Source organism: Trachurus trachurus (genome assembly GCF_905171665.1).
Source record: "Trachurus trachurus genome assembly, chromosome: 4".
Lineage (NCBI taxonomy): Eukaryota > Metazoa > Chordata > Actinopteri > Carangiformes > Carangidae > Trachurus > Trachurus trachurus.
In genome coordinates this window covers 14,778,357-14,884,756 of record NC_139898.1, presented here as the reverse complement: position 1 = coordinate 14,884,756, position 106,400 = coordinate 14,778,357, and the positions used below count along the sequence as shown (strand labels likewise).

Here is a 106,400-nt window from a genome sequence, read left to right as displayed (position 1 = left end):
TGCAGATTGCTGGTAATACATATTGCTGTTTATGGACATAATGTCAAGGCTCCTGACTAATTAGTTGATTTTATTGCATAAAGAGACTAAGAAATGCAGCTCATCCATTGTGACAACTTGCCATGATTGTTTTGAATCTACTTAAACACAAGCTAAATTTTAGAACTGAACATAATGTAAACATGAACTGAACATGAAAATCTGACTATTTACTAACATGGAAACATAAGTAAGCAAACTGTATTTAGTTTTTCTGTGTGATGAAACATCCAATGGAATTTACAGAACAAAAATTAAAGCAAGTAATACATTAATAAGTGAAAAGTCATTTTGAATTTTAATTAAACATAATTACCAATGTGAGCATATATGGCTCTGCTTTTACAGTAAATAATTAATATTTCCACATCATCATGAAAAACACAACATGACATTAGAGTCACATTTTACTTTGCAATATATGAACCAGGTGGATCCTAACCAACATACATAACAATGCTTTTTTCATCATTGATGCACAACTAGTACATTGTTCCAAGTGAAATGAGGTTCTGTGATCTAACCTGCTGCTCCTCCACTGGCTTTGGCCGACTGAACATAGACTTCAAATGAGTCCTAAACTTCACACCAACAAAAGCATAAAGGACAGGGTTCAGACAGCAGTGGAAGAAAGCAACGAGTCGGCAAACATAATACGCATAATCAAGCTGGATGCTCAACTCACAGTCATCAAACGGTGCCACCAAATTGTCAGCCAAAGCCTTCAGAAAGATGACCACGTTGTATGGCACCCAGCCAATGAAGAACACAGCAACAATACAGAAGACCAACTTCACTGCTCTGTTCTTTGTGCGGGATCTTGCTCCTGTGATTCGCCAGAGTATTTGGGTGTAGCAGAAACCCATCACCACAAAAGCGACCAAGAAGAAACTATTCTGTTGGGAGACGGCAATTCTATTCCACATGAGGGTTTGATATTCGCAGCCCACAGAGTGGTAATCCTTGTGGTGGATTGTGGTGAGAGAGCTGTAGAGCAAAGAGGGCATAGCTACTCCAATGCTGATGATCCACATTAGGATAGACAGAAAAATGACAGTGCTGACTTTTGGTGTGCTCAGGTCAGAGAGAGGGTGGACCACAAGTAGATACCTGTAGATGGTCATGACGGTCAAGAAGAGGATGCTGCTGTAAAACCCTGTGTAGAAGACAAAACGCACAATTTTGCATAGAAGCTCTGGAAACACCCATCCTTTGATGTGGTAAATGGCCCAGAAAGGGAGACCAGTGGTGAAGACGAGGTCAGAGATGGCCAGGTTGAGGATGAAAATGTTCGTGAGGGACTTCAGGTTTTCGTACAAAGCCAGAATTACAAGAACAAGGATGTTCCCTGTGAGGCTCAGCAAAATCACAACAGAGAAGAAAATGGGGATGGCGATGGATCCGAATTTGACCAGATCGCCTTTTTCACAGACTTCATCTTCATAGTCATAGTCATAAAAACTGGCATTCGTTGCTGTTGATCTGGGGCCTAGAAAATAAATATAGCATTAGTATACATGTGCATTCGTGTAGGGGGCCTTTTGGCCGTGATTAATCTCAGCTTTGCAATGACAGAGCGACTGAGGGTTGTTTGGCATTGCCAACCATGCACACAGCAGACTGTCCTCTGTAGTTCCCTGATGGTGGAAAAAACTACCGAACACTGTCAGAGCAGCGGCATCTCTCTTTATCCTCAGGAATCTCTTGAAGACTCCTGGGAGTTCTTTCTAACATCCTTAACACATGTTTAATTAGCACTTGCTGTGCTCTCACTGTCTGATTTCCTTGCACTTATTGAATAGATTAGTGCCAAAGTCTTCTTCTTCAGTGCTTTGGATAAAAGTGTCTGTCAAAAAATCAAATGTCAAATTTCTATGGAAATAGTAGGCTATCCTAAAGAAAGAGATAAAACACAGACAAAGCAAAAAAAACCAAAAACCAAAAACAACTTACCTTCTGTTTGATGGGACTGATTTGTTGTTAGATGCATTGCTTCCTCTCTTTCATACAGTAGCCTAGCTAAAGAGAACTCCACAGAGGGTGTTTTTAATTATTTCAGGTTGTGTTTTCGGTTCCTGGTAGGCTACTGACTGATGACGAGGGCCCCACCTCTAGCAAGGTCGAAATTGCAACTGTCTGTCAGCTTACATAACTGGATAGACTGATTCTGAACAGAAATTCAACAAACAGGCTTCTCAACAGACGGATAGATAGATAGATAGATAGATAGATAGATAGATAGATAGATAGAAAAAAGATCGATTGATTGATTGGTTGGTTTATTGATTGATTGATTGATTGATTGATTGATTGATTGATTGATTGATTGATTGATACCAGAGACACTGAAAACTCCTGGCCTCCAACTTAACAAACTAAACATATTGTCATGTAACATGGTTGGCTATGGTGAAGGTCATGTCTTCCATGCTATTATTTGCTTACAATATTACCATGAAATACACAAACCGCCTCACGAATCATAAGAGCCAGATCCGCACAGCTGTGAGGGGAACAAATCCACCACAAAAAACTGGGACACGCAACCTTTGTCATAGATCACATGACACCTCTGTTTACTCTGCTGCGGCAACCAAACTACAGTCGCTTGGTCCCGCCTACCAGCCTCGCAGCCATTGGTCCGAGGGCTACGAGTCGCTCTGTGAGTGGACGAGACCGCGTCAATCACTCAACAAAGACACAACAAGTGTGTCTGCACGCACAAACGTCCTGGGTTGTTATGGGCTTGAATAATACCACTAAAAGTATGTCAAAGTTATTATTTTCTTCTTTTTCTACCTTCAGCTACCTAGAAACATTTAATATTCTCTAAGATGTTTTGCGACGCTGTTGTCACGGTTGTTCCGTGTTCTGTTCAAATATATGTGTCCAGTGGTCAGTAACTTATCAAGGTCTAAACTTAAGAAGACACAAACTGTCGTCTGTTGAAACGTAAACTGACAGGTTGTCTGTTTATTTGTGTTTCGTAGACGTATCAAAAGTATTATTATCACTGTCAGGGCAGATAGTTAGCGTTTTATAACCGTTATTGAGGTTTTCACAACTCCTGGTTAAATAGCATGTTAGCTGTTAGCTTAACCAATCCAACGTCAAACGTAACATGAGACGAAGTTTAACTTTAACCACAGTGTGAATGCTTCTGTGTTTATATGGAGAGTGTCAGCCTACCACTGCCACAGCAAACCCATACTGACACCGTTGTTTTTAGGTGATACCAGGTGATACACAGTCACGGGCCTGTTTGTGAACTGCTTTGTTTACTTCCTCATTTACAAGAGGTTACAGGAGTTAACGCTAACGCCTACATAATATCCTGTGGTATCGGCTATAAACACACTGTGATATAATTTTATGTTTTACTTGTGAAGTGTGGTGACCTCACTCCATGGTAATCTTAGCTGTAATACTTTGGTATTTTATGAACGTAGTGGAAACAGCACTTTACAATTTTACGATTTTGCAGAGGAGATTATGTCTGATACTATTTGCAACATGGGTAATGAAGGTAGATTTCAGTGAAGAATAACTCCTAGGTTTACCTAGGTAGAAGCAGGATATTTAACTTATTGTTCCTACAGTGATACAATTACTTGTCAAAAAACAAATCAAAGAAACCCATCTAACCCTTAAGTAAATCATCAGTTCAGAAACGTTCATCTGTTGCAGTTATGTCAAAATGTACTGATTGAATGTTACAGAAACAAAGATCCATCAAATGGCAGATAGGAATAAAGGGTTACAGTTGAACAATAGGTGGTAGTCAGAAGATCAGAATGTGGAGAGAGACATTTTACATTACACAGGTCATGGAGGTCAAACTGTATGTGACCAATGTACCTCTGGCAGACCGGCTTTCATGTACAAGAGACTTGTGCACTTTCTGCACAGAGCTTGTCAACATAGTTGTCAAAAAACTCTCATCAATGTTTAGCACATTTTAGTGTATAAGTTTGCCCATGCATGAGAGAGTATGTTTGACTATTCATGTGAGTCTTTTGTTCCTGTCTGATTCTGATTCTCTGATTCAGCAGACTGTATGTGACCCTGTGACCCCTGGTTGCCAGGGAGAGAGCGGTGGGGCCATGGCTACTGGGGCTACCGTAGGGGAGAGCCAACTCCAGAGGATTATCCGAGATCTGCATGGTACGCCAGCTTTATGTGTGTGTTTGTGTGTGTGTGTGTGTGTGTGTGTGTGCGCGCGTGTGCTGAATAGACCGGCAACAGGCAGTTGTTGGCTGACATGGTGTGACTGAAGAGCAGAAAAAGAGGAGTCAGGGAGGTTTACCGTGATGTCATGACCTCAGTCTCTTCGTCAAGTCTGAGAGTACAATTTTCAAGCCTGGAACTATTTTACCTCTGATGCTCATCAAATAATTTGGAAAAAACATACATCTGACCTCATGTTTGTCTAGTAAGGGTGTGGTGGAAGCATCTGTCAGCATGCAGCGAGACAGACAGTGCGTGCTAAGGTTGCACCCCTCACGGGTGTCCTTCCAGTTTTTACGATGGATACGAGGCAAGTTTTTGATGTGTGGCTGTGCATGGAGAGGGTGGCACTGGAAAAAAAACAATGAGAAAAGTTGGGGATTTAGGCACCGGAGAGATCAAAGTGCACTGGAAATAGATCAAGAATTTCTACCTATTCCTTTTCCCAGTGGATCTTTCTAATGTAATATTGTTTCCTGTTTTCCTGTTTCCTGTGTCCCTGATGACAGTACTAGAGTATTAACTACATCACCCCTAGATGTTAAAATACATTTTAAATGTTTTTCTAAGGTTAATATTGGTGTTACTTGTTATTTCAGAAGTATTTACTCTTTCTTGAACTCATGTCTGTGAATTTCAGAGGCCGTTGCAGAGCTTGCGAAGGAGTACAGGGAAAGTGGAGAGCCAATCACAGATGACAGTACCAATTTGCACAAATTCTCCTACAAACTTGAGTACCTGCTACAGGTAGGAATCTCAATTCTTCTTTGTGAGTGTGAAAATGTGTTTTCAAGTGAGACAACAGTAGTTTGAAATAAAATAAACAATATAAATGAAAAATAGAAAAAATAAATGTGAGTGCTGTCCTGGGTAAGAATGAGGTCAGTAAACCACTCAGGTGCTTTTCGAGGACAAAGGATGAGTAGGATCAAAGATTTAAAAAAAAAACAGCATGGAGACTGTCCTGGTACAGGTAAGTTGTCAAAAAAATATACAGGCAGTCCAAAACTGAAAGGTCCGAGGCACTCTGGGATGTAGTAAAAGTCCTTTATTACTTATTATAAATGCTCTCAAAATAGAGTCTAGCATCATCAGTTATTTTGTCATTTGATTATTACACATTTTTGAGATGCTTGATAAAAGACATTTTAAGAGGAAACTCAAAATTCTTGCTTTTCTTAAAATGTTATCCCTAAAGAGTATCTCCTGCCTCAAATAAGAATCCATAAGTAACCACATGTGTCTTTCTCTCAGTTTGACCAGAAGGAGAAAACCACGTTTCTCGGTACAAAGAAGGACTACTGGGATTACTTCACTGACTGTCTGGCTAAAATAAAAGGGGCCAATGATGGGATCCGCTTTGTCAAATCCATCACTGAAGTATGAAGATTCTTGTTGCATTAATTTTAGATAACCACCAAACCACCAGAAAGTAGAAAGAATCTATTTCCTCTATTATGTATTTCCTCCTTCAAAAAGACACAGAACTTTTTTTATGATAATTTTCTTTCTCATTTTGTTATTGTAGAGACACAACACAAAGTACTGCTTTTTAAAACACTTAAAACACAAGAAATTACTTCTAAATCCTGGTACTGATGTGTTGCATCCTTGTATTTGATTTGAATATTTAGTGATTGATTGGATGTGTTCAGCATCACTTTATGAACATTTCTGTTGTAGTTTAGGTTGAATGTGTCATTTGTTTGTTCCAACAATTAAGCAGTAAATAATCAAATAATTAGTTAGGGTTTACATGATTTTTTTGTGTCTGGAATATCTCTGGAGTGTGACTGTGATGTAAACACTGTCTAAAAACAATGTATAAAACAACATCTTCCTCTGCTTTGATAGCTGAAGACATCTCTAGGGAAGGGAAGAGCATTTATTCGCTACTCCCTTGTACATCAGCGACTGGCTGACACACTACAGCAGTGCCTGATGAACCAGAGAGTCACCAGGTAAAACGGTCACAGACTAATGAAGTCAGTGGTGAAATATAAACAGTGGTTTAAATATTAAGAAGCATTACATTTGCAATGATTTACCAGAAGTCAAAACAGGTGTGTTGTAGATACGCCTTGGACTGCATGGAGAAGAATCTTAACTTAAAAGGGGTCATTACTGTTATTTGATGTCAAAGGTTATTTCCATATTACTGACAAATTTCTAAACCTTTTGTTTGAGTAACCAGTTCCCCCCTTTGAGCTGAAGGGGTCAATGGTCAGTGTGTGAGACTGAACTTCTCCCTAATTGTTCCACTACAGTACATGTATGTGTTAATTTGACCACATCCTCTTCTCCTTTCCCACAGTGACTGGTACTATGTAAGAAGCCCCTTCCTGAAGCCCCACCTCAGTGTTGATATCATCAACCACCTGTATGAACTCAATGAGGTCCAGTTTGATGTGGCCTCCAGAGGACATGATCTTGATGCCTCCTGGCCCACTTTTGCGAGGTAATCAATGTGAGAAATCTCGAAAAAAACATATAGAGCGAATGAAAACTATGATTAAATGGATAGTTCACCCAAAATTCAAATTTCACTCATTATCAATATCTACTCACCCTCATGTCGACTATGAGCTGTGAGAGTCCTCGCCTTCTCTGAGTTACGGGGGGGTCCGTGCAGCAGTATTTGTCCATATAATGGTTGTGAATGGATACCACTTTTCGTCGTCCAAAAAGACACACCAAAAAACATCCAAATACCTCCATACTGCTCGTCTGTAATGTCCCTCTTGTACTGAAGCTCCGACATGAGAAATTGTTCCGCCGGTCAGTGCAAATCACGCGAGATTTGCACAGACACAGGCAGTGCAGTGAACTGAGACACTGGGAGCTACAAACAAGCTTAAAACATATACTTATTTAATATTTTTCGGAACAATTTCTCATGTCGGGGCTTCAATACAAGAGGGACATTACAGACAAGCAGTATGGAGGTATTTGGATGTTTTTTGGTGTGTCTTTTTGGACGAAGAAAAGTGGTATCCATTCACTAACATTATATGGACAAATACTGCTGCGCGGACGCCCCCGTAACTCAGAGAAGGCACGGAGGACTCTGAAAATTCTCACAGCTCTTAGTTGACATGAGGGTGAGTAAATAATGAGTTTGATAATGAGTGAGAAATTTGAATTTTGGGTGAACTATACCTTTAAGTCTTGCAGATATCTAAATCATTAATACCTGGTTAAAGAAGAACTGTTTTGTATAGCCTTTGTTTTGTACTGGCTCTGGGTTTAGTCAGGATGTGATATATACCAGTGTTTTCAGTGTCGCTTTTCTTTTTTTTAATCAACAGGCGAACACTGGGAAGTGCAAACTCACCCGGCCACATGTGGAAACCACCCAGTCGCAGTTCCAGCATTAACAGCCTTGCCAGTACCTACTCTCAGGTAACTGACCTGTGTTTCTAAAGATGTCCTTTCATTTCACCATGATTTGAAAATTACTATTACATAATATTCTTTCCTTCCTTCCCTTCCTCTGGTTGCTCTTACAACTGTCTAGCAAGCACCTGAGTTCCCCGGTAGCCCTGACTATGGACAGAGTCTGCTGAATGACCTTAATGAGTCCCTGCCTGCCTGCACTGAAGATGCCAGCACAGTTGAAGACCTTCGTCTAGAGCTGGATCAGTCAGAGTTGAAGCAGCGGGAACTCCATGATAAGGTGCAGCAGTTAGGCGAGGAGGCTTCTGAGCTCAGGCGTGTAGTGGTGGAGCTCCAGAGGCAGCTGGATGTGTCCCTTGCTGCCCAGGAGGAGCAGCGGGGCTTGCAAGGAGAACTCAAGGCTTTTCAGGGGAGAGAAGCAGCCATGTCCGGAGAGCTGGAAGCAATCAAAACAAGGGAAAAAGCCACAGAGGCTGAGCACCACCTGCTCCAAGACAAGTTGTTTGCTGCCGAGGGGAAGAACATAGAACTCATGGCCAAGTTGGATGGGGTTCTGAGTGAGAAGGGGCAGCAGGCAGCCAGCTACTTTGATTCTGCACAAAAGATACATGAGTTGTTGGACAGGTTGAAAGAAGCAGAAAAAGGGAAGATTGAAGCTGTGGCGGAGGCAGAAGACAAGAAGAGGCAGGCAGAAAGGCTGGAAGAAGACCTGAGGGTCAAAGGGGCAGCTGCAAAGGACAGTGAAGCAAAAGTTGGAGCATTAGTGACATCTCTGTCTGAGGAGAAAGCCAAGTTGGAGGTGAAGGTGGAAGAGCAGTGTAGTGCCCTTGACAAGCTGCAGGGAGCCTTGTCATTGAGAGAGAAGGAAGCAAACAATCTACAAAGGCAGCTGCAGGACCTCCAAAGATGTCTAGAAGAGAATGAGAAAGAGATGCAGGTGGTGAAGAGGATGGCGCAAGAAGATAAAGACGAAATGCAAAAGAACATTAGTGGCTTGAGGGAAACTTTAGAAGCAGAAGTTAAAACACTTAAAGAGCAAGTGGAAAAGAAAGAGACAGAGTTAACCTCCAATTGTGAGACACTACAGCAACTAGAAACCAAGAACCAAAGCCTGAACACAGAAAGGGAAAAACTGACATCAAGACTGTCTGAGCTGGAGGGTAACGTCAAAGAACACACAACAAAGATAGAAGACTACAAGACACAGTGTGCCAACTTGATGGAACTGAATGAGAAGCTGCTGGTGACTGTGAAGAGAAACGAGGAGTTGAAGAAGGAGATGGCAGACAACAGAGCAGTGCTTGAAGCTGAATTAGCATCTCTAAGGGCCTCTGAGAAACAGCTTCGAGGCCAGCTGGATGACACCAAGGTGACGGTGGATGAGAAAGAGAAGCGGTTGCGTGAGGAGAACCGCAAGCTGGATGAAGGTCTGCAGCGGGCCACCATGGCTGCAAAACTCTCAGACACCACGTCGAAGCGGCTCGAGCAGGAGAACCAGAGTCTGAGAGACGAGCAAGATACCGTGAAGGCAGCTCTTAGCCGCATGCAGGCAGACCTGAAGAGCGTTCACGGGCAGATCGGAGAGTTGGAGAAGAATTTAGGAGCTTCACGTAAGAATGAAGCCAGTCTTCAAGAGCAGCTCCAAAGCAAAGAGGCCCAGCTAGAGAGTAAAGAGAATAAGCTTGATGAGCTGCAGTCCAAGTTAAAAGCTCTGGAGGCCAGGGAGAAGGAACTTGAGACCGCCAAAGCTGATGCAGAAGCGACCTGTGCAAGACAGACAGAAGTGATCGAAAGGGTGACCTCTGAGAAGCAGACGATGGAGAAATCTCAGCTGGAGAGGAGCGCTGTCCAAGTAAAGGAGAACCAAGAAGTGACAGGCAAACTGGCTGTGGTTGAGGGCCAGTTGGAGGTGAACATGAAAGAAGTGTCCAGGCTCCAGGCAGAGATTCTGGACCTCAGGGTGCAGGTGCAGAGGTCTGGGGAGGAAAAGCTGAAATCTCAAGCACAACTCGAGGTGACACAAGCCCAAAGAGATGAGCTCAGGACTCTGACTGAGCAGCTTAAAGCTCAGACAGAGGAACTAAACCAGAAGCACATAGCAGACCTGATGGAGTGCAAAAAGAAAGAAGAGGCTCTTATTGAACAGCGTGACAGTGAAGTAGCTGCCCATGCGGAGCTGGCTATCTCTGCAGCTGCCATTCGAGAAGAGCTGTCCACACTCAAAGCAGAAAACGACAGGCTGGTCCTAGAAAACAATGAGACACGTGAGGGTCTGCACAGGGCCAACACCGAGATGGCAGAGCTGGGAATGACCATCTGTAAACTGAGTGCAGAGAAAGAAGAGGCCAGAGAGCACTGGGCAGGCGACACTGCCAGGATTGAAGAGCTGGAGAAAGTGGTGGAGCACCTCGAAGACTGCATGACAGAACTACGACTGGAGAATAACAAACTAAAAGAGGAGCTGACACAGAAGCAGGCACTTCCAGGGACTATCACAGAGCTCCAGGAGCAGCTGCAAAAAGCCAAGACCCAAGTGCAGAGCATCAAGGACTCCAGCAGAGAGGAGATGGATGCTGTCAAGTTCCAGATCAGCTCTGAAAACATGAATCATCAGACCCAGATGAAGGCGAGTCAGGCAGCCAAATTAAGATTTGCAGAAATTTTAATTATGCCTTTTATTACAGTCATTTCAAATAATTTCTATTCTCTATTACCTTTTACAATAGTTTATTAGATCCAGATATGCACACCAATGGTAGCATCCTAGCTTTTGCTAATGGCAATTTTGATCTACTGTATGTCCTGTCAGCTCAGTATCACAATAACTACAGGATTGGAAAGCCATGAAGTATGGTACAAATGTTTATATCTTCTTTTCCATTCTCTCATTTTACTATGTTATTATCCCATTTCAGAATGTGAATGAACAGCTGGACAAGGTGAAAGCCCAGCTGCAGGAGGAGCTGAAGAACGTTTCCAGCTTGCAGGCCAGAGTGTCTGAGCTAGAGGTGTGTGTGTCTTTCATAGTTCATAGTTATGGCATAATTCATAGTTATATCATAAGGACACACATGGTGGTGTAAGAATGGGTTATTTGGTCTCTGGAGTGTACTGTACATAAAAATACATTGCCTGTGATGTTCTCACTTTTTCAAGACTATAGGAAACCATATATGATTAAGGGAAGACTGTGGATAGGTAGCTGTCAGTAGTGCAATATTGTAAACAAAACATAACCTGAAACAGACCCTAACACCTTCATTGTTATTTGCAGGAAACAAGTAGGAAACTACTTACTACATGCAACATAACGACCAGTTGATTAGTTGATGATGATTGCATGAGACTCTTTGATTGCTTGAACAGTTGTCTTTTATGGTGGAATATATTAGATTCCCATTACAGGTATAGATGCAATATAGGTTTAAAATCACCAATAGAATTAATAGCTTCAGGAAATTGCTTTGATCATTCATATGCCCTCCAGCGTTTGACATATTTAGATGATTATAATATGATTATAATATGATTTCTACAAATGTTGTTTTTTTTTATTTGAGTGAGGAGATTGACTGGGACTTTCTGTTTGATATTAGTGAATAGCGTGTTTCTGTATGCTGTCTGTTGAAAGATGCATATGAAACATTATGTATTACTCTAAAAAGGAAGGCTCTTCATCAAGAAATACATATTACCTCTGAAATTAGAATTTTGTTGGACCACTTGAGATACTGATTTTACATCACCATTGGCGTTCAACAGTAACTTTCAGAACAGAAGCAAATGAAATTCAAGTGTCAAATTGACAGACGCTGACAGATATTTTTGTGCATGCTTGAAGGCTGTGAATGAGCAGTACTTGCAGCTAACTGGCGAGAAGGATGCTCACATCACAAAGACCGAAGCAACCCTCCGCGAGAGTGAAAGCGAGATACAGCAATTTAAAGATGCAGCAAGCAGGTGCGTTCATGACCACTCACACATTTCAACAATATCTTATGGGAAAAAAAAGGACAGATACTCATGGTCTATTCTCTTCAGTGCTGAAGCAGCGCACCTGGCTGTGCAAAATATGTGTGAGGAACTGAAGCAGAAACTTGACACAACGGAGTCTGACAAGCAAAACCAGTGCCTGAGGATGACTGCAGAGATCGATGACCTCAACAGAACCAAGACCAACCTTGAAGAGCGGCTCATTGAGCTTATCCGGTAAGGTTTGGCTCTGCCGTCAGCCACACTGAGGCAGTCAGTGCAACAGGCGAAGGGATTCTTAATGAAGAACAGGGTTTAAGTTCATGTTTTCTTTGTTTGTCAATGTTTGGTTGTTGCTTGCTTTTTTGAATTGATTCTTCCCGCAAGAGCAAGAGTTCTCTGATGTTGTTACTCTATTGGAAAACGAGGTCTGAGGAGCAGGAAGAGGGGAAAAAGGCTTATGTGAATGCTGCATAGTAGACTAAGAACAGGTCTGAATGAAAGACTTCGACAAAAAAGAGAGCAGGAAAAGTAACGCGGCGAGCCCAACACCTGTGCTACAGAGACAAGACGGAAGAGAATGACACCTTTCATGTTACATTCTTCACTGGATTCAGCCAGCACTGTTTCCTCCTTGGTTCACAAAGCTTTCATACTCTGTAAGGGATGAAACACAAATACAATTCAGTCAACTCCCTCGGGAGGTTCCCACATCATTTCAGTCTTTTGTGCTCTTGTACAGTGTGTGCTTTCATAGTTTTTCTCAGCTGTCTTGTTTGGGGAAAATGAGGCTAATTTTCAACAGGGTGAAGAGTATAACATCAAAGTCAGTATATGGTATACTATATATTTGAGTATATACAAACTCACAGTCCAGGACAAGTGGGTGGATCCTGATGATGGAAATATATACACAGATAATCATATCAGATATCATGAGCAGTTTCTTTATAGTTATTATAGCTCCCTTCTATGTAGTAGCTGCTATGAAATACTGAGCACAAGTGTTTTCACAGTTCAACACAGTTATAACAGCCAGCAATAAAGCTGAATTCATTCAAGCGAAAACTATACAGATTGCACAGAACAGTATTAAACTTCCATGCTTATGCTTTTGTTAATTCCTTTAGGGACAAAGATGCTCTGTGGCAGAAGTCAGATGCTCTGGAATTTGAGCAGAAACTGCGAGCAGAGGAGCGCTGGTGGTTGGTGGATAAAGAAGCCACTCACTGTCTTGACTGCCAGGGCCAGTTCACCTGGTGGCTGCGCCGACATCACTGCAGGTGGGTTTTCAATTGGCATTGGAGCCTTACTGTACTGTCTGTCTTTTACAAGTCCATAAATACTATAGTACTCTACTTTGATTTTCAAACTATTTCAGACAAGCATTACTTGTGCACACTCAACATTCAAGGAGTATGTTGTTGTGACAAAAGAGCATATGCGATGTTAACATTATATTTTCTAGGCTCTGTGGTCGCATCTTCTGCTACTACTGCAGCAACAACTTTGTGATGACGAAGCACAGTGGGAAGAAGGAGCGCTGCTGCAGGGACTGTTACACCCAAAGCAGTGCAGTGGTGGAGAGGTTCACAGAGGCAGAGCTGAGTCCTTCAGATATCCAGCCTCCTCCACCTGTAATGGGACCTCAACCACCTCCTGCACCAGCCCCATACAAACCCACTCCCAGGGTGACAGGTGAGAGGCACAAGCGGAAAAACAACACATAACCAAACGCTATAAGCTAAATCAACCATCTGGCACAAGAGGTTATCACTGTAGTTTTTTAAGCCTCAATCATTTTTTCTTGTATGTTATCAGGAAAGCAGAAGTGAAAAGACCATCTTTGTCAGATTGAGGAACAGGGACAGAAACTACAAACTTTTTATGCAGTACACAAAAAGGGAAGAGGTTGACATTTCATTCAGAGGAAGAAGCTGCATACACACCTGTCACAGCTGTGTGGCTTCTGTTTACACCTTGAGAGTGTGGGTGTGTGTGTCACAACCACATCAGATACAGATTAAATTTTACAGTGCAGTGCAGTGTGTGATGAGTACTTTTGAAATAATGTAGTGGTAACTACTGAGTACCAAACTGTCTGAACATCACCATGTTGAAGAGTGGACATTTAGTGCTGTAAGTTTATATATACACACACACACACACACACAAACAAACATACAGTACTTGGTACTTTCCACAATGCTTATGAGAATAAGATGGTTGTAGATGTTTTCTGTACCGTGTTTCAGTCATGCAATCAGTTACACCCATCGATTCTTCCCAGTCTCTGACCCCAGCAACCGATCTGAGGATGGAGCTTTCGATATCATCACAGAAGAGGAAGTGAACGGTGTCTACGACAGTGACACCACCTCTCAGACAACAGGAGGCTCCATGGAGGGGGAACAGGACCGTCGACCTCCGGGAGCACTAGATATGTGAGTGAAGCACATATCCCAGAGAACTGAAGGATAAACACATTTTTGTCATATTTTTGCAAATATCAAATTCAAACTAAGTCTAAATTATAAGCAATTTGTATTGATGAATGCCAGTGCGTCCTGGTATGTGACTAAATTCCTTGGACCCATTAGGTGAATCCAGAGAGGTCATACAAGTGTTAAACTATCACGTTGATATCAGGCCTTTGTGGTCAAGCATTTGCACCAAGAAAAGTGTCAACCACCTAAAGCACAATCATCAGAGGACGTCATAAGAAGAAAACATACATTCTGCACTGTATATATTGCTTGATGATTAATATTCAAATAGGAATTGGGTTTATGAGTAGTGCATAAATGTATAAAGTATATTATGTATAAAGGTGTTTGTCTGGATTGCCCTGTTGTTTTCACTTCAGACTTAATTTGAATAGGACTTTTCATCCAAAGAAAGTAACACTATATTCCTTACAGAACAAAAGCAATAAAAAAAAAAGTCCCCATCCATGCACAGAGCAATAAATGACAATGTTATCAAGAAAAAACAAAAAAACAATAACAACAGGAAACAAAGATATTATTAATATAATATATATATAATATAATTTTACAAAGATAAATTATTAAGATAAAATAATAGAATGTTAAACGAGAGACGATGTGTGAAGAAAACCAGAAACAAAAAGTAGGTTTTATTAGAAAAATAAACCGGTAAATGAAAATCACAGGTCATGCCACTAAAACAGCTGAAAATATGAAGATTTATTAACTAGAAATTCAAGTAAAAGCCACAGAGTTTGTCCTGAGGTCTTGAGTTTGTCTTTAAAATCCTCAGCGCTCTCAAAGTTTGGAGGTAACTGCCCGCTACGTTTCATTTGATTGCAGAAAATTAGATGCAGTTTGAGTTGTTTGTTTCCTTTGTGTCAACCCTCCCTCATATTCACAGTGCACCTCAAGCTTCAGAGGGTCCTGTCAGATGTCTTTGCCTTCAGCAGGTGGTAAATTGCAATTAGGGATTTAAATGTTTTTGTTTTTTTACTGATGAACTTACTAAAAACAGCACCGCAGAACTCCTTCATGGGCTTTGTTACATCCGTGCAGAAATATATGATTTGTGAAAAGCAGGTTTCCTAGACTGTCGTCTTGTAGAACGTACAAAGATGTAGCTCAGTGAGGAAACTGAGATAGTGATTAATTGAAATTAAGTGAATGGGGCCAAACTTTTTCAAACTTGCTCGTGTTGTCAATTAAAATGCATGGGTGGTAATCACTGGGTAAACTTCTTCATCCGTTTCAAACACACAGTCCTGACTCTGAAGTATTCATGTCCTCATTTCCCCAACGATATCATCAGAGGAGTGTCTCCTGATAAGTATGTTAATCAGATGGCTGCGTGGTCTCTGCAGATCACTGAAATGTTTGGAGTGCTGTTCTGTGTGGGCTACACCAGGACACTCGGCTTTTTTAAGATGCACTGCTCTCTGATGGTGAAGACAGAGTTTTGTTCAGAGTCATTACATCATTGTGGCCAATTAAGATTCTCATAACTTGAAAATAAGATGCTTCTTGTATTGATTTTTGCAGCGGCACAGGAGATGTGACCCCTGATGACCCTGAGGAGCATGTCCCCACCGTTCAGGATTCAGAGATCAACCTTCTCAAATCAGGAGAGGTCACGTGAGTGTTTACTTCGATATATTTCTCACATGTGCTATTTTTAACTCACCTTGGTGTTTGTTGAATTAATGCCACTTTAATGCATCTTACAGTGTATTGTATTTTCATTCTAGGATGGCTGTTCCCCTCAGCATTGATGATATCTCCCAGTTTGGCGACGGTTCCAGGGAACTCTTCATCAAGTCCAGCTGTTATAGCGTGATAACCGTTGCTATGGGCGACTGTGGGCCAACCATCAGCTGGATGTTTTCCTCTGAGCCTAAAAGCATCTCCTTCAGCGTGGTTTACCGGGAGTCCATGGACACTCAGGTGGAGCAAGCAAAGGTAGATGCTTCAGTGTGTCTGTTTTTACGTTTACACGGTAAGAACTACTGCCAACCCTCTTTAACTTGACGGGGCTAGTTGGAGTAAACAGTATGGAGGCATGTGGGGAAACCTTGACCTCATTAGCTTCTAGTACATCTGCTGCCAGAAGAGACCAGGGAGGTGAATACCAAAGGTAATGTTACGTCATTTCAAATTAAAGGTTGCAAACAAGGTTGAAGGAAAGGCTTTTTACTGGTTGGAAATTGCTGTGATAGAAGATGACTCAAAAGCCATAATAAGGAGTTATCACCAACACTGGCTTTAATGGGCGGCCCCTACTGTGGACTGTGGAAAAACACTGCAGGTTGGCAGCCTTGCTCAGCAGGGTGAGGTTCACAGCCTGCACTTAAAATGTCAGGGTATTTAAACATGTTTTGATCTTTTGATTCCCATGCCCTCTCTCCTCTGATATTATCTCCTTTTTGTGTGGACATCGTATTATACTTCTGATGGTTTTATGTGACGATTATATTTCATATGATGATTTTATACTTGATGCCTGAAGGTAAAGGGGTTATGTAAGGTAACATAAATGCCATACAAAATAAAAAAAGAATTAGAGATGATATTTTAGATGAAACAGTCAGGTGATTTATCAGACAACCTCTGGAAAATTCTTGACTGTTCTGAGTTTCATTTCAGACCAATGTCCCTGCTCTGCTCTCAGGTCCTGATTCCGCTGACCCGCTGCAATTCCCATAAAGAGACAATTCAGGGCCAGCTGAAAGTCCGTCACCCCGGCCTCTACACACTCATCTTTGACAACTCATTCTCACGGTACGAAGCCCTGACACAGTATAGTCTCTTTCTACTGATTTTTCTCTCAGAGCGAGAGAAGCTTGTGATAACTGAGATATTTAAACTGTCATTTTCTTGATCATCACTGCCACTAGTGGACATTTGTGTGTGTGTGTGCCTGCATGGGTGCATGCATTTGTCCTTTAACCCAGCTCTCTGTTGTGGCTCAGCTTCCCATAATTGGATTGCACTCCTTTGATCAGAAACCCTCTTCCAACAGGTTTATCTCCAAGAAAGTCTTCTACCACCTGACCATGGAGAAACCCGTAATCTATGACGGTAGTGACTTTCCCTGAAGAGAGATAACACAGAGGCACTCTGTGATGTCACTCTGGCTTCAGAGAGACTGCAGATGAAGGCAATTCATTGACTGTTTTTAATTGATTTGAATTTTACCCCAAACACGTTTTTACCCAAGTATTTTGTGTTTTCAGAAATGTTTCTGTATTATTTAACTCTGTGGTTTTTATGTTTTGAGGTGTGCTCATGTTTTAACTGTAGCAAAAGTGAAGAGTGGTCAACAAAATCAAAGAGGTTTTACCAAGACAAAACTTTATGCAATGTATCATATATATTTTTAAAAAAATATACCAAGTAAAGTATGTACCTCTATTTTAGCTAGATTTAAATTAATGAGTGGTTCATTTAAAGAAATTGTGTAATTTTGTTGTTTCTTGCTGTCATTTTTTGTTGATCCTTTGGTTTGGCCTCTCTTTTCCCAATGCTGTCACTTTAGGGGATGCAGATCACTGCAGGTAACACTAGCAATATGAAATTTGATATTAGACTGTTTTCAAATATCAAATGTTTATCTCCAAAAGTTGTCAAAGAAGACCCAGAAAGATTTGCATTTTCTTTTTAACACTTGGCCAGTTTAAAATGTTTCAGCTTTTGTGTAATCCTTACGTTAAAATTGACAGAGAATGAAGAAGAAGAAGTGCAGCGAAGTAGTTTGTTGGTTGGTTATTAATTGAATTGTCTGAACATATTTGCACTGTGCCAGTGCAGGAAAGAAACAACGAATTAACCAATATCTGGCCTGGAAAAATATAGTCTTTGCTTATGCACTTTGTGCAAACCTCAGGAGTGGGACAAAAAACTGTCCTTCACTGGTAGCATGTCCTAAATTATTCTTTTTGGAAAACAAAAAAACAAAAAACAAACAAACAAAAAATTACAGAAGAAAAACTGCCGTCTTACTTCCTGCGTCAGGATACCTGCACACCAGCTTTTTCCATCCAGTTCATAGGACCCAATGAAGCAGTGTGCCTGTACTTAATGTCACCTAATGAGCTTCTGTACTTTAAAGTGCCTATTAACTCTAATTGTCAGGAATTAGTTTTCATTTGTAGCTGTATATTTTTTCCTGAACAGGATTCATGGCATGATTTAGCACTAATCTGTAGAAACTTAATTTCATAGACATTTAAAAATACAATCTAAAATGCACAAGTCTATTTCAGTTACATTAAGTTGAAATGATTTATCTCCTTTATCTCCTTTTCATTTTAAAAACACTGTAATCATTTTGTCACATGCTTAGGTAACGCTCCTGCTTCTCTTACCCTCAGTGATGAAATGGGTTGGAATATTTTTTGCGGTTTATTGCTTTTTCTTTTTGTTTTTTGTTTTTTATCTCAAAGCAATAAGAAAACAAAAACCAAGCTTCATCACCTTTGGACACGACCTTCTCGTTAATGAAGCAAGGGCTTATCTCTATGCTGCTTTTGTGGAGATCTGTTTGTTCCACAGTCAGATCTCTTATATTTGTGATGGGTGTAATTTGATGCAATTTGTATGCAAAGCCTCATATTTTCTCTACAGAGCTGCACTTTGTGATAATTATTTTATACATTGTTAAAAACAATATAAATCCTGTTAAGTTTACATGATCTTTGTCAAAGAATTCACACAGGGATAGATTTTTCTACTTGCTCTTTTTGAACGAATATTTCTAGTGGAATAAAATGTGCGCAGATTATCACTATGAGTACACAGTGTAATAGACAAGTCAAACACCCAGTAAACATGAATAAAATGAGAGAGTGATGATGCCTCTGACATCCACTAACATGACTGCGTTTGAATTTGTGTCTGACAACTCAGAATGTCAGAAAAAGATCAGCACATTATGTCTGTGTTTCACCTCGCTGACATCAACAAAGATGTCAACACAAAGACACAGCACACAAGCTGTTGTGTTTCCCTACTTAAACCTCTTTTCTAAATTTACACCCAAAGGGGTGGAGGGTTGTTATTGCTTTATGATTTTGATAGTACACAAGGACAAAAACAACAACATAAATAGTTAATAGCAGCTGATAACAAATATGGGGAATAAAAGCTGTAGAAGTGTATGTATTATTCCATAAGTCGTCAGTTTAAAACAAAAAGTCCTGTGCTGAATCTGCTGCTCTGTTATGATTTGGTGGCATATGAGTCCCTTCATGTAACACAAGTTTAGATGTTGTGTTCATGTCAACACAAGTTTAAATGTTGCGTGTGTATTTGGCGACACAGGGAGGCAGAGGGATGCATTTGTTAAAAATCGTTACACCATACACAGTACTATGGTGCACACACAAACGTCCACTCAGCCGTAAAGCGTACAGGTTAAAGTGAGAGTTGGCTTTCCTTTTCAAAATAAAAGAGAAACATATTGTCCTCAAAACTGTTTGTTTGACCAGATCTTACTCTCCCTATCTCACTGTTAATGGCACTTCTTTGGATGACTGCGGAAAAATTGGGGGAAAAAAATATATGTCCACTATTTCTATTAATCCTAAATTTTGGGGGGTGAGGCTCTTATTCTGAAAATACATCCAGGGAATCCACCGCTGTAGCTGAGTGCTTGACGAGCTGCTGTTTTCGCACCTGGTGAGAGAGAGGGGCTCAGCATCCCGTCCTGCTGGAGCGCGTGTCAGTCTCTGTGAGGGAAAGCGGCTCGTTGGACACTGCACCGTCAACATGACCTGTCTGCACATCATCAGAGGGATTTTCTTCACTTTGTGTCTGGCTCCAACTGTGAGTGATTTACTTTTACTTCATGTGTAGAAGGGGGGGGGGGGGGGGGGGGACGTTTAGCACATTTGAAACTTGGGCAAGGAATTAAGAGTTCTTTTCTCGCCTGAAAACTGAAAAACGGCTTTGTTTCTGAGCTAACACCGCTTGTGCATGAATTTATTTCGATGTAAAATAACAGGCTCAGTCATTCACTTTCTTTTGCCCATCTTGTTTATCAGTGCTCGCGCCCTGCGTCTGTCTGCAGCACTGGTTCTAGTGATGCCAAACTAGCCACTGTCTTAATGATAACATGAAGCCCAGCGCAGCAGAGTATCAGCTGACTGAGGAGAAAGGCATTTCATGTGTAGCCTACAATGAATGAACGTGAAGAAGTGTGAGAGTGAGTGTGTTTTTATAAGTGTGTTACCAGTCCAGCCTCTCTCTCTCTCTCTCTCTCTCTCTCTCTCTCTCTCTCAGCTCTCTCTCTCTCTCTCTCTCTCTCTCTCTCTCTCTCTCTCTCTCTCTGTGGCCAAATAATCGTGACCTTTGTGTATGAAGGGGTTTAACATCTTTCACTTTTAATCAAGATCAGTTTGAAGCAGCTGTACTATATGTAGATAGGTATAAATCACAAGTTAAATCTCAATAAGATATCACAAATCTGTATCTCAAAGTCTGCCATAATACAACATGATACGGTTTGATTAGATTCAGGCACTGGTGATCAATTAGAGATGATAGCATCTGCTGATTTAAGACAATAAATTCCACTTAATTCCTAATCACAAAAATAAACTGAAATAACAGTAGTTACTTTTATTTCTGAGCTCAACCAGACATTTCAATAAAAAACAATATTAAAAAAAAAAGCATCCTGTTTACAATAAAGTGCCACTTTCTGATTAATTGAGCTTTACAATTTGTAAAGGTTCACAAATGTAAACATACTGCTATTTAGAGACTCAAACAGAATGTTTTAGAACTTAGTAATTAGCTACGCACATCTCTGCAGATGAAATAAGAAATTGGAGCAGATACTCATTACTCAGACTTGCCATGGTCATTTCAAAATAAAGGCACATCTTACTATGATGATATGATGAGAGTCTCATCAATGTGTGGTTAAACCTCTAGTCTAGATTTATACTGGTTACAGGGACTAATTGAGTGTGTCTCTGTGTGTACTGCATAGTGCAAACTGGATAGAACTATAAAAATACACACCAAAAAATCAAGTGTTTGCTGGGGTCTTTATGTCATATGAAATGAAACTTTGGGGTTTGGACTGATATACTTTCATCCAGTTAGACATTTGAGTTAAATGTTGTAATAATGATCAAATAAGAATATGTTTTGTTAGCTCACAGTGACCTTGACCTTTGACTTCTGACAACCACATTCTAAACAGGTTATCCTTGAGTCTCAGGTAATGTTTATTGTAAAAAAAAGAAAAAAAGAAAAGAAAAGAAAAAACAATCCCTTCAGGCATCCCTGATATATCATGTTCACAAGAACATGAGGTTGTTGTGACCTTCATCTTTGACCTTTGACCCTCATAATCCAGTTGGTTGGTCTTTCCGTCCAGGTACTGCATCTATGAGAATAGGGCAGATGCCAGAAAACATCCACTGCTGCTGTGACTTACGACTGTTTTATTTCATTTTTGTCCTCATTTACTTATAATGTGGAGATGGATGTGTCTGTGTGGCTAGTAGCTAATATTGTAATGTAAGTAAAGTTTATTAGTGTTCACATCTAAATCATTTATGCAAAAAATATCTAAATCATTTATACAAAAAATTATTGAGGTTAGAGATATTAATGTTATACCATGAAATTTGGACTGAGATCAACACACACAGACACACACACTGGAATAATGCTGAATTCACTTTATCTCGTTGAGGAAAGTAAAAACCATTTGTATGGAACGGTATGAGGTTTGTTTGCTGATACTATCAATCTATTTACAGTTTAGTTTGCACAATTTGTCGTGGCCAATCAACTGTGAGAGGAATCAAGACAAGGCAAGAAACAGTACACATGTATGCACATTCACACGCCGACTCTTACAACAGCTTTTCTTTTAATCAACATCTTTATGGGAGTATTATTACATGGCCACCTCACTAATTTCCATAACAGAATAGAAATATGAGAGGCAGGCGAACGGGTGGCGTGATGATCAGCGAGGCAGAGAGAGAATAGGAACAGGGCAGACACTCATCACCATGTTCCACTTCATTCTCTTCTCTTTCACTGCTCAGGACTGCAGAGAATTATAATGAACTACCGGGATCCATAAAACACACGGCACGCACACACACACATTTCAAAAGAAAACAAGAGCAGTCGTTTATGGCAGGTCTCTGGTCTTTGGAATGTCAATATAACCAGGAACAAAAAAATATAGAGAGAAAGATCAAGAGGAAAACAATGTTTTCAGCTTCATAGAGTTCAAACATGCATCATACTTGTCTTGCGTGAATTAGATTCACTCGACATGCGGGTAGCAGATGGACAGATTAATTGTTTTTTTGGACAGACAGTTAACATAGCCTACCAGAAAATCAGCTAAAGCTAGCTAAATGACAAGCATAGACATTAAAAAAAAGGAAAAAAAAGTAATTAACAAACAAGGTGTTATGTGGCTTTATGGCTAAATGGCTGCTTGCTCGCATCTCTAACTCTCAAAAATTAAGAAATGATATCCAATAACTGAATATAAAGATGGACCATGTGTCTGCACTTCTTCCCATTGAACAAATACAAAGCCAAATATCACAGATAAAAGTGCCGGGTGGTCCAACATGACCCAATTGTGTCAATTGCAGCTGTCGATCATGATGTTACTTCCATTTCATTGCATCAAATATTTTATTAAAACCACTTATCAAACTTATCAGCTTCATTAGAACTACCTAATGTGACAGAAAATATAATATTGACATACAGTGTACATTGATTTTTAGGGAGGGGTATGTGACCAAAGGGGAAAGGATACAGGGAGGTAGATTTAGTTAGCTTTGCACAGAGCCAGGCTTCAAAAATGATGCTATGGTAAGTTGGCATTCATTTACTAGCACCCACCTATGACAGCTCTATGATTATTATACCTTATTACCTTCCATGTACATCTCAACTAGAAAGCAAATAAGCCCATTTCCCAAAATGTCGAACATTTTGCTCAGTATCTAAACTTCAGGGACCAACCTTGTTTGTACCGTCTTTCCGATTGACTGAACATGTTTTATATTTTTATACTGTGCCAGAGTGCCATAGCTGCTGTGCGAAAGTACACCTCGTTCACTGTTTAAAATAGAAGGCAACATCTGCAAAGAGAGCCCAATCCGATGGCCCCTTTCTGGGTAGTTAGTGGATAATGGGCCTCACCTCTCAGGGAACATTTTTACAGCAGACTGCACAAGAGCCCCGTCAATGTGAAGGGGACTTTGGCTTTGCATTTAGTTTCATGGCTCATGTTACCCAGACATACCGCATGTACCCCGCCATCTCTCTATCTCCCCATCTCTGTTTCTGTCTCTTAAATGCAGCGTAGTGTCTCACTTTATCCCATCGTGCAGCTAAAATGCACGCCATGCACCCTCAGGGCTTGTAACCACCGATTCTCGACTCCCGCTTTATACCTCACCCCCTGCCATTCAAAGCTTTGCTTGCTTCCTCCCAACTGGACACCATTCCCCATTCTTATGTAGAGTAAAATGTCTTCACAGCATCTCTTTTGCATATAAACAGGGAAGCCATGTGCGGTACATGACCCCTGCTGGACATATGGCGTGCCATTCAGCTGACGCTTTTGTCAAGTGCACTTTCTGACCATACAAGTGCATACATCTTTCTGTTTTGAATACAAGTGCCCTACTTCTCAGGTAAATTGGTGCTCAAACAGTGAGTTATAACTGTACAATCACCGTTTAGCAGAAAATAATACCTCTATATCTGCATATGTTCCACTTTAATATACTGTACATACTGCTAACCCCGACTGTCTGAATTCAGTTTCTCTGCAGGAGCCAAAGTATCAATTTTTTCATGTGTCCCTTTCCTTTTGAACATGAAGAGCTGTAATTGCAGAGTAAATTGCACAATAACACCTCTCATTAGAGTATTAGCATCGCATTAGGAACAAAGAGGACTCAGTGGTAGCAGTTTGCTCAGGCTTCTTCCAGCACGTCCATTCACTGATGGTACTAAGAGCTTGCATATTGTTGGTACTTTCTTAAAGATGATAGGGGGACAACATTGTTCTGTCAGGAGAGTTTTGTTCAGTCCAACTAGTTTTCTCTATTATGTTTATTCTGTAAATGTAAATGTTTTTATCATAGTTCCTAGAGCAGTTGGTTATTCTGCACAAGCTTGGATTTTCTCTCAGAATATCATTATTGTGTTTGTGTGTGCTTGTGTGTGATTGCACTGGAGACACAGAAATTGAGATTTGTGGCTTAATCTAGTTTCTCAGATGAATTTCAAGCTACATAATTATTGATTTGCCTCAGTGTGACATCTCAAAGGCAGACTATGTCTTTCTGATCTGCATGTATGACTGACACTTATTGGAGATTCAATTTTCATTTCTCCTCCAAAGAAATTTGTATGTTTAAATCTTTATCCATGGTTTTGTAAGAAAATCTCCCAAATGCCCCTCATCATTTTCTTTAACTGTATTTTAATGATCAGAAGCTGACTGTTTGTGTGCTGCCACTAATTTGGCAGCATTTTACTTATGCTTCCCAAGCAATTTGGAAATTGTTCCTCAGGACTGGTGTAAAAACCCTGAGAGTCTAAAACTAGCACCCCCCTCCCCACCCCCCTCCAATAACATCAATAGACCTTTTACAGCTTGAACCTGAACGCACTGCATTACGACAGTAAAAAGTGATGTTTATGCAAGGTGGTGTTCACTTGTGTAATTTCATGAAACAGCTCCAGGTGTGTTTGTGCGGGTGCAGATGTTGCTGTTTCCCCCTCAGAGAAACTCATAGATCTTTTTAATGGAAATGTTGGTACCACACACCCGGTTTGTCCTATTGACGGCACTCAGAGAGCTGCCGAGCTGTGGAAATCAGCGTTCTCCAGAGGGAGAGTTCGTGTTCCCAGAGGAGTTTAGCTTCAGAGGCTTTGTTTCATTAAGAGTTTGCTTGCATCATGACACAAAGAGACTTGTTTTCCCTCTGGTCTTTCCAAATGAGATGGAACTGAGCAGAAACAAGGACAAATGTCTGTGCAATATGCCAGTAGATAACACAAATTACTTTATTATAACTGCAACAACGTGACTAGTACTCTGCAGCAGTTGTGTCATCATGGCAAAATGTGGACCTGGAGAGCCTTACTGTAGCAGGAACTACCACTGAGGGAGCTTTCAGTGCTTTGGCAGCTGTTTTTATATCTGCCTGTCTCTCTGTGTTTTTTTTTTATCACCACAATGGCACAACAACCTCCAAGACTTTTACAGGTGTATAGCTGAGAACAAAATGAAGGCAGAGTTTGAAAATAGATGTTTGACACATGAATACTAAGTATGTAATAATGTAGTAATGACTATTAAGTACGCATGGGACAGAATCTCAACATGTGGTTGCTGGTATCTAATTAAGGCTTTGTCTGTGATCTGCTGTTGTGTCCCGAAAAGCAATATAACAACCTCAAAATAAGTCTCCTTAGGGTAAAAAAATAAATGCAAAACATTCTCAAAATTTGGAGTAATTTCTGAAATTGAGGGTTGTTGTAATTACTTGTGTGTCTCTATAGTAGGTCCTCCATTTTCTTCTTTTGTCTACTTTGGACCAGTTTTTTTTCCTTCTAGGGGCTTCCCTCTGATTCTTTCTAACACATATGCACACACACGCTGCTCATATTCATTCTCACTTCACACATCCTCACCACCATCACTGGACAAAGATGTCTTCAAGGCCCATGCAGAGAAAAGGCTTATGCTTAACTGAGGGGATTTTTAAAAAACATTATTTGTCTTTTTTCTTTCCACCAAAGTACATTTACAGCATAAGTAGTCATAACTCAAATACACGGAGGGATAGAATGATGGACCGTAATGAATCATTCCCAAAATGCCAGTACTAGCTGAATAGACTAAATGCCTAGAAAATAAAATTCACAGTGCACATGTAAACACATATATTATAGAATGTAAAATTCTAGGTACATTAAAAGGAGCAGATAGATATTCCAGTCTCAATATATCATGTGAGACCTTTTGTCATGAAACACACTCTTACAATATGTTGTCAAGCCTAACAAAACAAGACCCAGCCTGCTGCTCTGACCTTTAAATTCAGACCACTTAAGTTCACTGGCAGCATGAAATAAAAAATTAAATGCCACTTGAATTCCACCCATGCAAACAAGATACTCCACTCACCACCAGCTGTCTCAGTAGGTAAAGAGATATAACGACTTATTTATAATAATGTTACATTTTTATGTTTGAAGTTACTGATTTTTAGTGGAAAAAATAAGTAAAATGCATAAAAATGAAATACACAATTTCAGCCCCAGCTTTTTTTCTTCTTTTTTTAAGTATATTTTTTGGGCTTTTTTGCCTTTAATCGATAGTAAAGTCGAGAGAGAGACAGGAAATTGGCGGCAAAGAGAGGGGGAATGACATGCAGCAAAAGGCCACCTGAATGGGTACCCCTCGAAAACGAGATGGCGCATCTCAAGGGGCTATTCCAAATAAATTGAAATTGAATCGGGATTCGATACAGGGCCGACTGCAGCGCGGACTACAGCCTCTCTGCATATGGGGCACCTGCTCTACCAACTGAACTAAACGACGTCCCAACAATTTCAGCCCCAGCTTGCATGCTCACCTCACATTTCCTTTCAGCACCTGAAGGCAGCACAACAATGATTTGATACCTCAGCTCATTTGCAGTATATGAAATACAGGAGCAGCGAGTAGTAGCAAGAAAATGTAATGAAAATGGAGTGTGTGGAGCCGATCTGAGAATCTAACACCGGACCATAAAGCCATGGTGTGTACTGTGAACTCAATGCTGGCCTGTCTTGCCTCTGTGACCCTTCACCTTAAGCATTTCTGTCATCTGGAAAGCCTTCTGTAGTAATGGGTGCAACCAATTCAGCTTATTTCCCAGTTTGAAGGAATGCTTCCTTCACACTAAATGATCAATACACAACCCTGTTTCAAAACTGTCCCCACTGCCAACATCAGTATTTAGTGTATTAGCTGCAATGTTCAAAAACACTTAACTCTCATTATGTCTAATGCAATACATGAATGTTTATACATTTTCACAAGCGCTGGATGATATGACCTCATAAACTCATGTACACTTTTTGTAAATGTTCTATAAATAACTAGTATTCAGACTCAGTTTAATGCACTGAACTACACATTCACTCACTGTTTTCCAGGTACAGCTAAAAGGATAATTACCGCAGAGTCATGACACGGTGGTCCTCTATGCTGTTTTTCCTCCATCCACCTCTCTCCAACAATATCTACCACACACCAAACCTATTCTTTCTCAGAAACAAAATGTTCTTATTTGTTTTAGTCCAACATAAATGTAATGTCGGAGTCCAGTGCAAATCCAGTTACTCTTTTTTTATTTGAGTGAACAAGGGTAGACAGCATTAAATGGATGGAATGCAGAGTTGAGGCAATCATCTCTGTCCTCAGAGGCAAACTCATTTCATTAATTCATTTCATCATCCATTTAATTCTGAGCCTGTGCTCTCTGTGCACTATATAGAGAGATATGGATTTTTCCAATGGATATAGTTGCATTTTGCCAAAAGGTTAGGATTCTAGTTAAATTCAGTTCCTACTAAAGGCATCCTATCCTCACAAATGTCGTGGATTTTCTTTTTCAGATGAAATGCCATTCCATATGATTTAAACTTAAGTGTCTAAATGTCTGTATCTAACAGAGCTTCCCTTCCTTCTCTTCTTCCTTCCACCCTGCCCTGGCTCCAGGCTTTATCGAGCCTGCATCCTGAATGTGAGTACATATTTCAGCTGAAGAAAGAAGAGCGTCACTGCCTTCAGTTTATTGCTGCGCAGGCCAACAAAAGCCATGAAGGTGTGTTTCCCATTTTCAAATTACTCCGCACTGGTAGCAAATGTTCATGTTTAATACAAGAGTCTAGGCTGGACTCAAGTATCATCAGCCGTCACAGCAGATTCTCGATGGCATCTCAGTTGTAGAATGAGAAACAAACTGGGTGATCTATCACTGTTGCATCTGTGGAGGGGTCCATTAAGGCTAGTTATATAAGGATTTATGTATCTATAGGGTCTTGCTCAGAGATCAGGAGTACTCCCTCATTCTTGTCTTAATCAGTTTACACAGAGGTGGATGTTATGGCTTTGAGAGATGGTGAAAGTATTGTGCATGATACGCCCCATTTACCTCTGCTGTATCTCCACGAGTTTATATTTCAACTGCATGGATTTCTGGTGGTAGTGTATGACAGTGCGTATAAATTAGTGTTTTATGGTCTGTCCTGTCATATATTTTTTTCAACCTTCTCCCTCCTCTGAAAAGGTTGTCGGCCATGGTGGGATGAACTGGTCTGTTGGCCTCATGCAGTTGTTGGAGAAACGGTCCACAGAGGTTGTCCTGCTGTCTTCTCCCTCTTCAAAAACAACACAGGTGAACAAAAGATCACATGGTGGAAGTGGAGAGACACAGGTGCAAGGTTTCAGCCTGAGATACAGCGTGTTCACCAATGAGACAAAATTAAACTAAATTGAAGTAATTAAAGCAAAGGGTGTTTTTAATTCTGATAAATGTATCTATATTCATTCACCCAGTCATTTATTCATTCATTTGTTTTGACATTGATTATCATATTGTGCTTGTGTTGCAGGGTTTTACATAATGTGACAAAGATATCACAGCTCTCAGAAAAAACCTGGAATAATTACCTCTTGGATGATTATGTGAAGGCTATTTATAAATCATAAACATGCAATTATAGGCTCTTTATCCTTATCTTATCTCAGTAACGTTTTCTTATCTGCATTAAATAAGTACATTTCAAATTAGTATTGAAGGTATTTGGCATGGCTGACTTACTAAATGTCAATATCATTACATTGAGGAAGATTTATCTTCTGTATCATGGATATCAGAGCAAATCTTCATGACAATGCTTACAGAAATAGATATTAAAGTGAAGTTTATCTGGCTGCTGATGGATCTCTATACCATGCGCCTCAGGTTCAGTGAGCCGTAACTGCACTAATGGAGGTTGGTCCAGGCCCTTCCCACCGTACCACATTGCCTGCAGTGTGGATGATGACATTCCCGAGGTGAGATACAGAAGTCAGACTGGAGAGTGAGTGACTCCAGGCTGAGAGTGCAAAGATCAGGGTGAAAATCAGAAGCAGCAGGAGCAAGGAGACAACTAGACTAACTATTAGAAATCAACACGCCAAACAAGCTGAATTTGAAGAGGAAAAAAAAAACGATCACGTTTCAAGTGGTCTTCGTGTAGTTTGTCAGACTGCGCTGAGGTGAAAATATTGCGCTCTCCAGAGAAGCCTTACTGGCCTCCTGAGAGTAGAAAAGACAATGGTCAAACATAAACGTTTATCATGTGAAAATACTTTTGCAAGGCCATGACTGAATTGAATGTCACCCATCAGGTTGATGGCTGACTTTATCAGAATGGCGTTTAAGAGAAAACTACTTATGTGCTATACAGAGGATCTTCTGTCTTGAGTTGAAGTCTTTTACAAGCAAGATTGTAAGGTCATATATCACAAGTTTTGATGTTCTTCTAATTGAGTAGCTTACTCATTTGTACTTTTTTGAGTTGATTCAGGAGTCCATTAGGCCCAGCCTCAAAATACCGAGAAAGCTTTCTTGCAGTGATTCTGCAGTCATGTCTTCAGTACAGCCGAGTCTCGAGCTAGTCTGCAATTTTGTCTCATTTTGAGACATTATATTCATTTTGAAACCTGACAGCATTTTGAAAAGCTTTGATATTTGAGTATAACACCTTTTTATACAAAATGTTCTTTCTCATCTTGCTTTCAGACAGAACAGTCCTACTTTGCCACTGTGAAGCTGATATATACCATCGGCTACAGCGTATCTCTACTGGTGCTGGTTGTTGCTGTGTTGATCCTGTTGCTCTTCAGGTAGGAACAGGTCATTTAAATAAGTTTAGATCAAAGTTGAAAAATGAATGTGTTTTCAGGTAGCCTATGATCATTTATCAGAGAACACCAAACAATAGTAATGACAACAGTATTGTTGGACTGTAAACAAAAACCATGATACAAATGTGCTCGTAGACAAACAAAAACTCTGCAATAATAGCTACAAACAAGTGGCTCTCACTTTATATTCATGTGTCATCTTCTCATCTAACTCTCTTCATGAAAGCTGATGATGCACATTTCCTAAAAATGTCAAGGAAAAAAACTGATGTTTTGTATTATATGTCATATTATTTTACAGCCAATGACTCAGACCCAAGTAAATACAAAACTAAACTGCCATCAATGCTATGATGCAAAGGAAAGATAATTTTCCCTCCTCTGATAATACTTTGCATGCTGTTCCCCACTCTTTCACACCTCCCGGTTTCAATATTGTCCATCCTGGAGTTTGACCTTCCTTGACACAGAGTGGATATAACAGGTGCTACAGTCCACTTAGCCAGTGACAGTCACAGTGTCAAGGGTCTCCTCACACTCACCCACTCAGCTCTTGGGTTCAATGGGTTAATTGAACTCGGAACATGTAGAAACGCAAATCCTCTTAATTAAAGTTTTTTTTCTTTTTTTCCATCTGTCCAGGCGGTGTATTGTTTTATAAATATCTGTTTGCCATACGTTATCCTAATTTGGCTTTTTCTTTCCTCTTATACATTTTATCTCAAAACTGAAATCTTGGCCTCTTTTGTTTTTCAACAGGAGACTACGTTGTGCCAGGAACTTCATTCACATCCAGCTGTTCATTACATTTATCCTCAAAGCTGTGGCAGTGTTCATAAAGGACGCAACTCTGTTTTCAAGTGATGAGATAAATCACTGTACCCTCTCCACAGTAAGCAAATGCCATATGTGTTACTTTTTTTTTCCTCACACTAATTCCTTCCCCACCACCACTTCTCTGTCCTTTTCATTCCTGTTTTTTTTGTTGTTCATTCCAGTTTGCCTGCAAGAGCTCCGTGGTCTTCTGTCACTACTGTGTAATGGCTAATTTCTTCTGGCTCCTGGTGGAGGCGCTGTACCTAAATTCCCTGCTGCTCTCCTCCTTCTATCACAGCCGTCGATGCCTGTGGGGCTTCAGCATGCTGGGATGGGGTGAGAAGCCTTGACATGCAGTTTCTTATTTTCTTATGCTGAGTGTGAGAAGTCCCACTATGAATGCTGTATGATACTTGGTTGGTAGTAGATGCAAGGATTACAAAAATTGCAGATTGCAGAAATGAGATTTTTCAGACTGCTCTCCACACAGTCTGCATGTCATGACCTCAATTTTGAAATAAGTGTAGCACACTGAATTAAATCATGATTTTGTTAATATATAATACAAGATTCCCCCTGGTGATGCTGCTACATCTTGAGTAGGCTAATTTTAAAATCAGACCGAGAGCTTTGCAGTTTCAAAGTTGAATGTTTTGACATTTACATTACGTCTCCACAGGGCCACTCACCGAGGAATCTGAATATTTGACCTTTACAGTAATTACTACCAGCTACGTGTACATTGAAATTCTAAACATGCTACAGAGAATTGTTATACCTACCATTTTTATTAGTATCATGCTAAGGGGCGTATGATCACAAATTAAAAGCCATACACAGAGAAACTTTATAAACCAAATAATCTAAAATAATACTCCAAAGAGCACATATCAGCTTTAGAGCATTATATTCATTTCATATTGACATATTGAGATAAATTGCTTCCATTTGAGGCCCATAATAGTTCTGTGTTTTTAAAGAGCTCTCACAACAGTCTGTGGGGACAACAAAAGGCAGACAGGCTGCCATCAGCCAACATCCACAGCTTATTATTTTCATACGGCCAGAAACTCTCTTGGCTCAGTGGCATCAACTGTAATTACCAAACAAACTGAATTAAAGTTTACATCCCTGTGATAGGAGCTAACATTTTATTTGATTATGTTTGTGGGTTGAATGTTTGTTCAAAAATGCTCTCAAAAACTGGAATTAAATGAAAGGGGTCAGCGGCACAGTCACAGACACTCACCACAACTTTACTTGGCGAGTATAATGAATGCGCAGGTGTTTGTTTCAGCGGCAATGAGGCAATAAATAGATTAGAACCGCCACATATTGTACATGTACACTGTTATAGCCTCTTAATTATTGCATTTACATTGAGTTCCTGCTACACAGATCAGTGCAGTTATTAGAAAAGTTGACAATGAGCCAACGGGTGCACACATTGGTAACTTATGATTAATCATGACAATCTGTTTTTTTGTTTTGTTTTTACTGTTCCTCAGGTGTACCCATGCTCTTCATCATCCTGTGGATTGGCTCCAGGGTGTATTTTGAGGACACAGAGTTTGTATAAACCTCCACTATCATTTCCATCTCCACAAGCTCATTTATTTCTTGTTTACATTTCTAGGACACTGCAACAGATGTTTCAGTGTCCAAGATTTAAAATGCGGAGTAAGTGCAACAGTTCAAACCACAGTAAAGCACTAGAGCATGCTATTGAAATGAGTTGATAACATGCATGGGTTTTTGATGTGGAAGTGTACTTAATTTACATACTTTACCTTGTTAATGCATTTATAGCTGCACTCATTTTGTACTCACCATTGTTTGTTGCTTGCTAGGTGAATATTTTTATTCTACAGTCAGATGAAGTCATTGTCTATAAACCTGGAAGAGAACCTTGCACAGACTGATTAAAGTGCACCTTTCGAAATGTCTGTCCACACAGATGTTGGGACATCAATGAGCACTCGCCCTATTGGTGGATCATCAAGGGACCAATTGTTGTGTCTATAGCGGTAAATGCCCCCATTGTGCGGAAATGAACAAACTGATGAATCCTTTATTTTGCACCTAGCAGATTACAAATTGTTATGCAGATGGTTTGTTTACTCTATTTTTTGAGAGAGTAAATTAAGAGAGCAACCCCAAAAAATACCTTCACATCAGTCATGGCTTATTACACACTTGGCTGCTCAAATTATTTCCCCACATTCAATAACTGTGAAGAACTTGTTACTGTCTGAACAATGTTTTTTTTTTTATTATTAATTTTACATCCTTGCTTTCTATACCAACAGGTCAATTTTATGCTCTTCATGAACATCATCAGAATCCTGATACAGAAGCTCAATCCGCGGCTGATTCAGTTCAATAACTCATCTCAGTACAGGTAATCCTTTAGCTGCAGATACAGTTGTAAGCACAATATGAGTGACTGAACTTGATACAGTATGTTCAGCTTCAGTCAGTGGTGTGTTTTAATTACAGAAAGACAAGAAAAAGGAGCATTTCTATCCTGTATTTACCAATTTGAGACCGGTTTGAGATTAGCTTTTATCAGGGGAAGCCTCAATCTTTTCCTGACACAGTCTTGAATTTACAAAGTTGTGTCTGTCTGAGTTGTTTATCTTTGACTGTCAAGCTTTTTAAGCCTGTTCTGCAGAAAATATGAAACATTTTTTCACTCTCTCTGTCACTTAGATGGTAGAAACGATGTGAGTTGTGTGAAAACTGTCGATACACCACAGCGGTCTCTGTATTCAACAAACACTGAACCACAGCCTAGTCTGGCCACGTCTACCTTTCCACTTCCCAAGTGGCTTATCAGAATTTCTAATTGAAATAGGCTTACTAATTGACTGGAAGTGTTCAGCTGCATCATGCTCCTGGATCTTTAAGACATACAAAAGAGATGGTTACAGCAGCTAGATTAACACTTCCCCATAATATGACCTCTGCATTCACATTTTAATCTCTTCACTTTGAATCATGCACCTGCCACTACCTTTCCACTCACAGACAGAAAGTGATGTTCAAATTGATGCACACACAAGTATCCTCTTGACTGACATCTGATGATTAGCGTGACTGTATGCATGATGCCATCCAGAGCAGCGTTCAGATAAGAGATACAATAAATAGCTCCTTCAAGTAGCTTCAACTCCTGCATCTTGTTTCTTTGCTGTGTGCAACAGACGCCTGACCAAATCCACCCTCCTCCTCATCCCTTTGTTTGGCACTCACTACGTGTTCTTCAATTTTCTGCCTGACTACTTCAACGTTAACCTGCGCCTCTGTATCGAGCTCTGCATGGGATCCTTCCAGGTACACACACAGATTCTATACTAAATCATAAACAGTGCATCTAATTTACACAACATTCTGAATGAATTCATCCTTTGCAATTACTTATCTAAATTTGAAAGTTACTCAGGTTTGGATATTCTTTGCTTTCTGCACTTTTCCATGTCCAAGTGGTAATTTACGGATGCTGATCAGTGGGAAGGCTTAATTTTAAATTCTCTCCAGACCACTAATGAAAAAAGACCGTGCATATGTTCAGCAGTGCTCTGATGTCACATCTGGCACAAACTGGTTTGGAAGCCATCTTCCCAAATTGGATTTTGTTTCTCTACTGCTTAGCCACAGAGTCCCAAAGCTACAAGTTACAAAACTGCCCATTTAGCTTTGATATAGCCATTGTTTTTTTTAAAGAGGTGTAAAGGTTAAAATTCTGCATGTTTTGACATGATGAAAGTAAAGGCAGCAGAGTTTACAATTATGGAGTTTATGCAGCTCATTACAGAGATCTAAATCCAGACCAGTTTTATTCCACCTTTGTTTGCCCTCTGAGATAGAGAAACTGAACAGATTCTGCTGACCTGTTTTAAACTGTCATTCGTTGGTCCTTCAGGTCTGGTTTCTCTCTGACATTTAATCTGTCCTCACACAAGCAACATTTTCTAAATGTTAATGATTAAAACCATCTCTCTTACAGGGGCTCCTTGTTGCAATTCTCTATTGCTTTCTCAATCAAGAGGTCAGTACAAGGCACACACATTGAACAAATCACTCTGATAATTTACAGCTCTCTTGTACAATAAACCTGTACAGCCGGATCATATGTCAGCAAGGGGGAATGGTTTAGAGTTGTCTGAGCTCAAGACACGAAATATGTGGCCACTTCTCCTCTTCTCATCACATAAATGAAGGACCCTGAGCCCATATTATGTAACCACCAAAATTAATGTGTGCCCAACCAGTCAGTCTCAGGGCAACACCAGTCTCGATGTTTTATACACCACAGAATAATTTAAAACCCATGTTCATCTGTTTTAGTTTTGGTGCTTTAGAACCGCTTGGTTAATACTTGGAAGCCTCTGAATTATCCAATAATGATATAAACCTATATCATCTAGATTCTAGATGAAAACATAAATTTAAAGCTGTGGTTTATAAGTTATTATTGTTCTGATGCCTTGGGGAATGTGTGATTTCTCATATTTCCATGATTTCACAAAAAAAAAGAGTTACTGTACACCCTACGGCTGTACTATCAAACAAAAAGGCTTTATCTTTGGAAGGAGAACAAGTGATGGACTTTGGTTTCAACGCTGAACCTAAGAGGATTTTTTTTTGTAATGTTTTTCAAGTTCATAAGAACTGTTGAACATGCTGGAAATTAAACTACTTGTTCTCTTGTCAAGAGTTAAATGATAAAATGGCTAGCACTCTTACAGTAAATGCCTCTGTTAAATGTTGGCAGCAGCCTAAGTGACTGCTCTTGACAGAACTCAGAAATCGCAGAGCTCACTGTCACTGTTCAAACAGGAAATTGTTATTTTCTCAGGAAACAATTTTTCTCAAACTTTTGCTTTGACTGTATAATTTAGCAGCATTGCATGAACATATTAAATAAGACAATTTATTTGGTATAATAAACAGCCAATTAAATAACGATTTGAACTAATACAAATTGCTTATGAGTTGTGACAGTATCATCCTACTAGTTTGCAAACAGTCAAATACTGTTTTTGTGCGTGTGTGTGACAGGTGCAGAAAGAGGTCCACATGCAGTGGCTGAGGTGGCAGGAGAGGAGCTATGGCGTGGTGCCGCCTGCCGCTAAGTGCAGCCAGATGGATACACCTTTCTAGAAAGTCCTGATATGCCTTTACCTTCTCTCTGTCAGATCTGACAGTCCTTTGGCAGAGGATTGTCTCTGTGCATTTCATCATCTAGGCTTTGCATTACGCACAGTAACAGCAGTTGCGGACCATATACCATCAAATCTTGAGAGTGTGTGAGTTTTCATTCCCAACTCTGAGCGAGTGTTTCACTGGAGAGTGGCAACACTCCTTCAGCTAGTGCCAGAAAATTGAGGTGAACTTTCCAGTGAAGAGTGATTGTGAAATCCCATGACATATACACATGTCAAGACAGCTCCAGCCGATTTCATCTATATTTCCCCAAAGGGCATAGTGGCAACATATTTTAGAGAGAGCAGCTTTTGGAATATGGTCATCTATACTGGTCAAACTGAAGAATATGATATTGGTTTTAATCAATATGGCTACTATTATCTTCTATTGTGAACATATCAATGCAGAGTATGTAGATGCTCAAGATACGGCACTTTTAATTTATTTCATCAGATGGTTACGGCTGTTTGGACATGTAAACATTCAAGTTAGACTTTGTTTTGCAATTGACTGCTGTAGTCTGCAGTGAAGTGACGCACAAACGATTAACCATTCAGCTGACTCACAGGGCAATTAAAATTAACTATTTATATTATTCTTTCGAACATGTGTTACTTACTATCTGGAGACTGTGGGAAGCACTGACTGACCGACAGTTAGAACTTGTTCAGCACAAAAGGAGCTGTACCATAAGTAAATGCTTTCTTGTGATATTTTACTGTTTGTTTGTTTTTTGTATAATGTTTATTATGAAATTAATTCATTATCAGGATCAAGATAAATTAAATACTTCTACAGTTGATGGCGGTGTTGTGCGGTATAGTTCAATCTATTGTGTTTCTCTGTGTGTGTGCTGAGCTTTGAAGCCATTTCACTGTATATTTTAAAGGTTAAAGCCATTGCACTTGTTGTCTTCTGTCATGTCATGTGGTCGACCACACTAATATAAAAAAAAAAGCTCTGCACTACCTACTGTCATCTCAGAAAAAGCACAGGACTGAAAAAACCATAAATCATGAACGAAAGCTACTGTGAAGTTCAGTAATAATTTGAATTGATTCAATGTAATACATTGTTTGCATATTGTACAGCGCTGTAAACTGCATGGTAATATAAACTGGAAATTGCCAAATTTATGTGAAATAAACAGCTTTTACATTTTGGTTTTGTAATATTTACGTGGTGTAGCTAATTCATCAAGATTTAAGGTTACAAATAACCTGCCCATTCCACCCATTATCATCTTGTCCCAATTATGTATTTTTTATGTAAATGAAATATTTGCCTTAAATGTCATGTAGCATTAGTGTTTTGCTGCTTTTCTTGTGCCTCTTTCTGTGAAGTTTCAATGCCTTGTGGAATAACAGGTTTCACTCAGCTACATTATGTTTTTCTGCATCTGCTTCCTCCGCAGAAGATAACACCAGCTGGCAGCTACAACATGTTGAATCAGTGATAAAAGTTATGGATGTCTTTGTGGCAACAACTGACACAGATACAGTCTTGGTACAACATGTTCTGATTCTGTTTATTCATGAAATATTTTAAAGCTCTATTTAATAAAAAAATAATTTGATGAAAACAGTATGTCAACATCTTGTGTGCTTCAGTTAAACACAGATTCTGGACAAAGGCACAAATATCTATTTTCAGATTTATTATGAAGCTTGTCTAGCCTCCAGGTGGAGATGAGAAACATCAGATCACATTGAAAGATTCAAGTATTTTCCAGGGGAAAGAACAATTGAAATCACCATAATCTTTAAAATTACACTCTGAATCACATGTTTCGATTATTATCATTATCACAGCATACAGCTGTAGACATTAAAATTACTCTTTACTGAGAATAAAGGCATTAGTCTACACTACACTTGTGCTGCTTTTTGCAGACATTAGTCTTTACTCTTGGGTTTGGTTTGCTCTAACTAGTTAGAATTAACTATCCACTGCTGTGTATTTAACATCCCCCCCCCTATGTCCAGTAGCCTCAGTCTCAATACCTGTGATAATGATTGTAAGATGAGCACTAGATGTCTGTCGATAACCAATGGCTCGGTCAAAGATGGCCTGCCAACTCTGAAATACTACTTACATTAATGAAATATTCAATAAGGAAGACCAAATCGAAGAAGACCTTCTGGATCCTCCTTACAGCCACAGATGATGATTATGAATGCTGTCACTCAGAGGTTTTTCCCATCAGGCAGGATGTAGGCAGGTTTTCCACTGCTGTCTCCAACAAAAGTGGAATAGCCATAGAGAGTCCATCAGAGCTCCTTGGTGTTTTCCTAGCAGGACACACACACTTAACTTTCTAACATGCCATCACAAAGGCCTAGGACTGAATAACCAGTAGGCTACACAACAGAATCAAACTTAAAAGAGTTGTCACTTGCTGCCACCACGTGCACTTTGGAGCTAAGTAAACTTTAACAACACTTCAGTGATCAGTTTTCGCACATGGACTCTCGGTGTAGTAGCTACTAGCCTGCTGACTGGATTTTCACCTGTAGCTGTAACAGGGTTCATATCAGGGGCATCTCCCAGCAGCCTGCAGGCCTGTCTGCTGCTGCTGCTGCTGCTGCTGCTGCTGCTGCTGCTGCTGCTCTGCGGTGGTCTGGGATTTGAGGAATGGGAAGTTCAGAGTTCCCCAACAGGATGTTGAATCACTGCTGCAGCGTACAGCCCCCCACCACCACCACCGCACTGCTACACTACACTACAGAGCTGGTTTGCCGCTGGATGAATCCGCATCTGGAGAGGATAGAAAACGCTTTGATTTTTTTTTAGAAACATCTGGAAATCTATTTGACTCCGCCTATCTCCTGGTCTAACCCGGGTAAGTCGGCTAAAACGAAGCGTGTTACTTCTACACAACTTGTGTGTGACTCTGGCGTCACAGTCCCACAGCAGATATGACGCTTTTTAGACTTTCTTGTCGCTGTCGTTTTCCAGTAACATCGCTAGTGTGACAGACAGTGTTAACTTTTCATGAATTAGCCTGCAATTACTTCTTGACATCAGAGAAAATTCAGCTTTATCAGCTGCAGTAAGTCTCTTTTGTTCTGCATACAGCCCACAGGGTTGATGTTAACTTAATAACAGGGTGCCCTTACACCTCTGTTGTTTTGCCTGCCCAGACATGCACTGTGTTGCTTGTGTTACTGCTGCACACCATTCATATGCTTCTACAAACCACTGCTTGTCACAGGCTGTCATTTCTCTCTTAATTTAAACTATTACCTTATCAATTGGTGTTTTTCTGTGTCTTGGTGGTAGCTCAGTCAACATTAACACACCTCCTGCTGTTCCTGCCTCCACAGACTCAGGTGATGACTCACCTCTGGACCCTCCTGTCAGCCCTGCTGCTGTTTTTTTCAGCGGCTCAGCCTCAGATGAGCAGCCCTGAGGAAAATGAAAATGAAGTCTTGAAGAATACAGAGGCAGAGTTCACCAAGACTCAGGTCAGTGGAAAGGCCTCAGCCATACACTGCAGAGATTCTGTCAGTTTTCAGCTTGCAACATTGTCATCACTGGGTGTGATTGCAGGAAGTAAACTCAATTTGTTCCTCTCTCCTTAACAATCAGGTGATTGAGAATGCAATCAGTAATCTCAGTGAACCTACACCCACCACACGTGAGTGTTTTTTTTCTTCTTTTGTACTATCTCTTCTGATTTGTGCCCCAGTTTTCCCTAAAATTTCCCCCCTTTTGTTTCCCTCTGTGTTAGCGGCTCAGTTGACTACCACAGGTTTTCCAAGCTCCACTCTTGTTCCTCAGTGTCCAGGAAACCAGGTCAGGTTGGAGAACAGCAGCGCCGGTTGTGGTTGTCCATCTGGCATGGTGAATGTTGGTGACAACTGTACCTGCCCTGCAGGCTTCGCTCTGGAAGGGGCCTCAGAGTGTAAAGGTGAGCAGGTATAGAGGCAGCGGCAGAAACCGCTGTGTGCGTGTGTAGCATCAGAACATCAATAAAACCATCACTGCATTCAGTTTTTAGAAATGAGTGGTACTAATTAATTACTTGGTACAAATTAGGTGAGTGAAGAATGGTGGGCAGCCACCGAGCAATTTACTTCTTCTTTTTTTTTTTTTTTTTTTTACAGCAAGCCAGTGATGAGATATGGGGCAATTAGTGAAAGGGCAAATGAGAAATTATAAAAACATTAGCAACAACAGGAAATAAAAATATTACAATCAATATGATTTCAATTTGCAGAAAGCAATGCAACACTCAACTACCACTTCTTTCCTAACAACAAAGATTTAATATGATGATGCTACACTACACATCAGTATACCCATTTACATGTATCAACATGTGTCTATGCTTATGTGAATACAGTGGTCTCGGTTCGATCTAGTTTATTATTTATTTATTATTATTTTTACTCTGCTCGACAGATGTTGATGAGTGTGAAGGAGAGGGGCCAGGACCATGTGGTCCCCATGCCAGCTGCACTAATACCCTCGGCTCTTACTCATGTAGCTGTCTCCGTGGTTACCTGATGGGCGCTGAAGGGTGCCAGGGTTCGTCAGTATGTGTGTGTGTGTGTGGCAGAGAGGATGAAGTGTATGTTTGTGAGAGCATGTTGGAAGATGAGTTTCCGAAATGTGTGTCTGTACCTTTCAGCCTACGTAGTGTTGTAATAATTCACGTGTGCTTTATGGGTGTTACAGACATAGACGAGTGTGCTCTGGCTGCAGTGACGGGCCTGCAGGCCTGTCAGGGTGATGCTTTGTGCAGGAACACGTACGGTTCCTTCACATGCTCGTGTCCTGTGGGATATGTAATGGCCCTAAACGGACAAAGCTGTGTAGGTGAGGCCGACGTTGACATCTGTTGTGTATAATTACATTTGGATGTAATAAAATGTACTGTATATTCAGAACACTGACACTGATTTGTAGTATGAATGGGGGTCTCTCAAACAACATAAGAATTTGAAAATACATTTTAAACAGCCCTCCAACCTCCTCGTGTCTTTTATTACTAATTACATTCACATATTGTATGGGAGAATTCAAACTGAACTCAAAACCAAACAAACCAACTCAAATCCAAAGGTGAATGATATAGTTTTACCAGTCATCAAATATCAGTATCTGAAACATCTTGGATAACATTTTGTCCTAAAAACATCCAAAACTCACAGACGGCGCCACATCAGTGTCAAGTTAAGTGTCAAAAATTAGGAGTCATCATGATTCAGTCAAACCTGAACACAGACATCACAACACCTTTGCAAATAAACATCCATCAATCTGCTAACAAATCAGAGAGAAATGAAGTGTTCTTAATAAATAATATAGTGATAGTTTTTAGTTGATCCAGTCACACATAACAACAGGAACTTTTCAAAATATACAGTAAACAAGTTGTATATGATGTAGTTGCATTTGGAGCCATCTGTTGGAAATCCCTGACACACCAAGACTCTACCTCAGCCTACATTATACCTTATAAAAAGAGCAATATTGGTACAGGTATAACAGCAATGCACAAAAACATGTTTTACAATACTGAGACAAAATAACCTAGAACTGTTTAGAGAGGTGTAAAGGTGGCTCACTCTCTGTATCTTTGCCACAGTGAAAAAAAAACATACAAGACAAACAAATTAACATTTCTTATTTGTTTGGTTTTTCTCCACTGCAGATGTAGATGAATGCAGTTATGAGGAGCAGTGTCGCCGAGAGCTGGGAAATGTGTGTGTGAATACCCCTGGCAGCTTCTTATGCCAGTGCCAACCGGGCTTCAGAGCGGAGGCCCCCGCCTGTGTCGGTGAGTCTGTTGTTGAGCCTGACCGCAGCTAGGACTGATCTGGTGTTAGTTCTTCATATTTCACTCAAGGCCTCACACAGTTCATAACGTGTGCTGACAGGAAGGAAGTCTTTGGTAGGACTAGTGAGCTTTAACCTGCTGCCTCGCTGCTTGCCTGCTTTGTTCCTCTTTGTTTTTGTTTCCCAGTCCCTCTTTCACCTTTCATTTGAGGAATAATTTAATCTTTTACACTCATAAATCTTTTCTTCCTGTACATCTCCCTTCTGTTTTCTTTGTGACTCCTCTGCACTTTTGGTCTGTAGGTCCTGTGTGTCCAGATTACACCGTGTGTCAAGGTATGATGTGCTTTCCTTGCTTAACTCATGCTGCCCGCCCTATCAGAAGCTAAGTCTTTGGAGAAGGTCATCTTCATAAGATTGTTATCATATACTGTTACTTTTTATACATATTTTACTTTTAATAAAACTCTCTGGTAATCAGAGAGCACGTTGCATCCCACTCCCCAGGATGGTTTAGCCTGGAGAAGCTAAATAACTAAGCAAATCAATGAGCTGGTAGGAAAAGGAAATGCAGCTAGAAAAAGAAGAGGAAATCCAGTCATGTAGTGTCATTTTTAAAACCTTCAAATGTTATTATTCATTCATGAATTGATAAGTGTATTTTGTATATTTTTTATGAGCATTTATTAATGAATAAATATTGATTTATCAATTATTTTTTACAATAATTTCTACTTTTATACAAGATATGAAAATAAGGAAATGCTTTATTACTTTTCCTGTCTCATCTCTGATCCTCCATAAAATCAAGTTTTACAAAGAGAAATAAAAGAAATGGGAAAAGGAAATAAGAGCTTGTAATTTATTCAGCATTTTTTCACAGTGTTACAGGGACACAATTTTACACCACTTGTACCTAATAAGGACTTGATTGCGGTTTGCTGATATGAGAATACTTTGGTAACTCTGTTGTGTGCAGAGTGTCTAATGAAGAGGGGTGCATTACACAGATGACAGTTTGAAACAACAACAATCTGTTTTCTCACAAATGATCACAGCAATAAGTCAGTGACAAAGTCCTTAACTACATGCACCACTGTGTGTCTCTGTCCCACTGCCCCAGATGTGGATGAATGTACGGAGAGTCCTGCAGTGTGTGATGGTCAGGGTGTGTGCGAGAACACACTCGGGAGCTTTAAGTGCGTTTGTTGCCCAGGTTACCGGGGAAACGGCACACACTGCGAAGGTAAGCAATTAGTGCTGACGTCGCTCCATGGGAAAACTGTGTTTCCTGTGGACGGGGCCAGATTTGATATGTGCGTGTGTTTTCATGCTCGCTGTTATTAAAATCATGCTGAGTGGCTGAACAACACTTGAATGGAAATGAGCTCAGTTTTGGATTTAAAGAAAGAAACAAAAAAAGATGTGTCCCCGTCTGTTTCCAGATGATAATGAGTGTGTGTCGGGCGGTCACGGGTGTGACACCAACGCGCGGTGTGGCAACATCATTGGCTCGTATTTCTGCCAGTGCTACCAGGGCTTCAATGGAGATGGACACTCTTGTTTTGGTGGGTAAGCAGTGCCTGTGTGCCTGTGTGTGTGTGTATGTGTGTGTATTTTCACCATATATGTATGCTCATTAAGTGTGTGTCAGTGATACTTGTGACATGAACGATGCCCACTGTGTGCCAGCAGCACTTGAGCACACAGCAGACACCAGTCCTTTAGTGTTGCCCTTGTCCTATTCAGACATAGACGAGTGTGCTGTGAACAACGGCCACTGTGAACACAACTGCACCAACGAGGCTGGAGGGTACAGCTGCCGGTGCGCCTCTGGATACCAGCTGGACCAGGCTGGACACAACTGCACAGGTAAAACACGAGTCAGGAGCAGGAAGTGAACACAACACTAATGTATCATTGCATTAAGCTGATTAAGCAAATTTCAAGCAAACTGTCCCTTATTTATACAACTAGCAAATACAGAGCAACATTATCATTTACTTGCAGTTGTTTTTCTGGTCACCAGATGAATGTAATCCATTATCTCTTTTTTTAACTCTGAGGAAAATGTCTGACTCCTTTGTTGCTAAATGCTTCAGCATTGCCCATCTGCTGTTAAGCGCTATCTGGCCTTATTCTTCTGGCTGCAGCTGAAAACAGCATTATGAGAATGACACAAGCAAAGTTAAGTTACTGATATTACCATTAATCACTTAGCCACCCCTTTCACATTGTCAGTAAAATATTGTTAATGGCTTGTAATCTCCGCCAGTTGACGGCAGTAACAGACCCCCACTCCCACGCAGAGCAGAGACATCATAACCAGGTCTTGACACATGACTTAAATTACTTTTACAGTCTGTGAAAGAATTTATCGCCGGTCTTCCTGCTTACAAGATGAGCCCTGATCCCCAGTTAAAAGTGGAGTTCATCACCCTGCAGCTCATAAATAGGGGTCAGTGCAGGGATTGGATCTCCTGGGAGCAGTGCATCATCCTAATCACCAGAGCCTCTTTCCGTTCCTTGATCCAAACACAGCACCTCTTTTATAACCAGTCCCTTTAGTGCAAACACTCACCTGGTTCTCTATGCTTGTTGAAACAAGTGCTAAAATGAACTGCATTAGTGTTTAGCTGAGGTCTGAATGAGCCCTTACATGGTGCTGTGTCGAGTGATGATAAAAAAAAAAAAAAAGTTAAATAAATGTTTCTGATCCCCTCAGATGTGGATGAGTGCTTAACACTGAATGGGACCTGTGAGCACATTTGTGTCAACACTCTGGGATCGTTCCAGTGCTCCTGCCGGCCCGGCTACCAGCTGCACATCGATGGCCACACCTGTGTGGGTCAGTCACCCGCTCACACTCATTCACATCGCACCGCTGTTCATCCAGTGGTTGTCAGTTGTTTTTCAGCGTGTTATCTCACTGTCTTTTTCTGGGTGTTTGTGCATATTTAAGTGTCTCCTAAGGGCACATTTTAGATGATTAGTGAGATGACCAAAAGCCAAACCAGTTGGAGATGTGTTGCACAGGAGAGATAAAGATGTTTATCTTGTGTGTGTGTGTGTGTGTGTGTGTACTCAGACATTGATGAATGTAAACTTCAGAGCGGTGGCTGCTCCCACACCTGCACCAACTCTCCAGGAGGACACACTTGCCACTGCCCTCCTCCCCTGCTGTTAGACACAGACAACCTCACCTGCAGCAGTAGGTTCCTCATTAAAGAGCTGACATTACATTATTTTTGTTATCACATCAGTATAAACAGTTTATTTCTGCCAGATATTTACTGATTATTAGGAGTTGAACTTCTCAAAAAATTACATCACTGTGAATGTGACATAATCGTAATAACGATGTATTGATTGTAGTTTAAATTGGTCCAACAACACAGAATAGACTGAGTCTTGGGGATACCTTCCCTATTACTATGCCTTGTGCCTTGTGTGTTATCAGGTATAAATGAATAACAAATCTCGCAATTGAATTGATGAATATTCAGCTAGTTTGAAGAATGTTTCCTGATAAATAACAATAACAACCAATGATCAATATAGTTGCAAGTCAATCAATCAACTAACTGGTAGACCCTTCAGCTGACCTTCAGCTGAACCTAAAACATTGTTATCGTCTGTAAATATTCATATAATTCCTTTTCACTTAAAAAGATGTGACATCTTGTAAGCTGAGGAACGGCGGCTGCGACCACGTGTGCTCTGTGACGGCTGAGGGCCACGTCCAGTGCAGCTGCCATGCAGGCTGGAAGCTGGACGAGGACCTGAGGAGCTGCGTGGGTGAGACCTTATTTTCACGCCTCACGCTGCCTTTGTTGATTTAATTTTCCGTTCTGATGACACTCTGAGCTCTAATTAGACATGCAAAGGTTTATCCAAGAAATTAAGCTGTTTATTTCTGCTTCAGTTGCCCATTTTGAAAGGGATTTTGGAAGCAGCTTATGTTACTTAATGTAATGCTATGTGGTGGAGTTTGATTGGCCTGTACATTATTACTTTTAAATTAAATTCCTTCAGACTTTTCAGACTTTCTTTTGAAACAACCATACAAAGCTTCTCAGGCTGTCATTTTAAAAAAACATTTATTGTTGCAGCATTCCCGATAAAATCAGTAAAGAGCTGGAAAGGTACACATTGATCTATTCAACTGCGCAACCAGTCTGCACTTGCCAAGCTGAAGGCGTTTGTAAACAAAAATCATCAGTTGCAAGAAATAGGAACTGCGGAAATTTGATTTAACATGACTCTAAACAGTTCAGCAGTAGCCACTTTTTTTTTCTTCTTTTTTTTGGATGATAACCAGTGTCACCTGAGCTAACGGCCAAGTTTCTCTGGTGGCTCAGTCCAGAGAGGAAATGAACAGACTGTATTCCTTAGATAGCTCTTCTTCAAATGTCTGTCGGCCTGTTTGAGTGTCTCTCTCGTCTCTTTGATGTGAGATGCCAATGAGTGCGGCGACTTCACAAACGGAGGCTGTGAGCAGCTCTGCGTGAACCATCCTGGTGGGTTTAACTGCTCCTGCAGGGAGGGGTACAAAGTTCGGACTGATGACCTCACCAAGTGTCAGCGTGAGTCAAACAACATACATACATCTTGTGTTGTCGTCATGATGCTGGGAAAATGGGACCTCTTCAAAAAAGAAAAGGTTAAAAACATGAAATTATGCTGAATAACTTCTCTGCTATTCCAGCTGTGTGCAACCCTCCCTGTCAGAACTATGGAGTGTGCGTGGCCCCAAACAGCTGTGACTGTCCTCCAGGCTACCCTGGTGCGGGCTGCTCAGGTACAAACCTGCACTCTTTACATGGATAGCGTTTACATTCTGGGTGGATTAGCAGTCTGCAGTGCACAGGAACTATTGACAGTTTCTTGTTCTCGTGAGATAAAGCCATCAATATGATAGAAAACTATCACCAGAATAGCAGTATAACCCTTGCCCATGATGAGGAGAGACAGCATATGCTATTAGTAGCAGCTTTGAGACGATGAGCAGGGAGATGTAAGAAGGAAGTCATGTTTCAAAGCCTGTCATTTACTACAATTACCGAAAAGGGCAATAATTCAATCAATGGTTACATTTTCTACATGTAAGTTTGTAAATATGAACTGCATTATGTTAATTGAATGTCATATTTGGAATGATTGATTCTTTTTAATGACCACACAGCCAGGCTGGTGGAATTTGCTTCCAGTACAGCTCATTGGTACAGGTTCCATACATACTGTATATAGACAATACATACAATCATAATGCATATAGGGCCATGCTTGTTTAGGCTGAAACACTAATTATAGGATCTTGGTATGCAGACAGCAAAAAACGTACATTGCTGTAAGACAAACGTATAAATGTTCCAAATCCATGTTGGTTTGTGTGTCGCAGCTATGTGCTCCCCACCTTGTGCCCATGGGGGAACGTGTATGCGCTGGAATATGTGCCTGTGCCCCCCTGGCTGGACTGGACACGGCTGTCACACGGGTAAATTACCTCTGATGTGAAGGTTAATGAAGGTCGCTCCATTGCAGAGACATTAGGTATCATCATTATGATTATGATTATGAGGAGACAAAGCGGATCGGGCTACAAGTAAACACTGTTACATAATGCAAGATTTTTGAAGAGTATGCTTGGACAAAGACTGAAAATCAGACTTTCTTCACTCTGCTAAGCTTATGAGTCTTATTTTGTGGTCATAGACTCATACTTGTCTATATAGCCATGTGCTTTGGAACTGTGAGTTTTACAAATTCCTCTTTTACTTTTTAAAAAAAATAATGCCACCCCTCTTTGTTCCTTTTTTACTGTATCCTTTTTTTATAAAAGCATTTTTTTTGACATTGTAATAATTAAATTAAGCTGTATTACTTTTTTTTCATTTTCATCTCTATTTATCCTGCTTTGACTTCTGTTCATCTCTCTGTCAGCGGTGTGTGAGTTTCCCTGTGCTAATGGTGGTCGCTGTGTGGGGCCCAATACCTGCCAGTGTCCCTCTGACTACACCGGGCCCCAGTGCCTTTTGCGTGAGTAACTAAACTACCAGCACATCTGGCATCAGTTACCCTGAAGACAGATGTCTGTCTGAAGAAAGATGGCAGCGTCCTGTCCAGCTGCTCTGTCTGGTAAAATGTAGTAGTAATGTAGTGTACAACTACAGTACGTTCCCTCCTACATCGACCCACTGGTATCTCTGTATGTGTGTGTTTTTTAGCCTTGTGCACTCCTGCCTGTCAAAACGGAGGAAGATGTGTGGATGTCAACAAATGCACGTGTGTTGATGGATGGAAAGGAGCTCGTTGCCAGATAGGTGAGATTCCACATACTCATTATCAGCACATCTGTCCATTGTTACATAAGTGAATTCAGTAAGCAAACATTTTATACCCTAAAGTCAATTAGTTGACATACACCGCAGCCCAAGCAGCACAAGCAGACAGCTTTTTTTTTCTTTTCTTTTTTAATCAAATCACAAACCAGAAAGTCAGAGAATTACTGCCACTGATATGCAGTTCAACATGCAGCCAGATGGTGGTGCTGTGTACAGCTACAACTAGTGCAACACCAGACATGGGGGGAAAAGTTCAGGCCTGTAAAAAAAAAAAGATCATATTACCTACAAAACAGCTGTATTGTAACTTTGAGATTAAATGCTAACTATTGAAATATCTGCAATGGATGCTCTGTGAATTTCAACCATGCACCGTAGCGATGAGCTGTGTTGAGATGGATCACTGCTGACTACATCCCTGCTCTCTGTGTCCCTCAGAGCCTGTGCTGTGTCAGAAACCTTGTAAGAATGGTGGAGTGTGTGTGGGCCTCAACAGGTGCCGCTGTGCCAAAGGATTTACTGGAAGCCTCTGCGAAACAGGTTGGTTTGTGTGTATCTGTGTATCTGTGTATTGTGTGTGTGTGTGTGTGTGTGTGTGTGTGTGTGTGTGTGTGTGTGTGTGTGTGTCTATGCATGTAAGAGACCTTTGCCTTCACTTTGAATTAAGCCTCTTGCTGTGCGCTGTGTCCGTAGCGGTGACCACCCCCTGCGTGCCACCGTGCCAACACGGCGCCACCTGTAGTCCTCACAACACCTGCACCTGTCCAGAGGGCACTGCAGGTCTGCGCTGCGAGAGACTGTGAGTATGAAAAACAACAACAGCAAAGCACAGAGACACAAATAACACCCATGTGAACTTCAGTTTGTGTTAACTGGTCTATTCTTCACGCTCTGAGAACAGATGTAGCTTGCTACTTTGCATTGGAACACATCCATTGTTTCCCTTAATGAGACCCATAGTTACACTTGATAGCAGCATGCAATCAGTGGTAATGTGATGTTCTCTACAGAGCTGTGGCAAAGCCACAGTAGTGGCAAATAACTTGCTTATAGAAAGAACAAACACCATACATATTTAGTGGACAAATGTGTATTATTAAGCACAAAATCAGATTATATTTTATGTCTTGAAAAATTATCTTTCAGAACATCTTTGTTTGTTGATGTTGTGTGTAGATCTGGGCAAAGAAAACTGTTATGAAACAGCAGTGTGGTAGAAAATTGATTCTTGTGATCATTACAATGATTCATGTTTTCAGCCTGCAGATACAGTAATTACCGTACTGCGCCTTATTCTCATGGAACTGTGTTTGTGTCCTAGGACATGCCCTGTTGTCACCACTGTGGTCAGTATGGCTCGAGCAGTGAGAAAGGCATTTAAGGAGAGTTATGTTGACCGCTGTGGACCCCTGGGAGTTAAGCTTTGCACCAAATACAGGTACTACTAATACGCTCTCCCTACTGCATCCTCCAACTTTCTTTGTAATATTGTTTTCAAGGTTTTGAATAACTGTGGCATCAGCAAATGCAAGAAAGATGTGTGTTAGAGTAGTGTTTGTGAACCGTTTGAAGAAACTGACAAAGGTGTGCCTGCTTGGTGGTTGTGTTTCTAGGATAAACCAGGCACGTGTATACCTGCAGGCCTACAGGGTGGGCTACAAAATCCAGTGCTCACAGAGGACGGGCAGATGAACGAGGAACCGCCAGCCACCAGAAGACATTTTGGGCAACAGACAAGAGGCGAAGTAAGACTGAAAAATTAGTCTGTTAACTGGAAAACTGGAGGAAACTGGTTGATGTGGCCTGTCTGAGAACAGTTTCACCCTTGAATCAAGCCTCTGTGTTGAAATGAAAAGTGGACTTGTATCATAAAGAATGTTTATTTGGTTTGTGATGTATTTTCGACAATGATCTTCATATTAGTCTTGTACACAATCATGCAGGGTTACATCTCATGAGAAAATTTTGTTCGTACAGTATGGAAGCTGAATGTTTTTGTCTTTTTACAAACTGGCATCAATATTGTTTGGTTAAGAGTTTTACAGCCTGTGGACTTTTGCCAGTGTCAAATAAACATGACAGTGAAAGGTCGTACTGTACGAGTTCACTTTAAGGACCATCCATAAAGATAAACTGACACAGAAACACACTTCCACAGTTTTTGAAGTTATCTAGACATAGACTTATCTTGGACGTTAAAGTGGAATTTCTGAGTGAATGACAGCTAGGGAAACCATCTCACAGAAGAAGTCACATTAGCAGTAGGTCTATTGTGTCGACTTTTGTTCATATAAAGAACTGCAGCTTTATCATGTTCTTATCACCATATGGTGCTGATATCAGCCCTCTTACTCTGTACAGAGGCTCATGACCTTGATACAGTACAGTCCTGGGAAATTTAGATTTAGGTAAAAGGGATTCCGTGACATGCTTTGATTGAGCCCAGATATTGACTCCAGTGCTTTATGATTGTTTAACCCTCCTAGCACCAAATGGCAATGATGGTCGTAAGTGGAGACCAAAACAGCCCTATAGCAGTTGTCAGCCTGCAGAAACAAGTTCAAATTATGCAAATATTGCTTCATGTCTCCTGTCAGTGCAATGTGTATCTAGGCATCTGTTAGCTAAAACATTAACCATAACCAATTTTTGGAAAGTTGAGACTGTGTCAATCTGTCTGTCAGCTTGCTGTCAACCAGCTTTATGTTTTTCCGACACTAGGCCACAAATGAAATGTCACTTTACTCAGTTTAATGTACCTGAGGGGCTTCATCTTGAAGGGGGAGTATCACTATTCGCGTAGTGTGGCACAGATGTCATATTCCTTGGGTGACAGAACAACGCTGACATGGGGCTGTAGCACAGGTTCCACCCCGGCAGGCATGGAGAAGGTGAAGTGCTGCATTAAGGACGTATAGAAGAGGAAAAGCTCCATCCTGGCCAGATTCTCCCCAAGACACACCCGCTTGCCTGGAGCAAAAAATACACTATGACAATTAACCTGAGAAAAGTTGGTATAATGTCATTACTGCTAATAGTGGAAGGCTACATTGGCTTATATAACACAACAAAATATATATCTCAACTTTTTGCAGTTTAGATGCCTTGTGGTTGTGTGCAAGGAAGAAGAAAATGATAATCTGTCAATGCAAAATTGAGTATCCTTGAAAATGTCATTCTGTTGAAATTAGCTTCAAGTACAAGACGTAGCCTACTACTATTTCCTTAGGGTTTAAAGAGTATTTGTGCAACCAATTCTACCCAATATTCACCTTCATTCAAAAAAAAAAAAAAAAAAACTATTATGTTCTCTTTTGAGGAAGGGAAGTAAAGTTAATCAATTGTTACAACTGTTACAATACTTGCCAGCAGAGAAAGGCATGAAAGCAGGGTTCTTCACAAACTTGCCCTCTGCACTCAAAAAGTGTCCTGGATTGAAGGTGTTGGGCGTCTGCCATTCCTTCTTGTCGTGCAGCACCGAGGTCAAATTGGGAATTATCGTAACACCCTGCAAAATTGGATTGTAATACCTTAGTTTAATGAGAAGCAAGTGTAACTGACAAAACAAGACAAAACATAAATGGTAAACTGACCTTTGGGATTGTGTAGCCTCCCAGTTGTACGTCTCTGGTGACAATATGAGGCAGGCTTAGAGGGACTATGTTGCTTATCCTCTGGACCTCGTGGATGACGGCGTCGGTGTAGGGCAGGTTAGCACGGTCCTCCATCGATGGCTGTCTGGACTGTCCAATCGTTCTGTCTATCTCAGCCTGGACTTTTTCTATGAAATACAACAGCAGGTGAATGGAACAATACATTAGTCGCTTACAGAGAGTAGACTTAGTAAGAGCTAGTCAGTTGGGCACAAATTGCTTTCTTGTCTTACCCTGAATCTCGGGGTACTTTGCCATGTAGAGCATAGCCCAGCGCAGGGTGGTGGATGTGGTCTCAGTACCAGCCCCAAACAGATCAAAAGAACACATCACCAAGTTTTCTTCATCAAAACCAGCATCCATATTGTTGATCTTCTTCATCTAATGGGGAACATTTCCAAAAAGGACATCGGTCTATTGCTTATGTTTCAATCTACATGTAAAAGTAGCCTACATGTACAGTGTGTCTTTTTTGTTTTGCTTCTGGTTTTTCCACTCACCCTCTGAATCTCATTCAGGTAACAGTCGATGTAGTCTCTGGGCTCAGAGGGGTCCCAGTCTTTCTTGTGCTGATCAATTTCTGTTCTTATCAACTCTATTATTTCACAATAAGTTTTTTGCAGAGTGTGGTGTGGGCCTGGTACACGCCTCATCAGCACGGGAAATGCATTGTACAGCTGTCAATATCAACAAGAAGACTAGTAAATATAAGATCACTTGCGAAAATTAATTTCTAGAAGCAAAACTGTATCACTGGATCAGCCGAAAGTACAAATTAAAATGCTTTGATGCTGTACCTGTGCCCAAATGGAGCCTTCAATTTTGCTCCCTTTGTCAAGCAAGTTCATCATATTCAGAAATTTCTCATCACTGTACTCAAAGCGATGACCAAACACCAGGGAACTGATGATGTTGGAAACAGCTTTGTTGATGATGAAGTGTGGATTGAAGGGTTTGCCTGGTTAAGTGATCACATGTCAAGTAGCTATATCAAACTCAAAAAAATTGAATTTTATTATACTGCGTCTCAGAATCTGGGGATTTCCATTCTTACCCTTATGCTTTGCAATTTCTTTGGTCAAGAAAGTAAATTCATCCAGTATAGAAGATTCCAGGGATTTCTTGCCAACTCCAAAGTATTTGAGGGTGAAGAGGGCAAATCGCCTTTGCTGTTTCCACATGTGTCCATTAGTAAAAATAATACCTGATGAGAAGATGTAATTTAGACTCAGGCTGTGATGTATAACTTCACAGAGTTCAAACCCCTTGGTCATTAGCAATGCTTAAGCATAATGTATCTATTCAGATTACACACCCTTTTACAGTATTTGACCATAATATTATAATATGTTCTGCTGTAGCCCTTGTGATGGGAGCATATTATATTTGATCTACACAGCTGGAAATAAATCTATACCCAATTCAGGGAGCACATCAACATGGATTGGAAATATTGGGCGGTCAACCAGGACGTCTCCTTTGGTGAGTAAACCTTCCTGCAGCGCGTTTAGGCCATTCAACACCACTGTCCACGACCGGCCAATTTTAAGGCTGAACACATCTCCATACTCTTCTGTTAACTGCCATAAGAACAACACAAGTTAGATTAAAAAAACATACATGCAACCTTCCCTGTAACTGTAACTGAACTTTCTTTGTCAGTGACAAGTTGGCAATTAAGGTTTGACGAGACAGAAGTGAAAGCTTGGAATTCTTCACAAAACCAAATTAACTTTGATGGACTGATGTCTCTTTCATATTATGACTGAAAATGTTACTGTTTAATGTGCTAATTATATCAGAATTAATTTCCCTCTGTCCTAAAATGAAACATTATAGACAGAAGAACAGTATAAAATACTCATGACATGTAATAATCCTGAACTGAAAATAACTAATAACTAAATAACTAACATATGTCAGTTTTATCAAACAATATGCCTCACTGTGAGTGATTCTTTTTGCACTGATGTTTGTCATTTTAAGAAACAACATCAAGTTTTTCATTTCATTGTTGTTTTAGCAGTGTTATAACTAGGCTACTGACATCCAATCTTTAGATAAATGTAATCTGAATCCTACCTTAGTCAGCTCTCTGTGGGCATTGCTTAAATTCACGGAGAACAAGTTTCCCACAAAAGGAAAAGCTGTTGGTCCTGGAGGAAAGTTGCTGGGCCGACGGTTTCTTAGATAGTCTGCTATTACCAAGAAGACCAGAGTGAAGACGATCAGACTGTGGCTGTCCAGCCACAGCCACACAGGTAGGTCCATCCTGTCAAACTGCCGCCTCAGGATTCACGAGGAAATCTGCAGTGATTTGTACCTGCTGCAGTGGTATTAAAAACGTACACGTATGTCCCTTCAGTAAACTTACTAATCTAGAGTAGAGTTAATAGGTGGCTGTTCAAAAACGAGTATGCAATATCAGTGAAAGTGAGGGTGGGGTCATGGTGTGGTGAAACAGCAATGTCTCCAAAATGAAAACTTCAGAAACAAGTTTGATCACAGACTGACTCCAACTGCATGTGTGAGTTGAGTTCACAAGGTCCAGCATGTTGTGTTTTCATGTTAACAGCATGCCCACATTAAAATGGTTTAGGTGTTATCTAACAGTTATCTAATCATTAACAGTGTATTTACCCACACCAGTCGCAAGGTCTTTGCATGAGAACAGCTTTATTCTTTGGCCTACTTCATGTGTGTTATAAAAGAAAAGAAAAGAAAATCTATATATGTCATTTAAAGGCATTTTAATCTAATTCTGAGCCTAAATGTAAAAAATATATGATGCAAAGACTGAACTTTGTTAGATTTAATGTCATTCAGTTTATTAATGAATCACACATTTACTTTTATGAAAAAAGCAACTCTATGAATTGTGTAAGAGAGGTGTTTATAAAACTAACCGAGAAAAGCCATAAACAAGTGATCCAGGCTAAGCTAAACTAGCCTACCTATCTTTATCACATACCTGAATGTAAAAAAGCACATGGTATGTAGCATGCTATTCATAATCTAAGCCAAATATCAAACCTGGATCAAGGTGCAGTTTCATAAGTGAAGGTTTAACACACAATAGTTTAAAAGCTATAGTGAGGACAGTGTCAGTAACAGTGATGAAGTAAAAATGTTACTGAAGATGCAAAACTGTCCAGAGGTCAAAGTTCTAAAAATCTGAGAAATCGGTGTATTCCAGTAAGTTTGGTGTTATAATGTTTATTGTAACTGATTAACCTGAAAAAAACAGCTGCTGCTCTAGAAGTGGCATTTCAGTTCACACTTGTTTACAAAGTAAGTTAATATGTACAATGCCTAATAATTAAGATTTAAAATATACGACGTATATTGTTTTTCCTGTTGTCGTTCAAAATGGAGTGGATGATCACCATTGCAAATTATTTCAAGCTGGGTCAACTAAGCCTACAGTATGTTAGGCAACTCAGTCCTCCATTTGTAATGAACAACTTAGATCCAACGACTTTTTAAAATTTGTAAGAGTACAGCGATAAGAACTGAATTTAATGCCCCACACAACCGTAATGTGATTCAACATATCAAAGACACAAAGCAAGTTTCCATTAGGAACATTTTATTCAATAACAAAACAAAGAGGTCTCCAGAAGGTTTTCACTCTGGCAGAAAAGCAATAAACTTAGAGATAATAACTCAACTAAATTTCATTTATATCCCACAGGCTGAATTTAATCTTTTATCCATGAACATGAAAATTGGAGTTATGTTGAGCTGCGTCACCCTAACTAATTCAAATTGTGTTTGTGATTCAAGAAGTCTAAACAACTGTCCCACAACAAAGCCTTTAGTAAGGAAATGGTGAAAGCTGCCCTGAAAGACTTTTTAGAGTGCAGTTGATGAATTCTCTAAACCCAGGAACAGTAATACAATCAGAAATGGTATAGGAAAAAAATGTATTACTTTTTTCTTGTGTCAGAGTGCTAACGTGATTTTGCACAGATTTCATATTGCTGCGGTGCCAGGGTGACGCCAAGACGGTAGTCCATCACAGGCTTCACCCCCGCAGGCATGGAGAAGGTGAACTGCTGCATGAAAGAAGTGAAGAAGAGGAAAAGCTCCATCCTGGCCAGGTTCTCCCCAAGACACACACGTTTACCTGGAACAGTAAAACAAGTCCAGTCAAACATATGGATAATTAGTGACAACAGTTAGGTATCAGTCATTGTCATATACTGTAGATGACTTCAAGGCAAGGTTGGAGGATCACCAAGGTCTTTGGTCAAACATCACCAGTGACAGAAATAATGATCAGCATTTCCTATTCATCATCTTTTCAGCTACTCACCCTTTACATTGGGGTTGAGGTGTGAAAAAATTATGGCAAAAATTACTGGAATGCGTAATCAGTGACACTCATCACAGAGGGGACTAGGGACTAGTTAAGATCTCTGTATTACCTATACTCCCTCGGACCTCACTATATTCTGCGTGAAGCCACAGGTTCCTGAATAACAAAGTAAGGACAGTAATATAACGCTGCTCCTCACCTGCAGAGAAAGGAATGAAAGCAGGGTTCTTCACAAACTTGCCATCTTTGTTTAGAAAGTGTCCTGGATTGAAGGTGTTGGGCGTCTCCCACTCGTTCTTGTCGAACAGCACCGATGTCAAATTGGGAATTATTGTGACACCCTGGTGAGAATTCATAAATATGCAATATGAAATACAAGAAAAAACAATATTTTTTCCTTTTACTGCACTAGAAGAGAAATTACCTTTGGGATTGTGTAGCCTCTCAGCTGGATCTCTCTGTTGGTGGCATGAGGCAGGCTGAGAGGGACTATGTTGCTTATCCTCTGGATCTCATGGAGGACAGCTTCAGTGTAGGGCAGGTTAGCACGGTCCTCCATCGATGGCTGTCTGGACTGTCCAATCACTCTGTCTATCTCAGCCTGGACTTTTTCTGTGCACATAGGGAAAGATAAGGGGATCTAGTGTTTTTTATATGTTGTTGTTGTTGTTGTTGTTATTAATTGCAGCATTTGTGAAAGACACCGGCCAGGGCACAACACAGTCTACAGTATATCAGCTGGGAATAGTAACATGATGTATCTACGTCACTGGGTGTGCACTAGATTGGCTCCCAACATGGTCTGAGCTCATACCTTGGATCTCTGGGTACTTTGCCATGTAGAGAAATGCCCAGCGCAGGGTAGTTGATGTGGTCTCTGAGCCAGCCACAAACAGATCCAGGACACTCATAACTAGGCCTTCCTCATCAAAGGTAACATCAGTTTCCCCCTTGTTCTGCAAATACATCCATATACAGTACAAGCATTAAAACATAACTCACTAACTCAACATTATTGAGGGATAAGACTGTTAAATCTGGACTAGACAGCTATTGAAACTTTTAAAAATGTTTACTCAATTAAATAAGGGTGTGCTCTGTTGAAGATAAGAACCTAGAGTCATGTAAGGCAGAGGCCATGGCAATAGAGAACAAGAGGTCTTTGTACTTGTCACACAATGCCAGCCAGAACTGGTACCAGAGTGAAACATCATGAATAATTGTGACATATGGGGTCAAGAGGCAAATACACAAAAGCTTTACAGGCTACACAAGAGCAGTGCAACTCTGTGTCTAGTGCCATTCACCTGAATCTCCTTAAGAAAGCAGTCTATGTAGTCTCTCGGGTCAGAGGGATCCCAGCTCTGTTTGTGCCCTTTAATCTCATCTCTTATGAAATCCTTTGTATCCTTCCAGATGTGCAATACTCTCTGATGTGGCCCTGGCAAACGTCTCATCAGCTGAGGGAATGAGTTGTAGAGCTGCAGAGTGGATATAGTTAGAGCAGTGACTTACTAAAAATATATCCCAGTGATTTTATTCCTTTTGTATGAATAATGAGGAATGTGTTGCACAGCAAAAGTAGGCTACACAGAAATGTGCAGAATACCTGTGACCAAATAGTAGCTTCAAGGTAGAGAGCTTCATCAAACCAGCTCATCAGTTTCAGGAAGTTCTTATTACCGTACTCAAAACGATGACCAAAAACCAGGGAGCAGATGACGTTGGAGACGGCATTGTTCATGGCGAGGTGTGGACTGAATGGTTTGCCTTCAACATTTAACAGGAAATATTACGTGAAGTGTGCATTTATTTATCATAAACACACTGATGCACTGCAAAAACTCAAAATCTTACCAAGAATATTTGTCTTAATTCTAGCCAAAACAAATCTCATTATACTTAAAATCAGACTCATCACATTAAAAAATTAACTTGTTTTTAGACGCTTTTTACTTCTTTCAAACATATTTTCACTTTAAAGTAACATTGCAGAGTTTTTCGGCCCTAAAATAATGTTTCCAGACTCATTGCAATGGTAGAAAAATGGTTAATAGGATGAATGGTGGTGCCGCTGCAGCCTGAGCCGGGTCGCGTCGGCTGAAACTGCGCTATGTAACTTCCCTGCACGGGTATACGAATCACCGCCCCCCCTCCTCCCCCTCCCCTCTGCGTCGAGGGAGAGACGTGGTGGGTAAAAGCCAAGGGGGCAGTTGCATGGATGGGCAGTTGTCGGTCTGAGAAGTGAAGCTCACTTCCGCGTTCAAAAAACTGCAATCCCCCCGGCTTCCTCTGGGGGCTGGTGTCAGAAGGGAGCATTCTCCATAGACCCCCATGTTAAAATAGCCGACTTTACATCCTCAATAAACATGATCAAAGCCTGGTGTCAGCACGTTTTTTTTTTCTCAATCGATAGTTTCTACCCCCGCACACACTCTGAGGAGTACCGTTTTACTGTTATTAAAAAGTTAAAATTCTGGCCAATTAGGGCGCGGAAACGTTGAGTGACAGGTCCGGAGAGGTCCGTGGCCAGCTGCTTCGAGGCCAGTGGGCGGGTTCTCGGCCGGCCAATCCAACATGGCGCTGTTCAGGCCGCCATATTTGAGTCACAAAAACGACTCCCCAAAACCAATGGGTGACGTCACGGGTGCTACGTCCATATTTTTTACAGTCGGTAAAAGCGAAATTTACGGTTCCCCTCCGGTCGTCGTCGCCGCCGCCGCACCCAAACCCCCCTCACCCCCTCCTCCCCTCCCCCGACCAGAGCGATAGATATAACATCTATCTATCTATATATATATATCGCTCTGCCCCCGACCACCCGCCACACAGTCAGTCTCCTTGCAAACATGTGGGAAATACTGTAGTTTATTAATGGGATTAAACGCTGGATGCGCTGGCTGATAAGTTTCGTTTTCGTTAAGTTTCGTTTTCCCCCCCAGGCGATAGCGCTTCTCAACCAGATGGTGGAAGCACTGAGCTGAAACTCCGCAATGTTGCTTTAAATAAGTAGAGCAATTTGATAGTGGTGATAGTTATTACAAGCTCAAAAAACTTGCTTTCACTGGCAGATTTTTCTAAACAAGTGAAAATAATCTAAAAACAAGTTGATTTTTTAGGTGATAAGTCTTAATTTAAGTGGAAAGAGATAGGTTTTGACTAGAAATGAGACATTTTGACAAGAAATAAGACAAATGTTCTTGGAAAGATTTTGTGTTTTTGCAGTGTGTGCTCTGTGTATTCACCATTTACCTTCATTGTCTCTGAAGTCTTTTGCACAGTGTGTGAATTCTTCCAAAATGACAGGTTCAAGGGACCTCTTGCCAAGTCCAAAATATTTGAGAGTTAAAAGAGCAAATCGTCTCTGCTGCTTCCAGATGCTCCCACTACTGAAAATTACACCTGGTTGGAAATAAACAGTGTGGGACAAATGTTTCAGAATTAAGAAATTGCCTCCTCATTTTTAGCACATAGTTTAAAAAGTGGCTGGATAAAAAAAAACGTTATTATTCTTTGTAAAGTAACAGAGAAGAGACAGTTTATCAAAACTATAGCAAATGGATGTAAAGGCCAAGGGACAATAGTTCATGATGAGCTTGGAACAGCTTGGACAAATTATGATGACTAAATGCGTCATACATGGAATTCACTCGGTTGTTCAGTATTCACAGTTGTTCTAAATTTATAATTGTGAGTACAATCCTTGGGTCTCACCTTGCCCACGGCATACCTCATCCTGCAGGGGGAGGGCTGGCCGGTCAGTCAAGCTCTCTCCCTGCGTTACTAGAGCTTCTTTCAGTACCCCAAACCTGTTTAACACCACCATCCATGTCTGGCCCATTCTCAGGCTGTACACATCTCCGTATTTCCCTGCTAGCTGTGAGAAGGTTCAAGAAACAAGACAGAGCATGATGCTTGATATAAGCGATACAGAAAGAGGAATCTGACCTGTTGCATTATGATGCATTACACTGGTAGTTCTACCTCTGTCAGGACCTCATGGGCCTTTTTGTGATCAACACTGAACATGCTTCCCACAAGAGGTAGTGCCCATGGTCCAGGAGGGAAGTTGGCCGGCCGACGGTTCTTAATATAATCTGCAGTGAAGATGAAAACTGCCGTGAAGAGAAGCAAACTTTTGAAATCCAAGTTAATATAGGATCCAATTACAGAAAAGATTGAATCCATTCTGCAAACAAGAGCTTGAAACTGTCTAACTGTGCTTTCCGTCCTTGCTTTCACGTCCTGTGAGATAAAAGGCTTGTGTTGTGTTGTCCGTGGTTAGTAATTTCACCTGTCTCTCTCCTTTGAGTAAGAAACTTGCTCTTATTGGCTCTTGGCAACTCTGGTTGTACTGGACTCTGACCTTTTTTTTTTTTTCAAAGGATCTCTTTATACAGGAAACCGATATCAAACACTGTTAATCAGTGACCATAAAATTATTAAAGAAGTAAACATAATTTGTTGTATAAATAGGCCTACAGGTACAAGTGTTACCAAAACTTAATGTTTGACATAGGCTATCATTTCCTCTATCCAAACAATATACCAACCGCAAATGTTATTCCTTATGTAAGAATGACTTGGCACTTTCGGCCTTATAAAAGAGTGGAATCATATCTTTACTACTGTTGTGTTCGATTGCAATTTCCTTGAGATAACTATGACCTAATGAGAATATTCACAGGCCTACTTTCAACTTGTTTATTCATGCTGGTGCAGTAGCCTACTACTTTTTAACACATGGTGGCAGTATAAAAAATCATAATTTTGACTGAGGGGAAGCAGACGATCGTGACTTAAAAAATAAAATACATTTGACGATTGACATTAAAAAGGGGGTAGTGATAACATGGAAAACTGAGTAACTGAGGTAATAGCAGTAACCTACTATAAAGAAAAAATATCTGCAAGGCGTAGCCTACCATGGTCTGTTTTTTCTCGGGTTAGTTTTAAAGTAGCCTAGTTGTATTGTCACTAACTTAACCATTTCGGTGTCCTCAAGCCTTAATCTTTGTATGAAAACAAACAGTGTGTTTTCACGAGGAATTTCAATTACGATGTATGCAATAAAGGAAACCGAGTTGACATACGGGAGGTTTTAATGTGAAGGGTTTGTTGTAATGACCGGAAACGGTGTGGTGGTTAACTCCTGCTCACTTGTCAGCTGCTCGTGTGACCTGTGGTGTCCTCCAACAGAGTAGAGCCGGTCATCTAAGGACAAGAGCACCTTTAAAATGGTTTTCGAAGAGAAGATGATCATGAACGGAGAGCCTGAGGATGTAAGTAGCTTTTACCGATCCAAGCGACTTCTGTGATGCTCGTATCTGTTGGTTATTTTAGCTAAAAAAGCTAGCACAACACGGCTAACTAAGCTACATGTACCTAGCTTCTGTTAGCATTAGCCGGCGTTTATGTTCCCGTCGTCACTTGGAAATATGTTGAAGTTTAGACATGCAATTGATTTAAAATGACACACTTATTCATAATGTGTAACGCTTGCTCATCAGCTGTCGGTTGTGTTAACGTTACTTTTTACGAGAAATGTAGCTCGCATCCGTTTAATGAATGGAGTAGTATGATGATGTAATTTATTTTGTCTTATTGGTCTGTTTCCAGGAGGAAGAAGAAGAGGAGGAGGAGGAAGACATGGTGGTATGTCCATCAACACTGTTTATTGAACATATACATTTGTCATTTGTGGAAATGGGTGTTTGACTTTGATTTGATTGAGTTGGACAACAACATACAGGAGAGTGATACCACCTAGTGACTAGAAGTGCACTCACATGGTCGGTCAACCAGAGGTGGGGTCATTTCAGGCTTTCTCCACTTCCAGGCCTTTCTCAAGGGTCATCTGTTAATAAATGGTGTTTTCTCCATTGAAACACACCTCAAAAGTCAAAGCCATTGCACCCCCGCTTCTTCCACTACTTGTCTCCAAACTCAACACCGTTTTGCTACATATGTTGTGTATGTGCTGTCTGAATATACTGAATATGTGTCACCTAGTGAAGGACACACTTTGATTTAGATACTGTGTGTGCTGTGTTCACTCTGTGCCAGGATCCCATTGAAATGGTGCGACAGAAGTGCATCGAGACAGAGCACTGCGTCCACACCCAGGCACGTCTGGAGGAGTGCGAGACTAGGGTTGGGGGTCGGTCTGCTACAGAAGAGGATTGCACTGAGGAGTTGTTTGACTTCCTGCATGCTCGGGACCACTGCGTAAGTGTGATAATCACCATTTGTTGAACTGAATTAAAAATTCAATACCCAGGTGGGGTTATTTTATAGTCATTACAGAATTTTCCACAGCTTATATACATACACACATATTCGATATTTAAGTTTAAAGTGCTTTTGCTGTAAAGGATGGATCCTCGCAGACTTCAGGATAAATCAGCTCCCTCTGTCATAGAAATATAAATGGTATTTATTCACAAACTTGTTCAACACTGCAAGCAAACAGATGGCGTACATAGAAGACATTAACTTCCAGCCACATGCAGCAGCAGTGAGCTCATTTTCCTCTGAAAACAAAAAGGTTGTATTGTATTACAAGCAACTTGATCCATTTCTGTTAACCCTTTTCTTTGTACTGTACATTCCTACAGCACAAGAAACATCTATATTTCACTGTTAGACCACTGAAATTGTGCATTGAAATAACATTAGACTAACATGACCTTCACATATGAGCAATCCATTATTTTGTTTACTGATGTCAGCTTTTTTTCTTTAAAACTATATTTATCTTGCAACTGTGTGTAGTATGTTATAATAAATAATTACCTCTTATGTCCTCCCTCTAGGTGGCACACAAACTGTTCCATTCTGTCAAATAAAATCCCTCCTGATTGTTGCACCGCTGGCTGATGACATTCTTCAAATATTGTATTATGAGGAGAACATGGTTTTAAATACATCCATTTGTGGATCTGCTGTATGTTGTAACATTAAATGTATACTATAATCTATCTGATCATGTGAAGAAACTTGATGTATTTAACAAGGTACTATGAGTCAACATTTCATTAAAGTGGCTGGCTTGAAAACCTTACCCTGTGTCACAGGTTTATTACATGACTACACACAGATTTGTGGCAAACTGACCTGAATAGAGTGGAGAAACAACAAATGCAGATTATTTTTGCATTATGTAAACTGAATGGTACAATTAAGCTTTTCATATTGCAGTTGATTTTCATTCCATCTCAATGTGGTAAGACGAAAAGATCAAAATGACCTTAGGTCAGGAGCTTCAGGCACAAGGCCTGCTCAACTGGCTGTCATATAAGTGACATCTGCATTTACATTTCTATTTACACTACCAGTCAAACGTTTGTACACCCTCTCATTCAATGGTTTTTCTTTATCTTTATTACTTACTACATGAAGACATCAAAACTGTGACGGAACACATAAGAAATTAAGTAGTAAACAAAAAAGTGTTAAAGAAGAATGTGTTTTAGATTTTTCAAAGTAGCCACCTTTTGCTTTGATAACAGCTTTGGACACTTTTGATTCTCTCATCTAATATGCTTCATGTGGTGGTCACTGAAATGGTTTTTCCAACAAACAGTCTTGAAGGAGTTCCTAGAGGTGCTGAGCACTTGTTGGCTGTTTCACCTCACTCTGCGGTCCAACTCATCCCAAACCATCTCAATTGGGTTTAGTTCAGGTGAACGATAACACTTTTGTTTTGCCTTAACTAATAGATTTACCCCGGAGTTTCACACTGAGGCAAGAGCATCACGGTGATGCTGTGTGTGCGCGCTATCAACCACAGCATCCCACCCCATTTAGCCTGCTGTTGTACTGATACACTACCAGTCAAAAGTTTGGACACACCTTTTTAATTAAATGGTTTTTCTTTACTATTATTACTTTATAGATTGTAGATTCATACTGAAAACATTACAACTATGAAGGAACACTATAGAGTTATGAAGTAAAGACAGGACAGAAGTGTTGTGTGTTATGTTATCTTGCTAACCGAAACCCCCCTTTCGTATTACAGACCTCTGGTGGGCGTGGGCTGTATTACTCGATATTTCCCCTATTTCCCTGATATTTCCATGCTGTATACATTTTATTCAGTTGAAATGATAGAGGTAGAGGCTAGCGCCCTCTGCCGTGTGTAACGATACTATGGTATGTAAAGGAGAGGTGGGCACGCGGGCGGTACCGTGTGTAACGTAACCAACTACTGTAAAAGCTGCTCGAGCTAAAGGTGCTGCACACTGATGACTAGCGGGCAAACCACACCCACCTGTTGACTTTACAACTCTGGCTGGACAACTTCACAAGTAACTTCGAAACCGTGTTTGTGTGTGTGTGTTAGCCAGCGTTAGCCGACGTTTGTGCCCTCACGCTTGGAGCGGTTAGACGAGCAGCAGGACAACCAACCATGGAGAAAGTGGAGCAGTTTCTTCGGGGAGTGGAGGTGGACAGCCGGGCAGGGGCAGCGCTGCTGGCGGCTGCTGCCTGCGGTGTGGGGGCTCTGGTGCTGCTGAGCCGGACAGTGTCCAGCCAACGAGAGGCAAAGGAGAAGATCCAGCGAGCCCGACAGCGGAGGGATGAGAGCCTGCAGCGGGCGGAGCAGGCGGTGCTGCGGTTCAAGGAGTCGGTAAGAGTTAGCTAAAGCTACGAGGGTATGGCCGTGTCCCGTGAAAGGAAAGAAACTTCAAACACGCCGGCTTTTAATTAACTTTTCTGCATAATTGAGTTGTTTAGTATGATTGGTTTGCACAATTTGACGTGAACACGCACGCGAATCTCCAATTTCCTTTGTTTTATAAAGGACACTTTAACCTATCATGGCATATACAGCACTGCAGTAACTTAACATACTGTAACTCACAGATGATGCTGTTTGTCAAAAAACATTGTACATTAGAGTCAGGAGACTTGCAGCACAGTGTGTTTTACAGATGTCATCATGTTGTTTACACAGACAGAAAAGTACTCTGCTGTAAATGAGTCTTTACACACAGACACCGGTTCATCTCGCTCACCTGGTTAACATTTAACAAAACTAACTATACAAGGAGTTTCCTGAGGTCACCAAGCCCTGGAGTATTGACCACTAACCAGCTTCTTCAGTCAATACAGCAAGAGAGCGAGGGAGCTGATGTAACATTCACATGATCTTAGTTATAGTGGTTGGATAGAAGCTTTGTGTTCCTGCAGGGTTGTTGTTTTTTGTGTATTTATATTGTGTGTGTACCGGTATGTCTTCCAGCATCCAACCACTGACTCTGCTACCATCCTGACACTGTCCCTCTCTGAGTTGACAAAGCAGCTGCAGGAAGGCTTACTTAGCCCCGAGGACGTGTTTTACTCTTACATGGAAAAGGTTTGTTATGAAAGTAGAGAAATGCCTTCATGGGAATTAATTTCCACTGACTTTCTCAGTATTTATCCATCCATATATTATTATAATCTCTACAAGGATCAAATTTAGAGACAGACATAATCTAAGGGCTAACATTTTTGCAGCTTTTTGAACTGTGTTTGTGTATGAGCACATTTCTTATTTTGGGGAATTTGAATTACCTAAAAAAACCTTGAGTGTGCACTAGCACTACATACAAAGTCATTCTTCTAGTAAGTCCATTGACCTAAAATCTTTATTTTAATATTGCCCTCATACAGCTTCCATTTATGGTTTTATTTTCTCTCAAGCCCTCTCTCTGTGCACAGGATGTGCTATACTGTAAAAGTAAAATGGCTTTGCCTTCCCTTGCCTAAAGTCATATCCGTTATCAAATATTTAACTATTCTATTTGCTTTATTTGCTGTAGACTTAAATGTTTTTCCCGTCTGAGCTGTTTCTCTTTTCTGTTGTCACAGACTCTGGATGTACACAAAAAACTGAACTGCTGCACAGAAATCTTGCTGGAGAGTTTTGACCAACTTAAAACAATTGACTCCAACAAGGATGGTCTCTTGTATGGAGTTCCAGTTAGCATCAAAGACAACATTGCATATAAGGTAATTTGTTGGTATAGAATGTCATAATCAACTCAATAACAGTTACACTGTCCGGGTGTGTATGGACACCTGTTATGGCCATCTTAATGTAGCTCAGGTTTATGTTTTTGATGTGCTTTTAAAAAAATATATATATATATAAACTCTGCTCTCTTTCCTTGTTTTCATCTTATAACACAAGAATCATGACTCTACCTGTGGTGTGGTCATTAATCTGGACCAGCCGGCCCAGAAGGACAGTGTCCTTGTTGAGGTCCTGAAGAGACAAGGAGCTATTCCCTTCGTTCACACCAACATACCCCAAGGCTTGTTAAAGTAAATCATTTATAGATCAACATACCATAAAGTCAAGCTGGGACACTGTGTCACAAGCTTTACTAATGTAAAACTGTTCTTTTATGTCATTGTATACTTCTAACACTGAGGGTAATATCAAATTTTTAGATGTGCAAAGGCTCTGAGGTGCCTTTCTTAATTGCTTTACTCTTTTTATTTTCTTATCTCCAGTTATGACTGCAGTAATCCCATTTACGGGCAGACTCTGAACCCCCATAACCTCCAGAAGACCTCTGGGGGCTCGTCCGGTGGGGAGGGGGCTCTGGTTGGGGGAGGCGGCTCTGTGCTCGGTATAGGTAGCGATATAGGGGGCAGCATCCGTATTCCCGCCTCTTTCTGTGGGATCTGTGGCTTTAAGCCAACACCAGGTCGGCTGAGGTGAGTGTGTCTGCCGCTGACAGTTTTATGCATAAACATTATGCAGTCATGACAATATCAAATGGCATTTATTTTGGCGTATTTCTTTGTTTCTTGTTCAGTTCACAGGGTGTGAGGCCCATTTACCGGGGGCAAATGTCAGGTTAGGAGAAAATCCACATACATATTTACAGAGTTACATAATGGTTACTTTATAATATGTGTGCTGTGTTAAATTTGGCGGGTTTTTTTCTATTTCTCATAAACGTAGTGCTCTCTTCTTCTGGACCCTTGGCGAAGGATGTGGAGAGTCTGGCTCTGTGTATGCGGGCTCTTCTTTGCGACCACATGTTTACCCTGGACCCCACTGTTCCACCCGTACCTTTTAACATGCAGGTGTGTTGAATCATCAATTTTGTATCACGTAACTCAGAATTTGCCTCAAGCAAAGAAACAGTTAAAGCAGAAGTGAGTGGTCCGGTCGTTTTCGCTAATGCTGCGTTCCAGGCAGGCTTTTGAAATCGTAAATTACAGCTTCAAGTCACAACTTACGACTTTGTAGCGTTTCAGGCAACCCACTCGTGTTTTTCCGACCTGTTTTACCGGTGAAAGTCACTATAACGGCCACTCGTAACTTCCGACCGGTGAACTCGTACCAGATCGAACTGGTACCACTTCACGGTTGGAAAAATACGAGTTTCCTTGAACGCACCATAACAGTCCTCGTCGCTACGTCACCACATTCACGGCGTTCCTTGGCTGCATACACAGCCCTGCATGCCGTTCTCTCTCCTCATTGGATAAAAACTGTAGGATACGATAAATGTTTTCTCTTCGGCTCAGAGCAGAGCAGAGTGACTGAGAGACCCGTGTTTCAGTCCAAACACTCTATGTAAGTGATTGCTGTCGGAAGATATAACTATTTAAGACTTATATTAACACAAATATATCACTCACTTCTGCTTTAAGTAATAAATCGTCATTTTTACATTTTGGGTTTCAGATTGAACAAATAAGGTATGATAAGTTTATTAGTGAGCTTTAGAGCCACTTGATGTGATATACTGAATGTGGTATCAATCTCAGAAAAAAAATATTTCCAGATTTTCCAAAGTAATTCAAAATTTCTTTGTGTAATTGTGTTTCAAAATACTGACTCCTTTAAGGTCTAGAAAGGGAGCATGCTGGTGTGAGTCTCTCATGATGATGAAATGTCTCAAGTGGTTTTCTGCCTGTTTTTCTCACCATGGAAGTTTTCTCTGGGGGACTGTGCTTTGCTGTGGTAATAATGAGTTGAGTTCACCTATAGGCTACAAGGTGCAGTAGAAACATGAAGGCACAAATGTCTGCATTTATCTATAATGGTTTTTAAAGACCTGAATTCTTTTTATCGATTGGATGTCTAGCCTGGACCTTAAGTTATCACAGAAACAACAATGAAAAATTTGTGTTAACCGTCAACTTGAATATTATTATTTAGTTTTTTTATTACAATTTTTTTCACCAGTTATTGTGGCCTGGTCTATTTGGAATCTGGATGTAGCTCACTGTAATAACAACAATAGTAGTGAAAACTACAACTCCCATGAATGTTTTATGTCACCAAGCTGCATGTTTTATTATTGTCTTTGTTGAGAGACCCCCTAAGAGCAGAGCTCAGACATACAAAACCCATACGTTATATCCACAGGTCATTTTAAGTAGACTAGCGTAAACCCATCTCGCTGTTTTATTTCAAGCATTAGGGTAAACAATTAATTATATACCAAAATTAATCTATTTGTGTGCATTTCCGTTCAAATGGCTCATCCACAGATATACCAGAGCTCCAAACCTCTGAGGATCGGTTACATTGAAAGCGATGGATACATGCTGCCGTCTCCAAGCATGGCCCGAGGCGTCCGGGAAGTCAAAGCACTGTTGGAGCAAGCAGGTCACACTGTAAGACCAAAATGCATGCTGCTGGCACACACTGCATGATTTATGGCAATCTAAAATGTGTGGTGTGATGTGATGTATAGTTTTAATGATGTTGTGTTTTAACTTCTGGCCATTTGCTCCTGTAGCTAGTGCCCTACACTCCTCAAAGGATCGATTATGTTGCCGCTGAACTGATGGTAAAGGGTGTCTTCGCAGATGGCGTTAACACCCTGCTGCAAAAACTGTAAGTTGAATTTCACCTGAAGATCAGTGTGGTCATTGTTAAAAGGATTAATAATTTAGCTGCATAACTGAAGTGTGGGAGAACTGAGTAATTTTTAGCCTTTTTGATCAATTGTTGTTGGGTTTTTTTTCTTTTAAATAATTCCTCAGTTTAGCACATTACAACAGCAAACATTATCTGAAGTATTTTTGCGTGATGGGTTGCACAATTAAAATGAACAATCCAAATGTTCAGATCAGTCAGGCACTCCAATACTTTTCTAGGCACTAAAATACTACATCAGGTTAGATGGATTGTCATAAAATTTGGTTCAGTATTCCAAGGTCAAAATTGAAATTGAAAACTTTCATCTGGAGAACTGTGCTTTTTGATACTGATAAGCAAATATAAGCTGTTAAACACACTAAACTCAAATACTGAACATGGCAAACATTGTACCTGTGAAACCACTGCTACCACTGTTATGTTAGTTTGAGCTCAGTTATTACAGTTAACATCAAAACAATTACGTTAAACATATCATTGGTCATTTTTTGTAACACTGATCTCTGATTGTGCTTCAGGGAGGGAGGACCCCTGGACCCCTGTATCAGAGCACAGGTTCTTCCCTACTATCTTCCAAAGTGGTTGAAGAAAACCCTCTCATTCCTCCTAAAGCCCCTGGTAAGTCAGAGACCATAGAAACCTACCTAAGGGACAATGTGTCTTTGGTTATTGACCTTTGGTTATTGACTATTTACCGGTAATTAAATGACTACAACTTATAGTTTGTTTCCTTTCATGTTTTGCAGTATCCTCGTGCATCTTCTATCTTCGATGCCATCTCTGGAGTTGGGTGAGAGACTAGTTTTAAAAGTTGCAGTCTGTTACGCAGTCATATTTTGCATGTGATGGGTAAAATGACGTACTGACTCTTTCACTGCCGTCATTTCAGATCTGTTGCAGATCTGTGGAAGCAGCATGCTGCTGTGGAGGTACTGTCGTGAAAGAGTATCATGCTTGTCCAAGAATGAGAAATTGAAAAAGGAGAAACTGAACTTGTGTGTTTTCATTAGGACTACATTCATGAAACAATAGCGGATTGGAAAAGATGCAACATAGACGTGATGCTGTGCCCTATGATTGGACCGGCCTACAACTTCCGTTACTGCGGCAAAGTTACCAGTACGGTATACTGAACTCATGTTGGTTAAAATGACTTTAACTGGTGTAGCAGTGAGTAATCTAGTTCTGTTCTCTGTCCTTTCAGCTATTCTTACATACACGATGATTTACAACCTCCTCAACTTTCCCGCTGGTGCAGTTCACGTATCCACGGTGACAGCTGAGGATGAGGAGGAACTCAAGCACTATAAAGGCATTTATCAGGACCCCTGGGACAAGCTCTTTAAACAGGTAGGAAACCCCAGCCAGAGGTGACTGATGCCAAATTATCTAATACAGTTGATCAACTCTGTGAAGACTCAACACAATAACTAGATTTATTTATTTATTTTAATGTTTATTTAACAGGGACAATACATACAACATTGCCACAGAAGATGGGAAAATGTGATGCATATAAGACGTCTAGCTTCAGCTAATTTGCAGTCTTTGTCCCTGGTCAGGCTTTAGAATAGAATAAAATATACTGAATACAGTTTTTTTTTTAAAGGAATGATACAAATACAGTGAATAATACAATGAATAGGTACCATGAATTAATAAACACAGTTGCAGTTGTAAAGATTAAAACACAAGTTAAATTGAACTTTAACTAAGATGCCAAATGAACAACTTAACATATTTTAATATATAAATTATCAACAAACAGCCCACAGTTTATTTTAATGAGATTAATTAAAGACAATGGGCTCTTTGATACTGAAATGTAAAAGACCCCACGCTCCCTGCGTAAAAGCAAGACCAAAATGATTGCTTTGGTGTTGTTTTACATCACTCTGTCATTGATATCAGTCTATTTGATTGTTCTGGGGTTGAATTTTCAATAAGAATTATTAAAAATCACTTCAAGAGAGTGTTGTAGGGTTGGCTGCAGGGGTGGCAAACCTCCTGCCTGTTGTGTCCCTGTTTGGCACCCCAAACTAAAGCATTAGTGAATCACAAACTGTAGTTCCACAGTTGGTCAGTAGGTGGAGACAACAGACTGTGGTGATTTGGCTACTGTTGTCTGACTGGAGTGTGTGTCTGTGTTCAGGCGGTGTCTGGAGGCCAGGGTCTGCCTGTGGCGGTGCAGTGTGTCGCCCTGCCGTGGCAGGATGAGCTCTGCCTGCGCTTCATGAAGGAGGTGGAACAACTGGTCAAACAGAGCAGAGAGTGAAGCTGTGAATCCTGGGAAGAGCGACAAACTCCAGTGGCTTTAGGTTGAGTTATCTTTTAGTGCAGTGAGTGTATTGTTTATGAAAACACATACAATGAGCCAGTATGTGAAAGCACTCACTGAAGTAGTGAATTATAACTACTCAAATTACCGGTTACCGCACATTAAAACAAACGATGAGTAACAGTTAATAGAGTTGATATTGTATATGATGGAATTTTAGAATCATTTATAGTCTCGCTTCTCAGGTATTGACAAAAACTGGTACGGTTAAACTAAAGACAGTAATCAGGTACATAGGTAAATTATAATTTTTTTATGCTTGTGTTTCACTTTGATGCTGACAAACCTCAAGATCTACACATTTCATCTCATAACAAATACTCTAATTATTAATATAATTATATGGTCTGTTTTTTCTTCTATGAACTCTTGATTCCTTATGTTAGGTGGGAAGACGTATTTCATGCTGAATTCACGTCAGCATTAGGCAAGGAGGCACAGTGACCTCATATAGAAGAGTTTTAAAATTAGATTTTATACTGAAAATGGAAAGTAATATTTTCTCATCGATCATGTCTGATTCTTTTTACAAAAAATGAAAACCTGTGATGATACGATGTCTGAGAATAAAAACTAACCTCTCTAGTAACAGCCACCACTCTTATTTGTTTGCACTCCAGAAATGTTGAAATTAGTTTTCAGAAATAAATAATAACGTACTATTCAGGTGAGATATGATCCACTGTTCCTTCCACTGCTCATCTGCCATCTGCAAATCATTTTGTCTCATTTAATATTTAATGAACTAACTTCATATAATGTGCTGCACCCAGTGGCTGTGAGGGCACAAAACTGCTTCCCCTTTACCTTCCACCTCTGCCTCTCCATCACTGTGCCACAGATGAGCGCAGATCATTTTCATTCTTTTTTGTGAGTGATTGTTGCACTGATGCTACACCAGGAAACAGAAAAGAGATAAAGAAGACTAATGACACATGGCGCCTCCATCTACGAGGCCAGCGCACCATGTCGTCATGTTGTGATTACCCTGTGCTATTGTAAATATGTGTTTCTGTTGGGTTTACATAAATTTACATATGTTTTAAAAACTCTCCTGGGATGGGAAGCCATTAGGGACAATGTTAGTGTTTTCCATTACAATCGCCCACGTTTGCACTGGTGTCTCATTGAATGGAAATGACCGTGTGCGTGCGGTAGAGGAAGGAGGGCACATTAGGCTTGGAGGAGAGCTGGAATTGAGAGGTTGTTCTTAGCATTATCTGTGGCACATAGAGAGAGAGTGTGTGGCTCTCGCTGTGCCACTCAGTCAGGGAGCATTAAGCTTTAAGAGGCAGTGAAGAGACTCAGGTCTTCAGAGGGAACTTGACATTGTTCATAAATCCCTCAGGATCTGAGACAGAAGCAGTGACATCCACACACACACACACGCACGCACACACACACACACACACACACACACACACACACACACACACACACACACACACACACACACACACACACACACACACACTCAGCCTTCAAATCTGCCCATTAAATACTTACAGTTTGGCAATAGTGTATAATACTGAATTAAACTCATTACAATCAATTTAAATATGATTTCTATACTGTAGCAAAGTAACCAAAGAAGAAGAAAGCACAAGAGATATAATGCAATGTGTATTACATTTATCAAATATCAAAAATGCAGTTTAAACAAAATACCCATATTTTATTTTATTCTATTAACACAATACATGCACATGTGAGTACAGTATGTGTCAGACTGTATGCAGACTTAATTTATGCAGTTCATACCAGAGGCTGCAATTAAAAAAAAACAAAACAATATTGTCTGACACAAAGTATTCACATTTTAACAGAAGTAAAGCTGCCATTGTTAAAATAAAGAATAATTAATTGCACCAAGCCAATTCAAGTTTTTTGACATCGCCTCACTTTGACCAGATACTTTCATAAAAGCATGAACCAAAATCTCCCTTAGTGCCACTCTTAACAGTAAATAATAAGTTTGATGTGTCACCATTAGAAAAACACTGATTGCAGATACTGGGAAGCCGATGTGTCCCCTGTCAAAGAGACCATATGGATAATATGTTTGAGTTTGCCATATCTACATTGGTATGTGTAATAAAACAAGAAATAGTAGCTATGGCAGCTATTGCGTCACTAATGTAAAAAGTTCCATTAAGTGGTTTTAATATGAAATCAACTGGCTTGAAAGTGTCCTTAATACTTTTGATGTAGAAAAAGAGAGGGTTGCCCGCACACTCTTACGGGAGGTCACAGTGATTTATTCAGCACAAACGTTTTCGACCATGTGTGTTAATACTTTTGATCCCACTGATGATCAACAACATCATGCAGCTATTAGGATTAGGAATTGTAATTGCACCAAGTAATGTCTGGAGAACAGCCACACCTCTGTCGGAGTACTGCCGTAGCCTATAAGGTTTTGAATACATTTTCAACCACATATGTGAAATAAAATAGAGTAAAATGTTGTCAGCATGTGGAATCTATAAGATAAACTATGAAATACATAGGATATATATGTATGTACAGTATAAGAAAAGTTTCTAGATGCCATTATATCAAGTCCAGAAGTGATACTGAATCGTGACACAACTTCAGAACTTGAGGAAGAAAGTGAGGAAAATAGTTGAAATAGTTTGATAAGTTAAATGTGGAGGGCACTTGGCCAAAGCTCAGTCCTGTAGTAATTGTACAGCAGAACGGTTCAGCAGTCCTGGCAGGCCGAGGTGCTCTTCTCATGTAACGTCTCATTGATAAGAGCAGCAAACACCTCATTTACAGGAACCTTAGGCTCTAAGATCAGGTACTTTAAAAGCCATCCAAACACATTCAGACCCTGCCTGTGTGCCAGCAAATAAAACACCTTGATATCGCCACAACTAAACTAGGATGATTCTGTCTTAATGTCCCATTTCAGGGACCAAGGAGCCCATAGTCTTTATGGCGCCACAGAATTGCAAGTAGTAATGTTTGACACAGCAGGGCTCCTGCCTTTCAGATGATCAAAGTGACAAGTTCAGCCTGCAACCAGAGCCACTTACAGGAGACATCAAGAAGCAGCTAGATTGGCAGCTTTTAGGTCTTTGGTCCATTTCATCAGCCATTACTACCAGCAGAGGCAGCATGCTGTGGAGGACAAGTGGGAGGAGGGGAAGGCAGATTAACAGACAGCTGATACAGGTGTATAGGCGGTATCAAACAGCAGCTCTGTCAATACAGCAGGCTCCAAATTTCTTCAGAAGGGGCTGGGATCCCCGAAGTATGCCCACCGATTTCACTATGACAGGATTAACTGGGAGCTCCGTATGATTTTCTCAGATTCTGTGACTCAACAATTCAGTGATCCACGTTCTATCGGCTTTAAAGGCCCCTATCCCAAGTTTGAAAAGCTTACCCTTCGGACAAGGGACACTCTTTTTCTCCACTGCGGTTCCGCTTTGCCTTTTTTTTTTTTTTGCTGCATTCAGTTGTTCATCAACCCCCGCGTCCTCGCCAGCTCTCCCATCCTCCCTTCTCTGCACATCTGCTAGGTTTGAGTTTTCCTTTCTTCCCTCCAGCGCCTTGCTTGGCCCAAGGCCCTTATAGCCAAATTGGTTTACATTGGAGAGATAAATGCTCTGCAAATGCGCTTAAACACGTACAGTAAAAAATGCAGACAGTGCGTGTCAGGATTATCACCCAAGTCAGGGGGAGAAAGGAGAGCGTCTCTGTAGCACAAAGCTGGGGAGCCAGAGTGAAGCCTGCAGATATAGTCCGTCTCATCCACTTCTCAGGAGAAAGAGAGGATTTAGCATTTGCATGCTAGTCTGTAATTCCTGGCATTATATAACTTGTCGCCAACAATCAAACTCCTGCGGTATTGTGAAAGTATTGTTTCACATGGGTGAGCAAAGTGTGGAGTTACACTTGGGGAAGGGGTTTTTGGTGGCAGCATTGAGGCAGCTGGTCCAAGATGCACAGCAGAGACCACCCCATAAGCCCAGTCAAGAAAAAATGGTCCTGCAGCACTTCAGGCCCAACTAGAGAAGGTGCAACTCAAAATCCCCTCAGATATTCAACTCAGGGCATAAGTGACTCACCTGAACATAGTGAGTGAGAGGCTGATCCAGACTGCTTCAGCAATGGGAAGAAAAATGAACATCTGCATTTCCAGAGATGCAGGTGTTAAGCTCCACTTTACAGCTGGTGAGTTAAGCTGCTTCTAATAGGATTACTAATTGCATTTAGTATTTATTGTACATTATGCAAAAGCATACATAAAATTAATGTTTGCACATGTGAAATGTCTAGAAACGGTATGCCTTTATTTCAAATTGTAGTTTTTTTTTTATTATTTTATTATTTTATTTATAAAATATCCTAAAAATCACATGTTAACATAAATTTATCATGAGTAAAAGGCAGCAGCTCTACTGCTCTCTCTCATATTTGATGGAATTCCACCTTTTTTCTTGTGGGCCATTGAAATGTAATGTAGAGTGCTCAAGACTGAAAAAGGAAGTTAGTTTCTTGATATAGTATTTGCTTGAGGTTAAATGTAGACGTCCCCGAACAAATAGCTTACAATTTTTGGTTGTTGTCAACAGATCCCATGAAAAGGCCTAGACTCACTTCCATGGAGTCCATATGTTTCTACATCGTTTTAATTGGTTAAGAGTATATATAATTTAATGTTTGATAAGGCCAATTGATATCAATGAGTATAGTTATACTGTTTTCAGCTGCAGATTCATACACATTTGATGTTTGCAGGATGGTTTACATATCAATTCAAAAATAAATTATAGTGTCACTGTCTGTGTTCATTGTAATGGAGGGACATGTTACCCAGTGCATTGCATAGTTTTTGGTAAAAGTCCATGGCATACAGGAATAAACTATATCAGAGTTTGGCTACACTGAATTAACTAAGCCAACTTAATTATCTTTTTACAACAAATGTGTCAATAGCCTACTATTACTACTACTACTACTACTACTACTAAGTCTACTACTACACTACTAAGGTCCTTAACTGATCACAACATAAGGCCAATAGTCTCAGATGAGTCTTCAAGACTACACCCCATCTCAAGGTGAAAGAGGTCTCACTTGGTGAAGACAGGCAGGGCTTATACACACACTGTGCATCCTGAAGATTCAGGAAGCAGCATTCTCCCTTCCCACCTGCTGCTGCTTGTGCTGCCGTCGTCCCCTGGGGGACACCAAGCTGCTGTCCCTGTCTGCTAGCATCATTGTAAAGCCCCTCCACATGCTCTGCCATGGGGATTTGGGTGTAAAACTTCCACAAAAAAAAGGACCACAGTTCCCCCTCCACCCCACCCCAAAAAAAGCCCCCTTTTCTCATCCCCACGACCTACCCCTCCCTCCAAATCAACACCGTCCCCCCTCAGACCTCCCAACACAAAGCCCTCAGAGCAAACCCAGCACAGAAATCATAGCACACCATTCAATCATTGTTTTTTCCCCTCTCTCACCCCTTTTATGGTCCCACTAAAGGTTTTAGCTGGGCAGAGAAGGAGGGCTGTCACTGAGGAAACCTTAGCCCATTGATGAAGTGACAGGAGCTGCCAGAATATGATCCTAATCCTGTTTCCAGCATTCTTTTAGCCCGCTGGCATCGCAATTCCTCCACACATTCTCTGAGCTGTCAACTAGGAAAATCCCTCTAATAGCGCATTGCCCAGATACACATCAAAGAGCTCCTGGAAACCTTCAGCGGCTTAGCTGCCATAGACACACTCGTACACACTCACACACACTCAAACACAATCACACACACACACAGGCAAAGACAGCATTCTGGTTAATTTACACCCATGTGATGTTTCCAAACACACAAAACCCAGACGTTCATGACAAATTGACCACATATATTTAAAGAGAACACCTGAAAATAAACCAATGGGCATTTGTTAAAAAAAATAAAAATAAAAAAAAAAGTCCTGTCAGCCCCAGGCTTGTTTTTATGCACTGCAACCAGCCCCCGTCCTAAACCACCCACCCCCCTCGTCTCCCCTTCTGTAGTTAGAAAGTGATATAATCTTTATGGTCATGCAGCGAGGAACTGGGAAAGAGCAGGGGGAAAAAAAACAGGTGTCTGAACTTTGCTGACTCCGGGAACCCTTTCAGTTCTATTTTATCTCATTCTATTCTTACTTAATCCATCGATATCCCAACCAAAGGTAATCTTCTTATGGCAAAGCATTCTGTTTCGGTGCAGCCAAACCTCGATTGACAGGGTGGGGAAAGAGGGGAGCAGTGGAAGGGGGGAGGGAGGGAGGGAGGGAGAGAGTGTGAGGGGTGGATGGATGGGTGGGTGGTGGATTGGAGACTCTTTAGAGCCTGACACTGTGCTTCAGTCATTTCATTTAGGATTAGTTATTCTGCAGCGGGTGAACAAGTGGCAGGCTCTCCCCTATGTGGCGTGTAAACCTCACCGTCGAGGATGGTAGACCTCCTGTGTCTAAATTATTTACGGATCATCAAGCTGTCGTCGGTGGAACATATTAACCAAACTTCAATTTTTTTTAATATAAAAGGTTTGAAGGTAATGTGTGTGGAAAGATTCAGTTTTCTGTCAGTCCCACTCAGTGCCATCACACAGCCACAGAGGAGCCTGATTCGTCCTCAGCTAATCCCCCCCTTGTTCCCAACTTCCTCTCACTTGAGAAACTTGTAAAAGAAAAAAAAACATGTTTTGGTTTTTGAACACCTACAGGTGCATCTCAATATATTAGAATCATGGAAAAGTTCATTTATTTCAGTAGTTTAATTAGAATAGTGAAACTCATATATAGGCTAATATACATAGATTCATTTATTACAGACTGTTTTTATTTCTTTTAACTGTAATGATTATGATTTACATTTAATTAAAACCAAAAATTCAGTATCTCAAAAAGTTAGAATATAGTGGAAAAGTTCACTACTGTAACCTGAGCCTTTAAATGGTCTCTTCTGGTTCAGACTGCTGACCTCCATGCTATTCAGATTTATTGAGATGTGCCTGAATGTGTGAGTGCATGTCTGTGAACATTCACACATGTAATGTTAACTCTTCTTCTCTGGTCTCCTTCTGACTCAACTTGTAGCTGAGCAAGCTCCAAATTTGCAGAAAATACACAACCACCATCAGGAACTTGTATATTTTTTAGATCACAGCCATAGTGTTTCTATATCCGTGATTCATACACAATTTCCAATAACAGGTGTTTGTTCTTTTAGATTGTGTTTTCGATATAGTGGTGAATATTTTCATGCTCTATTCCGACTGACAACACTGAGAACAGGAGTCATTCTTAAGTGTGATTTATTCCCTTGAATTAAACAGATAAATTACTCACATTTAAAACAATTGAGAAATACATGTCTGGAATCTACATTGATATAATACATAGAGAATGGGCCTGTGCGTCTTTCTGCTGAAGCCACTGATGCAGGAAAAAAAAAGGGGGGGGTTCAATTCAAAAATATACTGTTATGTGGGGATTAGGTTGTTTTTTTTTTTTAATTGTGACCGTGCTTCCTCTTCAGAATCTCCCCTTCTTTACATTTCTGCTGTAGGTCCTTTGCTTAAAGCCACAATTGAGAAATAAATGTCATGTTTCTGTCAAATCCTTCACATAAAAAGAGACATGGAGATACTCTTTAACCAAGCAGACGGAGCCAAACACTGAGGGATATTTACATACAACGCTCAATAGATTCTTGCAGGCAGAGCTGTAACTTTAAAGGGAGGGAGAAAAACTAAAAAAAAAAGAAAAAGCATCTGTCTTGGGGATTATAGTGACTGATCTGAGCTTTATTCCTAATATCAGATCTGATATGACTTCATTCTGTGTTGTGCGGCAGTAAGCCATGCTTCAGAGAGGTGCGTGCATGCATAGTTCACGTTCAGGTGTGATTATAGAGCATTTGAATATCTGGTGTCTGTCCAGGTACGAGACTGACAGCTCTGTGTTTCAGGGCTCAAATCATACAGAGCAGCTAGTGTTAGCAGAAGTCGCTTAAGCTGTTGATCGGGAGGAGTCAAATACAAGCAAGATCCACGTGGGCAGAGTCTTGTTCAGTCCGCTTTTCTTTTCTTTTCTTTTGTCCATTGAGCTCCTGTTTTCTGTTGAGTCTGTCCAGCAGAGATGTTTCTTCATGTCGCGGTGTGCTCTCAGCAGTGAGCTGCATGCCCATATAAAGAGGATGAGGTTGAAGGAGAAGGAGGGAGGGAGGGAGGGGCCCATAAAGTGCCTGCTCTCACACACACATGTGGTCTTCGTGTGCACCTAAAAAATATGTTGTTTCTACTGTTTGTCACACTGCTCTGGTTTTGGAATTTAGTTCAGCTGAAATCTCGAAAACTACAAAACAAATCATCCTCAGTGGATGTTTTGTTGAATTGTGTGAAAATTTGAAATTTGGACATGTTTTGAATTGTGGGATTTTGTATGTATCTCTATGACAGCTGATTGGGAAGCTGTCAAAAGGGCTTTAGTTTATATATGACATATTTTTGATGCATTTCTTTTTTTTCGGATAAAGTTGCTGAGGTTGTTGTGAGGTTGAGAGCAAAGTGTAAGGGAGCCAGAGTCACCTCTTGCGGGGGCCCATCATTCATAGCTAAGCCTCGGAGCAGAGGCCGAACGTGGGGAGGGAGCAGGCCGAGCTTCAGTTGGGGAGCGTGTCCAATCCCAGCGAGGCTGCGTGCTGCTTGGCCCTCAGACGGAGGTTCTCGATGCTGGTGGTCTTGCTGTTGAGGCTTCCCGGGAGGCTGCCTGGCGCCGTCTGCAGCAGCGGGCTGTTCCATACCTGCTGGGCCTGAGACAGAGTTTGGTAGTAGGACTGGCAGGGCAGCGAGCTCAGCGGGGACGGCATGTTGACGTTCATGCCCAGGTAGGGCAGGGAGGACGGCGTGCTCATGTCGAAGGACGGGTAGTGCACCATGTTGTTGGTGGCGGCCATGTGTTGGCGAAATTGCTCCTGCAGCCGGAAGAGGCTGAGGGGAGACGAGGCGTAGGAGTTGCCCTGAGCCAAACCGCCGGTCACGCTGCTGGAGGACGGCAAGGTGGGGGAGCCCAGGGGGGAATCTGAGGGAGAGGAGGAGGAGGACATGAGTCAATTTTATCACACACACATAATGTAAATCTTTTTTTGTCAAGGGAAACGAACAGTTCAAGTAAAAGCACTCAATAGACTTCTATATTCTTACCTGATGTGGGGCTGAGTCGTTTGCAGGACGGCGAGCTGCTCCCCGCCTGAGCTCCCCCCTCGCCCTGCATCTCCTCCCTCATCTTCCCCCTCGTCTCCCCTCTCATTTCATCCTCCTCTCTGTCAGCATTATCCTCCGCTGCTGACTCGCTGTCCGACGGCTCAGGGGAGGTGACGTTGACTTCCACGCTCATCTCGCCAGGCTGGGGCCGTGCTGCTGCCAGCCTCTCCGTCTCAGGGTGACAGGATGAAAGAGAGGAGGGAGGGGGTGGAGTGCGGGCCTCGGGAACCAGAGTGGTGTTGTTGGTGGTGGTGGCGGTGGTTGTGGTGGCGGTGGCAGAGGTGGTGCTGGTGCTGGTGTTGAGGTCAGTCTTGGAGTCTTCTGTGGAGCCCTCTGCCGCTCCTGACGCCTCCTTCTGTTTTTGGAGCTGCTCCTTCTGAAGGCTGCGCTGCTTCTTACGGAACTTGGCGCGACGATTCTTGAACCAGACCTGGAAGACGGATGAACAGGAAGGTAAAGAGCTCAGGTTAAGTGCTTTTATAACAGTGCACCTCACCTGAATAAACTGTATGTATAACCTTTAAGATCAGCAAATGAGCATGCAACTATAGGCAAACAGGGCACAGGTGAAATGCATTCTGGGGAGGAGGGTTTTAGCCTATACCTGCACACGAGCCTCAGGCAGGTTGGTGCACATGGCCAGACGTTCGCGCATCACCACATCTGGGTAGTGGGTCTTCTGGAAAGTTTTCTCCAGGGCCTCCAGCTGCTGGGCAGTGAAGGCCGTCCGACTGCGCCGCTGCTTTCGGTGCTGGGAGCCATACCGGGCCTCAAGGATAATGTCTTGAAATGTGCAGCCGTTGAGAAACAAGAAACACGACCAGTTTAATTGAGGGACGGATCAAAGAGAGATCAAACACATATATTAAAAAAAACAGGCTCCACTGTTGATGTAGAAGCAGGTGCTTGTGAGGATGGTGTGCAGCTGACACAGGAGGGGAGTTAGGAAGTGGAAAGAAAAAAAAAAGGGAGCAACTGTTTCTTACCAGCCAGTCTCTCTGCAAGAGTGAGTGCATGCACCGACGGCCTGTAGTCGGGTGCGTGCTGGGCCTGTTGCGCCGCCTGCTGGTGGAGGTTGTACATGGCGCTCAGCGAGTTCATGGCGTGGAGAGAGTAGCCGTTCACCCCGTAGTGCTGCATGCCCGACGTGCTGTCTGCGGAGGAAGAAAACAAGCTGCGATGAGTATCAGCGCCTAAACCAAACAACGGTTTCCTTCTGGTCTACTGTGGGAGTTTGGAAGAGAAAACTTTTAAAATATGGATTAATAGTGGGCCCCAAAAGGTGAAATGGCAACAGGTGAAATATGAGCATTAAAGGCCGTGTTCTTGCAGAGCAATAGTTTCTTCATTTTATCGAGGAATTACAGGTGAATTGTTGAGACTCAGACATTTATCACAAATTTAAAGTGTAATTGCAGAGTTATGACGACACGACACAAGACGGATTTTTTAAAAGAGATTAGGGTCTGTCCATATTTTCCTTATAGGCTAACTGTTTAGAGAGAGAGAAAAAAAATAAAGTTTTCACTTTTATTTTCCTACTAGTTTGAAGCTGACAAAAACAAGGTGGATTTTTAACTTCTGTGCCAACAAAACAAGTTTACAAAAGGCTTCGTTTTAAAACAACATAAAGGAACCGGAGTTGTCTAGAAAATAAACCAAACTTTCAGCACCTGAATGTAGCAAGCTAAAGCCTAAATTCCAAGTTTATAAGGAAAATAAATTTATTGTAAAATGCAAACATCCTTTCCCCCCAATATCTATCATTTTGTTTTGTGGCATTTGCTATATAATCCAATATAGGGCATTTAACATGTTCTTATTTAATTATTTGTTCGTTTGCAATGTAGGCTATATAGCTTAGATAACATTATAATAATTATTATTACTATCACTGTGCGGGCAATTAAAGACATGCCATTTTATCCGGCGACACAAAACAAAATAGGTAAATGTAAAGAATTATTGTTTTCTTCTAGGCGACAGTCAACACTGAAGAGTTTTTTATTTTATTTTGTGCGATCTCTTGAATTTAAACCTCCGCAGGCTGAAGGTGCAAAAAATAGGAAGAAAAAAAATATTTACTCTGCTCCAGCAGTTTGACCCGTGGATGGGAAGGGGTGGGGGTGGAGGGGCTGTGGGGGGTTAGTTTATTTCAATCTGTGGCGGGTCCCAGGTCAGTTTGAGACGCCTGGAGGCTGACGGAGATGTGTGGCTTGTCCTCAGCTGAAATATGCACAAGGACCCCCAGTTGGGCTCCTGTCTAATATGGGTGCAAATAGGTTCCCACTATACAAGGCTATTAATTTATCATCAGGCCTGACACGTGAAGGGTGGCCCGGCGTGTGTGTGTGTGTGGGTGTGTGTGCGTACGTGCGCGCGTTTCCTATGTGTGCAAGAAAAAGAGAGATCAAAATGTGTAAATAAGGAAATTCGTCTTTTTTGTCTGTTTGTCTGTTTTGTTGCATTATTCTTACTAAATCTGTCTCTGATTTTTTCTTTTCCTTTCTCCTTCAAAAAAAAAAAAAAAAAATCAGCAGCTTAAAAACTCGACATAATGCTCCTCTTCCAGGACAATGTCACAGAGCCTCGGGCTTTGATTTAAGCCTCATTATGCTAATTGCCGTGGATTTATGAGTTATACAGCATTTAGTGAGGATCGCCTCGGGGCCGGAGCTCTGCAGTCTACTGACTGGGCCAATATACATGCAGTGGATTCAGCAGCATCCACAAACTACAACCACAAAGGATAATGAATGGGAATAATAAAACTAACCACCCTGTCAATTTAAGGGAAAACAAAGTGTAGACATCTGTCATAAAAATAAAAACTAACTATTAACCAACAGTTGGCTGTTGGAATATGGATGTTATTAATTGTACTGTAGGCTATGTCTATGTACGAATAAGAGATGTGACGGTAAACTTTGAACAGTTACACTGAGAGAGGTCATGACACTTTGTTGTTCAGTTGTTGTGACCGTTTTTTCCGAAAGCTTCGTCCGAAAGTTTTGTCCAATTAGTTTAAATGTTCTGATAATAATAAAAGCAGAGCAGCCTATAACGCGTAGAAAGTCTCAGTCATGCACAAAGCTGGTTACACTACGGGCTACAACATGTTACAACAGGACGTCGATCCAACTTCTACTTGCGCAAACTTCTCACCTTTCTCCTTTTCAGTGCGTCCAAAGTGAAATATCTCCCCCACAGCGGAGCAGCCGAGTATTTTCCTCTCAGATCTTCTTCTCTAAAATCCGCAGGTGTTCATGTCCTCCGCTCCCTCCTGTGTGCTCCTTCACTCGGGTATCCTCGGGTAGGTAACAGAGTCCCGCTCGGTCCGCTCGCTCTCTCCGCGCTCTCGCCTTTCGGTGGATGTGGGAGGATGCTGAGCTGCCATCTCTCGGCCTTTAAAGCGACCCCGGGCGGGGTCACCGGGACGCTCCGACGCTCCCTCTCTCAACCAATCACATCACTGCTCGGCTCCCAGACGCCGCCCCCTCCTCTTCCTCCCTCACAGCGCTTCTCACCTCATAGATGATGTGCGCGTCCGGGCTGCCGACTTTTCTGCTGCCGCTATTTCTCTTCAGGAAAAAAAAGATAGCTACTCATTTTTTATTTTTTATTTTGCATATAGTTCTGTTTGGATAGATATTAAGCTAGGGTAATTATTTTGGGGGCTGATAAAATTAGTTATAATAACATTTAAGTTTTGATTTTATTGAGGACTAATAAGAAATTAATGAGAAAATGATCTCAATACTTAATAGCCTAAAACTGAGCTAAACATACAGCATAATAAGATGCATTTAATATATATATTCCCATTACCTTACCCTCTTGTGCTTAATTGTTATCTCTTCTTTATTCTTATCTCACTTTAACATGTGTTGCTGAATGGGAGCTAAAGCCGAGGTCAAGCGGCTGCACTTTATTATTTATACTGTAGGCTAAATGTATTTTTAACAAGGATTTCACTCAGGTCCCTTGTTAAATTTACCCCACTTTAATAATTAAAATTGCTTTATTCTTGTTAATGATATTATTATTAGCCATGGGTGTAGATTGTTTTATTATTATTAGCCAAACGATTACAAAGCTGAAAAGAAAGTTTGTCAGTGTAAATATTTCCTTATATTTTCTAAATCAGAGGTCTTGAATGCTTGAATTGAGCCAAATAAATAAATGACAAAATCCTCTCCAACAGAGGTCTTAATTAAATGATATGCAAATGGTAAGTAATGGCCTGTATTTCCTCCAGCACGGTGACTCTCAGGTTAATTCCGTGCTTTAATTTCATTTTCCTGCTGCCTCGGTGTGACTGCGTGTTTTGGTGGGAAAGCAGCTGAGATGGAGAGATGCGGGCTGGGCTGCACTGCCTCCAGCAGCTCCCCGGCCCCCCGAGGGATTTAGGTTAGGATTGGGTAGACAAGACGCCATTTCACCCTCCAAAAAAATGTCTTAAAATGACTGCTGGTAAGAGGATTAAAACAATAATGCCCCTCTCTTCTTCAAGGTTTTTTAGAAAAGATTTCTTCTCCCGAAGAAAACCCGTTTAGGCTGGAATTAAGGGCAGCGAAAAGTAGCCTTTTAATGTAAAGCTTGCATATTTTGTTGAATTTCCTGAGAGAGAAGAGAAAAGAGGAGAAGGTGGGCTGGAGGGGCGGGGGTCCTAAACTCAATTTGATCTTTGGCCACATTCATTCGCAGAAGTTGCGGACTCCTGACAACAGACTGAATGTGCTGCTTATAGGTTTGCTCAGCGCCTTTAACTTTACTTTTCAATACATGATCAGCCATTGTCCCAATTCACGCAGGGAGCAGGTTATTTATGTATAGCTGGGAAAATCCAAAATGTGAGAGCAGCAACATGAATGAATACGTTTGGTCCCACGTTTTCACGCAACAAGTGGCTCGTGAAAGCATGAAAACAACAAAATAATAATAATAATAATAATAATAATAATAATAATAATAATAATAATAATAATAATAATAATAATAATAATAATATTTTTCTCATGCTCGTGTGTTTTATTATCATTATTATTTTTATAATTCCGACCTTATGTTTTATTCTTCGCTTCTTTGTCAGTAGCTGCAGAGCATTTGGGCCTAGAAGAGAAAAAAATCGGATTAACTTGTGAACCGATGGAAATAAGAACTTAAACTGGAGGTAAATCTGTCCAGTGTCTCTTTGTGGGAACCGTTTCTAAAGCAATTAAAGCGAGAAGGAATTCCTCTCAGCTGCTCTTCCTCAAATCAGCTTTTTTTACGGACCTTAATGCGGGCTAATGTCCAGCATGGCTGAGGGCTTTAATGCAAGTGTCAAGAGGGCCTGCTATTAGAGTGATATTAGGCCAGTTGAGCAGCAGCAGCAGCAGCAGCAGCAGCAGCCCCTCCTGACCATGCAGGGTCACAGTGGACAGTGAACTCACAGTTTCTGTTTACACAGCTCTTGTGGGCCATGTATACATTTTCCAGATGTATATTTTTGTCAAACTGTCTTATATGAAAACTTTGTATTCTGATTTGTTTGCTTTCAGCTGTGTCCAGTTTATCATCCTCACTCTCTTTTTTATATCCACATAAACTCCGGACCAGATTTCTAAATCAATGCATTAAAGTGTTTAAGCATTATTTCCTGACCGTTTTTGTATGAAGTCAACAATTGTAGAAGTCATGCAGTGTTTGGTTTAGCTTAAAGGGACAACGAGGAGTTTTGGAAAAGCGAAGCGTTTTCACACTACATTTATGAGCCTCCGCGCGCACCGTACATTTCTTTGACCCGGCGCAAGACGGACTCATGTTTTCATTCATCAAAAATTAAAGTCAGAGGTTCAAAGAGGTTCACATACCATCGTAGTTCCGACCATAAACGGCGATTCTGCGGCGTTATTCTCATAACTCGCCATGAAGGAAACGCTGGTCGGCTCGACCAGCATTTCCGCCACCACTAATAATAACAAAATAACGATAGAGACAGATCGATATATTTAGCGAAAATGGAGCCATTAACAAGTGTGAGTAGCGGAGATTCATCCACATTAACGTGAGACTTTTTTATAACCGAATAGAAACTCCTCGTTGTCCCTTTAAATCTGAATGTATGGAACCACACCCTTGTTTTGAATTATTGATCAGTATCAGATCAATAAATAGTGAAAAGCATCTGATGAGATGTCATCAGTTATATGTTTTTGTAATCAACTGTTGAAAAACAAAGGGTGATGAATTTGTAGTGATATGAAACACATCAGAGAGGATGAATTTATTTTGCCTGAAGAATGACTTTAACCATTTATAGATGATCAAAACCAACACAGTTTTGTTGCTTTCTTGACTTCCAGAGACACAAATATACTCCAAATGTTTTATTTTGCAGCTCAGTATTGGTGGCTTGGAGTCCTAATCCTAATGATTATCCTGAATGCAGGCTCTAGTTTACCCATCTCTTTATTTACCATCCTCACACCCTGCTTCTCATCCTGATCAACCCTCAGGATCTCAGTGATGCTCACTCCAGGCTAACTTTCTAAACCCCAAATTCATCTCAGATTTCTGTGGATTTCATTGGCGCACTATTGTTCTCTGCACTCTGGCTGCATTCAAGCTTTATCATGTTAGAGCCTCTCTCCAGATCTGAGTTATCGTCTTTGCTCTCAATCATCCTCCCGCCTGCTTCCTGAATATCAAAACTTTATCCCTGCATCAGGACTTTGGCTGCCTGAATCGAAGCTCAGCCTCGGAAGCTGCAGCGATTTATAAATCATGTTCAGTTTTTAATCAGGTTTATAACGCATGAGCGTTTGTAATTTTACCCCTCAAATGGCTCCCTATATTTCCATGTGGCATTTTACATCAACTCGAGGAGAAAGTTGATGCCTTCAGCCTTCAGAGCCCATTAACTTTTATCATTAGGTTTTCCTTAACTTCATGAATACATTAGGTTTCAATCCAACTGCTCTGGCCAGCACATGCTCTTAGTCAAGGTTAGCTTGTGCTCATTTGGGTAAAATTAATCATTTTGATGTATTGTTTAGGATTGACTGCTTCCATGGGACTCATGTGACTGCAGTAACAAAGCAACTTGCCATTAGCAATCCTCTAGCTGTGTATTAGCTGGCATTCACCTATAAGACTTCCCTGATATGTGCCGGACACATGATCTAAACAGACAAATCACTCATTTATTTAGCTTTTTTTTTTTTTTTTTTTAGACACAGTCTCATAGGCTATATGTCCAGTTGAGTTAAAAATCAAGAAAATGCTAAGACTTGTATTCAGCTTAGTGCTTCATAACCAAGAAAATTCCAAGGCAAAGACAGTAAGACAGTTTAGAGAGCAATACAAGATGTGCCCTTGTATCCAATGAGCACTTGTTTTACTTTGACCTGTGAAGCAGCACTACTTAGCCAACTTATTGGCATTCGCTTTACCAGAGTTACAAGTGGGGAAGCAGAGAATGAATGATATCACCTTATTTGTTACATTGGACATCAAGCAATTCTGTCACTAAATATTCAGCAGACATGGAACTAGGTCTCTCTTTATTTGGAGCAATGTGTCCGGTCACCTGTCCAACATTTCTTCTTATTTTACCTCTGCTTTGGTCTCCACCAGTTTCGGCTATTAAGCTGCTTAATGCAGCTGGTTGCTAACTGTGTCCATCTGCTGGTTGATGCTGCTCATAGAAAACAGATGCTTGTTGTGGCCCAAAAGTAATGCTACAATGAGAACAGTGAGAATAAAGCACATCATTAAAGTTACAGACTGGTAAACCTAAACAATCAGGAGAAGGGTGCTATAACAATACTGAATCCATTGAACCTAATGGGTAAGGGGAGTTTTAATGGAGTGTTTCATCGATTTAGTATTAACTTCCTCTTCCTTTTCAAAATTTGCTGCACCTCTCACAATGCCACTCTACAGCCAACAGTTTTGAGCATGTTATGCTAGAATCAGCTAATGTAGTCTAGCTTAATGCAGCTAGGCGTCAGTACAGATGAATGATTTGTGGGGATGCAGAGTAAGCAAACTCCACACCACCAGGTTTATGCCATTCAGTTGATGTAATTTATCAGACTTCATGTAACTGCTTCTGGAGCCACAAAATGTTTTAGACATTCTTTCACCTCAGAAGTAAAACTATACAAATAGACTTTGATGTATGAAATATCCTCTAAATGTGCTCATAACTTTTCAGACTGAGCATTTTGGTGGATATTTGGTTGAGAGAATTTTAGTAATTGGGACAGAGACACAGTAATTCTCCATTTGTGAGGCTGACCACACGTTGTTCCCTCTCACTATTGTTTATCCTTGTATGATCCTGTAGACGCAGCGCACCATGCTGCAGCCAGGGCTGCTCCTATGAACGGTTTCTCTGGCAGACTTGACATATCGAGGTTGGCAGGTTTGTTTCCTCCCTCTTTCTCAGAGCTCGTCTTTGGTTGTGGCCCTCAGGCTGCGGCCCAGCACAAGGGTTCCTATTGTCAGGGCCTAATCCAGGGGCTACACAGCTTTAGCAACATGGTGGGATAAAAGCCCATCAAACCACTACTTTATGGGGGCAAATCTTTCCTAATCCCTCGCTTTATCTAAACAAAAGGAGAGAAACAAGAGGATAGAGAGAAATTGTGCAGACACAGGGCAAGACCGGGAGCTAGGTTGCAAAGAAGTAGTTTCACTGGAGAAGCTAACCACTTTTGACAGGCTTTCACTAAAGGGTTGACAAAAAACGGACACCAGGATTCCAGAAAGGGGTGTACAGGGTCTTTTTTCTTTTCTAAAGTTAAGCTTAAAGATCCTTAGAGGGATATGTCGAAATTAGTGAGATTAAATTCAAAAACCTTAACTATTAAGAGGACTTGGCAGGGGGCACCCATCAGTTTTGGAAGCTATGAAAAAAAACAAAAAATGTTCTTGGTTTACGCAGTTGATGTAAACAAGCGACAACCGTGTGATCTTGAACCTTTTCTTTGCTCTTTTCTCAGACTTGGGAAAGGGAGTATGGGAATTTGTCTTTTCTTGCCGCACACACATCCTAGAAAATCTGCTCTATCACACATACTGGGTGACCCCGACCTGCGTCCATACCGCATTTACTTCCAATGCAATTCAGCAAAGGATTTATTTAATTTCATGTGTGGGAATTCCACAAAAGACGGTGAATGACAGCTACAAATTATGCTTTTTAGTCTAAGTCTGTTTTCTGACACTCTAAACTACAGCTCATCTACGGCACCATTGTTTGAACAGCCCCATCTCCTTGTAAATCAGAGGACCCTAAAACTCGTGCGTGAGTGCGTGAGTGAGTGAGTGAGTGTGTATGTGTGTCGAGGACAAATCCCCTGACCCCATTTCATGTCTGCTGCCAATTCCAATTTCTATCTCTGATCTGTGGCAACTCGCCTCGAATCCCAAGTGTTGCATCTGCAAATGACTCTGTGAGTTAGAGGCTCCATTTTCTGCCACAGTCCAAATGCTCCACAAGAGGACCATTTGGAGCCCGGCGGTCAGAGAGCCGAGCAGAGATTGAGAACAAGCCAGTTCGTTCTGGCTCTGCGTACATAAACCACCACAGCCAGGGGGCCTTCAGTGGCTCGCCTGCCCTCTCAGGTATACGAACAGAAACATGGTGACATACATAATTCACCACCTGACGGTAAATACACTCTCCTGATCCACACACAATAAAGTTCAGGCATTGTTCATTTACTACACATCATGGAGCACAAACTGATCTGGCTCACTTGCATCATATTTGTTGTATTTGTTTGATGGCACGCCCCCTGCTGGCCTGTGCCGATGCCTTCTTGAATGGGGTAATTAAGAGATAATAGGCTGGGGATGCTCGTCAGGGATGGAGTGATTAGTGATTCATTACATGAGCTTAGAACGAGGAAGAAGAGAGGCGGGAAGTGGGTTTTTGGGGTGTGGGGTGCGACTGGGGGGCATACTGGAACAGCCTGACAAATTGCCAATGGATTTATCCAGGGTAATTAACTATCACCCAGGGAAAGGACGAGGACTGGGACCACCAGTAACCTACAGTAGAGTCACACACACACACACACACACACACACACACACACACACACACACACACACACACACACACACACACACACACACACACACACACACACACACACAGAGTCTGGTTTTCTTTGCTTTAAGTCGTTTTTATGTGGCAGTGTGAGTGTATCCAGAAAACAATGACAAAATATTATCTTAATTTAATATAATTTTTTGACATTTGGGATTACGTCACATCTATTGTACTGTATTTACAGTTTTTAGTGCTACAGAAAGAAAGAAAAACAAATTAGAACATGTTTTTACATACATGTTTTTATGTCACAACTTTCCAAATGTGCAGGAAACAGGAGACACTGCTTTTGATATTTCCATCAGTGCAGAGATTGGTGTCCCTATGATAGATTCCTCTGATCTTCAACACCAGACACCAACCAACTGCAACACCAACACCAGAACCATTGACATTTTACGTGGTTAAAATTGGGCTTGTTGTAAATAAATGTAAGCTATTCACTAAATTTCAAAATGTTCATACAGATCTGCACAGTGTTCATAGAGAACAATGCACTATGAGCAACAGGTGCAGAGCTGCATGTACACTGTTGAAAACTCTTTTTTTTTCCGTTTAGTTTTAGGACGATTTTTGTTTTCTTTTTGATCTCTGAAGATCACAAAACCGAAAAGTTTCAATTCCACTAAATGGGCATTACGTTTTATAGCTCAAACTCTCATTAATTTGAGCATTTAAAGCAGCAATAAGCTGTCAAGCCCTTTGTTGAATTAGAAACACTCCAGTCACCATTCTACTGTACCTTATTGATGGTTCTTTGAGTGATATATGGCATAATCAGTAAAACACAAATTTGTGTGAAATGTTTTACTAATAACTAAGTCTAAGACAGATAAATAAAATGTTAAACTGTGAAAATTAGTTGTATTCCCCTTTAAGAATCATTGCTGCACACGAGTGACTTCCATCCACTATTTGGCTGTCATGATCCTATAAAGTAGTCCAGGAAAGTCTATATTCCCATCTTCATAGTCCTCCCAAAGCCAGCCTCCCATCCAAGAGTAATCCTCTCTGGTCCATATCAGCCTCACAAAGCAGCACACACTTACACAGAGAAGTTGGTTTTCTCTGTCTGTTTTATCTGATTTAGGAGCACTTAGAAACAGCTCTGAGTCTTTCCTCGATTAAAGGGACAGGAAAGAACCTCAGCCGGTGTGATAACTGCCCCCACCCCTACACTAGCTACCTCTCAACATCTGTCTGTTGTTGTGAAATCAGCTTTAAAACATCTGTGGGTCATCTGGATTCAAACATTTAGAGAATTGAGGCTCATCCGTTCGGCTTAAGTCACTGTAGAGTTGCTCTCCTCTCCTCTTTAATCAGAATAATGAATGGGAGCTCTGTTTCAAACACCTCTGACAGCTTCTCCAGCTTCATGTCTGATCAATGAGCCCCAGTCAAGTCAAACACAACCATATCTACAGCATAAGAGCTCACAAAACACTCCTGATTGTCGGTTAAACTTCCTTTCATCCATTGTCTTCCCTCGAACTCATCTGCTGTGAGCCTGCATCCCAATGCGAACACGACACACTGGGCCAGTTAAACCCAGCTCTTCCCCCATAAGCTTCATATACAGTGTTTTATGAAATGAGCATAAGGGATTGATTTATTGTTGTTTCATAATCTGGTTTTATGCCTTGTTCTGCAGAAAGCCTTCTTAAAAAGGCTTTGGCTGGTTGTCGGGGCAGAGCCACATCCAGCATTAACCCACGGGCTGACCGCAGGGACACCAATCCAACATGACCGTTTAAAAAGGAGCCAGAAAACTATTTGAGACGAAGAGTATGTGGTTTGTGGAGGAGAAATACTTCAACTGATAATGATGTCACATAATAAATCATTTGGCATTTGTATGGATTAAACAAAGGATATAGAGGAGGTGTTGTCCTTCAGAAACTGTTTCCCCTGGCTCTTTATCTTATAGCCTACACTATACAGACTGAGTTATGTCATTATCTTATTATAACCTCTTACATTTTATTAAACCAACTCTTTATTAAATGTTTTTGTAGGAACCTTTCAGTTTTATTCCTACACTGGCTTCCATATGTTTATTCATAGCGTGTGTGTGTGTGTGTGTGTAACATTTTGTGCCTCCTCAGACCCCAGACAAACCACACTACCCTTAATTATTGTGTGGCAACAAAAGGCAAAAGCAAAGTTGAGATCATATTTTATTGGGTTATACCTGGAGATCAGCACGTCTGCTCGCAGCCATTTGGCTCTAATTACAGTGTGGTTGAGGCCTCTGCAGAGAACACAAGCCAGTGTGGAAAAAAGTGCTTAAGAAATTACTGTGCGAGATGGCCTGAAGGCACAGGCTCTCCGAGGAGACGCTGCGGTTGGCCACTTAACCTGGATACCTGCTCACACAGATCCCACCAATCACGGACAAATGAGGAGCGCTCACTGCAGGGTCGGAGTAAGAAAAAGTAGATCAGGTGAGCAGTTTGGCTGGGTAAACTAAAGGACAATGAAGTACTGAGTACAATTATCCTTGATACTCTGATGGAAAATAATAATAAAAAAACAGGTAAGAACTTCCTCAACCATCAGATAATGGGGATAACAGAGAAAGAGAGGCCTTGGGAGTGGGTGAAAAAAGGAGTCTTGCTGGGCCCGACTGGCCATGTAAAGAGTCAGCCTGTCCTGCCTGTCAGATGGCGACTGGCTGGAAGAAACCCGGGAGTGAGATCTGTTGTCTTCTCGATTGATAATCCCTCCAGCACACAGCAGGGGCAGGGGCGGGAGCAGCAAGAGCCTGTTAAAGAGAGACAGTGGCGATAGATATCTATCTGATCTTAATGAGCGCTGATTAGCAGCCCACTGAGGTGGAACGTCAGCACGAGGAAACCAAATACAGGTGGAAAACACACTGAATGTTTTGACATAATTCAGCAAGATGTGAAATGGTGAGACTAGATTATAATTTCTCAGATTTTATTCCTCCCATTGATGTTGTTCTTAAACATGTATCCTGAAAATCACACACATTTTTCACATTTCCTATAAGAACTAAAGTACAGTATGCTTCATGCTGAGATTGACTGATGGCTTATGTGGTTGTGTGTGTGTTTTTTTTGTGTTTTCTTTGCCACAGGGTCCTGCTGCACACCCCCACCCACCCACCCTGCAGAGAAGCCCCTTTGGCAGAGATCTGACTCCATACATGAATATGAATGAGGGGGTAACACACAGGGGAGAGTCGGGGAATCTGATGACGGTGCAGGAAAAGACCTGAGCATCTACGGGGATGTATGACTTCCCAGACCTGCCAGTGATATGATGAAGTGGCTGAATTAGAATATCTGTGTGTGTGCGTGTGTGTGTGTGTGTGTGTGTGTGTGTGTGTGTGTGTGTGTGTGTGTGTGTGTGTGTGTGTGTGTGTGTGTGTGTGTGTGTGTGTGTGTGTGTGTGTGTGTGTGTGTGTGTGTGTGTGTGTGTGTGTGTGTGTGTGTGCCTATTCCCAGTGTGTGTCCCATCTGATGGATATGAATAATGTATTGATAGCCAACCCCCCCCCCTCCACCCTGTGGTAGTCTATACAATCTCATCTGTGTGTGTGTTGTGTTTAGCCTGCCCAGCTGGCAGGGTCACAGGGGATGCACACACATTATGTCACAGTCCCAAAAGAGATGTGGGTGCATGTTCCCTTTTCATCATCAATCAACAGAGCAAACTGTTTAACAACAACAATGAGGCTGTTAAGAGGCCCCTCAGCTCATGCCAGAAGTGGTGATAATTACCTAAACATGAAGTTGTCAGTCCTCAGCTCCTCTCTGCATCTGCCCCCTTTTGATTGTTTGAGTCGAGCGTGACTCACTCCGAAGCGAGACGGACAGTAATTGGTCAGATTGATTTTTAAAAAGCTTATTCATTTGACCTGCACCTTGTTCATATGGAGCCTTTTCTTTAAGCTTGATAAATGCGTCCGTGAGATTTATAATAGTCTCAATCCTTTTTGACAACATCTCCCTCCATCTTCATGAAATGAAACGCAATCCTCACTATCAGCTGTTTAAAAAAAAAAAAAAGTATGCTAAAATAAAAATAAAAAGAACTGTCGAACACACCTGTCAAATTGTCAGCAACCAAATTCCACACACAGTCTGAGCTGTCTGCACTTACAGGCGTTTACTTATCTGTGCACATGTTAAACACTTTGTTAGAGGTTTTTACTGTCAGCCTCAACGCTTTACAAAAGGCACATGAATAGATAGAAATGACACACTTCAATTAATAGGCAATAAAATATGTGTCCTGATAAATGATAATATTGATCGAACATTTATTGGGTAATTTATGACTAAAAACCAAGATAGTGTGTTACTTATGCTCACCTTAATTATTAAAGCTTTAATGACAGAAAAAAAAATACACGAATACATAAATTTCTCACATTTTCAAAGCCTTTAAAATGTAACAAACAAAATAGTAAATAATAAAATAGTTAAGTCCATAAAGTTGGGATAATTATGTTTTCAGGTACATTACTCTTGGTAGTTTAATTTCAAAGTGATACATTTGGAAGAGATGATCAATAAAGTTATTTGTATTTTATATTCCAACTGTATGAGCAACAGTGTAGTAAAGTGTAACTGTTTCTAGAAAAAAACAAAAACATTATCATGTTAGAGGGTGTTAATGTGAACAAAATGACACATCAAGACCTTAAAAACTTGTTAATATGAAATAACTGCATATCCAGCATCCATTTCTAGGCATATTTGATCCCAATACCCCCTGTCCTTTTAGTGCTGATGTGGTTTTCACCCACTCCTGAGGGAACTATTTAGCTCTTCAGCTGCTAGATGCTCCACTGTGTTCACCAGCTGGTCACTAACATGTCTGTTTGGTTGCTGAACAGGTAGTATAGTATGTTTATGATGTTTTACATGTACATGGCAGCTGTCATAACTCCCTTGCCCAAGACAAATTTCCCCTGGTGGGACAAATAAAGTTTATTTTATTATGAGTGCTTTTCAAAACTAAACTGAACAGTTGTAAGTCTAAACCAAAGCAATGATCTTAAAGATGCTAAAATGTTCAGTAGCGTTTTTAGGGAACTACAGACTCAGATGATGAGTCTGTGCTACTTTCACATTACACAATCATTTGATCTGCTGCTGTTACTATAAAAAATATTGATAAGTCAACTTTAATAAGATGGAGAACAATCTTGCATGCTCCATGTGTGGGTATGCTGTGATAGTGTCTCAACAATAAAGCCCTCAGTGGACAACATATGGAGGCCAGTGACACACTCTCTAAGCTCTGCAGGGGCTATAGATGAGAGAGCCGCTGGCATTGTGAGTCCAGGACCTCTATGACATCTGCCCTCCGAAGCAGTTAGCCCTACATTGATTTCTGCTTCGTCCTGTCCTCAGCCAAGTGCCCGCTGCAATAAACACTATTTTCCTGGTTTGATAGTGTAAGTGGTCCACTGGGAAGCTTAAGGAAGAGACAGAAAAGAGACAATTCCTGCAGAGATAGTTAGACACAGAAAACATGCAGTGTATTTCAACTAAAAACAAAGAAGCATGTAAGCACTCATGTGGACTAGTCTAGGAGAATAATTAAGAAATGACACACTTTAATTATTTTCAAAATAAAATGTACATACAGCAGATGCATTTTTTGTTTTTAAATCAAAATGCAGCATTAAAAGTTATATACAGTGGGGCAGAGGTGGGTTCTTTGTTTTTTGTTTCAGCGCTGAGCAGGCTGCTCTCACAGAGACGCATAGCCTTGAAACACAGAAACTAATCCATGATATTGATCAGTGTGTTTCATATCGGCCCCTGTAATCCATCATGCTAACAGTGTGGGATAGGCCTAATTTATATCATCTGAAAGGTGTAATCAAAGATGAATGAACCCCAGCGTGATAGAAATGTGCGCTGGGTCATAATTTCTACCACTGTCAGTTACTGGTAGGAGGGAATAAACACAACAGTTGCTGCAGTAGAAATAAACACAAGGTTTGTCTGTATCCAGCCAGCATGCATGTGTGGCAGTTTGAAAAACTAACAAAACAGGCTTTAAAGACAAACTTTTTATATTAGATTTTTTTTTTTTTGCAGTATGACACAAAATAAAAGCATATAAAGATGATACCATAAAAGTTGATCAAAAGTAGCAGCTTCATTTTCCTGAGGCGTCCTATAAAACGTATTAAATCTCAACATACAACAGCACCATTAGGCAGAAATATATGTAATAACTATGTATCTACACAGTCATTCTTGTCTTTTATTAATAACTTATTAGTTGCCATGAGCGAGATGTCAACAACAGCTTTATCCACTGTACAATAGGAAGGCTCATGTACATGTGGCAACGCAAGCTGACCCACAGGCATAAAGATGCCGGTGACGGAGCCTCAAGAGCAGCTGTGGAGAGGGAGAGAGAGTAGCTGTAAATATATGTGTAAATATATATAAATGTTTCCCTTTAAAAAGCCACTTAAGAACTCCAACCCTTTAAATAAGGCCAGGAATAATCTGTTTCCTTCGTTGCGGTAGATCCAGCAGGGATTTGCAGAAACATTCGGCAGTGACACAGATCTACATAATCATTTTAAGTTTCTACCCGCTCCTTCCAATGATTCTCCTGCTGTCACTTTAGATACCGCTAAAACTGATTTGGGCTCCCTAATCTTCCAGTATTTCTTAGACTTTAAAAATCTCTAATATTATAAGGAGATTATTTCATTTATAATTGATTGAGTGCATTTGCCGGAGTGCCACTTCAAAGTTGCTGAATTAAAGATGCATTTAAGAAGCCTGGTGCCAGGCGCTGTGAGTCGCGGGGTGGGGTGGGAGGTTGTGTTGGGGGAGACGATGGCAGAGGGAGTTTGGGAATGGTGGTGGTGGTGGTGGTGGTGGAGGGGGGAGGCTTGTGTCTTCTCAGTGGGGCGAGAGGAGCTAGAGCTGAAGCTGATTCATGGAGATTTTTTTAAAATGGGCTCTCGTAAAGTGCTTCACTCAGAGGAGGCATCGGAGGACACAAGCCAACAGCGGCAGACCAGCAGTGGCGGGAATGTGTCTGTGTTGGTAAAGAGGTCGCTCTCATTACACTTACTTCCCCTATGACAGGAACTGAGTCAAGTCCTGTCCATCCTCAGAGTTCCTCTAAGAACACATCAAGAAGATGATTCCCAGGTGAAGTCCACTCTACCTGTAAGAGACTTTACCCCCAAAAAAGTGTACGTTTTTTAAAAGCCTTTTACCTTAAGCTCTGTCTTTGGATTCCCAGCACACAGGACCCTAAAATCTTCACAGGGCCAGGGCTGAAATACAAATCCCCCCTCGCCCCATTCCTCATCTGCCCCTATTCTAAACGGAGCCCCAAACGCCAGTCGGGAGTCGGGCTCTCACCTCCTCATTGGCTTACCGATACCTGCAGCTCCTCCCGTCGGACCACTTTGAGGGTCTTCATTAGCACAGAGAGCGAGATGGAGCGAGTCTTTAAAGAAAATCCCCCCCAGCCCGAAAGAACAGGAAGAAGAAGATATGGCCTATTGGAGAGCTCAGGCCTATTGGAGTGCTTAGTTCTGACTAAATGAATCTTGACAGTGAGGAGGATGCTCTCCTCCTGCCCAGCATTGTACCAGCCGACTATATGCCCCCCCACATCTCGCTGCCTTAGATGCTCTGACTCCCCCTCCCCCTCTTTTCTCCACCACCACCAGCCCTACTATGCTATGGCCCAACCAGATCATAATCCTCTTAACGCTCTGCCTTATTAACCACTCATCTAAATGACATGAAAGCAACCCGGCTGGAGAGAAGAGTGGGGGGAAAAAAGTAAATTATTTCCCCTGGAATAAAGTCCTGGCCCTTTCACCATACAGTACTTTGTATTTCACATTTGATTATGTGACAAGTGTATCTAAGTCTGCTTGGGGCTCAAGAGAAATGTATTTCAGAGCCCATCAGGCACAGCAAATTTAAAAAGAGGGTCCAATGTGCCCTCTGCGCTTGTACACACACACACACACACACACACACACTGCTAAATTGAATTCCAATTAAGACGATTCCTCAGATGATGAATAAATGGATGATCCACTTGCCTCATTTTTTCAATTGAAGAAACTGTGAATTACTGATCCCTCTTACCCCCTCAGAGGAATCCACTCATTAGGGTCCATTTCTGAATTAAGAACTCCATTTGCCCTCATGCCCGTCACCACCACCCTGCCTGCACAATGGGCTGAACTTCTGTAATATTCCATACCACCACCTGTAAATTAATTCTTTGTTCCACCATCTGACCCAGTTTTAGCTCTGGAGGTAATATAGGTTTGTCCCTCTGTGCATTTGCAGGCTGAGGCTTATACAGGACTAACAGAAAATGACAGGGGAGCCACACACACACACACACACACACACACACACACACACACACACACACACACACACACACACACACACACACACACACACACACACACACACACACACACACACACACACACATGTAAGCTCTGTTAGGTAACTAGCCAAGTGTTCAACAAGTGTGAAGAAGTAATGTTTGACTGACCTGGCTGCATAATTTTCATGTCAGAGGTATTACGATCAATTTGAGTTTTTCCGTTTTTGGTGATCATACACTTATTTTTCTGTTTTTTTCCCAGCAATTCATGGTGACTGAATCAAATGAAAAACTTTTGAGATGATCTTATCCATATTTTCTATGGAAATAATGACTTGAATGACAATGTTTAATTTGAAAAAAGAAAAAATATAATTAATACAATAAATTCAATGGTATTGCATTTATGAAAAAGAAAAGTATGACCAGAGTGTCTGAAATCAGTGTGTCAAATCTGAAAACATACACTTCTCTACACTTCCATTGCAAAAGAAGATAACGGAAAAAAAGAAACGCACACTGAGGGCCTGTACACAGACCCTTTACAACTTGGCCTCCAAACTCTGCAGCTATTTGAAGTTTTAAAGCATCTTTTATCTCATTGAATTGACTTTTAAACTTGTATTTTTACTATTTTTGGTTCACTTTTTAGAAGCATCCTTGGTTGAAGATATATAAATGTATTCCCACTGAGCAGAAGCACGCAGCCTGTATTCTATTATTCATTTTTTAGGCTAATGAGTCAGTTATTTCCCTTAGAAGTTGGTTGAGACCCAAACCAGACAGGGCCAACATCCTGAATCAGACGAGAGGGTTGAAATGTATCTTGTCTATTTTTAATTTAAAAAATCAATAGATTTTACAATTGTTTCTTATGTTACAAGGTGCCTGCATGTATCTTCTTTACAGCCCAACAGCTGTTCAGGTTTTAAATTCCTCATATACTTCGTGTCTCTCTTAAGCCAGTGTGTGGACTGTATTATCATGGCTGTGACAGAATCTCACACTGTGACCATAAATGACTCTGCCAGGTCCAATCGTAGATCACGCTGCTGTTCTCAAGTCTGTGCTCGGTCAGACTCAGCATTACCAACACGTCACCAGGCATCGATAACTCACTGTTGTGACTGCAAAGTGCAATAAACTTAATCTATTCTAACCTGAACTTAAACCATAATTCCACTTTTTTATAAAGTTGAGACAACTATTTCTACGAGTACAAACTAGTTACGAATTTATCTTTTCACTGAGACCAAAGTAGAAAACCTGAGAGAATGAACACATTTTTAAATAAATATGGTAGATCAGACAGAAAACGGGTTCAACAGGCTGTTCGCCACAGATTTTCCCTCTATTCTCTGCTGGCATCACTTGGACAGTTTTCAACATGAAATACAGCACTGGTCTGTGTTTGGACCTGCTGAGATAAAATGGGGCTGAAATTTGTCTTTCCTTTCACTCCCCCGAGTGAACACCGTACTCCTGTTAAGTTGACTAAAGACACCATGTCCAGGGCTTTGTAAGGTCTGTTTGGTTTCCCCACATCTTGTTTTCTTGTTGCTCCTCAGCACTCTAAGTCCTTTTCAGGGAGTTTATGAGGGCCCGCCTCGTGGAGAGAAAGCCTTGGCTGTGTTTGCTTTGGGAATAGTCTCCTGACAGGGTGCTAAAGGAGCATGTCAGAGCACGGGTCCCAAAGTGTTTGGGTAAAGAGCGCCGCTACCTCTTGCCACTGAGGAATCCGCCCTTCTTCGGTAATCTGTCACACCTTCTTCCAAATAAAAAAGGCTCAGAGATTTTCACACAAGTCTGTCAGGGTTAATATTTACCCCTGCCCTTTGGTCAAGAGGCAGAGAGAGGCAAGCAGAGGGAGGGAGAGAAAGTGAGAGAGGGGGGGGGGTTATGAAGCAGGGAGTCATCAGCGTGTCCTCACAGCCAGACCTGACAAGGTGATAAAATACTGACAGACAACACATTTTATCAGGCATGTTTGTTTTCAGGAGATGCTTACGACCACTTAGAAAAGGTCTGAGAGGTCATTATTTAACAAGAACGGTTGTGTTGACAAAGTATTTAAGAGAATTGCATATAACTTCATAGCAAGAGTTTAACATTTTTTGAAATATGCTCTCACCTTGTTGAGAGTTAGATAAGAAGAATGGCACCGATTTCATGTCTGTACCTTAAATAAGAAGCTGGGACAAAGTGAGTTAGCTCAGCTTAGCATAAAGACTGAACGTGAGGGGTCACAGCTGGACCGGCTCTGTCCAAAGGTAACAAAATCTGCATATCAGCACCTCTAAAGCTCACTATTTAACATGTTATATCTCATTTGTTTAATCCATACTAAAACCAAAATGTTGAAAAATGATACATTGCTTTTATACAGGAGGTTATGTGCCAGACTATCTCTTGGCTAGGAGTACTGACTCATGGGCACTGTATTGGTTTCCTGGCAGGTGCATACCAGTGACAACAAGCCTAAAGGAAGTCACTGATCCCAGCCAAGAAACAGTGCCAAATCTAACCACCCCATAAAACCACAGTCTGACAATTTGATTTAAAAATCAAACCTTTGGACAATCGTTATGCTAAGATAATTGAACTGTTTGACTTGCACAAGCTTCATATTTAACAAAATACAGAATGAGAAGGGTATGGTGTTTTCTGAAATATCAGACAATTCCTTCTCAGTAGAGTGTATAGTGCCAATATTCTCTAAGTAAATAGAGGTATCTTTCTTTTCTTTTCTTTTTTTTTTTAATAAAGATGAACATTTTCTGTCACAGTCATGCACGTGTGGTGGTGGGTGAAATGGGGGAGCCGCTGCAGGAGAGTGGGGTGGGTGGGTGGGGAGAGGAGGTGGGCTGGTGCGGGCGGGGGGGGTTTAGCGTGGCCTGTCGGAGGGCTAATTCCTGTGCTGGCGTTGGAGCTCCTCAGCTCCGCCATAGCTCAGATATTCAGATTTGGGCTGGGCTGCCATGTGGGCTCGGAGATACTCTGCAGCCGGCTCCTCCCCCGCTCTATTCAGGGCCTGCGAGGAGCCTTGGGATGGCGTTAAAAAAGGAGATTAAGTTTCCTCCAGAGAGCAAAGCTCCTTAAGGGGGTATCTGTGTGCCTCTCAGCCGCCTGGTCAGTGAGGGATGCGTGAGGGGGGCCTCGCCATGAACTCCACTGAGACACTGGAGGGTGGAAGGGTGGGGTGACACATAGGAGGTGGGGGGGGGGGGGTCGCAGGGGAGGCTGACCTGACTGCCAACCCATGACTGGATCCACCCCGGCCATGGTTACCAGCTCAAGTGTCAAATATCAAATCAGATCCAGAGCTTTGGCTGCTTGCAGCAAGAATCCCCTGATAAATAATTGAAATGGGTGGTATCAACTTAGGGGATTTTGCTTTTGTTTGTCTCATATAATGTCATTTGAGAGTGTGTCTCAGAAGGATTGTAAGCATGACCATGCATATGTGCTTTGGAGTGTGTGAGGCAGATAGAGTGGCATACTCAAGAGTTTAAAATTAGGGTCCAAATTTGTCACATGTCTCTTTAACACTAGAAGCAAACACCATGTCTTTCTCTGTGATCCTCCCTATAGGAGTGTAAACACATAAACAGGAAAGAGACCTATAGATATAAACTGTCTTCTAGTGTGAATCAGTGGTTTGGCTTAGGTCAATCGCAGTATATCACTCCTGAAGTTAGATTATTAAGTCGCCATTCAAAAGGCAGATTTATAAGTATTGAAAATTCTGACCGATGAAGTGAATGAAGTTGAAATCTACCCTTCAAAAGCCTTTGATTCTTTGCTTTGAATCAAAAATGGCTGGAGCGCAAAGGCAGAGAGGAGAAAACCCTTACACATCCCTTAGTTGATTAGCAATACTGATGACGGGTGTTGAATGAAGGGGGTGGGGGTGTAAAAAAAAAAAAAATCTAATGACTTCTTCAGCTTTGTAGCAGCGGCGAAAAAGCCTTATCTGCTCTATTCAGCAGCAGTCTTTTCTGGGAAGCGAGGATCACTGTGCTGTGGGACTGTCAGGTCCTGCCAATAGCCGTAATGGGCCCTAATTCCACATTAATGCAGTCTAAATGAAGTGTCACAGGAAGATTGATCTGCTGAGGGCGTTGCCTTGATGAAGGTTGTTCTACTGAGTGGGCGCCTCAGTGGACACCTGGTTACCCCTTGCAACGCCCCAGGGGCCTCATCTGAAGCCTGCAGAGCAACCTGTCAGACCGTGCGTGCACATGTGTGCGGTGTGTATGCATGTGTGCGTGCCTGAGAGAGCACATTCAAAAAGTCTTAAATATATTTAAAAATCTGTAACGGAGTCGGAATGAGAGCGTAATTTTCCTTGATTCCTGTGAATAAATGTGAGCAGGTGGAGGGATGGAGCCGTCCTGTCGCTAATGTTTTGAAGATTGTCTAATGTTTGCTAGGCTCCTTTTGATGAAGGTACATTTTTCGTCATGTTCTGTTGTCTGACAGGTGCACAGGCCGGATAATGCTGCCAGTGGGAGACTTTGCAGGGAGCTTAAACACAACCAGTCCTCCTACTGTACATATCTAAGACCCCATTTTACTCTTTTCCATTAGTAATTCTTGTCCACAGAAATGGATTTTTACTCGCTGTCAAGTTTAAACTGCTACTTTTTCCTGTATGTGGAGTATTAGGCTAATCATGAAGTAAATATATAATATACAGCCGAGCAGAGAGATCAGCTTTTCAGTGGAGGTGCAAGGCAGGTAAAATGATTAATCATCCTTCAAAAATATTTCTATTTTTCTATAGTATAGTTCATGATTATGTATATCAAATAACTTGTTTGTCTTATTTTATTAACAGTATAGCAGCCTACGGAATCATTTTCAATTAAAACATTATTAATTAACTTCCTTTTTACTCATAAATTAACTCATATTACTGTATATTGTTATGTTAGAGTGATTCCACTTTTTTCTACCGTTGCTGTAACTGAACAGATTTTTAAGATGAACTATTTTGTGGTTTTGAGCTAAATGAATAAAATGTATTTGATTAACTCTAGTTGTGCTGGAAAAAATCTTTTAAAGAATTTATTTTTTGTCACATGTGCGGGGGGATCTATTTTTCCACTTGACTCTAATGATTCAAATTGCATCTCTAAATAAGACCTATAGGCCCTTCAAGGTCCCATTTGATGTTTAAATCACATTCATGCAGTGGTTACAGTTGGCCACGAGGCTTACAGCACCGGACACACTCCCCTCACATCAAACGCTCCTCCACAGTTAATTGGAACTCCATAAATGATATTTCATGTAGTTACGGCGACTGAGGAGCGTTGCAATGAGTATATCAGCTGGCGAGTGGGTGCAGTGTGTGTGTATGTGAGTGTGTGCGACCGCACGTGAGCGAAGGCATGCATACTTTATGTGTGTTGAACATCCGAAGCAGCAGGCCTCTGGATGTGCCTCCCAGGTGACCCAGAAGACTGCAGCAAGTGTGTCAGTGTCAGTTTGATTAACTCTAATACCAGGGCTTTTGGCACATGTGGTCAGGTTAATGAAACTCAGTGAGAAGGCACTTTTTTCTGGTTCCCTCCCCACCAAGAAGCTGCGGGTGATGGGATGAGGTTCAGCACCTCACTCCTTCGCTCCCTCAGTGCCCCCCCCCCCCCCCCCCCCCCCCCTCACCAACGGGACAGTCTGATACCCTCTGTAGACTCTGAAGCTGTTGAGATGTGTTACTCCTCTGCCTCCACATACCTACTTCTCTATCATGCCCTGCTCATATTTACCCACTCCACGTCTCCTCTGCTGATGAGATAATGGGTTGGGTTTTGTTTGTGGATGGAAAAGTATAAATATAAAGTTTAGGAGGTGCTGTTTTTTTTCTGCTTGGCTGATTTACAGAGCTTCGGTGACACCTTTCCACTAAACAAACAGCCACTTGAGAATGAATGCATTAAGAAGAGAAAACTTTTCCTTCACGGGTCGGGTGTACCTCTCGGTGGGTTGAACACTACAGACTTTCAGCCAGACATCCCACCAATAAAAAGCTTTCTTTAAACACACAAAATTCAGTTAAGGTTTTTCTAAGGATTGCCAAGGTTATCGTGACACTAGCTCCCCCAAACCCTCAAAGTGTTTCTCCTTGCTCTCTCATTCTTCGCTGACACAGAAGTAGGGCACAACGTAGAATGAGCAACACAATTGGGAGGCATCCTGTCGCTTTAAGAGGGGGACCCATCTAATCTCTCCCTATCCACTCAGGCCCTGGATTTATAAATTTCCTGCAATTCTCAAAGCCGTCTCGATTTTTGAGAGTGTGTATGTGTCTGCTTGTGAGAGAGGAAGTGTAGGACTGGCAAGAGGTACTATTGGGGGGGTTGTGGTTTGTTTGTGCTGTCCTTTAGAAAAAGAGCTTACGGGTTCAGCAGAAGAAACGCGGGGAGCTAATGTGAAGATTTAGGACTTTCTCCGAGGCTTGGCCTCGTCTAAGCTCTGTTTGCTTGAGCCGTTTGTGGGGTCCTGCTCACACTAAACCCAGATTAATATTCCCCCCATATCCAACCAGCCCAGACACCGGCTCCCGGCCTCGCTGCCCCCCCCCCCCCCCCCCCCCATCCCTCGCCCTCCCCCCTTCCCCCTGCCTTTTCTGGCCGTGATCGTCTCCCTTCTCTAATCCAAGTCCGCTGCCTCTCATCTTGCTCTTTATCTCGGCTAAGTAAGCACCTTTCTCATGGCTCCTTTCCATGAGGGGGAAGCAGCAGGAGGAGCATAAATATGTTTTGCCCCATCCCTCCTCATTGCTCACTGACCTCCGTGAGGTGTTATTATCAGAGTGACTGCAAAGCTCTGAGATTGCTTTTAGCCAGGTTCACCAGGGGAGAGCAGGGATGGCTTAAAGGACTCCGTATTGGTTTACATGCCACCCAATGAAACACATTAGGGGGGGCTACTTATAGTATTAGACAGATCAACGGTAATGATTAACAAAATAAATACTCAGTCTACTTTAATGTACTCATATATAATATATATATTCATTCAGGGAAGAAAAGCATTGAGAACAATATACGTAGCAGAAACAGCTCACAACATACAATGCAAGCTCATACAACAACACATCAGCTTGAAATTAACTAAATTATAAAGATTTACTGTAAAGTTCAGGTACATTTATATTTACTGCA

The 106,400-nt window shown here is 41.1% G+C and overlaps 8 protein-coding genes across 9 annotated transcripts; 5 read left to right on the top strand and 3 right to left on the bottom strand.

Moving 5' to 3' along the window:
• Positions 1 to 521: 521 nt before the first annotated feature.
• On the bottom strand, positions 522 to 2,029 carry xcr1a.1 (chemokine (C motif) receptor 1a, duplicate 1; the record flags this gene model as incomplete). Its single annotated transcript, XM_083970107.1, has 2 exons — positions 522 to 1,528; positions 1,993 to 2,029. 2 exons carry the CDS (start codon positions 2,027 to 2,029, stop codon positions 522 to 524), a joined length of 1,044 nt encoding a protein of 347 aa, XP_083826233.1.
• Positions 2,030 to 2,733: 704 nt separating this feature from the next.
• On the top strand, positions 2,734 to 18,978 carry fyco1a (FYVE and coiled-coil domain autophagy adaptor 1a). Of its 2 annotated transcripts, none has more exons than XM_083969468.1 (18): positions 2,734 to 2,804; positions 4,089 to 4,203; positions 4,907 to 5,013; positions 5,521 to 5,646; positions 6,121 to 6,227; positions 6,581 to 6,724; positions 7,575 to 7,668; positions 7,784 to 10,288; positions 10,578 to 10,670; positions 11,504 to 11,622; positions 11,704 to 11,871; positions 12,765 to 12,917; positions 13,103 to 13,332; positions 13,925 to 14,078; positions 15,666 to 15,758; positions 15,872 to 16,082; positions 16,792 to 16,901; positions 17,143 to 18,978. In XM_083969468.1, exons 2-18 carry the CDS (start codon positions 4,143 to 4,145, stop codon positions 17,216 to 17,218), a joined length of 4,551 nt encoding a protein of 1,516 aa, XP_083825594.1. In that variant the 5' UTR covers positions 2,734 to 2,804; positions 4,089 to 4,142; the 3' UTR covers positions 17,219 to 18,978. The 2 variants fall into 2 exon arrangements, with proteins under 2 accessions (XP_083825594.1, XP_083825593.1); XM_083969467.1 differs by having other exon boundaries at positions 2,735 to 2,804; positions 4,092 to 4,203.
• Positions 18,979 to 19,889: 911 nt separating this feature from the next.
• ghrhrl (growth hormone releasing hormone receptor, like) lies at positions 19,890 to 36,084 on the top strand (the record flags this gene model as incomplete). The annotated part of the gene is made up of 13 exons (XM_083969959.1): positions 19,890 to 19,946; positions 27,907 to 28,012; positions 28,478 to 28,585; positions 29,156 to 29,247; positions 29,978 to 30,081; positions 30,862 to 30,994; positions 31,101 to 31,254; positions 32,427 to 32,487; positions 32,876 to 32,945; positions 33,228 to 33,319; positions 34,125 to 34,254; positions 34,928 to 34,969; positions 35,983 to 36,084. 13 exons carry the CDS (start codon positions 19,890 to 19,892, stop codon positions 36,082 to 36,084), a joined length of 1,251 nt encoding a protein of 416 aa, XP_083826085.1.
• Positions 36,085 to 38,763: 2,679 nt separating this feature from the next.
• On the top strand, positions 38,764 to 50,350 carry LOC310984787 (uncharacterized protein; the record flags this gene model as incomplete). The annotated part of the gene is made up of 23 exons (XM_083970106.1): positions 38,764 to 38,862; positions 39,456 to 39,596; positions 39,682 to 39,769; positions 39,863 to 40,042; positions 40,537 to 40,662; positions 40,813 to 40,953; positions 41,792 to 41,917; positions 42,220 to 42,252; positions 43,040 to 43,162; positions 43,362 to 43,484; positions 43,666 to 43,788; positions 44,642 to 44,764; positions 45,005 to 45,127; positions 45,589 to 45,714; positions 46,374 to 46,502; positions 46,625 to 46,717; positions 47,318 to 47,413; positions 47,860 to 47,955; positions 48,144 to 48,239; positions 48,699 to 48,800; positions 48,954 to 49,059; positions 49,582 to 49,698; positions 49,874 to 50,350. The coding sequence occupies 23 exons, from the start codon at positions 38,764 to 38,766 to the stop codon at positions 49,950 to 49,952; spliced, it is 2,589 nt and encodes an 862-aa protein (XP_083826232.1). The 3' UTR covers positions 49,953 to 50,350.
• Positions 50,351 to 50,950: 600 nt separating this feature from the next.
• LOC310984786 (uncharacterized protein) lies at positions 50,951 to 60,556 on the bottom strand. Its single transcript, XM_083970105.1, has 19 exons — positions 60,219 to 60,556; positions 59,949 to 60,111; positions 59,487 to 59,636; positions 57,844 to 58,004; positions 57,542 to 57,715; positions 57,049 to 57,190; positions 56,659 to 56,846; positions 56,434 to 56,575; positions 55,868 to 56,042; positions 55,048 to 55,060; positions 53,996 to 54,193; positions 53,331 to 53,493; positions 52,968 to 53,117; positions 52,711 to 52,871; positions 52,414 to 52,590; positions 52,147 to 52,294; positions 51,854 to 52,041; positions 51,627 to 51,768; positions 50,951 to 51,230 (listed from the first exon to the last, which is right to left on the bottom strand). The coding sequence occupies exons 1-19, from the start codon at positions 60,420 to 60,422 to the stop codon at positions 51,052 to 51,054; spliced, it is 3,018 nt and encodes a 1,005-aa protein (XP_083826231.1). The 5' UTR covers positions 60,423 to 60,556; the 3' UTR covers positions 50,951 to 51,051.
• An 818-nt stretch (positions 60,557 to 61,374) lies between these two features.
• uqcrh (ubiquinol-cytochrome c reductase hinge protein) lies at positions 61,375 to 63,297 on the top strand. The gene is made up of 4 exons (XM_083969564.1): positions 61,375 to 61,516; positions 61,854 to 61,889; positions 62,301 to 62,462; positions 63,050 to 63,297. Exons 1-4 carry the CDS (start codon positions 61,472 to 61,474, stop codon positions 63,080 to 63,082), a joined length of 276 nt encoding a protein of 91 aa, XP_083825690.1. The 5' UTR covers positions 61,375 to 61,471; the 3' UTR covers positions 63,083 to 63,297.
• A 1,149-nt stretch (positions 63,298 to 64,446) lies between these two features.
• On the top strand, positions 64,447 to 71,868 carry faah (fatty acid amide hydrolase). The gene is made up of 15 exons (XM_083970843.1): positions 64,447 to 64,866; positions 65,482 to 65,595; positions 66,093 to 66,233; positions 66,415 to 66,548; positions 66,741 to 66,947; positions 67,049 to 67,089; positions 67,198 to 67,322; positions 68,742 to 68,867; positions 68,993 to 69,090; positions 69,654 to 69,753; positions 69,882 to 69,925; positions 70,025 to 70,064; positions 70,146 to 70,254; positions 70,340 to 70,485; positions 71,288 to 71,868. The coding sequence occupies exons 1-15, from the start codon at positions 64,648 to 64,650 to the stop codon at positions 71,408 to 71,410; spliced, it is 1,767 nt and encodes a 588-aa protein (XP_083826969.1). The 5' UTR covers positions 64,447 to 64,647; the 3' UTR covers positions 71,411 to 71,868.
• Positions 71,869 to 80,134: 8,266 nt separating this feature from the next.
• On the bottom strand, positions 80,135 to 81,875 carry LOC310984555 (diencephalon/mesencephalon homeobox protein 1-like; the record flags this gene model as incomplete). Its single annotated transcript, XM_083969797.1, has 4 exons — positions 80,135 to 80,553; positions 80,676 to 81,165; positions 81,340 to 81,518; positions 81,722 to 81,875. 4 exons carry the CDS (start codon positions 81,873 to 81,875, stop codon positions 80,135 to 80,137), a joined length of 1,242 nt encoding a protein of 413 aa, XP_083825923.1.
• Between the last annotated feature and the right edge of the window lie 24,525 nt (positions 81,876 to 106,400).

Excerpts from the sequence above, each read along its gene's own strand:
- LOC310984786 (XM_083970105.1), bottom strand. The coding sequence starts at position 60,422 with ATGGATTCAATCTTTTCTGTAATTGGATCCTATATTAACTTGGATTTC. Across the intron at positions 53,494-53,995 it reads CCCACAGAGAGCTGACTAAG|TTAACAGAAGAGTATGGAGA; the intron begins GTAGGATTCAGA and ends TTCTTATGGCAG. Across the intron at positions 52,295-52,413 it reads ACCTGAATGAGATTCAGAGG|ATGAAGAAGATCAACAATAT; the intron begins GTGAGTGGAAAA and ends GTTCCCCATTAG.
- faah (XM_083970843.1), top strand. The coding sequence starts at position 64,648 with ATGGAGAAAGTGGAGCAGTTTCTTCGGGGAGTGGAGGTGGACAGCCGG. Across the intron at positions 66,549-66,740 it reads ATACCCCAAGGCTTGTTAAA|TTATGACTGCAGTAATCCCA; the intron begins GTAAATCATTTA and ends TCTTATCTCCAG. Across the intron at positions 69,091-69,653 it reads AACACCCTGCTGCAAAAACT|GGAGGGAGGACCCCTGGACC; the intron begins GTAAGTTGAATT and ends ATTGTGCTTCAG.
- uqcrh (XM_083969564.1), top strand. The coding sequence starts at position 61,472 with ATGGTTTTCGAAGAGAAGATGATCATGAACGGAGAGCCTGAGGAT. Across the intron at positions 61,890-62,300 it reads AGGAGGAGGAAGACATGGTG|GATCCCATTGAAATGGTGCG; the intron begins GTATGTCCATCA and ends ACTCTGTGCCAG. Across the intron at positions 62,463-63,049 it reads TGCATGCTCGGGACCACTGC|GTGGCACACAAACTGTTCCA; the intron begins GTAAGTGTGATA and ends TCCTCCCTCTAG.
- fyco1a (XM_083969468.1), top strand. The coding sequence starts at position 4,143 with ATGGCTACTGGGGCTACCGTAGGGGAGAGCCAACTCCAGAGGATTATC. Across the intron at positions 10,671-11,503 it reads CCAGAGTGTCTGAGCTAGAG|GCTGTGAATGAGCAGTACTT; the intron begins GTGTGTGTGTCT and ends GCATGCTTGAAG. Across the intron at positions 11,623-11,703 it reads TTTAAAGATGCAGCAAGCAG|TGCTGAAGCAGCGCACCTGG; the intron begins GTGCGTTCATGA and ends TATTCTCTTCAG.